General features: G+C 29.3%; 9 protein-coding genes and 1 pseudogene across 40 annotated transcripts; 5 read left to right on the top strand and 5 right to left on the bottom strand.

Moving 5' to 3' along the window:
• The first annotated feature begins 14,561 nt into the window (after nucleotides 1–14,561).
• On the top strand, nucleotides 14,562–18,923 carry LOC137807272 (nucleolar/coiled-body phosphoprotein). 2 transcript variants are annotated; one of them, XM_068607811.2, is made up of 7 exons: nucleotides 14,562–14,859; nucleotides 15,497–15,561; nucleotides 16,515–16,558; nucleotides 16,838–17,466; nucleotides 18,025–18,117; nucleotides 18,220–18,281; nucleotides 18,573–18,923. In XM_068607811.2, exons 1-7 carry the CDS (start codon nucleotides 14,644–14,646, stop codon nucleotides 18,676–18,678), a joined length of 1,215 nt encoding a protein of 404 aa, XP_068463912.2. In that variant the 5' UTR covers nucleotides 14,562–14,643; the 3' UTR covers nucleotides 18,679–18,923. The 2 variants fall into 2 exon arrangements, with proteins under 2 accessions (XP_068463912.2, XP_068463911.2); XM_068607810.2 differs by having other exon boundaries at nucleotides 16,832–17,466.
• A 7,810-nt stretch (nucleotides 18,924–26,733) lies between these two features.
• Nucleotides 26,734–56,958, top strand: LOC137807273 (calcium-transporting ATPase 8, plasma membrane-type). 18 transcript variants are annotated; one of them, XM_090300755.1, is made up of 38 exons: nucleotides 26,761–26,959; nucleotides 33,898–34,036; nucleotides 36,610–36,704; nucleotides 36,826–37,132; nucleotides 37,234–37,330; nucleotides 37,782–37,954; nucleotides 40,697–40,813; nucleotides 40,895–40,931; nucleotides 41,954–42,099; nucleotides 42,255–42,386; nucleotides 42,469–42,558; nucleotides 43,133–43,202; nucleotides 43,404–43,474; nucleotides 43,574–43,657; nucleotides 43,738–43,815; nucleotides 43,895–43,966; nucleotides 44,645–44,728; nucleotides 44,806–44,888; nucleotides 45,238–45,346; nucleotides 45,467–45,522; nucleotides 45,874–45,916; nucleotides 45,998–46,081; nucleotides 46,403–46,540; nucleotides 46,637–46,702; nucleotides 46,785–46,883; nucleotides 47,038–47,148; nucleotides 47,379–47,546; nucleotides 48,137–48,196; nucleotides 49,849–50,013; nucleotides 50,092–50,208; nucleotides 50,452–50,550; nucleotides 50,773–50,910; nucleotides 51,003–51,103; nucleotides 51,472–51,517; nucleotides 51,695–51,829; nucleotides 55,596–55,703; nucleotides 56,219–56,310; nucleotides 56,554–56,958. In XM_090300755.1, the coding sequence occupies exons 6-38, from the start codon at nucleotides 37,793–37,795 to the stop codon at nucleotides 56,639–56,641; spliced, it is 3,249 nt and encodes a 1,082-aa protein (XP_090156881.1). In that variant the 5' UTR covers nucleotides 26,761–26,959; nucleotides 33,898–34,036; nucleotides 36,610–36,704; nucleotides 36,826–37,132; nucleotides 37,234–37,330; nucleotides 37,782–37,792; the 3' UTR covers nucleotides 56,642–56,958. The 18 variants fall into 18 exon arrangements, 14 of the variants coding, with proteins under 14 accessions (XP_090156883.1, XP_090156880.1, XP_090156892.1 ...); XR_016519744.1 differs by having other exon boundaries at nucleotides 26,794–26,959; nucleotides 47,038–47,102; XM_090300758.1 differs by having other exon boundaries at nucleotides 26,794–26,959; nucleotides 36,831–37,132; nucleotides 37,242–37,330.
• Nucleotides 56,959–57,258: 300 nt separating this feature from the next.
• Nucleotides 57,259–61,612, bottom strand: LOC137807276 (choline monooxygenase, chloroplastic). 13 transcript variants are annotated; one of them, XR_016519751.1, is made up of 10 exons: nucleotides 61,147–61,585; nucleotides 60,587–60,632; nucleotides 60,314–60,449; nucleotides 60,030–60,104; nucleotides 59,727–59,944; nucleotides 59,345–59,628; nucleotides 58,940–59,061; nucleotides 58,699–58,792; nucleotides 57,932–57,982; nucleotides 57,259–57,783 (listed from the first exon to the last, which is right to left on the bottom strand). XR_016519751.1 is itself a non-coding variant. In XM_068607835.2 (10 exons), the coding sequence occupies exons 1-10, from the start codon at nucleotides 61,424–61,426 to the stop codon at nucleotides 57,646–57,648; spliced, it is 1,251 nt and encodes a 416-aa protein (XP_068463936.1). In that variant the 5' UTR covers nucleotides 61,427–61,612; the 3' UTR covers nucleotides 57,259–57,645. The 13 variants fall into 13 exon arrangements, 5 of the variants coding, with proteins under 5 accessions (XP_068463936.1, XP_068463937.1, XP_090156895.1 ...); XR_016519750.1 differs by having other exon boundaries at nucleotides 59,345–59,440; XR_016519748.1 differs by having other exon boundaries at nucleotides 59,727–59,939.
• Nucleotides 61,613–64,858: 3,246 nt separating this feature from the next.
• On the bottom strand, nucleotides 64,859–66,848 carry LOC137807277 (Tetratricopeptide repeat (TPR)-like superfamily protein). Its single transcript, XM_068607837.2, has one exon. The coding sequence runs from the start codon at nucleotides 66,777–66,779 to the stop codon at nucleotides 65,217–65,219; it is 1,563 nt and encodes a 520-aa protein (XP_068463938.1). The 5' UTR covers nucleotides 66,780–66,848; the 3' UTR covers nucleotides 64,859–65,216.
• Nucleotides 66,849–75,841: 8,993 nt separating this feature from the next.
• Nucleotides 75,842–76,360, bottom strand: LOC137805574 (agamous-like MADS-box protein AGL61). The gene has a single exon (XM_068605517.2). It carries the CDS (start codon nucleotides 76,358–76,360, stop codon nucleotides 75,842–75,844), a length of 519 nt encoding a protein of 172 aa, XP_068461618.2.
• A 21,292-nt stretch (nucleotides 76,361–97,652) lies between these two features.
• LOC137807278 (plant intracellular Ras-group-related LRR protein 6) lies at nucleotides 97,653–101,849 on the top strand. Its single transcript, XM_068607839.2, has 3 exons — nucleotides 97,653–98,115; nucleotides 99,095–99,264; nucleotides 100,819–101,849. Exons 1-3 carry the CDS (start codon nucleotides 97,912–97,914, stop codon nucleotides 101,498–101,500), a joined length of 1,056 nt encoding a protein of 351 aa, XP_068463940.1. The 5' UTR covers nucleotides 97,653–97,911; the 3' UTR covers nucleotides 101,501–101,849.
• A 6,139-nt stretch (nucleotides 101,850–107,988) lies between these two features.
• Nucleotides 107,989–109,055, bottom strand: LOC137805576 (pentatricopeptide repeat-containing protein At2g37320 pseudogene; annotated as a pseudogene).
• A 1,604-nt stretch (nucleotides 109,056–110,659) lies between these two features.
• On the top strand, nucleotides 110,660–115,993 carry LOC137807279 (nucleotide-sugar uncharacterized transporter 1). Of its 2 annotated transcripts, XM_068607840.2 has the most exons (7): nucleotides 110,660–110,976; nucleotides 112,666–112,817; nucleotides 112,918–113,126; nucleotides 113,197–113,290; nucleotides 113,933–114,099; nucleotides 114,250–114,420; nucleotides 115,331–115,993. In XM_068607840.2, exons 1-7 carry the CDS (start codon nucleotides 110,682–110,684, stop codon nucleotides 115,602–115,604), a joined length of 1,362 nt encoding a protein of 453 aa, XP_068463941.1. In that variant the 5' UTR covers nucleotides 110,660–110,681; the 3' UTR covers nucleotides 115,605–115,993. The 2 variants fall into 2 exon arrangements, with proteins under 2 accessions (XP_068463941.1, XP_090156878.1); XM_090300752.1 differs by lacking the exons at nucleotides 110,660–110,976; nucleotides 112,666–112,817 and having other exon boundaries at nucleotides 113,007–113,126; nucleotides 113,213–113,290.
• A 6,264-nt stretch (nucleotides 115,994–122,257) lies between these two features.
• EIR1 (Auxin efflux carrier family protein) lies at nucleotides 122,258–125,513 on the bottom strand. The gene is made up of 6 exons (XM_068607841.2): nucleotides 124,062–125,513; nucleotides 123,573–123,849; nucleotides 123,394–123,479; nucleotides 123,134–123,291; nucleotides 122,955–123,031; nucleotides 122,258–122,742 (listed from the first exon to the last, which is right to left on the bottom strand). Exons 1-6 carry the CDS (start codon nucleotides 125,284–125,286, stop codon nucleotides 122,676–122,678), a joined length of 1,890 nt encoding a protein of 629 aa, XP_068463942.1. The 5' UTR covers nucleotides 125,287–125,513; the 3' UTR covers nucleotides 122,258–122,675.
• A 10,145-nt stretch (nucleotides 125,514–135,658) lies between these two features.
• Nucleotides 135,659–137,287, top strand: LOC137807281 (putative WRKY transcription factor 17). The gene is made up of 3 exons (XM_068607842.2): nucleotides 135,659–136,475; nucleotides 136,556–136,681; nucleotides 136,836–137,287. Exons 1-3 carry the CDS (start codon nucleotides 135,817–135,819, stop codon nucleotides 137,011–137,013), a joined length of 963 nt encoding a protein of 320 aa, XP_068463943.1. The 5' UTR covers nucleotides 135,659–135,816; the 3' UTR covers nucleotides 137,014–137,287.
• Nucleotides 137,288–144,179: the final 6,892 nt, after the last annotated feature.

Here is a 144,179-nt window from a genome sequence, read left to right as displayed (position 1 = left end):
AAATAATCTTAACTAAAATAATTTACATATAATAATGTAAATGTAAGCTAATATATATTTTATTTATTTAGGTTAACACTTTGACATATATGTACTATCAGACACATTATCATTGACGATTTGATTTGCCATTTGCGAATGAATTAACATCACGTGATTATAAATTGTTTTACTACTGATGTTGCTCAATTTAGTAATGAAATGATATCAAAGTTACGTTAATTAATATGGCTAGCTGTAATAAATGGATCGATAAAATATATTTTATCTTTCAAAATATCTCAAAATTCAATTTTAATTTTTACAAAAAATAAGTTATTTTAACATTTGTATTTAATAGAAATATTTTATTTTAGTTGTTAAAAAGACATTAATTTTTTTATAGAGGTAATGAGTTTGAATTTCAAAATATAAAACACATAATTTCCTTCTTAAAAAGTGTTGGATGTAAATGTTATTTACTAACAACATCAATAACAGAGAATCCAAATCACATCTTGTTGAATCTTCTCTGTAACCTAATTTTCTTCTAATGCCACCATCAGAGTGATGCGATTAATTCATTCAAGAGGAATATTACGTGATTCATTCACTCTCGTAATAATGGGCCAAATCTATGAAAGAAATTGATAAACGTATAAAAAAATTTCTTCCAAAAAATATCTACATTAAACTGTTTCATAATGTACTTTAGTTTATAAAATAAAAAGAATAGCAATATAGTTTCAATCTGCGTGTAGTAAAAAAAATAGTGTTTGGCATATATTTATTTAAACTCGCTTGAAAAAACAAAATTTATTGAAGTTGAGCTGAATTAAATCAAGTGACTGAGTAAATCAAAAGAAAAATAAGAAAAATAAGAAAAACAAGGGTTTAGTTTTGTAAACTTTCTATATCATGAATGGTGAATCTTACTGATAAAAAAGTATAAAAAAAGGACACTGACAAATAATAAATGCATAAGATTTTGGTGTGTGCGAGAGTTGCTTTCATGTGTAGCTTTCGATGATTAGGCATCATAGCTGGCATCACTGCTGTGTGGTAAGAAGCCATTGAAAGACTGAGAAAGTGCTAAACTCAACTGCACATGTGCTGGTGCCCAATATTTGCAGCTATTCAAGTAACACACTTTTTCAATTTTAGTAAGCATTCTTCGTTGTTTTTCCACTTATGCAATGTGAAAATGACCCCATAATATGTTCAGGTTAAAAAACTTTAACGGTCATCATCTTATATGTTGGTTTGGGGTGAAAATAGAAAGTGAATTTAAGATAATTCGAAGAAAAAGTGTAAAGAAAGTTAGGGTGTTTGAATTAAGGTAAATAAAGTAGAAAATGTAGGAAATGTTTATAAAAGTTTGTGAGTAATATAATGGGTGTGATTGAAATTGTATTTTTTTTAATTGATAAAAATGTAACTTTACACATTTGTCTTTATATTTAAAAATTAATTTAGCACGTGAGGTGAGGGATAACAGGTGAAGAGTAATATGGTAAAAGTCAAAATTTTCTCACTAAATCTTCACAGGCCAGCAAAAACATATTTTTCACTTTCTTTGTCTTTTCTCTCCCTCTAATAACCCCAAATCCTTAGATGTAAACGTAATGTTTCTTTGCTTTTCAATACGAATGAATAGTAATCACCCAGATCCAAACATTGTCTTAAACATTCCACATCTTATAAAGATTTAGTATTTCGTAAATCTCATCTTGTAAATTAATTTTATAAGATTGAGTTAGGCATAAAATACATTTTGTAATATATTATATAATTCTAACTAATTTTATTTGTTATTTTTTTTTCATTTATATACATTAAATTCATCTAATCTATTTTTTCATAAATAATTGTGTTTATCAATGCACATAGATCAAATTTCTTTTAATCAAATTAGGTTAAGCTAATTTAATTATAAATTAAAAATATTTATATGTTTTCTATTTTTAAAATTCAATTTACAAAAGCATATCATACTTGTCCGTAAAACAAAGTATGTTGCATTTATGACCTAAACGGAAATAGCTGAATCTTATCTTGCAAATTATGGCAATAAACTTGTTTTTCCATACTTGGAATTTCAAATTCCACAAGATGAGAATAATAATAGAGAGTGTACCCTTTTGCTCTTAAATATCCATTGATGATGGAAACTTCCACTTATAGAGTATTTTCCTTAATTAAACAATAACATTTTTTAGCAGATAAATTATTTTTTCTTCTTCAGCAAGCAACCACGTGACTCACGTCTTTCTGCTATAATAATACCAATGATGTGATTTTACAAAAACAGAATATTTGTAAATTAAAAATATATAATTAATCAAAGTGAGTTCAGTGAAGTAATGTAGTTCTTCAATTTTTAATTAATATATATCTCTCTCTCTTATCCTATTAGACACAGTGAGATTTATTATTTTCCTTTTAAACAGACAGGTGGCCTAATATACATTTATCATAAATATTTAATCCATTAGACTTTATATATAAATCCAGCACACGCGTTCATTAAATTTATATACGTCTGTGATAATTTTCAAAACTGAAAATTTATCAATTAATTTAATTGAACTTGCGAAGAAATATATATTAGTTCATACACTCAATCCTAGCTATTTCAATAAAACCATCGACACCTGTCATTAGAAAACCAAATAAAAAAATATGTTAACAATTCTTTTATTTAAACAATATTGATTGAGTTTTTTGTCTTGAAAAAATCATTTTCAAAGATGGTCACTCGATTTATCAACTTTCGCCACGTAAACAATTTGATGGATTACTACAAAAACATGATTACTCGAATTCACAAAAATTACTTGTTATTATTGATATTAAATCAATACAAACTATTCAAGTTCAGTAATTGATTATAGTTATCAATTCACCGCCATCGTATTTTTGACAAAATTTATAACACCAAACTTAACATTAAAAATATACAATCATATTGATTTGCTATTGATATATTATTCACAAAATAAAATAAGTTTTGATAATAAAATCATATAAAAATATAAATATTTGGAAAGTTTATTCACATCTTTTTTAGGATGACAATGTGTAGGTAGGTCATGTATATCGATCCAAACGTTGGACGATTCATTATTGAAAGTTTTTTCTTGCATTCCTACGTTTTTTTTTTTTGCACTCCACAATGTTATGCAAAGATAAAATTATCCCTAATATTTTCTAAAAATCCTAAAACGCACACAACTACCCACACTTTACTCTTTCTTCTTCCTTTGCATAGACACCTCCATTACTCTCTACACACTGCGGCTCCATCTGTTGACACATGAAGGTGTTTCTCTTAGTGGTGATTCGGTGGGGTCTCCGACGACTTGGTGATGGTTCAGTGAGTTTTTGGTTTTCGAATCTGTAGTTCTGTTTTTTTTTAATGTAGAATATCGTTTTTGCAATACATCTGTTGTGATTCCAGACAGTGCAGTTTGCTAAGTTTACAAAATAAGAAATCCGCAATTTGTTTTTTGTCTTCGAGAACCTTGATTTTGCACAAATCCCGAATTGAGTGATCCATAAATCTCCTGTATTGGTGAGTCCAAAAATCTTTCGAATTTGAGGATTCATAACTTCGAGGTTTATTTTGGTCCAGCAAGTTCAAAATGCTATAATGTTAAGACTTTCACTCCTACAAGGAGGAACTCTTGAAATTGAGGATGGTAAAAAAAATATCTTTCCCGTTCTAGTAGTGAACAACCACAACAAAATTACCAGATAACTTGAAACAGAAAAAAGTGCAACATTAGGTTAGATTGTGAATTACCATTGTTGTCATATCATCATCACCCTTAAGTTTTTCTGAAAAATGAATGATGCGACCTCTATCATCTACTTTAACTAATCCATAATCTGATGCATGACTGTAAAACAAACAAGTAAATTTGTAATTTTTTTTATACTTTCTTTTATACCAGGAAATTAGTTGTTTCTATTTACTCACCCTAGAAAGAAATTAAGTACAATACTTAGCATAATAATACTTGCTCCGGTCATTTTTATAAAAAAACTTTTGGATCCACCAATCCGTAACTGAAATAAAGCTTTCGAATTTAGCAATCTGTAAGTTAACAATTTGCTTTGAGAATACTCCTTCATAAGGAAAACAAAATTATCTACTTATGTAGTAGCGAATTCGGAAATCACATTTTCACTTCCAAATTGATCAATTCATATATCACAATCCTGGATCCCGATTTTCGAGAACTGCACAAAGTCCATAATCACTCAACCTCTTAAAAAAAACTTAATTCTTACCTTCAAAAGCCAACCAACACTTTGAAACGCAACCCACTCATTCACCTTGCTTCGTACAACTAAAATGAGCCTACACTAGCGCCTTAGATGAATGAATAAGAAGAACAGTGTCGAACCAACTCATCCACAGTGCCCTTTTCAAATAAAAATTCAAGGCTAGTTTTGGAATTTAAAAAGTTATAGGGTGCAGGAAGAAAAACATAGGGTAGAGGAAGAAACTCCCTTCACTATTTTGTCTCCCTTACCCGCTTAAGGCTGTCCCGCATAATTCACATTTCGTACGGGTCAAGTATGGGGTGGGTCAACCCGCATAATAATAAGAATGATGTTTCTTCTTGCATCCCTCAAATTTCTTCTTGCATCTCATAAATTCCAAAAATCGAAATTCGAGTGTCAAAATAGTCATTCAAGATTTTGGAAGGTAAAATAATTGTTCTGAAAAGGTTATTAAGGAATATTGTTTTTCTCTTCTAAATTTCCATTTACGAAATTGATTTTTATGTTATGGAAATTAAATTTTGAAATTGATGAGTTGCATGAAGAAATTTAATGGGGTATAGGAAGAAACACTCTACTAAAAGATACAAAGTTGTCTCTAATAGCTTTTGTTTTCTATATATGTTACAAATGCATTGATGTTTTTATATTTTTAATAATTTTTTATGCGGGTTGGTTCGCAAGTCATCCCTTATGTGGGACAAATCAATAGATTCAATCCACATTACTTAAGTGAAGGGGCCAACCTGACCCATATTTCGTAGGCCAATGTGGGATGGACCAATGCAGAACGAGTTAGTTTGCATTGTCACCCTATGTTCGTCTTTAATCATATAATATTATATACTCTTATATCAACACACAATTAAAATATCAAATAATAAAATAATCAAGGTAATTTAACTAAAATACATTAATATACATAATAATTTATTATTTAAACTATTTAAATATTTATCTAACTCATTTCATAAATTCAAAATAATTCATATAATTTCAAAAAAATTCTAAAATAATAAAATAAACAAGATAAGGTAACTAAAATACATTAATATACATAATAATCACTATTTCAACTATTTAAATATTTATCTCACTCATTTCATAAATTCTACATAACATATAATTTTAAACAATTTCTAAAAACTTCATTACTATCACCTAAGACTAATATCTATCTATATAATAATGATTTGTTTAACTATGAAATTTCTTCTCATTTTAATATTTACTCACAATCCAAATTATCAATATGGTAGTTTTTGAAAATTTTCACAAGACTTAATACTTCTCCCTACCTTGGATAATTAGAAGAAAAAAAACTTCATTGACTTCTCACCACGAATACTTTTATGTAATTATGGATGATGAAATTAATATTTCATATAATGATAAATTTGGTAAACGAAATCAATAACCAATTGGTTATCGATTTTTAGATAGTATGAGAGAACCATAAAATTATAAAAAAAAATTGGCCACTAAATTTTTAATTACTTTAAAAATATCTACTTGAATATATATATATATATATATATATATATATATATATATATATAAACGGTACACTTCATAATCATATATACTTCTTGATGTAACATCCCAAAAGTACATTTAACTATTACAATACCACTTCTAGTGGTTTCTATATAAATTTGGAGTTTTTAAAAAATTTCCTAATACATAATTAGAGCTTATAGAAATACAAATATTTATAATATAAGATTCAAAAAAATATCTTAAAGCCCTCTAGAACCTCCGACTCTTGTATGATGATTTGCTCGTGTACATAATACAATCATCGTTGTTCACAACACAATAAGAAAAAAAGTAAGGAAAAGCTAGTAAAAATATTTTTTTATAATATACACAATTCAATCAAAAGAGAAAACCAATTAATTTCTCAATTATTCCATCTTCTTCAAATCCCAACATAAATCTCACATGGATCTACACATCCAGGATATTCAACAAACAACAAACATAATAACAACTAACGTCTTCCGGAAGACCCGTATTAAGTCCTACCAGAGACTAACATCTGATCCAAAGATTACCCGCGAATCCAAGATAAAGGATCGGGTTAAGTTCAATACAACCCAAGTCGTGCATCTCATATGTCACGGTGTGCATGAAATCCTCCATCATTTTATCACCACCTGATATCTTATTGTATGTGACTTAGATCATCAATGAAGCTCAAAGATTTTGTTACCACACAGGCATCAATACTTAATACACAAACAAACATTTGTCCATACATTATCCCAAATGTATGAATTAAATTTCATATCATTTTCAATATCATTCAAAACACAATCCAACAACATCCAAAATCCTATTTAACAAAAAAAACACTTAAATACTAAACCATAAAAATCTAATATTTCTACAAGTTTCAAATAATATATAAACAAATAACACAATATATAAACAAAAAATATGTACAAATGTGTGTGTGTGTGACATATTTTTAATGATACCTAAATATTTTATTATTAAAATGAAAATAACATATAAATAGAAAGTTCAGTTATTCAGGTTTTATTTCAAAAGAACCACCATCTCTCTAAAAGTTTCATTTTTCCTTTCATCTCTCTTCTCTCTAAGATTCTGACCTCCTCGCTCATTAGCTTAATGATCAGAGTCCATCATTAGACTCTAGACAGCAAAGACTACAAGACTGCCCGATTAGAATCTCTGATAGAGTAAGTTCAATTTTACTCTTCTCTTTGAGTCAAATTTTGAACTTGTAGGTTTGTCTCGATCTAAGTTTACGCATGTGACACTTTTAGCTTTAGGATTAGTCTTTGTTAGGTCATAGTCCTAGTGGTATAGTTAGATTTTTTATCCCAACTTTGTGGTGCATGTTAAGCTACTCTTGAAGCTTTTGGTAGGTTTAGAGCTCTTAGTAAGCATCTGTTCAAGTAAAGGCAACAAAAGCCAGTTTAAATTGCTAATAGAACCCTAGACTATAATATCTGGATGTAGGGGTAACGTGGTCACCAATTTAAAATTTTCTTGCATGATTTCTTGTTTTTATGTAGATTGGACTTTGTTTGAAATTGAAATGTGACATTTTAGATATAGTAGATGTTGTAGAATGTATATGAGTCTGGAAATGAATGAGTTAATGAATGTATTTGAATAAGTTGCTGTATCAATTTAAATGATTTTTTTATGAGAATTGGTTGTTTAATTTTAAATGATTTTGATTTAGAAATCATATATATATATATATATATATATATATATGTATATATATATATATATATGTATAGATTGATATACTAGCTCAATGACTCAATGAGACTGCTTGTATAATTCTGAGCAGGAACTCTCAATGTAATGTGTAGATTTATAAACTTATCAATTGAATGAAATGTTGGTTTAGAATTTAACAGGTATAACATGTTTATGCAAACAAATTTTGCATATCTCGCTCAACTGAGAATAAAATGAAAATGAGGTGCTTTCGGGTCCCTTCTCGCTCAAGCGAGTAAATTTTCGCTCAAGCTAGATTATAAAAAAAAAACTAAAGTTTTTATATTTTCTTTTAAAAGATTTGTTTATTTATTTCTATATAGTTTTACTTATAAATTAAGTAAAGTTTTATTTCATGTATATTTAATTGAAAAAATCTTTAATTAGATATTTATATGATCAGTAAATAAATTGTTTGTTTTGGAAATTATAAACTTTGGTATGATTTATTGTTTTATTTTGGATATTGTGAGATTCAGAATATGAATTTTAATCAAGACATAGTATTTTCAGGAAAGAAAATATCATGTTAAGATTGTTTAGGATGAGCACTGACTAGGGATTCTCCTAGAAGTATATATTCTGAGATAATGAAATCATATAGATGAAGTTATTCATGTGGTGAGAGTCGAAAGAGGTTCATATGAATGAGTAAGTTGTTTGAAAGATAACTAACTTGACCTGTTATATGACTTAACCCTGTCATACTAGGAGAGAAATGATATTTAGATTATTTATGTGCATAACTGTGTGGATTTCACAATGATATATATAGTATGACAGGTGCAGATCTCTGAGTCTAAGTCAACGCACGAATCTTCTGGAAGTATAGTCAAGTGTTTATGTGTGATGAGTTAGTAGAAGTCTGACATGTGAAATATGACTTATGAATTTTAATAGACATTTGATGGTTTGAGAAATTGTATGAGACTTGATGAATTATGTTTATTAATTTGAAATTGAAATTATATAGAAGTTTTTATATAGCTAGCTTACCTTGTTCTTTGTTTGTGTTTGCTTATTTATTTGTGATGATCGTGTTTTACATGAGAGTATATGAGATTGCAGGTAATATAGTTCCTCAACAAGCAGGAGGATGCGATAGTTTTAATTTGAATGCTTTGTTTTGTTTTTAAAAACTTTGGGTGTATATATTAAAATTCTTATGAAAAGAGATATTTTTTTGAAGATACAATAGTTGTATATGTTAATTAGATATTGCCTGTTTTAATTTTATATTATTATATATGAGTAAAAAAATTAGGAATGTTACCTGTATCATTCATAATTTTTTCAATTTAATTTTTTTTAAAATATTTATTATTTTCTTATTTGCGTATTCTTATTAAAATAAAATAAAAATAGATTGCTAAGTATTATAATTTATTTGATTTTCATAAGAAAAATAAAAATCAAATTACAACGTGAAATAAATAAAAAAGTAACAAAAAAGACATAATGAGAGTGAAAAACATAAATTTGTTTGGTGAGCCACAAATTTATAGTAGGAGAAAAAAAATCTAAATAATTTATATATATATTAATTATATAATTTTGTTTTGCACAATACTTACCCATGGAAAAACAGTTTTCAAAACAAATTTAAACTATAATATCATTCTTAAAATCAATTATAAAGATGAATAAATTTTATATATAGATATAATATATTCATATTTATTAAAATAAATTATAAATCTATGCAAATAATATTTATTTAATTTTAAATATTAGTTTACTTACGTTGTCCATTATTTAGATTATTTACAGATCTAAGTACTATTTAGGATCCAATATTTAGATTATTTACAGATCTAAATACTATTTAGATCCAATATCTCTAAATTTTTAAGAAAAATCATGTAATTTAATCATTAATATTAATAATTATACTAATTTTATAAAAAAAATAAAATTACATTGATTAGATATTTATGGAATTTTACTTAAATTTCTACTACATTTTAAAAGAATTAAATTTTAAAAAAATAAAAAAATAAAATAATATATGTTAATAAAAGTAAAATCAGTAATTAATTGTATCCACTAGTAGTTACAAACTATTATAGATATATAATAAAAATAATTCTTTCAAAATTAAAAATAAAAAATTCAAACAAAAGAGGAAGGGTAATAACATCATCAAAAATTATTTCCAAGTTTAAGAAAAATTCTCATTTCTAAAATCTTTAGACTGAATATTAAAAAAATAAAACTTTTAAAAATTAAGGTTTAGGAAAATCACATAGATGTACAACAGTTATTAGTATTTATTATTTTGCATTCAACATAAACATCAATAGAATCCTATTTCAAATTAATTTAATTTCTTAAAAATTTTAATTGTTTTAAAAATCTTAAATGATTTTTATTCTGCATTTAAAATATTTAAATAGATATGTATTTATTATAATTTTATATTTTATTTATTTAATAAATAAATACAGAAGAATAAAATATGTTAAAATATTTATAATTATGATTATTCAGTGGTTAAATAGTTTTCTGAAGATTTGAATTGAAAATTGGTATAAGCTTGGTTAGTAAAAAAAATAATTAATAATTAGTTGTGGATGAAAGAAAATGATGAATGGAAATAATGTAAATATATATGATAGAAATATTTTCTCTTATCAACTACAACTATGAGTTCTAACATACTATTTTATTAAGTTACAATAAAAATACATTAAAAAAATTAAATTTATAACACAATTAACATAATTATATTAAAACAATTATGTGATTTGATTCATTGTCAGGACTTACAAATCACTAATCTTGATTTGTAACTAAAATAAAAGGAATATAATAATGAAAAAAATAAGGAGAATAAGAAGAGAAAATCTTGTAACAAACTTAAGAAAATATTTGTTTTCTAATATCTTTTTTCTTTTCCGCAACAATGTCGTATTGCAACGTCAGAACACATCCATCCTCCCCTGTCAACACCCACATCAACAATAACATTAAGATATTCTACAGAACTTACGGTGGCGATCCAATCAAAGTGTTCATTGTCATAGGCCCTTCATTATTGCTCCATTTTTTTCTTAATTTCTTTATAAATTTGTTCTTGAACGGGAAAGAAGGTCGTGACAACATCCATGTAGCAAGTTTGACAATCACGGGATATCGAAACTCTGTACCTATGCAAAAATCTGATTGCTCGCGAGTTTTTGTATTCAAGTAACGGTGTGAGATATTTTGCTTCTCTATGTTCTTCCTCTTCGGCTTGCACTTGTTGTACAAAGATGAAAAACATAGTAAAAGAAATAAAAATGAGGAACATTAATAATTAAACAATCAAAATTTATAAAACTTGCTTTGGTTTATTAGAACAAAATAAATAGTAATGACATTGGTTCAATAAGAAATACATTTATATTGACGAGAATGGAAAAACAAACTTAATTGTTTGTGGTTTACATTCATTTTTTTATGTTTCTTTTCTCTCCTCAACTTATTTTTTTTTCATTTTAGTCTCTTTTTTTCATACTTCTTTCAAAGTTTTCTTGCCTTTTTGTCCCGTTCCAGGAAGTTAAAGTAACTGTCCATCAAACCACGTTTCAATTCAAAGTTCAATTTGACTCATTCTTATGTAATGCACGTCTCTCAAACTTCTTTCAAATTTAATATTAACTTTTTTTTAGTTTTAAATTTAAATAATTATAAAATGACAAAATAATCAAAATAAAACAATAAAGTGAAATATTGATATAAGGATAAAATAGAAAAAAAATGTGTACACCAAAAACAATGACGAATCATCTTTATATATAGATACAAATTCCTAATAATATTGATACTAATAGTATTATTAATATTAATGCTACTACTACTATTATTATTATAATTAATATTATCGTTAATAATATTATTAATAATATTATTCTTATTTTATTAATGTTAATAATATTAATACTTTTTTTAATAATAATTATTATTAGTATAAATATTATAATTATTTTTATTATTATAAATATTATTATTATTATTATATTAATATTTTCCAACCGGTAATATTGATGCACATTTACCGATGGATATTATCCATTGATTTTGATTCATGTTCAATTACCGATGAATTTTATTAATGAATTTTGTGTTCATCAGTAATTATCAAGATTGTCAAACTCGAGAGTTTACGTAGACTTGTGGGAGTTTCGTAGATTCGACTCGTAAACTTGTAAGAGTTTACTTTATTTGAAAAAATATTTTAATAATATAATTATTCAAAGTAGTTAAAACAAATAAGTCCACAACACTTAAATAACTACATATAGTAGTGAATGAGAATTATATAACTTCAAAGTATCTCAAATAAAGAAGTTCATACAAATACTATAAAAGTTAAATGGTTAAAGTCATAAAAATTAAATAAAGTAAAAATGGACAAATGTCAAGTTTCTATGTCAAATCCTTTAATGATATCATGTTCTACTCCATCATCTTCTTCATGACAATCATCATCTTCTCCTAATGAAAATTGTACATCCACACTAGCATCAAAAGTTATATTATCAAGTCAAGTGCATCTAGAGTTGGATCTCTTGTTCCTTCATCCAAGTGAACATTTTGACCATTATATGCACCTTGAACTTGCTCAATCTCATCTCCCTCCTCAATTATCCATCCATCATCTGAATGAATATCATTAAAGGGAAGAGCAACTGTTTTTCTAATTTGCTTATTTTTCAACTTCATGTAGTACATCACATACACCAAATCATTAATTTTTTTTATGCAAACAATTTATTCTCTTTGTATAAATCTATAATTAAGTAGGAAATTTAGTAAATATATAAAATAAATAAAGAAATTGTAAATTGTAAATAACTTAAATTACCATTTCAAATGAACTCTAATTTTTCTCACATCAAAAGAGCCACAAGTCAAGCTTAGAACTCAGATAATAAACCTTTCTAACTCTGAAGTTCCATCCCCAAACATCTCCTACCATTCTTCAGGAAGTAGTGCTTTCCTACATTCATTTGCATTATCAATTACAAAAAGTCATCTAGCTTATTGAAACTCAGCAAGTTGCAAATTAATTTTTCTTCTTTCTACAACATCCTTAACCAATATTTTCATGTACGTATACAACCCTTACTTCACATTCGAATCACCAACTCTAAACTCAGGTTCATAAGGGAAGTGGGGATTGAGATAATAAGCATATGCATGCAAAGGTCTATGAAGTTGATTATCCCATCTTACATCAATTATTTTCCAAACATCTTAATAACTACATTCAATATCAATTATCATATATTAAAAATAATTTCACCAATAAGTAATTAAATTTTGAAAGATATACGCCATAGAACTTTTACCTTTTCTTAATATGATTAAAACTGCTCTTAATCTTTTCCTTTGCACAATCCATCTCTTCATATTTGAGTGCACCAATCTTAAAACATCATAAGATGGGTGACAACTTTGAGGCACATGGAGACATTCTTCCAAAATTGACTGTCGAATATCACATTTTTCAAATTTTCTCCTCACTTGTGAAGTTCCAAACTTGTTTGTTTTCCATTCTTCACAAACATGGTCAATAATGATGCTTTCAATTTATGAAGAGTCAAATAAGTCGTGACAAATCTAGTCACACTCAGTCTTATCAGACACCCTTTGCATTGCAATTTATTTTCCAACCAATTCAACAACGTCATCCAACATCTTGAAAACTTTATTTGATGTTTTTTTATATGTTTAAGGTGTCCAATGAATAGATAAAAACAGTCACTTTAGGACTATTCACCAAGAAGTTACAAATATAATGTTTTTTTTTTATCTGTCCACCCATTAGACATAATTGTGCAACTTGTTCTCTTCCACTTATTCTTATATTCTCAAAGTATTAAACCAGTTTTGTTAACTGCTTGTTTTGAGAGCTTTTCTCTAATATCATGATAAAATGGAGGTTTATAGCAAATTCCATATTTTCCAATTATTTCACTCATATTTGCAAAAACTGGAATTTTAATTAAATTAAATAGAATGACACTTGTGTAAAAAATTAAGCAACTTGAGCATCCACTTCTTCTTTATAACCTTTTTTCATCATTTGATTTATGGTAGCTTGAACTTTCCCTACTACTATCAACTCTTTCTTTTCCCTATAACCAAATATACGTATTTCTTCAAGCCCCTCACCTTCTTCATGATCTTCACCGATTATATTTAACTTTCTCTTCTTCAATGAAGCTTGTGTAGTTTTTACAACAATTTTTATCATCAATTTTTTTATTTCTTTTGAAACAGAAACACAAGGTTCAAAGTCCTCCTAGTTTCAGCAAGATGATGCTTGAATCTAAATATTCTTCCACTCAGAAATTTTCAACAATAATTACATTTCACCTTTTTACCATTTTTATTAAATATATTTGATGCTTCCATCCAATATTCGATATATTTTTTTAAACATTTTTACTTATACTTTTAATAGATGGAGATGGACTTGGATTTACTCTAGTTAAGTTTAATCCACTCTCAGACATTCTTAAAAATTCATGAAATATTTTTAAATTAAAAACAAAATTCAATTGATTTTTTTAGTAATATTTATTATATGTACTACTCCAATCTTTGCCAAATAAAAAAAAATATACACCAAGTTTTTCCCAACTTCATGCACCCGAATTAGAAAATAAAAATAGAGCACTGTATCCTAGTTGACCAAAAAAATTACACCAGAGTTCTCTTAAGCATAAACCTATACTAAAACCTAATTCCCACTTAAAAAGAGAGCACCGTCAACAAAACAAACAACAACACCTCTAACCTGATATGAGATTTATTTTTAACTTTAAATTCATTAAAGTAAATTAGTATATAATTTATTTTAGTAGGTAAATTTTGTTAATGTTTCCACATGAACATTATATCACAATCAACTTTTAAAGAAACAAAATATTTCTTATAAATGAAAAAATAAAAATTAATGTGTAATAACATTTTAGAACTTATCTATATATTAAAAAAAGCATTAATATATATATATATATATATATATATGTGGGTTTATTGGCCCATTAACACTTAGCAGGAAAAGGGTTTTGGTGAAACCCTAATTCAACCCTTCTTCTACTCTGTTTTCGCATGCCTGCAACTCCACCGTGTAACAAAGGAAGCTCCACCATTTTGGTTTTCACCCCTCGCCAAGTTTTGTTAAGCAACCAAACCATGAAGCACACTGCTCAGAACGGAACTCCAAACTCGAAGCGGGAACCCCTTCACCAATCCATTGCCCGTTACTTGGAACTCCGTGGCTTCTCCAAGACGCTAAAAAAATTTCGCTCCGAAGCGCAAATCGAGGTCAATTACATAACCGAGTTCGACTTTCATTATGTTGAACCCTATTTCTATGCTTGAACAACTTTTAGTTAGATATAGGATATTTCACAAAAAGACTGTAATATTGTGCAATTGGCTTCGAACTTTTTTTAACTTCCATTTCGTGGTTGTCGGGGGAATCTTTAGTAAATCATGCTTGTTTTCAGCTCATACAACGTGATATTGATTCATTAAATAAGTTGGAATGCACAGGAAATGGAAAACCCCTTTCTTGAGCACATATATAGGTTCTGTTTGGGTTAGTTCCTCCGTAAACTCCAGTGAGAAAACAAAATACGAAGTCACTAAAAACTAAGTTTCTCCTATTTAGAGAAGTTAGATGAGAAGACTTTTATAATAGTTGAGTGCACAAGTTGATTTTAGATTTGTGAAAGAATCTCAATTCGTTTAATCTTCTCACTTTTATCTTCTACAAGTGGTTTTGATGATGTCCAAGTAGGGAGACTACGAAAATGAGCTTTGTATGCTTGATGCCACGTTTTTACCAGAAATCCTCAATGTTCCATGTTTTTTATTCCGTATCACTGCTGAGTAACAGATTTCATACCACTGGGTCTTCCTTCCGTGTTTTACTTTGCTGCTCATGTTTGTGATGCAGAAAAATGATCTGGAGGGATCGCCAGTTGATCTAGAAGAAATGTACCTCAAGTACATTGAAGCATGGTAAGACTATTAATGTTAGCTTTGCATTGTGAAGTAGTTATTTACATCACATTGTCAATATTACGGGGAATGAGTACTCATGACTGTGAAAGCAATATTTAAACTGTGGCCTGCAACATCCTAAGAAAGATTCCAATTTATGGTTTTTAAGGATATAACTGTAAACCAACTAAAATATCATTATGCCAATGTAATATTGTTGCTTTTGGAGAATATAACGAGTGTTTTCATGTTTGAAAGTTTTCTTCATTAAAAATGTTGCTTTTGAAGAAGTTCCTTTGTTAAAAATCTGTTTGACCCATATGATTTTTTCCTGTTGATTTTAGTGAGATTATCTAGAATATTTCCTATCTTAATTGAGAATATTAAGCAGGAAAAAGTACAATTGTGACTGTCAAATATCTTCCAATCCATTAAAAGTAAAAGAAGGCATAAAATCAAGCTGCCAATGAAAAATGTATATTATTGATTACTTGTCAGAACGGATGCTCCTTAAAAAACTGCCAAAGTCCAAACTATAGCTCCAGGGAGAATATGTAAACCAAATCATATTTCTTGTGTAAGGGCACAGAGATGCCCCCTGAAGATGCTGTTATTCTGCTTCATTTAAATACACTGCTGAATCCTATGATCTGCAGATTCACTCATTATGTTTCGTTATTATTGTGAAAACTCTCTAAGCATACAATACAAAACTCTTCCGAATATTCTTTGTAATACTGAAGCTGGCCCGTTAGATGTCACCTGTGAGAATCCATGTTTTGAATAAACATGGTTATTACAAATTAGAATGATTGATTGAACAAATAATTTGAAGAGGCAGTGCCATTCTTCTAATTTCTGATGCACCAATTAGTCTCGCATGAATGATGTTTTGTATATTTAACTGATCATTTCTGTGTCATTTGTATGTTAATTGAGTTTTTCCTTGTTTTCATTCTGTCTTTTTTCAGTGGCAAAGATGCTAAGGCAAATATCAATGATCAAAATGAGCAAGGTAAGCTTAAATTCTTTTCTTGTCTTCGTTACTTCCTTGACAGTTAAAATTGTTGCTTTGTGACATAGAGGTCATGGTAAATATTGGAAATGGTCTCTTCAGTTGCTAGGGCATGGTTATGTACGTGTACCCTCTTAGACTCTATCACATTAGAGCCTTGGCCTCTGGGACACCCTTTTATTGTCATAACATTAAAAGCCTTCGTATCTCATTACGTTACTTCCTAAGCTCTGGCAATTGAATCTTTACATTGCCACTTTTGCTTCTGGATAGTTGCAGATGTGCCGGAGAAAAACAAAGAGGGTAAAACCAAGGAAAAGAAGAAAAAGAGAAGCAAGTTAGTTTCTGAGTCCCTTGCTAATAATGTGGAAGACAATCAATTGGAGTCTGTTACTACTGTTGCAGATGATAAAGGAAGCGCTGATGTTTCCACAGATGCCAAAGTTATTAATGGTTCTGAGATGCAGAAAAAATCTAAGTCGAAGTCGAAAAAGAAAGACAAACGAAGTGGTCAAAGTGATGAAATAGCTCATACTGAAGAAGAGAATATTGAATTGTCAAGCAAAGAGATGACACCCGAGGAGAAAAAAGATTCTAAGAAAAGAAAAAGATCAATTTCTGAAGAAAATGGTCAACAGGTTGCAGATGTAAAGGTAGATGAAGAAAACAAACGCAGAAAAGTAGAAAATAAAAATGCATCTAAGAGAGGAGAGAAGTCAGCTACAACAAATGAAAACCAGGGAAATGATTTTAATTCTAATGAAGAAGATATTTTGGCAAGTGGTCAAGTAGGTGGTGATCAATTACAGAAGGCCTCTAAGGAGCCAACCAATGGAAACTTTGAGAACACTGGAGGGAAATCTTCTGTACAGAGGTCTCAAAAGAAACAACAAAAGGGATCAGTTGAGGTATGCTTTAACTTACCTGTTCTCTATATATGTCACTTTCTGCTTGCTAATATATAAAGCTCCTCTGAATGAAACTCCATGCTTATTTTTCTATCGTTTTAAGATAGAATAAGCCTTTTACTTTTTGCATACTTGCCTTCGCCAATGTGATTGGTTTGAGTTAAGTTAGCCTTCATTATTTTTGTTGAGGAAATATATGTTTGTAATAAAGAATCACATCATCAATCAATAATAGGAATACTCTATTAGACTAAATAGAGTGTAAAACTTAGGTATTGTTCCAGTTTGTGGTGTAACTTTAAATTGAAGTTTAGTATTGTAAATTCCTGAAGTTTGTCCAAATGCCCATAGTTTACTAAGTTTCCAATATCTGCTGTCTGTCTGTCCTTTTTAGGTTTTTGCACTGCTTAATTTTATGTTTTCTTTCATTCTTTGCCTATGATTACTGTATTCTCCAATTTTGGTTTGTTTAGTTATATGAACCTAAAATAACAGTTTCCCTGATGAAGCTAACATGGTGGAATTCATGTGTTTGTGATGTTATGACTGTAATTGCAGCACAAACCAGTGAAGGCGGCATTTCAGCGAGTACAAGTTGACAAGATACAGTTTACTGATGAGAGGCTTCAGGATAACTCGTACTGGGCAAAGGTGTGATAAATTGATAGTTTTTCACTTCTTTTTTTATTGCATTTGGTGTTGTAAATTTCTCCCTTGTTGCATTCTCCAACAAATTGGTGTATCTGTCTGCAGGATGGTGCCGAGAATGGTTATGGTGCTAAAGCAGCAGAAATTCTTGATCAAGTTAGAGGAAGGTTTGTGATTTCATGAGTGGTGATTTTTGGCTTGCATGTTTAGCGCTTTTACGGACTGTGTAAATTATAAGCATGGTTGCATTAGTTCTATTTTAACTTAGATTTTCATGTCATTGTGTATAATTAGAATTGTCATTCAGTTCTAAACTTCTGTTCAGCTCACTCAATATAATTGTTTAAAATACAGAGCCATGTCTTTACGCACAATATCTTTAACATAAACATTCTAGATCTGTCTTTTCTCTCTGATTTTTGTGTGTATTGACATCGAACTTTTTTTCTCTGATTCAGGGATTTTCGTCATGAGAAAACCAAGAAGAAACGTGGAAGCTATCGGGGAGGCTATATTGATGTACAATCTCACTCTGTAAAGTTTAATTATTCTGATGAGGAATGATGACTGGGAAGCATCTAGAATTCTTATAACTCAATTTTTGTGATATGAAATTTTGTGATCGGGGAGAATATTACAGCCAATAGACATTGCTAGCTTGTGGTAAACAAGTTGATTTTCATATGCATGTTTTCATTGTCTTTTATGCCTGATAGATGTTCCCGAAGGAACGAAAAATTTTGTTGGCAAAATGAAGCAATCTTTGCCTGAATGTGATAGTAGCTGAATGAGATCTTTATTTGATTTTCTATTATGTGTGGTTGGTCGAGTGTTTTTGCAGGTCAAACCGTGATATTAATTTGAGTTGAAAGTGTATCAGCCACATATTTTTTGGTGTGCACTGTCAAATGTGATGCTAGACGAACTTTAAATTTTAAATCATAGTTCTACTATTTTTAACAATTTATTTTTAATTGTAAAAGTAGCATCTTTAAAAAGGTACTATAGTCAATATATTGAGAATGTATCCATGTAGATATATTGTATATTTATTTCTTTGTATCGTATGTATATTTATTTTTTTGTATCTTATATTGGCATTCTGATTTAGTTTTTTATATTATATTGTACTAAAAAAGTGATAAATTTCATAATAGAATATAATATGAAAATAAGGAGAGATCTACAATCCAATCTACTAACCAAAAATAATATAATTTGTAACTAATAATATGATACATATAGATAAAAAAAAATATTCGTAATTAATAACTATGGTACACACATTTCTCAGCACTAATAGTTGATTCATGTGAATTTAAATTTAAAATATGAAAGGGGTAAAATTTATTTTTTAAAAAAGTGTAGTAGAATATGAGATTATTGTATTGAATTTTATTCTAGGTTTAATTGGTATTTTTAATACTTTAAAGTATAATAGATAAATTTTAATATACAATTTTTTTAATTTTTTTTATATTCGTTCTTCGTTGTAAAATAGGTTTCTATAGATTGTATTTTAATTATAGTGAACATGAACTAAATTGTATTTTACTAATATGTATAACATTATTTAAAATAAAAAATAAATATAAAAAAGAGAAGTTATTTTATAAACTTTGTTTAATTTATTTAAATTTTAAAAACTAAATTTATAAACTCTGTTAAATTGACTATTCTACCTTTATTCTAATACAATGTGTAAGAGAGGAACAGTTGAGAATTTTGAGAGAAAAAAAAAAGTTATTTTCATTATTTATAAATTATATAAATTGATAATAAATATTTATATGCATATATTTCAAAAAAAAATTTAAATAAAAAGATGTTTTTTCAAGACTAGTTCAAAAGAATTTATTCTTTATTTTTATAATTATAATAAAAATTTATACAATAAATTTGAGTTTTGAGAAATTATTGTATTTATCTTTTTTAAAATTATGTTAAAACCGCGTTAGAATTATTACAAATTTAATAAATATTTTTTGAATTGAACACTTTATCGATAAGTATACAATGAATATCAACACCGATAAGACACGTCATTTAAGAAAAATGTCCGAACTTAGTAGCTTCTACAATATCCTACAAAAGATAAATAAAGACACAAAACAAAGTTTTTATTTATTTTTAAAATAGGATTGGCACTGATTATTCTAAAGTGCTTAGTTAGAGACAATTAATCACTCTTGTGTCACTAAATGTTAACAACAAAACACAGCTAAGATTACATGAGATATCATAGCAAGAGGAATCATCTTTCACAATTCAAACTCTGAATATTAATTTTGACAGCACAACAAGAACTGTGCAAGTGGTGTCTGAAGAAAAATATGAAAAAGGAAGACAGCAGAGAGTACTTTGAGTTTATCTGCGAAAGAAAAATTATGTAAAAATATAACATAACTCACTATATTGCTAAAATCATGGAGAAATGTGTATTTTTTTTATGAAACAATAGATTGCGTAACACCCACAATTAGATACGAGACTTCACAACCAATTATCTCAAAAAAAAAAAAAAAATTATGGCCGTTTTTATTTAATTTTTATTACAATAATAAATAAATAAAATTATTAACAAATAACAAAAATATTTTTGTTCAATTTTTTTATGAAACAATATTCATTTTCTTATTATTAATTTTCTCTACCTAACAAATCATAAAATAGTATTTCTACTTTTGTGCCTATTGCTTAACATGCGTTTCACTCCAAATGAACGTTGTGGAAAAATAAAAGGAAGAAAATTAATTAAATAAGTGGAATGAAAAGTCTATTAAAAAACTAGTTGTTTTGCTTTGGAAAAAATTTCAATTATAGGACCGTGGTTGACTTCATATTAGTGGTCTAGGTTCTCTACAAATCTAATTATTTACTTTGTTTTTATCTCACTCTAGTGTTAATTTTATGAATATATTATCATACTAGACTAATTAAGGTTATGCTTTACTCAACTTTTTATGGTTATAGTTATTCTAAAATTGAATTTTAAAATAATAATATAATAAAAATGATTTTAAATAGGTATAATAATTATTGATATATTTCAATTTTAGTATAATAAAAAAATTACAATCTTATTATAAAAAAAATAATTCTTTTTAATTTTTTAATAATTAAATATGTGTTTGATTAGTGTCAGAAATATCACGTCGAGATAAGAATATTTCATAATATATAAATAGTTACAAACTATATATAAATTAGTAAAATTACATACTAATTTAGAAACCATTTATCAATAATAAAATATAATTTAGATATCAATAATTTTTTAGTTTTTAAAATAGTATCTAATTTAACAATTAATTATTTTTATCTCTAATATTATTTTTTATTTAATAATTTTTTTATAGTATATAATATAACAATAATTATCTTATTGTCTTCGAACTCAATTTTCTTTAATCAAATAAATATGCTAAATCGATTATATCAAAATATGATACATATCCTATTATATTTGTGTACCTAGTGCACGTAAATTGTTTGATTATTTATGATATCCCCTAGACTCAAATAAAAAAAAAACTAATAAACAATTAAAGACGACCTAGAATATCAAAGCTCGTGTATACGTCAATGACTTTCAGAAGTCATTTGTCAAATTACCGTGAATTTTCGGTGGATGCAATTTTCTTGTTCGATTATAGAATACATGAATATAATATAGCTAGTTTCTTCAACCACTACAATGCCATCTGCATCACACTATTTATGAAGCAATTGAGTGTCAACAAGACACCCCAATTGTTAATCTAAGTAAGCATTTGTCTTACATTGTGAATTATTTTTAAAATTAATTAATGTGTATTCCTTCTTCTTCTTCTTCTTTTTGTTTACTTTCTCTTTATTAGATTATAATTATTATTTTAATTTACTTATTTTAAATTTTTAGAAAAATTTTAGAAAATAGAAATTAAGTCTAACTTAACATCACAATATTAATTTTTAAAATAAAATTTACATATATATAAAAGATTTGTTAAGTTATTGTAATAAGAAAGTAAAATTTAAATTTAATTTAATTCTACAAAATTGAATTATAAAGTAAGGTTTTTATTCTTTTATTTATTAGAATTTTATTTTATTTTTAGTCGATTGATTCTTTAGCATGCTTTATTGTTGATGATTCCACATTAACTAAAGATAATTAATGACATTTCATAGCATTCAAGTAAATGCAAACTTGAATCTCCAACACACCACCTCATAAGTCCAACCAACTCTTGCTTCTAATACCATATTAAGATGCAGACTTTAAGTTTTACTCAACTTTATAATATTGGTTAATAAGATGAGATTTACATTCACTTTAATCGCATAAGTGCAGAGAAACTCCACCACTGTGTTTTTTTCCTCTTTCTTTACTCTCTCTCTCTCCATATTCTCTTCTCTCCCTTCTCTCTTATTTTCCTCTCCCAATCTTGAGGATTTAAGGAACATTATACCCTATCAGATTTTCAAACAGAGTAAGTTCATTTTTGCTCTAAAGATCCTTTGTTATCTGTTTTTTCTTAGGATTTAGTCATTAATCTTGGTGGGGTCAGTTGAGAAGATTAATCCTCTCAACTTATTCTACTATATACTGAATTTTTGTTATGTTTGGATAACTTGCATTAGGCCCTTAAATTTTGAAGCTTATCCAGACTAAGAGACAAAATATTCTAGAAGTTGCTTGGAAAACAAGCAATTAAGGTAAGAGAAGCTCAATTTAATTTTTTATAGCATCGTAGTCTAGAAGATTTGGATATGGAGGGGACGTGGTCCTAATATTTAATTTCTCTTGCAGAGATGTTGTGTATTTATATATTGTGTTGTTTGTTTATATATTATTTAAATTGTAAAAATATTAGATTTTGATGGTTTAGTATTTAAGTGTTTTTTTATGTTAAATAGACTTTTGAATGTTATGGATGAATGATATTGTATGATAAAAATGGTATAAAATTAAATTCATATATTTGAGATAATGTATAGACTGATGTTTGTATGTGTATTGTATTGATGCTTATGTGATAACAGAGATCTCCTAACTTCACTAATGATCTAAGTTACATAGAGTAAGATACCAAGTGGTAAGAAGCTGATGGGGGGGTTCATGCACAACTTAGGTTGTATTGAACTTATCCCAATTCTTTCAGTTGAATTCGCTGATAATCTTTGGATCAAGTGTATTGTTGTATTGAACATTTCAAGTATGGAATAAAGAAGAAGTCCAGATCATATGAGAAGCAACACAAATTTTAAAGATAAAATCATATATCTTTAATATTTGATTCTTTGTTTTATAGTTGCATTAACTATATAAGTGTTTGATTATCATATAATGGAGATGTTGATGCTTTAAAATTTTATTACCTGATAATGTGTGTGGTAGAATTGGATATCATAGGACTTTGTATACGTGTACATGAAGTTTGTCAATAACCATATAATTTGTACAAACATTTGTATGTTAAGTTTAGAATGTGAATAACATTGATTGATCTAAGATTAGTTCTGAAATCTTGTAACAAAATTAGGTTTAAAGCGAAGATGGATAATGTGCTTCTCTGTTAATAACAAAGAGTGTGATGAATTTGCAAAATGTTATTAACCTTTGTTAAGGTATAGGAGATTAATTTGGCAGAAAAGAAAGATGAGATGAGATTAAAATAAAATAAAAATTGGCTAGAAATGATTGGATTGGAACTAGGAAATTGCTAAGAATTTTCAGTGTTGTACGAGCTGCTTAGTTTCACATGGGGTTTGCCTGTTGGACAGTTCTTGTTCTGTCAAAGCTCAAGCATCCTATGAAAATGAAATTGAGGTGTGACTTTCTTTAAATTTTATTAAACATTTTAAAGTGCCACTAATTTATATTTGGATGTTTTAAAATAAAATAACTTATTGATAATATTATCATCGAATGTGAAAATTATTAAAACTTATTTTAATTTAAAATTAATTTTTAATGTCAAATTAAATATGTGAATATGTATTTAAAATTTATTAGCCATTTATTAACTTTAATAAAATTTATTTCCCATTAGATGAATTTTCTACTCTTTTAGAAGATATCAATGCCATTTCTCTTTGGGTAATAATACATTTCATAATCTAAATTTTTTATACAATATATTGATTGAGAACTAATAGGAGAATTACAGAAAAATTAATCCAAAATTTAGCTTCCATAAGACAAATTAAAAAAATTCAAAAAAACTAAAATTAGATTTAGAGTGTGTTGTGTCACGATCCAATAAACTCACAATCACATTATAATTTCTAATACTATTGTTTTAATTTTCTTATATCATTTAATTTTAAACTTAATTTTTATTATATACATTTATTTTTAAACCAACATGAAGAATTATATATAATTTTAAAGTTCTCAAATTATATTTTTCATTCTTCTTTAATAATCCAAAGTAAAATCATAATGGAGAGAGAGAATCCATTCTTGAAGTAGGTGACATAGCTATGTGCAGAAAATAAATCAGACATATTTGAAAAAACTTTGATACAAGGATTTAAAAAAATATATATTCATAAATTAAAATTAAATTATATATAAATTAATTTTAGAAATTATTTCAAGTAATTTCTCTATTTTTTTAATTATGTATAAATTAATTTTAAATTAAAAAAAACTTATTTTATTTTTTAATTTTAATAGACATACATTTACATACTACATGAATTATATATTAAGATAAATTTAAATTACATAATCAAATATTCATCAAAATAATATATATAAACTTGATTATATGATCTCTAGTTACTTTTTATAAAACACGTTTTTATAAGGTTATGTATTTTAAGATTTAAGGTTTATATATTTTACATCAAAACACGATTATCAAACATAAAAAAATGCAAGGGTGAGTTAACATATCCAAATCAATATATAAAAAACAAAAACAATTGTATTTACCAGAAGGAGAATTAGAAGAAAATTACCTAGCCTTTTTTTTGAAATATTACACAATTATTTTTAAAAAAAAAGTTTAAAGTGGCTAAATTTAAATAAATAGAAACAAGTCACAGACTTGAAATCATTTTTTATATTTACATGTTATAATAAAATTGAAAGAAAAAACATTTTAAAATGAATCATTAGTTTAAATTGTGATGTACGAAATAAAGAATTGATAAATAAGAAAAATATTAATAAAATAAAAAATGACTACATTAATGCTATAATTTATCAGAAGTATAAGTACACATAATAGTCCAAATTTAAAAATAGTGAATGAAAATAATAAACAATATAATAAAACAAAAACGGATACTGTACAAATCGAACTACTGTAAAAGTCTATATTTAGCGCACGGACATGCAGTAACATGTTTCGTACTTTAAAAAAAAATTAAGATAAAATTTAATTAAATCTGAATAAATTTAAACATTTTTAATTAAGTTTCTATTAAATAATAATAATTTTATTGAGTGATCAAACTATTTTCTATTTTCATATAATTATCTTGATTCTTTTATTTTTATTGTCAATAGATGATATTATTTTTTTATCTTTAAGTTACTGATTAACTTGTTATTTTTTTTTAATTTCTTATAACTCATTATTCAAATCATTACTTATTTCTCTAAGGATTAATTGAAAAAAATTAAAGAGGAAAAACATGAATTGATTAACTTGTCATTTTTTTATAATTTCTTATAACTCATTAGTCAAATGATTACTTATTTCTCTAAGGATTAATTGAAAAAGATTAGAGAGAAAAAACATGAATTAATTATGAATTGAGCAAAGACTAACAACTAAATCCTCTGGTTAAAGGCAAATGATAAAATCAAACACTAAAATACTTTCATAAAAACAAAAAATATCTTGAATACTTAATAAAACAAATCCTGACAGGAAAATAAAGAGTATTCAGACCCAATACAGTAATGATGATGGGTGCGATCCTTACTCCGAAATAAAAATTTATTTTCTTTTTTTTATTTTTTTTTAAAATATAATAAAAAAATATGATATTATCAATTATTTGATTTGATATGTAAAAATCAGAATATAAAATAAAAATTCAATGAAAAAATAATTAAAAAATAGAAAATCTAGAAATAAGTTAAAAAATAAGAATAACAAAAAGTTAATATTAATATTTTAAATTAACTAATAAACTAAATGTATTTTAATAATTTAAAACAGAGTTAAATACAAAAATAATAACAACTACAAAAAAAATGGGATAAATATATACACGTTAATATTGTCTACATCTAATTTAAAAAATTAGATATTACTAATATTTATATTAAATGAATATAAAATTGTTCTCACAAAACTAAGATAGGGTTGTAAAATACCCTTCTCATTTGTAACGCAAGGTACTGTTTCTATATTTTCTTTTTACACACTCTGTGACCTCTGTTACAAAAGAGTAAGTACATGTTTTTGCTCATACCTTTTTAGTCTTGGTAAGTAAACAATTAACAAATTTATAGTAGAAATACCTTATTTCATCTGATATTGCTGGGGATCAATTATTGCACTAACTAATGTGATCATAACAAAAAAATAAAACATAATAATAGCAGAAGAATAGACTGAGCCTAGGGACCCCACGTTAAATTTCCAAGAAGTTTCGTGTGTTTTTTTTGTGTACTGAGAAAGGGAAGGGTGCAGTGTGTATATTTAATGCAGAGAGATTGCATTGCTTAAAACTTAAAGATGAATTTAAAGAAGAGGCAGATTCAAAACTTGTGGTGAGAGCAGAGGGAATACTGCGTGCTTAAGTTTGGTGTTTGGCTTCATCACGGCCTGTTGCTGTTCACTTCCATCCATGGATCCATTTATCCCTTTTCCTTTTCTCTGCTGCACTGAAGGTATGATTCCATTAATCTTATCTCCTCTTTTATTCATGTCTTTTAATCCCTAGATTAGGGTTCAAGGCAAGTACCTAGCTTTATAATTATAATAATAATAAAGTAATTACTTTTATTCATACTAACGGGAACACAACTTTATCCTAGATTAGTATTTTTTTATTTTTTAAAAACAATTAGTCTTAATAACATTAAAATGAGAAGTTAAAGAGTAGTGGAGAGAGAAAGTGAGAAGTAGATACCTATATAGAGAGAGAAAGTGAAAAGTAGGATATGTGTGTAATGGAAAATCATAAAATCGATTTCTTAAATCAATTTTAATAAAAAAAAAATATCAGTTTAAATCAGAAAAGTAACGTACCAAATCTTCACCCTCCTGCTAAGGTGGTTCACAAAATATTACAAATATATTTAATTTTTTATTTAATTGAGAAAAAAATCTTTAAAACAGAAAAGTAACTAATCAATCTCTCCACTCTCCAGGTAAATAATAACAAATAAAATAAATTTTAAAATTATTTTATTAATTTTTGAAATTATAAAATATCCAAATAACCAAAATAAATTAATACAATAAATTATTAAGTAAAGATAAAATGGAAAAAAAAAACTAAGAGCAGTTAAGGAGAATAAGAGATGAAACAATGACCATAATATAATAATAAAATTAAATATTAATATAAGGATAAAATAGGAAAAAAAATTAAGAGGAGGGGAATCCCTTTATATATAGGTATAGATATAAAAACTAAATAATCGGTAGTTAAAAATCATTTAACAATAATATAAACTAATTTTTTTAGTTTTTAAATAGTAACAACTAATTATTATTATTTTAAATTAGTTTTTAATTTATGTTTTTTTTTAAATCTTAAACTCGAATTAAAATAAGAGAACTTAAGAAAATTAAGTTTTTGGACTTGAGAGCATTAGAGTTAACAAGTTAGGTTCAAATTTGAAAATGCTCAAACCCTTATATAAATGCTTCGAAATTTATGAAATGATGAAGTAAATAAATAAATTAAATTTTCTAGTTAATTATTATTGTTTTACGAATCTTATTACTATATTTTTTCATGTTTCTAAATTTCACTGACTAATTAAACTTATGACAACATAGTGATGGGTTAGTTTGTTTAAATAAAGTCTTGTTTATATCAATAAATTTAAATATATTTATGCAATTATCCATTAAAGTTGTGGTTTGAGTTTAAAGGAGAAAAAAAAACCGAAGGGTTATTGTCTTGCCTTATTAAGTAGAACTAGGAGTGGATGGTGAAGAATCAATAAGAGAAAATAAATAAATAAACTATATAATTGAGGATCGAATGTGTCTTTGACTGAAAAAAAGAAATACCAAACAAGACATAATTTAGAATATGCGCACCAGAAGACAAACAGTTGGATTGAAAATAAATAGTTGAAGTAACATTTTGTGTAGAAAAAAAAATGCTAAGATACTGTAGAGAAAGTGTAAAAATGACAAAATGCAAAGCTTGATTAAGAAAATATATTAAATAAATGCCACCCAAAGGAGGATTGAGAAAAAGGTTTATGAAAATCATTACAAAGTATTTAATGGTTAATGAGAAGAAGATAGAGAAATTAAAGGATTTCTTTTATCTTTATTTGGATTGGGGAGTGGAAAGTTGAGGGTGAGGGAGAGTGGAAGTATGAGAATTTAAAAAAAAAGTGTGAAGAAAGTTGAGTGTATTTGGATTGAGGTATGTTAGAATAAATCTGTGAAAAAATATATTAAAATAAGTGAGTGATGTGATAATTATTTTAAATTATTTTTATTGTTGTATATTGTAAGATTACAAATTTACCCTTCTATATAAAAAATAGAAAAAAGAAATATTAATTAATTTAAATGATATTTTAGTTAATTAAAATAATTTTTATTATATTACTTAATTTGTATTATATTATTTAATTTGTATTATATTATGTTATATATAAATGTATATCAAGTATTTTAAAAAATAAGAAAGAAATAATTATTAGTTTTGTGCATATTTTAGTTAATTAAAATAATTGAAAGTTTCAATTATAAATAAAAATAATAATGTAAAATTAAATATAATTTAAATATAATTTTTGTTATTTTGAATTTTATTAATTGAAATTAATTTTGTTAGTTAAATTAATATTTTTAGATGATTTTAGTATTATTAATGATTCTTTAAATTATGTTATGTTATATATAATTATTATTAGTCATAATTTTTTTTATTATTAAAATTAAATTTTAAAAGTAAATGTGTATTTAGAACATCACCATTAATTAGTCGCAAAATTATATAAGTCATTAATAATAATTTAAACCTAAAACTCTAAATACAATGCACCTGTCATCAATCAAACTTTGCCTGAAACAAATTTTATTAAAAAATAAAAATAAATATAAGAAAATCAAAGATTTGGAAAAATGATATCATAACTGATTATCAGTTCTCTTAAAAATACCACATAATCGATTATCCAAATATTTAAGAGGCATAATCGACTTTATTTACAGTTATAAATCCAACATAATCGATTATGCTTCACGATAATCGATTAAGTTGATATTTACACAGCGTCCATAATCGATTATGACACGAGCATAATCGATTATTCATTATTTTTAACTACATAATCAATTATGTTGTGCATTGTTTTTCAATGATAATCGGTTAGACACGAAATTAAAGTCACAGAAACCTAACTTGAGGTCAGAGATAAACAACCAAACTCACTCTCCTATCATTATACTTACTCACGAGCCTCTCCAAACCCCCTAAACCAGTACAAAAGTCTATATGGTGATTTGAATTTGTTGTGTGGTTTCTTAGCTTGGAAGAAGCATTTTATATACGTGAATAAGCATTATAATGCATCTATTCTCTCACCAACTAAATTATGTATTGAATTTACATTCAACTTTAGCCAAACAGATTCCTTGAACCAAAATGAAGAATCTCATGCAAGTGATAAATCTTATTACTAATTTAATCTCATTATTAAGGGATATGATAAATAAATCCATATTGATATATATGTAATCTTAATTTTTTTATAATTTAATTCATTTAATACAAAAGCAAGAAAATAAAGTGAGATTCCAAAAAGTCACTTAATTTGGCTAATTACATCGACACATAAAAAGTCGTATAAAATTGGATGTAAGTTAATAATTGAATTAGTTTTTTGTTCACAAGTGTGTGAATTAAATTTGAACAATTAAAATTATGAGGGTTTTTATAGGTGTCCGTTGATTAAATATATGGACTAAAATCAATAAATTCAAAGTATTTCAAACTTGTCTACCAGCCAAATTAAACAAATCAAACGTATAATTAATTCTTTTAAATTAATATAGTGCCCATACTTCTCATCCTACTCAATATTTATAATTTTTTTATCATCTTAATGTTTGGTCTTTATATATATATATATATTTGCATGATATTAATTTTTTTCCTTTTAAAACCATATTATTACAATTATTAATTTTCTATTTTTTATTTTTCAATAAATTTAAATACATTAAATTTGAAATAATTTTATTTTTAATGGTTTGATTTGTCAACGGTTTTATTACTACTCAAATTTATTGAATTTTTACTTTATTTTTAATTATTATTAAATATAAAAAAATATTAAATACACCAATTATCACCAAATAACACAAATCATGTTGATAAAAGAATTTTCTGCAAATATCGATAAAAAAAATCATTATAAATTTTAACTAGAAAAGTAAGGGTGACATCTATAAAAAATAGTTTCATAGAAGATGGTTGAGAAACCTTGTCAAATATTAATCGAGAAAATAATTATAAGATATACAAGCAGAGAAATTATTCTAAAAATATCATCTAGAAAGTGATTTCTATGAAGGACGACTAAAAACATTTTACTTACATAGTTGGGACAATCGTTTTATTAGTATCAATAAAAAAAACTTCATTTAATTTTTAAAATATCTCTAATTTAGTTAATATATCAATTAATTATTTTTTATCTTTAAAATTAATTTTAATTATTTTTTATCTTTAAAATTATTTTTTATTTAATAATTTTTTTTAGTAAAACTATCTATTCGGATACGTTACCCAATAATAATTCATTTCACAGTTGATATGATAAAGATAGGAGAGATATGTAATGATAATAATTTCATATAACAACAATTTTATTATAATTTTATTTTATTATAAATGTATTGTTTATTGTCATGTTTTCGATGATCTTACAATGAATCCACCTGTATGTGCTTACATATAATTTAGTCGTAACGAGATATATCTTATTATAAATTGTGATTATAATTTTTATCCTACCACTATACCACTAATGTAAAAAATATTCTATTTTTCTAATTTTAAGATATATTATTTCTGTCTTCAAAGTGATTTATACAGGGAATAATAACAATATTTTATTTATAAACAGCTATATATATTACCTCTAATATTTTATTTTTAAATTAGAGAGACCAAAACAAAATTTAAAACAGACATTAAAAAATTTAGGAAGAAAACATGTACGCATGTTTTACAATAAAATTAAATATAAATATAAAAGTATATCATTTAAATATATTTGTTACTTTTTTGTTCCCTATAATTTTATATAAAAACATGTGAATAACTATATTAGAAGAAATTCACTTTGAAACACTATACTTTTTATTTTATTTTAATATATTTTAAAAAAATAAAAATATTATAGATCACAATAGGAAAAGATGAAAAATCTTTTTTTTTTAAAAGATACTTGTTAACTTGATTTTTATTATGTAAAATTAATTTAAATTAATCAAAAGTAAGAAAAGTAACCCACCTCATAAATATTAGAACTAACTCAATGGTCAATATTTAAAAAAAAATGGAAACGAAACCAACAATCTCAACCTCTTCTATTTTTCTTTATAAAAACTAACAATCTCATTGAAATTAGAAAAAGAAAAAAAAATAACAAAATAGACTTTATGTCTCTAATCTCAGCAAAATGTCAATTAGTTGAAAAAAATAAGAAAAGTAAAGATTCTATATTTCTAAAGTTGTGATGCACATTAATTTGGAGAAATGGATACTTGTAAGTTATTCATATCATATATAACATATGATATAATAAATAATCATAAATTGCAATAGAAAATTTGGGTAAAGTGAAGAAAAGAACCTATGTTCTTAGGAAGAATGAAAAAGTTTTTTTTTTTCTTTTTTTTGTTGAGAAGGTGAAAATCCTTTTGGTCCTCACTCTTTTGTACCTTCACAACCCTTCAATTGAGAAAGATGGGTTTCCATTCAAAATTCAACAGTAAAACTGTTCTTTGTTTAACAACTGCTATGAAATTCAACAATAAAACTGCTATTTATTCAATAACTGCTCTGAAATTCAAAATTCAACATTAATAATGAAATGAAAAAAAAAACTCAAAACAGTTTAATAAAATAAATATCAATATAAAGATAAAATAGAAAATAAAAAGTCAAATATTTTTTATTTAATAATAATTATAATAATATTTTTTTTTAATTATCATAAAAGAGTAGACGCGTGTGTTTTGACTGGTAGATAAATAGAAAATATATTTATTATAATATTTCTTTTATATTTTGTACATTAAATAATACTATTTATTTACCTTTAAATCATCTCTCAGCGTAAAGTTATACTTAACATTAATTGGTTGAAACCTTTTTACTATTAAGTAAATTTTGGCAACTTTTATGTTTGACGATTAGATTACATATAATAAATTATAATTAAATAATTCTTATATAAGATCACATGGACTATCTTAGAAAATAATGAAATTAATTTGGCACAATTAATATATTTTGGAAATATTAAATTAAGTAGATTTCAATAAATACGTAACCTATCAGAAAAATCATTGGTGGAAAACAACCTAAGTTTTCTACGAAAGAGTGGTTGATTGTATATCATAAAAAATCTTGATACAATAACAAATTTCACCTTTTCACTATCTAAAGTATTAATTGATGATATTAGATAATTAATAAAACATGATATATTTTTTAGTGAAGTTTATTAATACGATCATTGAAGTCTCAATAACATCAGTGTATCTTCTACTACACATCCATAAAATGGTTATAACATATTGATAAAGGACAAACACAATCAAGAAAAAAAAGAAAAGAAAAATATAAGTTATAAAAGAAAAAAAAAATCTTATTATATGCATGAAATTATTAGATTATCTTGATCATTACCTTAATACCTCCTTTATGATGCATTCTACCGTGATAACAACTTCCTAATCATTCTTCTATTTTAAAGACTAAAAAGATAAAAAAAATTAATAAAAAATGAACATTTATAATTATTTATACATTTCCTATCATTTGTTTATGTAGGTCTTACGAGTTTAAATAGAGAATAACTGTTTTGAAACATGAATATCCATTTTCATAAATACTTAAATTTTTTATTTATTTTTATATATTTTTAAAAAAATGACTGATAACATGGAAAAGCCCCTTTCTAGTAGTACGGAATCTATTACTACAAAATGTAAACATTAGGATAACATGTTTTAACCAACAGCAACATGCTTGAACAATGTCAAAACAACTAAATTATACACATTAGAACTTAATTCTTGGTTGGTGAATGAACAAAAAAAGCAAACAATTAGTTGCAGAATACCTTTAAAAACGAGAAAAAAAAAACACTTTTTGTTTTCCCAGATGCAGAAGGCATGTCACTATTCTTTACTGATATACCTTTCTTGATCCTAAACAAAGTAAGTAATGGAAGTTTCAAGGAAAGAGGGATATACTATATGCCACCATTTTCTGAACCAACAAATAAAATCAAAACTCTGCAACTGCATTCTTCAAATACTATCTACCTTCATTTCATTCAAACTCTAATAGCAGCTAACACATATAGTACACGGTTTTTCTCTGTTGAAGATAAACTAAGGTGTTCATTTCCGAAGAGAAGGAATAATATCTTGCATGGAGCTGCAGATTTGTTCTGAATGCAAAGTGCTGCAAATGATGTGAACACATTGCTCCACCTTAACTAGTTCAAGCCACATCATTCAGTAAGGTAATAATCTCTCTTAGACAATCTTTTACTTCTATCTATCTTCTTATCCATGTAATATTTTAAACTTTTTTATTTATGAAATATTGTTAAAGTAAAGATGAATTTTACTCTTATCTCCACATTTATATTTTTCAATAAAATTCAAATAATAAAAAATATATTTTAAAATGGGGAAGCTAAAATTTAAAAGAAAAGAGAAGTCAATGGTATATTCGTATAAAAATGTATTATTTCAATTAAAATAAATACTTTGAAAAGAATTAATAAATTTGAATGAAATAAAAGTTGAGATAGATTCATTAGCATGAGAACAAAAACTAGAATTAATGACTTCGTGTTGGAATTCCAATTTGTCACCAGAACCGCTTACATTCGGCCTTGATGCACGGAGATCATGCTTTTCGGTTATAGTGACACTTTAATTTGTCAGCCACCATCTTTATTCACAAATAGTATTATACTTATATATATATATATATTTTTATTTTTTTTTAATTTATTTTTTTTCAAAATCATATTTGATGTAAACAATTTTTCTTCGATTTTAAACTAATATTTTATTTTGAGTATTTATAATTTGATAAGTTTAAAAAATGTTAAAGAGGTATGTTAAGTTGATTATAAGTTATTTTAATGTATAAATAGTAAAAATTGGTTTGGTTTGCATGTATTAATTAAAAAGTAAATAAAATCATCTTACCTTTTTCTTCTCTTACTATTTAACTGGCGAAATCTGTATTCACGTTTTCATTGAATTAAAAAATATTTAATTTTATTATTTTTATTAACGAAACACAAAAGCAACAGAAACACACAGAAGCAACAACGTTTATATATTAATACCCGAATTTTTTATTTTTATAATTTATATATAGTTATGTTTAATATTAAAAATTAAAAATTTCTTTTTATATATTTATATATTTAATAAGATTTATAAGTAAATTATCTATTCCATTAAAACTAAATTCATCAATTAAATATATAAAATTAGATACATAAAGAAAATATTTTAAAATTTTTAATGTTATCATTAATGTTACATCCGAATTAATATAAATATACTATTGCATCATCTTTCACTTTGACCATCTCATCATCTTCAGATCAATAACTATCTTGTTTTTATCTTCTCTTTGTATTTCCTTGGATTAATGACTTTTACATCTTCCTATCCAAAAAATCGATGAACAAAATAGAAACATGTAAATAACCTTAATAAAACATTTATCTCCTTTTAGTTTTAAAGGCTTACAAAAAAAAATTTTGAAGACAAAAAATAAATAGTGAATGGTTAATACCATTGTAATGTCTTATGAAAAAGACATTGTGAATCTTACTCATTTGAGGGTGGAGGAAACAAATTGAGTGGGGGAATTGAAGAAGAGATCGCGTTGAACGAAGAGCCAAACTTTATGCGTTTGATGACGACAACTGCAAACCAATACAAAAACTATATATGTTGGAGATCTCACATCGATTAGAGATAAAGACATTTCATTGCATATAAGTGGATCCAAAACCTCACCTTATGAGCCGGTTTTATGAGATTGAGTTAGGCTTAAAACCCACTTCTTAACATGGTATCAGAGCCATTTTCGAGTCTATCACATCGATTAGAGATAAGGACATTTCATTGTATATAAGTGGATGCAAACCTCATCTTATGAGCCGGTTTTATGAGGTTGAGTTAGGCTTAAAGCCCACTTCTTAACAATATACAAAAAGGTAATGCATGTAGAGAAAATTGAACAATTGGAACAAAACTAGAAAAAAATTAGGATAAGAGTACATATTTACAATCAACATAAAAGAGAGAAGGGAAGTGAGAATGGAAGATGTGTCTCATAGAGAAAATGTTGTGAGAGAGTGAGGTTTGAGATAATTAAGAGAGAGAGAAGTGAGAAATTTTTGATAGAAAGTAAAGTAAGAAATTTTTGATAAAGAAAAAAGTGAGAAGTTGTTAAGAAAGTTACTTTTAATTTTTTTGAATATAAAATTATTAAAAAATAAAAGTGAATACTATAAAAAAAAAAGAAATGAAAAAAATTTCCAAAATAACAATAAAATGATAAAAAATTTCTTATTATATATTTTAAAATAATAAAACAAATTTTTGATATACTTACAAAATGGAAAAAGTGAATATGTATAACAAAAAACGGATTAAGAGGAGAATCGTCCTTCTATATAGGCATAGATTCCAATTACTAATTCTTTCAGGTTTACTTGTTTTGAAAACTTATTCTTAAAGGCAGTTGTTGAAAATAATTATTTAAAAAGTAAAAACGAAAACTATTGAAGTCTTTTTATCGTCAAATTATTCTCGGGGTGTTCAACAAGATCTGCATAGCTGTGTGATGGAAAAGAAGAATGTAAGAGAGTATTTTATTGCTTGCCAGCAGTGCCACCCAAACGAAGTATGGAATATAGGAGTGAGCGAGAGTTTTTATGCCCTTGCATTATTGAAAGGTTGTTTGTTGAGATTTCACTGAATCAACTAAGAACTGCTGCAAACACAGAGTAACGTTCCATTGAATATTTTATGACGGTACGGTTCGTATTATTCACAGGCCATTCTTCATTTTCACGCGTGAACTCCGAAGAATCCAATCTCATGGCATTGCATCAGTCAGTGCTCACTTGCCACTTTTGATTTGTGCCACAAGTTAGTTATTCGTCTCTTTCAACCATTATTTCAATACTTCTGCTTCCTGCATCGTATGTCAAAACTTACTTTGTATTAACTAAATATATTCAATTTTTTTTGTCATTGTCGTTTCCAAAAGTGAAGGTTCTGATTCTCGTGCTGTTGTGGCTATTAAGTGGACTGAATCAAACTGAACCGCTTTCCACTACAGGAAGTGTTGCGTTTCCTTTTTCCTGGATCAACTGATAACACGAAAAGACTTCTATTAGAAATTGGAAAAAAGCTGACTCAACAATCTTGGAAATGAGAAAACAAAAAGTGAAAGAGAATATAACTTAGGCGCGTAAACTGTATACTGCACTTAAATCGTGAAACGAAATTTCCTCGAAGGAGGGAAGCGATGCGTGTATATATTCTATTAATGAGGGGTGATCCTTTTACATGAGGTGGAAATCTCGTGAACGGAAATGGAAATTAATTTAATTGTTGTTTTATACGCTCTTGCGTTATTTATTGAGAATAATAGAGTTCGTTTTTTTCTCTGAAGGGTTACAGGTTGCGGCGGAAGAGAAAGAGGAAGACGAGGAAGAAGACGAGAATATAGCTATCGGCCAGACTACTAATATAGTCTCTTTATTTTCCCGGTAAGTCCACGGGCTACTATGCTTATTGCTACATAGAAAATTCATACACATTATGACTATGTAAGCCTAATTTAATGGTGCATATAGAGAGAGATGTTTTAGGGGTCTTAGTTTCTAGAGATACGTGTTTTACTTTGTAATTGAAAGTGATTGATTTGAATTTAGGGGTCAGTGATAAGTGAACTGTGACTTTGAATTATTAAGAAACGACAAATATCAGTTGAAATTTCAAAGGTGGAGACTTGAACTGCTTTCTTCTCTTTTGTCGAACATGCTTTGGATTGGAGTGCTTAATTCTGAAGTAGAAAGACTGAATTTAGGTTTTTTTGTGATACGGTGGTGTTTGTTCCGAGAGTGGAAGAATGGTTGTTAATAAACGGTTATTAGCGATATACTGTGAAGTAGTAGTAAGGCATATTAGGTAGTGACGGTGTCATCTTTCCTGCGACAGTTTTCGGAAGCATGAGTTTCTCCAAGGGTTCTCCTGGCAGCCAGACGCCGGGTGATATTGAGGCTGGGTCTCCCACTGGCTGGTCTGATGATTTTGATGGAGACTTTTCTGCTGATCCATTTGATCTTACGAGAACAAAGAATGCTCCGGTTCAACGCCTCAGGCGCTGGAGGGTATGTGTAGACATTATTTCTAATTCCCTCTATTGCTGTTGCTATGTTTTGTCATTATTTTCAATAATACGACTAATACATTTTGTCTGCTTTTGAATTTGTACTGAATAAATATATTATTCCCCGTGGGCATGAGTTACTGTTTCAATGAAGCTGGTTAAAACTATTTGTGGTTTTTACCTGTCCAATAATATTGTAGGGGTTGGGCATTTCTTGGTTTCCCTAGTAAGGATATTGATGTCTTGTCTTGTAGGATTTTGGTGCCGCCCCCTACATGGGTGAGGAGGGGATCCACTTGTTGAACCAATATGTTTTACCAAACTTTACTGTGAACATATTTGGTTAAATTTCCCCATAAACACTTTTAGGAGAAGAAAATTAGAAGGAAAGATGAAATAAACTTCTCCATAAAAAAGTTAATTTATGTATGAATTAAAAGTCATCAAATAGAAAAATTAATATGAAATAATTTTTACAGATTTGCTTATGCACGAGTTAATTTTAGTTTCTAGGGAAACTCATTTCGTTGTTAATTCTTATTTTTCTACTTTGGAAGATTAAAAAGTTTTCTCAAACAAACTCTATATGGTTGATGCAAACATAAAGAGATATAGAGAGGGAGAGAGAGTGCTTCCTATCATTTTAATAGTCAATAAAATCTAAATTAAGACCAGCAGAGGGGGAATGAATCCTCTCAGTCAGTCATGTGTTTGGCCATGCGAAGAGAGACAAAGACATGGAGAAAATAGGGCCTCATTGGGGTGTTGTTTAGGGTCTATTGAACTCACATGAGAAGATCCATTCCCTATGAAGTGAGAGCAGGGGCTAGGCGAATACTGGATTGACTGTATGGTTTCAAGAAGACATGTTTAAAAAGATAAGTAGCTCAAAAGATACCAAGTTCACGTACTGACTGATTGGTTATAGCAATATAAATTTGAATTTTGTTTCATTTAAAGGTCTATATGGACATTTTTTTTCTCTGCCAATACAAAATTTTAGCATTCATGTACCTACCTGTACTCATTGAGGATATTCGAACGTGTAATAGTTTAATATTAGTACTCATCTTCTGTCAAACACAAGTACCTTTTCTGTTGTGGAGTTTAGGACAAGTTTATACAACCTGTTTCTTATAAATTTTACCCGTTGAGTAAGAGGTCCAAATTTATAGTATTTTGAAGTATGGAGACTAAACAAGGTTCTGTTTAAGGAGAGGACTGATAAAAATATATAATATTAAAGACAAGGAGCGGAATGAAGTTTTGTTGCCAAAGACTCAACATTTTTAACAACGGATCTTTAGTAGACTATTAGAGTATTAAAGACAACACAGTACACATTCCAATTAGCACAGTTTTGGGATCTTCAGTACTGTTTTGAACATCTTGTGAATCTCTTCCAAAACACTGTACTCCAAAGGATTTCATTGGAAGTATTACTTTGAATACCTTTCTATACTTGCAAATAACATATTTGAGATATTGTCAGGACTACCTGCGGGAGTCCAGGATTCTCACTATCTACAAACGGCAACATCAAAAAGCTCAGTTCTTAATCCTTCTAGAGAAGCTCGGTAGTGAGGATTTAACCCCACCTCATAAGTTTGGGAAAAAGTACTTGACAGGCTGGCTGAAAGGCCTGCTTTGAGCCTTTTGATATGTTCACAGTCCCCAGCTATGCTTGGTAACATAATATTTTGATTATATGTATGGAGTCAAAAAGGGAAGACATAATATTTTGATTATATGTTTGCTGGACGCCAGATAGTGAGGGCAATAGTCAATTTGGAAGCTACAGTAGGATCAGTCCATATGTTTCTTGTAAAGGTCATTGAAGTATAATATGCTTACACCCTTATTGCGAGATCCAGTTTCAGAAAATTTTGGTTTAATTCATTTTGATCTGAAGTACCTTCCTTGTATTTCCAAAATGCTAATCTTTTGTTAGGTGTACAGTTTAAAGAACACTTGGATTGGATTTAGGGATTTGAGATTCAGTTAGGGTAATAAATTTGGACTCTAAAAGACAATGCAAATTGCAGGGTTTAATTTTTATTAATGGGACAAAAGCAAGGAGAGATTTAATGTAACATTTTAAATGTTAAGTGAGTTGATGGATGCCATTAGTAGTTGCAAATAAAGCAAGAATGAAACTGGAGACCAGAATATTAGAGTGATGGGTATTTATTGGGAAGACAAAAAGAAAGCAATAAACTTGACTATCAACTCTTCTAATTTAATTTTCAATTCTTCTGACTTTTGAAATTTTCAGATGTTACAGGAAGTAAAGAAATCATTCAATTACTAGAAAAGTTTATATTTTCATATGGGAAAAAAGTTCTGTTTGTGACAAGAAAATAAGTACTACTTTCACTACAGTTCTGGTAGTTTGTTCCTAATAGACACTTAATGATTGTCTTTTTAATGCTAGTTTGAACATTCAAGATATATATTATATTTGCAATGGCTCTTTTTGAAGTTGCAACTGCTCTCTTGCAAAATAAACCGCTTTTTCCAAAACTGTCTCAAGACATAATACAGCGCATTTCTTGATCTTGCATCAGGGACTTGAAGCCACCTCCGTTTACTATTTCTTCAGTATCAGAGTCCTATTTTATAATAATTGCGTTAACATCAATTGCTACTTGTTTCTGAGTATTTTTGACATGCATTTATATTTTATCTTTGGGAGACTATGTTTTTTTGATTGACGAAACAAATAATTCATTTGGTGTTTTAGCAAGCGGCGCTTGTCCTCAATGCTTCTCGTCGATTTCGTTACACCTTGGACTTAAAGAAAGAAGAAGAGAAGGAGAGAGTACTAAGAATTATTATAGTGCATACACGGGCCATTCAGGTTCGGTTCTTCAATTGACTTTCTTTATTATTCTCATGTTACACGTGTTAAGTGAACTAATTAATTAATTTACTCTATTAGGCTGCATATCGGTTCAAGGAAGCTGGGCAAATGAATGGTGCGTCACTAGATTGTTTTCACTATTATGTGTAAAAATTGTAGTACACTAGTTAGAACTTACTCTCGTCTCCTATATTGTTAGAAACTCATTTGTTGTTCTGCAATTTATAAAGTTTACTTTCAATATTTTTACTTATCTTCTGTATCTTTTTCTTTGATTTCTTATTCTGCTAATCTGCATCTGAGTTCACTACTTTGGTCTGTTTAGCCATGAAGGTTGAGAGTTCTAGTAGTTCGTGAACAAAATTGATTGGTGTTTTTTGTACCTTTGTACTACTTTTGCTCATAAAGAAAGGTTGCTTTAGTCTGGTGTACTATCACCTGATTAGCTGCATATTGACATGGAAATAGTCTGAAATAATATGTGCCTGGCATCACTGATCTCCTTTGATAAGCCCTGCTAATGTTAATGACCTAATATTCATGTCAGTTGCTACATGTGTCTGAAAAACCTGTAGCATAGAAGTCAAGTATTTGACATAGCTGATTTTTACTGATAATCGTTCCAAGTTTTGTGTCTGACATGTTTAATGTGATCCAATTATCCTTTTAGCAGATCAACTTCCTTGCAATGTCAATTGTAATTTTATGACTTGTCCATTCCCTTTTATATAGTTTTGTTACTATACATTTGCTTGCTATTTTCAGCATAAGTAATGTTCAAGAATTACTGTGAGATTTTTAATGGTCTTACCAATTTATGATTATAAAAAGTGTCTGTATTATTGCCTTAATTCTAAACTGTTTCTAGTATATATCCAATTATTTTTTGTGATTATCAAGCCTTGGACGTATTTATCATTTGGGGGATTCTAGTGCTATCCTATTTTATAATGATAAAAGGTGTTTATAGGATTATCTTAATTCTAAAATACCAAAGTTGAAAATGCTTTGGTGTGCTGAGGCTTGATGCTCCCTAGATATTTGTTAAATCATTTTTACAGTGAGTTGGCCTGGTATATTAAAAGCGTAGACAGTATTTTCTTTCCAATATCAATGCTCAGTGCTTTTAACTGTTAGGACTACGAACTATAAAACCTCATTCAAGCTCCACTGGAGAATTTTCACCTCATTCAAGCTCCACTGGAGAATTTTCAATTGGACAAGAACAACTTTCTTCAATTTCAAGGAATCGTGATACTACTGCTCTGTGGGAAAATGAAGGGGTAAGTGTAATGAGAATGAAATCTCTAATTATATTGATTAGTGTCATCATATTCACGTGATTTTTCTGAATTCTCTTTATAAGGTTGTAGGGTTATCAAATCTGAATTCTCTTTATAAGGTTGTAGGGTTATCAAATCTGAATTCTCTTTATAAGGTTGTAGGGTTATCAAATTTATTGAAAACCAATTTAGAGAAGGGCATTCGAGGTGATGACGACGACTTGGTAATACGGAGGAATGCATTTGGCTCCAACAACTACCCTCGAAAGACCGGAAGAAGATTTTTGGTAAATTTTGGTGCACATTAATCATTTGAAAACCTCTTTTTATTGGAGGGTTATTGTACTGATGTCGTTTTTGTTGCTTTAGATGTTTATGTGGGATGCTTGCAAGGATCTGACCTTGATTATTCTAATGGTAGCCGCAATGGCTTCATTAGCACTGGGGATAAAATCTGAGGTGAGATTGGTTGAGAAAGTTGTGATACAATTCCGTGTTCTTATGTGATAATAAAAAAAAATCCTTTCAGTAGTTTGTCTTTTTACGTAGAGTAGATAGTCTGATTCCAAACTTATGCTATTTTTTATAAAAATGTGCATGGAAATATTAACGTCCTGTACTTTCACAGTCACTAATTGCTGCAGTTTTCACCCTTCACTAACTCAGCCCACACACAAATTAATCCTTCCACTGTGTGCTGTTATATTTCCCCTTTCATTGTAATTCTGCCTTATTGGTATTCTTTGATAGTGTCAGTTGCATGCTAGATAGTTTTTCTTTCCCTTTTGTTTAATCTCTATATAGATTTCTGGTGTACAACCCTTCTGTTAGCTTAGTAGCTCTCAGACTAGTACCATGATATCATCTATATACCAGGCTCATCTGCTTTTTATTTGACTAATGTAATGTTCTACCAACAAAAAAATCATTTGACCTTTAGTGTTCCTTTTTTCATTCCTTCATAATTCAGTATTAGGATTATGTTTTTGTTAATGCGAAGAATTAGGTTCATCTTCAGAATTAATTATTTCAGGGTATCCAGGAAGGTTGGTATGACGGGGGAAGCATTGCTTTTGCAGTTATTCTTGTTATTCTTGTTACAGGTATTAATATTTTCATAGTTTATAATGCATCATGATCAAAGCATTAAGATTCCGCTTCTGAATTTTTGATTGAATATAAATGGATTTGGTGTAGACACAATTCCATTATCAACTTTGTCATTGTTATCATAATAATTGTGCATTTAATAATACTCCCCTTTGATGGGCAAAACATCCTCATTTGTTTCTCCATTTTTGTAGCTATAAGTGATTATAAGCAGTCTCTTCAGTTTCAAGATCTAAATGAGCACAAGAGAAACATACGTTTGGAGGTATGTTTTTTGGCTTAGATATACTTTGTCATTATTACTAACTACTATACTGTTATCATCATATATCTTCAATTTTATGTTTTGATTTGTGTTGAGTAGGTCACTCGAGATGGTAGAAGAGTTGAGATCTCCATATATGATGTTGTTGTTGGTGATGTTATACCCCTTAACATTGGTAACCAGGTATTTCTTTTGCCTTTTTTGCATAGTCACACCTAATAGTTTCATTTCTTGTTATTTAGTTCTTAATTTATCTTTTCTAGGTCCCCGCTGATGGAGTTTTGATTACTGGTCACTCTCTTGCAATTGATGAATCAAGTATGACCGGGGAGAGCAAAATTGTTAGTGTTTATTTCTATCTTGTGGAGAATCAGTTTAACTACTGCTCGCTTTTCCTAAGTGGTTAATAATATTTTTCAGGTCGAAAAAAATTCTAATGATCCTTTTCTGATTTCTGGTTGTAAAGTTGCAGATGGCAATGGAACTATGCTGGTAAATTTTGGACTTGCGTTTTCCCTTCTATTTTTCTCTATTGTCCTGTCTTGATTTTATTTACAAAAGTAAGGAGTTTCCAAGGGGTTGTTGATATAATTAATAAATAACCTATAATTGGACATTAACCCTTGTAGCTTAGATGGGAATTGTCCCAAGGGCCAAAAAAACATGTAAAAAACCATTTTGGTCTTTGAAAGGTTTGAGGTTGATCATACTAGTCCTTGAAATATGAAAAATGGATCGATTTAGTCCTTTTTTTGACATCAATTTAATTTTTAAAAAGAACTAAATTGATTGACATTTTCATCTTTAAGGAATAATAATAACTTCAAATCTTTCGTAAACTAAAATGTTGTTTTACCAAAATGCTAGAAGCTTTTCCTAGTTGGATCTGTAAGGAAGTTTTCATTTTTTTTTGGAGAAAGTCACTCTGAGATGTCAATTATTCATTTAGTGGATACTGTTCAGGAAGGGATTCTGGCTACTGTTTGACTTTTGAAAACAACAGGCAGAGGGAAATTAGATTGGTGAAGTATTGATTAAATGGAACTGAACTTCTTTCAATAATTCAATATATGAAATTGATTGTATTTTTTTTTTCTTGCCCACCTATTTTATTGATTAAACAATTTTTTTTCTGATGTTTCTTTTTTGTTGGTTGGTTTCCTTCCTCAGGTAACGGCTGTTGGTATTAATACGGAATGGGGGCTTCTAATGTCTAGCATTTCAGAAGACAATGGTGAAGAAACTCCTTTGCAGGTCCCTTTTTTACATGCAGTTTGTTTTTCGTTTTTGCTTCCAATATTACGTTTACCTATATAAAGTTCTCAATATAGGTACGCTTAAATGGTCTCGCCACCTTAATTGGTATTGTTGGACTCTCTGTGGCTGTTATTGTTCTGATAGTGCTGCTGGCCAGGTTTCTATATGTTTCTTTTTCTTTCTATCTATGCTTTGTTTTAACATTCTTGGAATTTCACATCAACCTACTTAAAATTTAAACGCGTGGCTTGTTTACTGCTAACTCATTTGGTTAACTGTCAAAATTTGAAAGCACGGGAAAGTTGCTATTTATTGAGTTAATTATTGAAATTGGTTATTTTCCATATATTGAAAGTTTAAGCATGTTAATTGTCGACCCTGAAAGGGCAGGACTATACGCCAAACAGTCAAAGTTGAATTGGATACCTTGCCCTTTAACCTAGTTTTATTTTTTAAACTTTTTTATATTTTTTACTCATGCCTTAAATGGCCACCTATAAACACAGGTATTTCTCTGGGCATACTAGAAACCCAGATGGAAGTGTTCAATTTATAGCGGGCAAAACCAAAGTTGGTGATGCTTTTGATGGAGTAATCAAGATATTCACCATTGCGGTATGTGCATTAATTACTAAAATAGCCGATTGTATATGATTCATAAGATAAATATTCATATCCTTTCACAGACTTTAATGTTAATAACTATATGGTGATTGTAATGTGTTGAATATGTAGGTCACCATTGTAGTGGTTGCAGTGCCTGAAGGGTTGCCTTTAGCAGTTACCTTAACGTAAGTTTGGTAAATTTTATCTCAATTTTACCTAGTTTTGATGGATATGTGGGAACATTAACAGTACTGTAATATGATTTATAGATTTTATCCTTTGTTCTTTTAATGATTGTACCAAATATTGGTCCAGTGTAGATTTTCTGTTGTTTCATGATATTTTTCTATCTTATGACTTTTTTTTTAGTTTTAATATTATTTTCTTATTATTATACGATGCTTTTATTATCTCTATTGTATCCATTTTACATTGTCAATATTTTCTTTCATATTTCTATGACTTGTTACTCTCTCTTTCTATCTCTGAATCTTATTTCTCTCTTCTAACACTGTTTCCCATAAACTATTTTGCAGACTTGCCTACTCAATGAAAAAAATGATGGCAGATAAAGCTTTGGTATGCCAATTTTTGTTTGTGCTATTGAATTTTGGTGTATCTATTTGAAAACGCTGTATAATATAATACATTGAATTGCAGGTGAGGAGGCTCTCCGCCTGTGAGACAATGGGCTCAGCCACAACCATTTGTAGTGATAAGACTGGAACATTGACTATGAATCAGGTTAGTTGTGATTCAGTGTTTAAATCTTATTTATAGTATTTATTCTAGGTCGCACATACTTGTTGGAGAGCACTTGTTGCAATATTTTTATTCTATTGTGGCATATCTGTTTCCCAGCTTATGTGAAGTAGCAAACATATCAACATGTAAGATTAGGAGTTAAGAATAACTAATTAAACTAACACAACGAATAAGCTATAAAGTATGTGTGTGTGAGGGTTGACCAATAACTATTTATTTTGGTTGAATATTTCAAAGTAGTTTACGATGAAAATAATGATGTGTCCAGCAAATTTTAATTTCACCAAAATTCTGAGATAGATGACTGTGGTTGAGGCTTGCATTGGTGGGAAGAAGATCATTCCTCCTGATGATTCACAACAATTCTCTGCTATGCTACGCTCTTTGCTGATTGAAGGTGTTGCACAGAACACTAATGGAAGTGTTTATGTCCCTGAGGTATGATAGAAAGGTTTTACTTTGTTCAGTTCCCCCCAATAATAATTTCATAATTGACTGGTTCTACTACTTTATGAATAATTCTATTCGTAACAGGGTGGTAATGATGTTGAGATTTCTGGATCACCAACCGAAAAGGCAATTTTAGACTGGGGAATTAAGGTCTGCTTTGAACTTTAAATTTGGACTTCATTTTAATGAGCTTTATGCAACTAGTTATGATGACTGTTCAATCAAATTTCAGCTTGGGATGCGTTTTGATGCTGCCAGATCAGAATCATCAATTATCCATGTCTTCCCCTTTAATTCAGAGAAAAAGCGAGGAGGAGTTGCAATACAGATGGTAATACTTTATTGGCATTTTAATTCAAACGTGTATTTTTTTTGGTTCTGTTCTAAACTGATATGTTATTAGGGAGCTAATATATTATATGGTGATGTCTATATGTTGTTTTTCACCCAGACCTATCTTTAATAATTTTTATACGTTTCCGCAGCCTGACTCTGAAATCCATATACATTGGAAAGGTGCTGCTGAGATAGTCCTTGCTTGCTGTACAGGGTATATTGATGTTAATGATCAGTTGGTAGAGATGGATGAAGAGAAGGTTTGAGTAATTAGTTAAATATTTAGATCAATCGTTAAGCAAAGGCATTGGTTTTTCCTCCCGATTAAATTTTTCCTGTTTGGAAATCTTATTTGATTACAATTTTTCCCTATCTTTTATCATAACATACTCTAGTGAAACAAAAGCTAATACAACTATTAGATGAACTGTTGGATGACATTTAATACTTGTTTTTGACTGATTTTGATAACAATTTTCCTGGCGCGCAGATGTCACAATTTAAAAAAGCTATTGAAGATATGGCTGCTGATAGTCTACGCTGTGTTGCAATTGCATATAGATCATATGAAATGGAGAATGTTCCAACTAGTGAAGAACTTGCTCACTGGTCATTACCAGACAATGATCTTTTTTTATTGGCTATTATTGGCCTGAAGGTAATATTACCTCTAAAAATTAGATTGTCATGGAGTTGAGAACCCACGAATGAGAGAGTTGACAAATAGAATGAAAGAAAGAATGGAAAGGAGCTGTTATTCATAACTTGAAAAATGCGAAATTCTCCTTCCAAGGGGTTCCCCTTTCATAATATAGCTACTGCTCAGTTCATAAACGTTATCTTCTCAGCACGATCCTCTTCCCTTGCATTTCCCTATCTATTTTTTCACTAACTTATGTAACTGTCAAAACTAGATATTTCGTCTGTCCTCCCCTTATTCTACCGAGTAAATACCCTTCAGTCATAATGCATTGTCATCTTTGTTTTGTTTCCAGTATTATAACATCTTGATTGTATTCTTGACTTACATGTTATTGCTCACATATTTTCTTTTTAGTTTTGTGTTGAATGTTGGTAGCGCTATTATTTATAATTTGCTCAATTTGTCATTCTTTCTCTGGCATATCTTGTTTAGAGTCTATAGTCATTCTTCAAGGGCCTATACTTGTTGCATGACTTCCAGACATTAATTTCTATTATTTATGTTCTTACAATTTGTTTTTTTGCCAATTATGTGTTGAAATGCAGGATCCTTGTCGACCTGGGGTCAAAGATGCAGTGCAGCTTTGCCAAAAGGCTGGGGTTCAGGTATATTTATACATGCTTTTGATGTTGAAAGTCATTTTGTTCTATTAAGAGGCTTAGGTCATTGAGGCAGTTATTACATGTTATAGGACTCTATTTGTACTGCTAAGTGGCCAATGTTTCACCCTCTGATGATTTTTATTGCGACAATGATTTATTTACGAAAAAAATAAAAATAAAATTCATTCCTCCCAATAGATTATGTGAAAACCATTTAGTTTTACCAAAAGTAATCTATTCTAAAGGGGTATTTCTAAGAGCTTATTTCAGTAATCTTCATGGAGTAAGTAAAAACAAGCTCTTTTTAGCTTCTTTTAGCTAGTTTCACAGTCAAGCTGATGAATAGGCTCTCATTTGATAAGATTTTATTGAATACGTGCTTATTTAAGCTACTTACCCAAACTTGCCCTAAATTCAGTGGCATTAACTCTTCATTTTGTCAAAGCTACTCCTCATGAATCTTTTGAAAATTGAAACTTCAAAACAGTTTCACAAGAGGATAGTCAAGTCACTCTCCCTTTAGTCAAAGCTGCTCCTCATGTGTTTTGTGAAAATTGAAACCCCAAATAGTTTACTATGCCTTACGGAGTTTTTTGCATGCTCCTCTTGACATTTCTACTATAGGTCAAGGTTCTCTGTTTCTCACAATAAGAGTTACTATTAGTAAGCATGATATATACTATAATCCTCTACAGTTCTGATTGTCTAACATGCTTGGATTCCTCATATGAAGGAACCTTGGTTGACATCAGGGGCCTTAGGCTGCGCTACATGCTCTAGGGAAATATGAAATTCAGACTTAGGGCATAATCCATCTCGAGAGTTCCTTAACTTTCTTATTGTTCCTTTCCAATTAGTCCGCTTTTTCAGGACCATCACTCATAATTGTTATCACCTACCCAATAATGTCTTCAATTTGACAATCCAAATTTTAATTCTGTTAAACTACATATAAGCTACCAGTGAACTACCAACCTAATCCAGAAATACAATTCCCCTTCTTTTTGTGACTCTGAGCTGATTGCTGGTAGAAATTGCTAGTAGGGTAAGTATGGCCTGACAGCACTGATGGAGTCATCATATTTCAGTTGCAACAATGACTTTTTCCTGTATTCCAGTTATATATCCGATTTTTATATGAACAGGAGGTATAAAACTGCTTTTGATAGCATCTTTGTGAAGATAAGACCGAATGATTTTATTCAATCTTTGCACCGCAACTATTATTATTAATTGTGCAATTTTAACTTGTTTAATCAATCAAGAAAAACTACATTATAATGTAGTCTTAGTACATACTGTTGATTATATTTAGGTAGTTGCATAGTTAAGAATAATGTGCTCTTACTACAAAAGGCTTAACCTGAAAACTGGGAAGGGGGGGAGGCGCTGATACATTAACTGTTAGATAGAAGCAAAAGGAAGGATTTAAGATGCCTATGAGTACCTCACGATATCTTTTTTTTTAATATTTAAAACCATATCGTTGCTTTTGATATGACAAAAACACGTTGGTCAATTTTTCTATTATAGGTTCATCTAAACTTCCTTATCCTGCAAAATGAACACTGTTTCAGAAATGCAGTATGCAAGGCTTGTGCAGTTTTCTACTTATGAAAAGTACTAATTTGCTTGTTTTGGATCTTTAATCCCAGGTAAAAATGGTCACCGGTGACAATGTTAAAACCGCAAAAGCAATTGCTGTGGAATGTGGAATTCTTGGTTCAATCTCTGAAGCTACAGAGCCAATCATCATTGAAGGAAAAAGATTTCGTGCCTTGACAGATGAAGGGAGAGTAGAAATTGTTGACAGCATATTGGTATTATCCAACAACTATAACAGCCTTAGTGTTGTAACTGTTTGACCTAATAAAATTAAGTATCTATTTATGTTATAGGTTATGGGACGGTCATCTCCTAATGACAAGCTTTTGCTTGTGCAAGCATTGAGGAGGAAGGGCCATGTTGTGGCTGTAACTGGAGATGGAACAAATGATGCTCCCGCACTACATGAGGTTTGAAAGGCATTTCTTACGTTTTTGGGGCATATGCTTACATTTTTATCTTAGATACATGTTAAGACGATGTCAGTAATTATAATGATAAAATATACGAGTATAATTGATGCCAAAATCGTTGTTGCTATGTCGGTTTTATATTCAATTAGAATATATTGTTCTGACACTTTTTGGTTCAAATTATATGAACTATTTTTTGTTTTCATGGTTGTGTTCGTCACTCTATTTTTGGATTTTTAGGCCGATATTGGTCTTGCAATGGGTATACAAGGAACAGAAGTTGCTAAAGAGAGCTCTGATATTATTATTTTGGATGACAATTTTGCTTCAGTTGTGAAGGTTAGTCCTCATTTCTTATCTGAGATATGTTGGAAGTAATCTTGAAGGACTATTTCTGGCACTAATTGAAATGCATTATTAGAACTTTTTGAATACTTTTGTGAGAGATTATTTTAGTATTAGAGTGCATTCCACAGCCTCATATTATTTCGTGTAAGCTGATTATGAATCGATGTTTGAATCATAAGTGGTATCACCGTTCAATATCCCTCGCCAATTCAGGTTGTCAAATGGGGGCGGTCTGTATATGCAAATATTCAGAAATTTATCCAGTTTCAGCTTACAGTCAATATAGCAGCACTTGCTATAAACGTTGTTGCTGCATTTTCAACAGGTGACATCCCACTAAATACAGTACAGGTTTGTTTTCTGTTTGTCACTAACTGCTTGCCGCTCCCTCATTTATTCAGAAGGCAATCCTTATGAACTATTCCTTCATTAATTTCTAACAGCTTCTCTGGGTAAATCTTATCATGGATACTCTTGGAGCATTAGCCTTGGCAACTGAACCACCAACTGATTCCCTGATGGATCAGCGTCCAATGGGCCGAAGGTAATTTTTTTGTGCTTAGCATTTTTTTAATGGAAGAAAGAAAATTAAAGAGGGAAGAACAATGTACAAGGTCAAAGATATATATCCTTTACAAAATACCAACACAGCAGGGTACATATAAATTGGGAAGTAGAAACTCATTGTTGTGGTAAAAGGCTTTATGAATCACTGTGAAAATAATCAGTGGCCAAAAGCTATGAAGATGCTAGTGAATGCTGAATTTATCATATACTTGCATGGATTTTACATAATGCACTTGTGTACAATCACCTATTGTTGAACTCCATTACCGAAACATCAGATGCAGTGACTATGTCTTTTTATGGTTTTTGTGTTATAAAATTGACAGTATCTTTTTTGCTGTACAGAGAACCTCTTGTATCAAATATTATGTGGAGGAATCTGCTGATACAGGTGAATTCTGTTTCTCATGTAGTAGCACTCCTGTCGAATTGAAGCTGGCGGGGATTTTATTTTGATGTGGACCAAGCCACAAACAACAAACTAATGAATGTTAAAAATATAATGCATTACTTATGCCATATTATTTCTGCGGTCTCTGAATAGTCGGTAATGGTTGGAAACTTTCAGGCAATGTATCAAGTTTCTGTGTTGCTTATACTTAATTTCCAAGGTGTGAAGTTACTGGGTTTGAGGAATGAACCCAACCGCCCTGCAATCAAAGTGAAGAACTCTCTGATATTCAATGCATTTGTTTTTTGTCAAGTAAGTCCTTGTCATATCCAGTTAATGTGAAATTACAAAGCTCTACGTTTCATATATATTTTTTTTTGGAAAGTGGTGGGTTGATAATATTGTTGAAACCAAGACCAGTTTTTCTATCAGTTAATTTAGGTCTCTTCATTAGATTAAAATATACGAAATACTTATAACTTAATTGTAAAAAATAATTATATATATATATATATATATATATATATATATATATATATATAGAAAATTTTAAAAAGAATATTTGCCATACAAACCAAATAATAAAACAAAGGAAGTTATTATGTCTTTTAAAAGTTGAAAATGATGTGTGTTTATTTTCTATCATAGTTGTGATTAAGGTCATCCTTTTACAATCTTTATTATTCTCAAATGGCTTTAGGTGTGTTTATGGTGTATAGCACCCAATAGGTCTTGAAAGAGTGTAGAGTTCATAATAGATACGGAATTGTTTAAAGTTCAGCAGTTTAGTGATTTGTTCACTGTAACTTTATGTTTTGGGGGAAACAAACTAATCCACATGTAGTTTGTTAATACTAATGAACGGGGGTTCAAAGGCAATTTTACAATGGCTTCCCTCTGCCATTAGTAACTCTGCTGTTGCTTGATTGTTACCGGACATATTATTGCCCTAAGGACTTTTGATAGTATACCACTTATTAAGGTGTACGCGAGGAAAGATAGAGAGGCATAGAGGGAGTAGTGTTATAGATGAGGTGGCGAATAAGGGAGTTAGTCATTTGAGGAGTTGTTGAGGATAGAATCTCGGGACCTCCGTGAATGAGCCGAGTTGTACATTCATGGAAATGATGTCTACCCATTTTCTTGCGCTTTTTTCCGTTGTATTCTTTCATTCGCTTCTTGTTACTCTTGTATACTGGTATCAGAGACATTTGAGATATCGGGGTTAATGGTCAAGTAAACGGATGGAGAACCGATTATAATTCTTGGAGGGGGAGTGAATGCAAATGGAGAAAGAGTTGGGAAGGTGATGGTCGACTGGTATCAGAACCAGTTGAGATATGGGGGTTAATGGTCAGGAAAACGGATGAAGAACAGATTAGTGTTTTTGGAGGCAGGCCTTCAAGATTCGTGTATGCAAATGGAAGATGAGTTGGAATGGCGATGGATGCGAGGTTGAGGGGTACTGAAGCAGCAGTCCAAGAAATTCTTGACCATTGAGTGGGAAAGATGGAAAATCAGGAGAGATTCAGAGGGACATAATGAAATTGGGACGTGGAGTTCCAGGAGGCAAGAAAGCCGAACTCATTGAATGGGAAGGTGGGAACTACAAGATCAAGTGTAAACTCCTATTCCAGCCTATCGTAGTAGTGAAGAAAAAGAATATGGTACATGCAGATTGATTGGATTATGAACTTACAGTGCACTAAATTAGATTACATTTCAGTGGCAAGGCGAGAAGGACAAAATCATTGAATGGGGAGGCAAACCAGTTCAATTGGACCTAAAAGGTACTTCTAGAGTCACCTCAAAGAACTCTCCCTTAACTGTGGTGTGCGATTCAAGGTCACAAGGTCATGGTACTAGTTGATTGTTGAGCATCTCATAATCTCATTGCTAAGGAGACAATGACAGCTTCGGTTCGGGTGTTCCCCATGGGAGACACAGCATAATATTGGGTCGAAGTATGAGATGAACATGGGGCCAAACACTAGGAGTTTGCAAGGTGTGAGGTTGAAATTGCAAGGGCTACCCCATTCATAAATTTGGCTGTTTGTTTCTTTCCTGCATCCTAAGAAATTTCTTCCTGCATCATTTTTGAAGAAGATTGTTTTCCTCCTTTTAAAAATACTTCTGGATTGTTGTTTCTCAAATATTTTCAGAACATATTTTCTAGAACACATTTTATTAATTTTAGATTTATCAATTCGGAAATCAAAAAAATATATTTCAAAAATTATGTTTTGGAATGATTTTTTGTTTTCTGTATTTCCTATTATGAAAATACTCTTTACTTACGAAACTTGTATTTTGGAATCACATAAAACTGTGAAAGGGTAATTTCGGTATTTCAAACAATGTCGGTATTTCAAACAATGTAGGGGTGTAGGAAGAAAAATGTAGGGATGCATGAAGAAACTCCCATAAAATTTTATTCCAGATAGATGGGGTGGATGTAGTAATGGGTATGGGAAAAATAAGGCCAATTTCAAAAAAACTCAGTGAAATCACCGTAATTTAATTTATTAGATCAATCCCTACTCTCGCGGGGCTTAAATCTAGTTAAACTTATTAAGTTATTTGATCATTCAAAGGAACAACCCTAAAAGGGTATGTCTATTTTTGTGATTTGAATCCTTATGTTCAAATTTAGAATTTTTAATGTTAAGGTTCAACATTTAGTTCTTCCCTTGATATCTAGGACTATTTAAATAAGCATGAAGAACTACTAAAATTGAACTGAAATATTTTTAACGTTAACAAAATGAGGGAAATACAAAGGAAATTGTCAATCCCTCATTTTACTATCATAATCCCTAGAAACAAAGAACTACTCACCCATAGTGTTAATCACGAAATAACTCGTTAAAAAGTACAAGAAAAGCATAAAAAAGGATAGGAAGAACTTTATTTTCTAATCTCTGAATATTTGCATTCTTTGTTGGATCATCATTCACCTTGCTCTCTTTGATTTCCAACTTTCGTTCTTGATCTCCAAATGCAAGATGGTTAAGCACGAAGACGACTCCAGCAAAGGATGAGATGAGACTCCCTCTCTAAACTTGCTCCAATCCCCTTTTCATATCTGGGGCGTTTTATTTAATTGTTTATGGGCCCAATGATTGAGAACTTAGTGATTCGTGCTTAAGCCCAATGAATTTCATATGCCAATCCCAAATAACAAAAATACTTAATTGAACAAAAACAGTACATAAATTCCTAGAAATCTAAATAAAAATACAAACTCCTAATGAAATTTTACCTTAAATAATGTTAGTTGCACACACATCAAAGCAGCACAATGCTATAAGCTTGAAGGAGCCAACAATCCTAAATTGAGTCCCTTGTTCCAGCCATATCATATTATTAGTGAAAAAAAAAGGATGACACAAGGAGATTTTTGTGTCGATTATATGCCACTATATAAGATTATAGTTCCATATAAATTTCCTATCTCTATGATTGACGTAATGTGGATGAATTGGCTGGGGTAGCATCGTTTTCGAAATTGGATTTGAAAGTTGGGTTTCATTTCATCAAATAAAGAAAGAAGGATGAGGAATTCCAAGAACAACTTTATTGACTAACGAGAGACAGAATGAGTTCCTTGTGTTGCCATTTGGACTCATGCATGCTTTCTATACTTCTCGATGCTTGATGAATGAAGTTTTAAGACCTTAATCATTAAGAAGTACATGAGGAAATATTAAGGGTGATGCAGGGATTTCTGTAGACAGAGTAATAAATAAAGAGACGAATAGGATAGGGATTTAGTTTGAGGAGTTGTTGAGGGGAGAGTCTAGGCCCTCGGGAACTCCATGAATGACCGGAGGCATTCATTGACAGAAATAAAGTCTACCACATTTTCATTTTCATGTTATTTACTCTTGCATCAACGTTGGATTCCTCTGTTTTTCGTTTCCGCTATATCCTTTTGATGTCAGAAGAAGGTTTTGGATTCATGCCCAATTCATTCTTCACCTTTTGTTTATTGTTATTGTAGCATCTTATATTTGCACTACATTCTGTTGATTTTTATTCAAATGATGACAAAGAAAATGTCCTTCCAAATCTGCAGGTCTTTAATGAATTTAATGCCCGAAAGCCAGCTAAATTCAACATATTCAAGGGAGTCACAAGAAACTACCTCTTTATGGGGATAGTGGGAACAACTGTTGTGCTCCAGGTTAGCTATAGATACTGATGTTACTACAGAAATAGTAGGAAAATTGCAGAGAACGAAGTTCTGATTACAATGGAAAATAAAATAGTAGGAAAATTGCAGAGAACGAAGTTCTGATTACAATGGAAAATAGTAGAAAATTTAGATGTAGAAAGGTAAAAGAAAAACTCTCCAAGAGCATTTGCCTTCTCTCCCCATGGAATTATTGACCCCAAAAACTACCCAAATGACGACACACCCCCTGCACCACCCCCATTCCCTTATTCCCGCCCCCTTCATATTGCTGCATCATTATCTCCAATACCCTGCTGTCCAATGTCCTTTCTGTTTGAGACATGCATAACATTTTCCTCTACTCCCCTTCCCAAACTAGCCCTATTCCTCTCCCTTCAAGAGTATACTTTAATAGGGAGGCCATGGTGTTCAGGCACATCAGTTAGTCATGTTAAAGTCTTTAGTTGTTTGCTTATATTTATAACATATTGGTAAGGCTACCGTAACTTCGTTACTGTTCGCAGATTGTCATCATTGAATTTCTTGGAAAGTTCACTAAAACAGTCAAGCTTAATTGGAAGCTGTGGCTCATTTCTATTATTATAGCATTTATCAGGTCAGTTGGTGATCAGACGTGCTAGAATTCATAATATATCTTGCTCTTTGCATGCTATTTTCTTCTCCGATGAGTTTTTGTTGGAGATTGAGTTTGATGAATGCTTGGGGGGGAGGCCTTGATTGTTTTTAATGCTATGTATAACTCGAAAGGCAATTATGCGTTTATGCTAATCCATGTTCCATGTGCAAATGCTAACTGTAATTTTCCTCTGCTCCCTCTTCCTTTTTCCTATTCTCTCAGCTGGCCTCTTGCTGTGGTTGGAAAACTGATACCAGTACCGAAGGTTGAACTCAGTAACTTTTTCCGAAGATATATTCGAAGATCTTAAATAAGCATGGAATCCGAGGCGTCTCAACTGAGATAAACAGGCTTCTCAACTTAGTCAAATCTAGTTTGCCTTCCCTCCGTCTCATTTATTGATAAGTTTACCTACATTCTTCCGGCGATGATAAATAATATACTATTGTACAGAGATTCTACAGATTAAGAAAGTTGGATTTGTTTTATACGTAGGTTCTAACAAGATCAGCTTTGTTATATACGGAAATTCAGCTAGTCTTCGTTATTTTGCCACCAGTATTTTTCTGTATGACAAACGCTGATTTATTATCTCATATATTTAGAAAGTTGTAGAGATTTATATAATTAAGGTCCATTGTTTAAATTCAGCTTCTTTCTTATTTGTGTTTACGTGTATATTTTAAATTACATAAAATTGAGGTAAAAAGATAAAGTATTTAAGTGAAAATATCTAACAAAGAGAATGTTTGTTATAAGTAAAACAATCCAGGTACGTCCATTTTTGAAGCTCTATCAGCCGTGTGGTGCTCTGAAAATAGTCCCGCAATCTTAGGAGATCCCATATTAAGTATTAGTCCCCCAGTTCCTTATGGCCATATTTAAACTGGAACAATAAAACATGTCCTAATGATGACACCAAATAAATTACAGACCACGATGATTCTTGGTAATTAATTTCCAAACAGCTACCAAGTTCAGCAAGAGATTCACAACTATTGTATGTCAAACAAGTCTGTGATACAGCATGTTTGCGAGCGGATTAAAATGACATAATTCTCACTAATGGCGTATTTACACGCCATGCATCAATTTCAGACAAACATCTAGTGCACGCAAGTATTTCTGTGTGCTTATTGATTGCACCAGTAATTTATTACTAGAAACTAGTAGATAATCTAGACCTACCTACATGATATTGATCAATTTCCATTTCACTTAAGTTTTACTCTTTTTTAAATTAAAGAATATAATTACATGTCACGTAAATATTGATCAAGAACCATGTAATCATTTTGCGTAGCTGACAGGAGTTTACTTTGTCAGGTTTTCATAGAGTAGACAATGAAAATGGTGCATGGCCTGCTCAACCGTTGGAGCATATCTACCGACAGAATATGCTGGGGACTGGAGGCCTTTCTGGACACCTTCACACAACACGATATCTTCTATCTGCTCATCAAAGACCAAATATGGGTATATATCTATCTATCTATATATATATATATATATATATATATATATATATATATATATATATATATATATATATCCAGCTGAGGAAAATATCTAATCAAGCCTGGAAAACCAATGCTTTTACCTGCACTTTCTCACTATCTCGTAAACTTTTTTCTTGGAAATCTCTGTCATTCTGCTCGGTCAAAGAGAAGCCAGTACGTGTCAGTGTTTTAAATTGCAGCAATTATTTTAGTAAGTGTTTATTTATTTTCTAACCCCAGTGATTGTGGAGTGAAAACTCACAAACTAAGAGACTCCATCCTTTAAGGAATGGGGCCAGTAATATGAAGATAAATCCTGAATTAATTTCTGAAAAAAATGTATTAATGAAAGCCTCGAGACTTCATTATGTTTTTAGCCAAAATCCATCAAAGCTACATAGGTGTGGTTTTGGTATAATATTACTAACATAAGAAAAATCATTTGAAGTATGAGGGCAAAGATTTGAACTTCTCATTTCCTATACCCTGGTCATTAATCACCAACTCTTTCCGCCTAGAGTCCCTAACGGTGGCTAAGTTTCTTCAAATCTAATTCCATGAACAGTAGGTACAAAACTATCAGCACAAGGTTCATTGTAATACATTGGAAGAGTATTTTTTTATGCCAAATTGAGTAGAATCTGATTATCTATTCATCACCCATAAAAGCTTGTCTGTTATGAATAAAATGTCAGCGAATAAAATTTTCTGCTGATAGACCAAAAGGGAGCCCATACAGGAAAATAACTTTTTGTATCCTTAGTCCAATGGGGTTGATAGTGCAGTAAGTTAACAGCAGATACATTTTAGAGACTCTGAATCATAGATAGAATATCGGGTATTATATGCCTACATAACTAGAAGTTACCTTCAGAGAGCGTTCAAGATAGTAGTCAAATATTACTTTACATTTGTTGGGTCCTAGTGGAACCACAAGATTGGTGTCCATCCAAGGTCCGTACCTATGAAGGCCAGCAAGCACCCCAGTTATAAAGCATGCTAATTTGCAAAACAAATTAATACATTGAATATATCAAAATTTCTTGTTTAAATGAATAAGATGACTGAAAAAATGATCTGCAATGCCTAAACAACAACAAAGCAAGCACCTATTAATCATGAAGTTTGGGTAAATAAAAGCGTATATAGCTTTTCTTCCAAGTCGATCATAATTCTCTTCATTTTTCTCTGAGCTACCTTCACAACTTTGGATGCTAACCTTTTCAAACATCTGTTGTCTCATTCATAAACAATCTTTTTAGAACATAAGCAACCAGATGTGTAACAAAAAAAAAAAAATCCAGTGCCAAAAGAATTTATTATTTTAGCTCACTTTAGAAAATTATTTTAGTTAGTAGACTGATAAAGAAAATTCTTTATTCTGGTTGCAGAAAAGGATGAAAAAGTCATGTAACAAGGGTTCCAAAAAACCATCTACATCACTCAATTTTTCATGCTACAGTACAATAGCATGTAAAATGAAAAGATTTTCTAAAGACAGCAAAGAAGCTTACAGTGATAGAATAGGAATCCATCTTAAGACCAGAAACAAGGCCTTTATGTGCATACGGCACATGATAGCCACCATCTAAGTAGTTATCACAGAATACCTGCAAAAAAAGACCCTGAAATTGCTACAGTCCTAGAAAAGCAACCCATTGAATCATACAAACAACATTGTGGATATAATAAAAGCTGATGTTTAAAATTTCTTGTAGAGAATGTTCACTTGGGAGATAAAGCAAACAGGTTTACCTACTATACGTGAGAGTGAAGTTTCATAAACCAGGTAAAATATCTGGTCACATAATTATAAAGAAAATGAAACCGTAGCTCACGTAATAAACAATAACTTCCAGGAAAAAGAATCAATTGAATCAAATAGTCAATTCATACCTTCCAATTGCATTCAATTGTGTATTCACGTCTGCAAACATAACTTAGTGAAGAATCAATTCCACTGGAACTCAGTACTTCTGAACAGCTACCCAGCCATTCCTTTGACACATTATGACTATCAGCTTCCTTCTGAGAAACATTCTCTTTTTCCAGATTGAGAAGAACAAAAGGTCCCCAGGTAGCTGCTTTGATTGGTAAAAGGCCAAAATCCTACCCTTCATGATCACAGAGAAATCAGTTGACCTTTCCCTCTGAAAACTATATAGTACAAGAAACTTATCATGGAACATATCTGCATACATTTACATTGAAATTTCGCATTCCTGATATTCTAGTGGCCTTTCTAAGTGCTCCATTGAAACCATAAGTCCATCCCTGCAGAAATCATCGTATTTTCATATCTAAGTTTTCAAAACATAGAAACCTATCAGATCATGATAACTAAGTACAGCCATTACCTGTGAAGGAAAGCTTGACAATTATGTTTTCAATTTCACAAGGATCATAATAGAGAGGAGATCTATAGAGAAGAGAATCAAAATAAGTATACTAATATGCATATTTCTCACTGTTGGTAAACTCACATGATAAGGGCAGACAAAGCAGGACTTCTTTCCACTTCCATAAGCAAGAAGAGAAGCATGATGACGACAGACATTGTGAAAGGCACGGACCATGCCACTGTCATCATGACAGACCACATATTCCACATCTCCTAGTCTGAAATTTTTAGTCACCACTTGATTCTCAGAAACTTGGAAAAAAAGAAAATGAATAGAGTTGACAACAAATGACAAAATGAACTTGAGTCTACGTATTTCTATTGAGGAGAAAATAGATGCATTAGAAAACAAAACCTTCCGGTGAAATAGTCACGGGGATCCTTTATCTGCTCCGTGGATCCTGTAGTAAAAATTGAGTGAAATTTTGGCTGACAAAAAGTCTCTTAAGGTAAAAAGTAGAAGTCATAATTGAAACTTGAAATGGCTTCAAACTCCTTTGTAAATACTTGTATAAGAGAGAAAAAAAATGGTTTATATATAAACTAATATGTAAATTTATTTTATATAATTTCTTTAAATTTTTACTTTTAATTTATGTATAAATTACTTTTAACTTAATTCCCTTTTACTTTTCTCTCAAACGGAGAAGTTTGATATTTGTGCAACCAGAGAAAACTAATTGAGGCTAAAACTTTGATGAAGTGGACCTCCAAAAGTATTTCACCGTAGAAAACACATCATAAAAATCAAAATAATTTTCTTCTTTTCGATCATCGAAACTAATTAATGGATTGAAATTCCACATCTAAAATTTGTTTTCCTCTATATTCCCCGCAGGGTGAAGAAAGCAGAACGAAAATACCCAAGAAAAGAAGGGAAAAAAAGGTTGACTCTTTGGGCAGAATAAAACTGACCCACTACTTGCCAGCCTCTGTAGAAGACACGATCGAGCTCAAGGTGGAAGAAAGAGGGGTCAGTGTACCATGATGTTGGGGGGGTAACGGCTTCCTCTATGGGAGTCTTCGGGTTGAAGTGGTGGACAAGTCTCTGAGTCTCAGATGTATGGACATCTGAATTGCGAATAACGCAACGAGTGATTGTTAAACTTTTGTTTGGAAAATTAAGGTTTATGAGTTGGCCTTGCCGAGGAGTAGAGGTAAAGGGTATCAGCTGCGTGCTCATCGCCATTTGCATCTTCGTTACACTTCACTTCTTTTCCTTTCTTTCTGCACTGCTCACGCTCTGAATTACACCAATCACAAGGTAATTGCTTCCTTCACCCTCCCAAATTTATATACGCATCCATTATTAAATTTCAGAAAATGAGTGGATGTATGTCTAAAATGATTGGGTGAGGAATCAATTGCTTCACAATAAAATAAAAAGGCCATACTAACTAACATTTTTGTACCTTGGTTTCTCCATTAAATAAAAATAAAAATAAAAATAAAAATACTTTTTCTTGTAAGTTAAAAAATAATGTATGTATATATACACACATATAAGGAAAAGAGTAATTTTCCCTTATTCTTTTACAAAATAAATACTTTAAACTTTAACTATGTCTTAATTTATATTTAAAATTTAACTTTTTTTTATAAATAGTAAGGATGGGAATGCAAGTATGTCTGTATAAGTCCGTCCTGTATTTGATCCACAAAATGTGGATTGAATTGGTTGGCCCTGTGTAGAAAATATGGGTTTATTGATTTTATTGGTCCGTCCTACATGCGGCTTAGCCCACGGACGATCACCCTGCATAAAAAAAATATTTTTTTAAATTAATAAATATAAATTTTGAATAAAATTATTTATTTTTATTAAGTTATTTTTTTATTAAGATAAATTAAATAAATGATTTTATAATATTATTTTCACGACACATACGTGATAAGATGTTATGATTTTTAATGAAATTTGAATTTGAATTGTATTAATAAATTAAATAATAAAACATTTCATTAATATATAATTTTTTAAAAGTAACACAAGTAGACAAATGCTTACTATTTTAATTTATATATATATATATAAAATATTATATTTAATTTTTATTATGAAAAAGACTAAGTCTGACTATTATATTTAATATTAATAAGTATTAAAATCTAAACAATAAATGTATTTCAGAAAGATAAAAAAATACTATTAAATATTAAAAAAATCATTATTGAATTTCATGAAGGTGTTGTAAATTAGGAATTGAGGATAGTTTCTTCTTACACTTCCATGTCTTCCTTCTTGTACTCCATACTTCAAAAGATACTCAAATTATTCTTTGACATTTTTCATTGAATACTTTTTTTTAATTTCAAAACGTAGAATTTAGAGACTTACTGGGTTATAGATTTTGGAAGTTTAAATTTTTGTTTTTGGGATTGTGCAATCTAAGATTGCACAATCCATAATACAAATTTGTATTCCAGATTATATAGTTTGGAATGGATAATTTATAACTTTTTTAGAATATAAGGTGTTAAGAAGAAAATACGGGGATGTAGAAAAAAAATTTTAAACTTTTTAAATATTCAGGTTATTTGGATCAACTTGTCCCACACTTGGCCTATATGGACTGCAGGATAAGACCAAGCGGACCAACAAGTTCAAATAGATAGTTTGTCCCACGTTTGTTTTCTCAGCTGGTCCATGTCGGACCACCCTGCTTTGCCATCCCTAATAAATAGGTTTGTAAGACCCGAGAGCATCAGACTCCCACCTTCTTTTTTCTTCTTCTTTTTTTCTTTTTCTCTCTGCCTTTCCCTTCTCTTTTCAATTTCTCTCTCATACCTTATCTATTCCAAAATCTGATTACACAATGTTGTAGTTGAGGAGTTAGGCTACATTTCTACCCGATCATATTTTCAAATAGAATAAGTTCATTTTTACTCTAAAGTTCCCTTATTCTCTATTTTTCTCTATGATTTAGTCACCAATCTTAGTGGGGCCTGTTGAGAAAAGTGTTTATCTCAATTTGATTAAGTTTATACTAAAATTTGATAATTTTTGGATAACTTGCTTTAGGTTCCTAAATTTTTTGAGTGGTTCCCATGTCTGAGGTAGAATTTCCATTAGAATAAGGAATTTCAGGTAAGGAAAACTAACTTTAATTTTTAATAGTACCCTAGGCTAGAAGATCTAAATGTAGAGGGGATGTGGTCCCAATATTCAATTTCTCATGCAGAGATATTGTTTGTTTATATATTGTGTTGTTTGTTTATATATTATTTAAACTTGTAAAAACATTAGATTTTATAGTTTGGAAGTTAAATATTGTTTTTGATGTTGGAAAAGTTTTTGGATGTTATGAATTTTAAAATGTTATATGATAAAATGATATGTATTATATATGAATGATGAAAATTGTATGCAATTGAATTAATATATTTGGGATAATGTATGGATTGATGTTTGTTTGTGTTTTAAGTATTAATGTTTATGTGGTAACAGAGATCTCTGAGCTTTACTGATGGTCTAAGTCACATAGACTAAGATATCAGGTAGTGAGAAGTTGATAGAGGAGTTCATGCACACCGTGACATATGAGATGCACGGTTTGGGTTGTATTGAACTTACCCTGATCCTTTCTATTGGATTCGTTGGTAATCTTTGGATCAGATGTTAGTCTCTGGTATGACTTAATTAATACGGGTCTTCTAGAAGACGAGGTGAGATTGAAATGAAATCCAATGATTGTGATTGAAAATAGATCCATGTGTGGTATATATGAATGATGAAATTGATATTGAAATTTTATATGACAATATTTAAAGAAATGTTTATAAATGATTAGTTTGATTGGTTCTTTTTGCATGAATTAAATATGTTATGGATTTTTTTTTTATTAACTTACCATTGTTTTTCTTGTTGTGTTGTGAACTGTGATGAATATACTACGTACACCAAGAGATGATCATATAGGTGCAAGAGAGCCTTAAAGGCTTTAGAGTTTTGTTTTGAGCTATGAATTTGTAAATATTTGTATTTCTATAAGTCTTAGTCATGTATTAGGAATGTTTCAAATTTATATATTATTTAAACTTATAGAAATATTAGATTTTGATTATTTTATAAATAATCTCATTTTTAAGTTATCATGTATTAACATAGAGAATCTACTTATTCTATCAATAATAACATAATATGAAACTTCCCTTAATGAGTTTAATTTTAAACTAAAAGAAGAATAAACACATAATGTTAAGTTATCGGTGAAAAACTTAATTTTGAACTATGTGATTATTTTGATTATGAGAATAAAACTTTAAGAGTTAATTCTTCATTGATGAAGAATGAAGAACACAGTCAAAAAAAGAGAAAAAAAAAGGAAAGGAAAAAAAATCTAAATTAAGAAAAAGAGTCAATTTTAAAATAAAATAAAATAAAAAATTCAATATATAAAATTAGACCTTGTCCAAAATATATATATATATATATATATATATATATATATATATATATATATATATATAAAGCTTTCTATCAGTTTTAATCACGGGCTTAATTATGGTTATTATTAAATCTATCAGCTTAATTACAAAAAGTAGTTTAAGTATAGAATTTTAAACAAATGTACTACAAATCTATCTTTTAACTTTCGAAAATAATAGAAAATAACACGAGACTCCAAATCCAACAAATATATTTATTTAAAAATTTAAAAATGTAGAATCAAAATACAGTTAGAATCAATACAAAATATATCTACACAAAAAGTTATGACAAAAGTAACAAATGTCATATTAGTTAAAAATACAAAATTAAAACAATTATATACTTTAATTGCAATTTATTACAACTAACAGAATGATTTAAAAACAATAAAGTTCACTATAAATATGTAGACTTTTGTGTGTGATCATTGCTCGAGTTGTTTTCTGAAATTTTCATCCATGAACACTTCACTGACTAGAAAATGACTGCCCTCTTGTTCCCACCCATTCCAAATCGTCAATGCTGGAAATGTTAAAAGTCCCTCACAATGGAATTAGCATTGTGAAACTGAAAGCCAAATATTTTCCTCTTCACACATCTGAGACTGAAGGTTTAAACTATCCATGTGGTGTATCAGACTATTCATTGTTAAAACAATCTCTGTCATTCTGCTGTTTGACTTATTTTGTGCTTCAAATCTATGGATTTTGCTTTTCACTTCAACCCAACTACAACCACGATTTGGTTTTAGACCTTTGTCTTTCATTAATTTTCGCACTCGTGCAGCCTGATTCCACCAACCAACTCTTGCATATAGATTCGCTAGCTGTTGAAGTGTAGCTGAACACCCCGGTTCCAGCAACAACCTACTCTCTGCTGCCTCGATACCAATCTGAACACTTCCATGAAGCCTAGAGGAAGACAGTAGTGAACCCCATACTACAGCATTGGGAAAAACAGGCATATTTTGGACGAAATCACGAGCCTCCACAAGTAAACCAGCTCGACCAAGGAGATCTACAATGCAAGAATAATGATCTAGTTCTGGCTGCACACCATGCTCAATCATGGAATTAAAGTAAACTTGACCTTCTTTGATAAGACCTCCATGTCTGCATGAGGATAATACACTGAGGTAAGTAACAGCATCAGGATTAACACCTTGCTTTAGCATCTCTTCGAAGAGACTAATTGCCTCTTGTGCAAGTCCATGCTGAGCATAGCCGCTAATCACGGTATTCCATGTGACAATATCCCTACCCTCCATATTTTCAAATATATACAAGGCCTCATCAATTGCCCCACATTTGGAATACATAGCAATGAGAGCATTATCAATGTGGAGGTAAGAGTGAAAACCCAGATGAATTATTTGACAATGAGCACATCTCCCATATTCCAGTGCTCCACTGCCCATACAAGCACTTAGAAGACTAGTGTACGTAAAATAATTTGGTCTCAAATCTGATCCCATCATTTGACGAAAGAGCTCCACACACATGTCAACACGCCATTCTTGTGAAAACCCAGCAATAATTGCCGTCCACGAAACTACATTTCTTACAGGCATTTCTCCAAACATACGGTATGCATCGTCCAATAAGGCACACCTGCTGTAAAAACTTATTAAAGAACTTCCAACATAAACATTGGCAATGAACCCAGTTGTTATTGCTAAGCAGTGATACTGAATTCCTCCCCAAAGGTCACGCTTGGACCCACATGAGCTCACAGCTTGTGACAAGAAGCACACATCAACTCCGAACCTTTGTTCCATCTGTAGAACAGAGGACTGAATACTCATTTCAGTTGTAGTCCTAAGAGTAGGTGAATTGTGACCAAGAGGAATGGTTATGGTTGCATTGTTTTCCAACATGTTGTCAATGAGCCTCAGATGGCTTTGACGACTCTTGACATCAGTACCACGTTTTTTGGGGGATACAAGGTTAAGGACTCTTAGTGCATTAGTTAAGCCTTTGTTTGATTTCATGGGTGACCATTTATGGGAAGAGAAAGGCCTAAAATTTGGATTCCTAAGACAAAATGATGGATTCCTTGTAAGGAATGCATTCATTGATTCAAATTGAATCCTTTGATGGAACAATTTTGTGGCCATTCTTACCGGATTTAGGCCTCCTGCTGCTGACAAACATGTAAGATATGCAGAAAAACATGACAGTATGTATGTATGTTATGGTGGTTAACCTAAAATTCAGAAATTTACGATATTTATATAGTTTTCGGTCCACTTATTTAAGTAATTCAATAATTTTATTTCAATTAAAAAAATATTATTAATAAATTATTTCAGTCAAATTCTTTTTAAACATTCTACATTATCTTTTCTATATTCAATAAAGAAGTTAAACCATTCATAAAAAATAATTATTCATATAAACAATTTTCTACAATTTTAAATACCACAAAATCTATGTTGAATGAAAAAAAAACATTTTATTGATAAATAACTCATAAAATAATTAAGCAATTTTCGAATTAATGTTTTTGTCTCACATGTGTAAGTGTTAACATAAGGTTTTATTACTTTGTAATTTTATTTTGTGCTTCTTTTAACATTAATTTTAAGATTCATTTTAAGTATCCATGACTATTAATTAACATAATAAAAGGGAAAGATATCAAATAAAAATCTGATAAGTATACAAGGAACACCAATAAAATAAAAAATACTATATAAACATAAGATGGAAAGATTTTAATATAAAAAAACTTTAAAAGCAAATAAGAAGATCATAACTTGTTTAGAACAAATAAATAAATTCATTATAATAAAAAAAAACTTTAACAATAGCACAAATTGTCCAACAGTTAAGACCGATGAATAATCTTACTCATGTTATCCTAAAGGCCTTTTTAGTCCAACTTTGAAATTTTTTGAAGCTAATAAAATAGTAGACAGCTAAATTGATAGATAAAATTTTGTTAGTTAAAATACTGTTAACTAGTTAAAATAGTTAAAAAAAATTTGTAGTTAATTAGATATTAATTTAGAAAATAATTAATAAATTTGTATTAATAATATAAATTAATTTAAATATTATTAATTTTTAATTTATAAAATAATATATAATTTAATTAATATAGTAATTAATTATTTTTCATTTTTAAAATTAGTTTTTTTTAATAATTTTTTAAGTTGTGGATTTTTTTAAGTTCTTTTTGGTTGTTATGTGAGTTATATATATATATATATATATATATATTTGTAGTAGTTTTTTTTTTAGAAATACAATTATATAGGTAAAGTTTTGTATATGGGCTGGCTCAACTTAAGTGACTTATTTATTTTATTTTACTTTTATTATTGATAAAAAATATTTAAAATAATTATTATAAAATTAATGAACTTAGTTTTATGTTATGTAATATGTGGGTTTTCTCACCATGGGACTTTTTTTTGTTTTTATCAAAATGGGGTCGTTGTCAAAAAAATTACAAATATGGGGCAAGTCGTGTCAATTTGGCACGACTTCATATGTAGAAGTCGTGCCAAGTTGGTATGACTTTGCCACGTCAGTCTAAAGTCGTGTCAACTTGGCACGACCTGCCACGTCAACCTGAAGTCGTGCCAAGTTGGCACGACTTTGTCCACATCATTTTTAAAAAAAAAAATATTCTTGTTTTTAAATAAATAAATATATTATAATTATGTAATATTTGAAATTAATTTGATAAATAATTTTTTTATGAAAGAATAAATACTTAGGTAAAGAAAATGAGAAAATTAATAATCAAACTTGAAATTGAATTTTATTATCAAGCTTGTTTGTGTGGACAATTGCTTCTATTGTGACCTTCGGTTTTGCAATATGAACATTTTTTTTATTTAGAATTGAATAATCTATTTCATGAATTAAATTAGACCTCGTAAGGTTGGAAATATTGTGGAGACTATACACTAGGGTGATAAATGTCGTTAGCTGTAAATGACAATGAGCAAACAACAATTACATGTGGACAAGGAAGACGTATAACTTGAAATTCCCCACAATTCTCTATTTATTTTCCAAATAATTAATTCTCATTTCTATTTATTTCCAAATACAATAACAATTTTTTCATATTTTTTATTAATCTAATAACCAAATTAATATATTACATTATCGTCAAACATGATTCATACACAATTATTCATTTTTTTATTGCTTAAAACTAACACCCTTATAAAATTATGTATCAAATTAATTTTAAACATTACATAACTTACTACTAAATATATAAATAAGAAAATTAAATATATATATATATATATATATATATATATGACATGGACAAAGTCGTGCCAAGTTGGCACGACTTCAGGGGTTGACGTGGCAGAAGTCGTGCCAACTTGGCACGACTTCAGACTGATGTGATTGAAGTCGTGCTAAGTTGGTACGACTTGCCCAGATTTGTAATTTTTTTGAAAGCGACCCCATTTTGGTAAAAACAGAAAAAAAAATGCCTCATGATGATCAAAACCCCCAAATTTAATTAGAGAGTAATTTAAAATTTAATGTATATTGTTAGTATATATATTTGATAGACTTATACAAGTCAGGATCACCAATATGCCACAATCCTGATGTATTACGTGCAATTGAAAGGTATCACTACAAGAAAACAACGATTTTGCGTGGGTAAAAAAAAACAGACGCAAAAGGTAAAAAACAGACGCTTATGCGTCGAATTTTTGTCGGCCACAGTTCCGACGAAAAAAGCTTGGAAGCAAATGGAAACTAGCCTGGGGCAGAAAGTTGGACGCATGTTGCATGGGCCAAGCCCATGCAAAATCTGGGTGGACGCGGGACGCATATGCGGCGGCTTATAAGTGGGCTAAACCGACGCACAATTTAAATATCGCTTTTGTGTCGGCTTGGTCGACGAAAATGAAATATATATATATATATATATATATATATATATATATATATATATATATATATATATATATATATATCAAATGTTGCGTGGGCTAGGCCCACGGAAAAGCCGGTGCATATTAAAAAAAAAGCTAGTGTGGGCCAGTGGCCGACGCATAAAGGGAAGAAAAAAACAATTTATTTTGTTTTCTAGCCAGTTTACATGTAAATAGCCAGGCTACCTGTAAAGAATAAATATCAACCAATTCAGACAAATTACTATCATTCACAATACATCCACAAACACATCCAAAGTACAAAAGTAATAGAAATAGTTAAACAAAATCTTTGATCAATTCAAATATTCAAAATGATATGAATACTTAAAAAAAATATTACAATTAAAATTGTACTTTACAAATTTAACTAAAAGTAGCAAAATGAATCCCATAGTGATGTGAAAACTTGTAAAAAAATATAAACAATATAAATAAATGAAATAATTAAAATACTTAGTATATAATAAAAATGTCAAATAGTTAAACTTACAATATAGGATACACTTTAAGGAACATGTTGATCATCCTGCTCTGGATCATATTCATGATCGAATTATGTTGTGCTATTGGAAGCAGTTTTGTCATGTTCCATTGAGATAAGTTTATCTTTTATAACCTTCAACTCATCCTCCAAGTGTGCATACTTCTGACTCCACATACTAAGTTCAGCACGAAGCATTTGATTTTCAATCACATGCTCAGATTGTGAAGTGTCGGAAGCAGATGCTTGAGTGAGAAAAGCGACTCCTTGGCGGAAGTTAGCAGCTAAGTATGTCGTACCATACACCCTACCTCTACTCTTTCGTCCGACAACTTCCTTCCATGTTTAAAGCTTAGTTGCAAGATCAAGTTGGTGGACATCAGTGTTAGAGTCCTGAGAACTATTTGCTTGAAGGGCCTTCAAACGCTCATGATAGTTTTCCTACACAGATCATTACGAAATAAAAATGTTAGAAAATTAAAATATAAATATAAAAAAAGTTAAAAGAATAACTTGCATAAGTTTCGCGAGCACAAGTATCAACCCATTCACCCTTCTTATTTGTGTGGGTGGCCATAAACAGTTCTTCAGGTTTTAGAGGACGACCATATTTAATGTTGTACAATTAAAAGCAGTATAGGTTGCAAATGTAAAATGATTTTCATGTAAGGCAGTGACAAGTACTTACCAAGGTAACTGCAATATCTGAATGTGATTTTCGACCTGTAGAGTGCATTGCTCCACCACGAACTGAACCCCTATTGGCTTTATTTTGAGTTGATTTATCTTTGAATTGTTGTGAATCCCAATAATTTAGAAGTTCAGCACATGCTTGCTCTCCTATCCAAATAGGCCAGACAACCTTTACCCTAATTTTGGTCAACATGTCACAAAGTCTTTTTTTGACTTTAGACTCGTAGACCTTTTTAATTTGGCATTCATCATAGGGTGTCCAAGTGACTCTAGTCGGTTAAAAATAAGAAAATAGTTACTTCACGTCCACAAGAAAACAAGTGACGGTAGTTTTGTCAAAAATTAAAATTACCTGAAAGTGTATAGTTAACCCTAATAGGTGACGGTGATATATTTAAGTGGTCATTTATCATTAAATACGTGGATGGACTTTTCTAAACCTGAGTGGTTATTACGAGTAAAATAAATTAAGGTTTCGTTCATTTTTAAAAGTTTTATTGTAGTAACAATTCAGTTGTTAAATACTACCACACTAAAAATAGTTCAAATCTAGTTTTTTTTAAGAAACAGTTTAGTTATTTATGAAAGTTCAATTCAGTTTAATATTAGTTCAATTTAATTTATACTGCAAAAGAAAAATTGACTTTAAAAACTAATTTATTAGTTAATCACAAATTTAATTAGAGAGTAATTTAAAATTTAATGTAATTAATAGTTAAAATGTTGGTAGTTAATGTTATATATTAATAATTTTTAATTTATAAAATAATATTCAACTTAATTAATATATTATTTTTTTGTTTCTAAAATATTTGATATTTTAATTGTTTTTTTTAGTGTTAGTTTTTGTAGTCTACGTTTTAATATTTATTGTAGATGGATATTTTTCTTTTGAAACATTTGATTTTGTAGATTTTATGATGAGTATATATGAATCTTATATGTGGTTAGTTATATTAATTATAGGGTTGTTAAATTTGTTATATCGGACTAGGTTGTATGTTAAATAAATTTGAAGGAAATATCTTTGTTTGTCTGTGTAACTTGAAATCAAGAATAATTATAAGTCCAAGGCACACAAGGTTTGTTATTAGTAGAGTTAGAAAAATTATATCTCAAACACTACAAGAAAATCATGAAATAGAAACCAATTTTAAAGATAAAAAATAATTAGTTGTTATATGACTAAATAAAATATCATTTTAGGGACTAATTTTTTTTTTTCTAAATTAATTTCTATTATTGTTAAATGGTTTTTGGTATCTAAAAAATAATTTATATTTTATGATTATTTTGCACCAAAGTTTAGAGACATGTATGCGATTTAATATATATTGTAAATTTAGGTTATATATATTTAAAGTTAACTTACAATATGTTGTATGTTGGTATCTACATCAACTAGTGATAATATATATATATATATATATATATATATGTATATATATTTATTGACCATGATAGGGTTATTTTTTTTGTTTTTACTAAAATGGGATACGTTTAAAAAAAATTACAAATTTAGGCAAGTCGTGCCAATTCGGCACGACTTCATATGCAGAAATCGTTCCAATTAGGCACGACTTCTGCCATGTCATACTGAAGTTGTGCCAACTTGGCACGACTTTTGCCCCGTCATATTGAAGTCGTGCCAAGTTAGCACGACTTCTGCCTTGTCATACAGAAGTCGTGCCAAGTTGACACGACTTCTGCCACGTCATATTTTTTTTTTTCTTAATTTTATTGTTTATATATTGGATAGTAAGTTATGTAATGTTAAAAATTAATTTGATACATAATTTTCTAAGAGTGTTAGTTTTAAGGAACAAAAAATTGGATAATCGTGTATGGATCATGTTTGACGGTAATGTAATACAATAACTTGATTATGTGATTAATTAAAAAATGAAGAAAATTGTTATTGAATTTGGAAATAAATAGATAAATGAAAAATTATTATATTTGGAAAATAAATAGCGAATTATTGTTGTGAATTTGCAAAATAAATAGCTTGAGAAGTAATGATTTTACAAAACACGTAATGAGGAGAAGAAATTAATTTTTAACATTACATAACTTACTACCCAATATATAAACAATAAAATTAAAAAAAAAATTAATTATGACGTGGCAGAAGTCGTGCCAAGTTGGCACGATTTCAGTATGACATGGCAGAAGTCGTACCAAGTTGGCACGACTTTAGTATGACATCACAGAAGTCGTGCCTAATTGGGACGACTTCTGCATATGAAGTCGTCCCAATTAGGCACGACTTGCCTAAATTTGTAATTTTTTTTAAACGGACCCCATTTGGATAAAAACAAAAAAAATTACCTCATCATAGTCAAAAAACCTATATATATATATTATCGACGAAAATTAAGTAAATAGAAAAATATAAAATACAAATAAAAAATTAATCAAATAGAAAAAAAATATAAAGTATTATTAAGATATTTCAGTTATATACAAGAGTTCACGTCTGAAAAGAAGTAGCAGTGTATGTATCTAAATGCAGAACATGTGGAAGGCAGGATGCAAAATATAGGGTCTGTTGGCAACAATTTGAAGGAATATACGGCACAATGAACATTGAAGGGAATAATAAGTACCTGTTAGAAGCAATGCCAAATCGCACATCACCACCGTCAGGAAATAAGCTGAAGAATGTTCCCTACTACAATGCCTTGATGTTGGACATAAGCATACTTCAGATGAACCCATGATTGAGAATGATGGGTTGAGTTCAATATGATTGATGTTGAACACAAGCAGCAGTGAGTGAAGTGAGACAGGCATCGTCTCAAAAGGAAATCTATGGAAAAGGGTGGAAGACCTTTTCTTCAAACTCTTTGGGTTCTTCAGACAAAACTCAAGCAAATTCGGCAATCCTAAAGAACTTATTTATTTAATGTCAATTGTATGACCTTGTATTAATTATGTTATACTGTCTACAGAATAAGGTTGAAGGCATGAGAGTCATGTGCAACTCTTGTAGCTAGCAAGAACTATGAATAATGCAGCTAAGTGTATGACAAAAGTTCTATGCATCTAGTGCAACAGCTATTCAGGATTATGCAGAAACTCTTGACAGCACATTATGGTTGGATGCAAAGTACATTTGGGCCAGCTTTTTATTCTGTTTTTGATTTTGTCCTAAAGATTTAGGATTGATATAGCTAAAGATTTAGGATTGATAAAGCTAGTTCCCATGATAATCTTTAGCAGTTTTCTTTTTAAGGTTTTCTGTCGAGCTTTAAGATATTCTTGTTAAGTTATCTTGTGATTCTGTTGTTGAAAGGTTTAACTCAAAAAACTCTAAAGTTTAGTAGGGATATGTATTTGATAAAGTAGGGATATTATTTAAGTTTTATATAAGGATTAGAGCATTTTTCAAATATTTCATTTTATTTATTTAATTTTTAATTGATAAAAAAGAAACCATAAACACCTAAACTTTTTATCTAAGCTGTCATAATCACCAAAAATTAAACTGTATACTTAATGTTTTCTGCTGAATGACAGTGTACCAAAATATATAAGTAAAAAAATCCCCACATCACCAAGAATTCACTATGTACCCCTACAAACCACTTCATTGGTTTTATAGCATTAGACAAATAAAAAAACTACTAATCTAAAGTTTTTGTAGGTATTCCAAAATGGGTTAGGTGTTTTTGATAACTTTTTTTGGCATTTTTTTTATAAGGATGGTTGGTCTGATTGCCTTTTTTACATGGATTGGGACAGTTCTTAAATATTTTATTTAGTTTATTTTATTGTATGATGAATAAAAACAATATACTAACTTTTTATTATGGTTCAAAATGTCCATTGACGTAAATTCATCTGGTATGTCCATAAAGAATTTGAAGTTGATAGATGAAAGTGTAATCAGTGGATAATAGTTATAGGAGAATCGTGGAAGTATAGAAAGAATAAGATTTTTAGGAGTGGAAGTATAGAAAGAATAAGATTTTTAGAAATAGGCAAGTACATCACTTTGAGATTTTCTTGATGACACAGTTGAAAGTTTGATCGTGGGTGACAGTAAATGTACGTTTAGCTTGTTTTTTGTATTTAAATTGGTGTCTTTAACCTTTGGTTTGTATGCGATTTATAAAAGAAAAGATAAAAGTTAATAAAGAGGTATGAATAGTTGTACATATGGTTAGAAAATGTTAATGAATTGATTTGTCTTATACTTGTATTGTATATAAGGATTAGATATCCTAAAATATCTCTATTATATATTCTTTTATTTTCGATAAAAAAAATTAAAGTTAATATTCAACGTGAATATTTCTATTTGCCAATTATATTCCTATAAACTACAATAATAGAAATTATTCATCCCTTGTCAAAGATTTTTTTTACTGTAAATAACTTTTAATGTAAAAAAGAATAGATGTTTTAATTTATAATATTTCAAAATAATATTATCAAAATTCAAACTTTGAATACCTAACCGTTATGTTTTTCTCCACCACCGATGAAAAATATATATGCATTAGTTCTTTCAGAGTATATACACTAGGTTTTTAACAGTTTAAACTAATTAAAAAATATATAGTAATTTTAATTTATATTATAAATTTAAAAAAAAATTAGGATTGTTTTGTTTGAAAGTAACATTCATAAATTATATAAGTTTCACTTTATATGAAATTTTTACTATGATTCAAACAAGACGTGGTATTGGGTTACGTCTAAAGCGTACGGTATACATTTTTCATATTTAGATTGATGTCTTGAACTTTTGTTTTGTATGATGTCAGTTAAAGTTCTTAGGAGATAAATTTTTGTTAAGATGTTAAAAGATTAGATTCTCTTACCTGTATAAATATTCCTGAAATACCTTTTATTTATTCATTTGTTTTTTCCAAAAAAATAACAATGAAAGATATAAAATAAGGAAAAAATTAGTATAATCCGTCTAGATGAGTGACAAAGCATCTGTCTGCATACAAAAATAAACACTTGTTTAATGAGGAGCAAAGAAATTAAACAGCAACAGATAACAGCAAAAAAATAAAAATAAAATTGTGTTAATAATGAAAATGAAAATTAAAAGACTACATCATTATCATTGAATTGAAAGCATGAACAATTTACCAGCCCTTTCGGTTAATTTCTTCCTCAACTCATAAAGTGAGACCATAAACTGTTCCAACTCACGTTCACTCATCTGATCAATGGGGTCCTCCCACCACCTTCTGGTCATACCCTTAACCAATGCTTCAGTCTCTGTCAGATTCTTCTTTTCCAACGCCAAATTCCTCATTGCCTCCTCGTACTGCATGTTGCTTTCTTCATATGACCCTCTTGACGCTGATGGTACCAACACCTTCGCTCCCTTCAGGTAGTTACCAACAATGGCTTCCACATCTGGGTGCCCAAAGCAGAACAACTTTTCAGCAGGAGAAAACACAATTATGGCTACATTAACATTGCACAAAATGCACAGTTCACTCGCTTTCTTGAACAGCCCTACTCTTCTTTTTGAGAATGTCACTTGCTTGTTGCTCGATTTCTCAATCTTCTCTATCACGATCTTCTTCCGCCCTGTGTTTTTCTTCTTCTCCACCTGCTTAAACCTATCCATGCCTGCACCAAGATCACCGTTATCCATGCCCTAACACTGCTCACTTCTCATCAAATGATTTATGTCTCTTTATATTTATATTCATCATTCCTTGCAGTCAAATCCTACTATTACGCCTTCTATTAGATTGTGTATTTCTAAATATTTCTAATTACAATAATTCATTATTCACTATTGATTTATTCTCCTAATAAAATCCTACAATTACTTCCTGTCTTAGCTTGTAATTCAATTACATAATAATGTAAGTATATATTTTCTCTCAAAATAAATACAAAATTATAGATCCTTCATTCCTATTTTGAACATGTTTCATGTAATGAAAGGTAAATTAACAAATCAACTTAGGTTTTATTTTGGAAGAAAATATATTGTGTTTCGAAAACAAGTTCTGATTCCGTTTTCTTTCCCTTTTTATTGTACTATACATAAATATAAGACTGCATTTTTTTTTTTTTAAATATATCCGAGTCAGTTAATAAAAGTAGTAACAAATATTTCTAAACATAATAATAAACACACGTTTAAGTTCTTAATCCAAGCCCCAATAGTTTGCCTTCTCAATTTATTCTTCTATTACAAATCAGAATATACAATTTAATGAGTAAGATTATTTTTATTTTTTAATCTCTCTTTCCAATAAGATCACATTTTTTTAATATACATTTCACATATTACTCAACTAGACACAAAATTTCCTTTTTTGACCAATTATAAACTACCCTCATATCACTCAACTAGACACAAAATTTCTTTTTTTGACCAATTATAAACTACCCTCATATTACTCAGCTAGACACAAAATTTCCTTTTTTGACCAATTATAAACTACCCTCATATTACTCAACTAGACACAAAATTTCCTTTTTTATCAATTATAAACTATCCTCATATTATAGTTTATGTGTATACTTTTTTAGCCATCCTTCCGTATTAATCTACTCTATTTTCTTTTGTACTCTTTTGTACTGATAAAAAAAATCTACTTTTTGTTTTTTATCTATAAGTTGAATTTGAGTGATATTTAAAAATAATTTTTCAATAATTAAAAACAATATTATATCACAATTTAAATTATTTAATATACAACATATTTTTTATGTACCGAAGATATTTATTTCTTAAATTTTTATTACAATATAAATTATGTTAAATTATTTATTTATTAATTATCAAATATATTTATATGGAAAATATTTATCATGTGTGATTCATAATTATAAATAAAATTTTAAGGATGCTCATTGTATCAGTTACGATGATTCAATCCAACCTAATTATATTATACTGAATTTCATTTATTATTGAGTAAAATTTGATCCAACTCAAACTAATTCACTCCTATAGATGTTGAGTAGAGTGATATGTTTATTATGCTCTCCAACCTAATTATATGATGTTAAATTTTATTTTAAATTGAGTCAAATTTGAAACAACTCAAACTACTCACTCTTATACATGTTGAGTTGACTAATATGTTTATTATTTGTAACCTCATACCCAATATGAGAGGAGACGTATATTATAAACCATGTTATGTTTTTTTTTTATGAATTAGTTTAGAGAAACTTATTATCACATGATTTATTGACTTATTTTATTAATTTATAAAGATGATATTGTTTTTTAATTAGGTTGATATTTAAAAATTATATTTTAAAAAAAAGTTTCAAAATTTTGACTTAATTAACTTAATATAATTCAACTGCCTCAAGAATAAATTGAACTGAGCTGAATTTAACGTAAAAAATACAGAAATTCAACCCGATATTTTTAATAGATTAATTGATAACAGATTTGTAAAAATTATAGCCAACCCAACCCGCAAGTATCCTATAAAATTTGTCATTTATATATGTGTCTACTGTTACCAATATAACAATAATTTCAACAATCAATTTTAGTGATTTCAGTATTTAATTCAATCACCCATTTAAAATTGAATTTAATAGAAAATTTAAATTATTTTTATAAGAAATCATTTAATTCACCATTTTAAAAATATTATAGGTTTAAATACATAAAAAATATTTTAAGTTCTTAGTAAAAATTTAAATAAGTACCTACAAAATTCAATTTTTAATTCAAAACCCTTGTTATTAAGTGTTTATTAAAATATTTAAAAAAACATGTTAAATCATATTACGAGTAACTACAGGATACACACCATGTAATGAAAAATATATAGTTTGTTATAGTTAAAACATAAGTTGAGATATCAAATAATAAATCTATAAATATTTTTAAAATAAATTAAATACTTAATATAATATCAAATAAATATATATTTTTAAGACTTAAACTAAAACTTGATAATTTATTAGATAGCTAATTTGAAAAAAAAAATGTTCAGTATAGAAATAAAACTGGTCATACCTAAAATTTATTTTAAGTCAAATTTAAATAATAAAAAATATTAAATTAGATTCAGGAGAATAAGATTCATTTGCACGAATGCTATATGGGAATTAATTTAATAATTTATATTTTAATTTACATTTATCCTAATTTAAATAATATTTTATATAATTAATTTCTTGGATTTCCATCCAATAAAGTATTTCTCAATTTGATATATAGTATTTTGTAATATATGTCATTAAGCATAAAATAAAATGAGTACACATAATTTATAATTTTGATGTAATTATATCGTGTAAAAATATTGACTGAAGTAGGCACCAAAATATTTTGATATATAATGTTTTGTAATATATTTTGGTGCTTTTTTAGTATCTGTCTCATTCAGATATTTATGTATTTGTCCCTATCATTATTCTTTTACATGATCTTAATATATTAAAATTATAAATTATGTTTACTCATTTTTATATTAATGCTTTTAATTTTTTTTTCTACTTAAGTATTTTAAAAAAGTTATAAAAAACTTATGCTATTATTTTAAAAATACAACTTTTTTCCATTTTAAATTTCTTAAAACACCATTATGTCACTACAAACAAACAAAATTTAACGGTGATTATATATAACGTTTTTTGTGGTTTTAATCTAAGTACATTATTCGGGGTTATTTTTTTGGAACATCCAACATCGTTAACATGATTATTGGCGGTAAGTAATCCTGAAAAGATCAATTATTTTCTGACGGTTTTGTAAACTCCCGTCACTTTCAAAGGTTTTTTTAACTCTTATTATTTTCAAGGATTTCTAAATCATTGTTACTTTTAAGCATTTTTCAAACTTCCGTTAATTTTAGGGGTTTTCTAAACTCTTGTTACTTAGGGTGTGTTTGGATTGAATAGGAGATTTGAGAGAGTGATATTGAAGAGATTTGAGAGAAAAGTGAGGTTGTTTGGATTAAGGTATGTTATAGTAAATTTATGAAGAAAGTTAATTGAAGTTTGTGAATGTTGCATAGTTGTGTTAAAGTTTGTGAGTGGTTTGATAGATATAATAAATTTAAAATAAATATAAATAATTTAACATAAAAACTTTAAAAATTATAATTATAATTAAAATAAATTAAAAATTAATCAATAATAATAAAAATACATATTAATAATTAAATTTTAAATTACATTTTATTTATTATTTTAATTATTCATTTTATTATAATATAAAAATATATATTAAGCATTATACTTATATTTATATTAAAATATACTTTTTATATATAATTAAATTTTTAAAAAAAAACCCACTTTCTTTACAAATCTCTTCAAATCAATAAAGAAAATTTGAAGGAATCAAAATGCATTGTTTTTCATAATTTCATCTTATTTTTGTCTCTTTTTTCAACTTTCCTTTCATTGGCACCTTTGTTCGCTTTTCTTTGTTTTTCTCATCCTAGATACAAACAGATCCTTAGGATTTTCAAAAACCCCATTATTTCCATGGGTTTTACAAACCTCTATTACTTTCATTTTTTGTGTTTTTTGTTAAATGAGTTATATTTTTTTAATGCAGATAAACAAGAGACGAATTGGGGAGATTCAAAACACGGAAACCCCGAAATGCACTATAGTTTTTAGAACAAAAATATACCACAATCTGAAACGAAAATACACCATCCAATACAAGAAAAAAAATTACAAAAATTATTTAACTCAAAAATAAATTTAATTGATAGAGTTTTTTCTTATCTCAACATAATCTTATCCTTCCAAAACCTCAATCGATACTATAATTATAGCAGCCAAAAATTAAGTCAACAACTAACTAAAAAACTTAGCAACTTGTCTTGATATTCTCTTTGAGAAATCTCCCACAAGGTTTTCCTCAATCCTCATAAAATAATGGAGATCCAAACTTAACAAAAATCTTTCACACCTTAACAACATATATCATTCAACGTTCAGATCATAAAAAATTATATACCTACCTGTACTTAGACATATAATTTTGATCATATAAATAAATTATTAAAATAATTAATTAATAAACACTTAATGAATAAAATATAATAACTCGTCTATTATTTATTATGTCTAATATAATATAAATAATAATAAATTTGCACAAGAATAATTGAATATCATTATTCACATATAACTTAAAAAAATTGTTTTAGACGTATATATATAGTTACATCTCTATTATAAAGAATAACATCTAAGCATCACTTTTACTGTTATTTTACACTATATTTTCATTTTGTTTTACTTATTTAAGCCATGGATCTTTATTTGGGTGTGTTTGGATTGGGGAGAGGATGTGTGAGGATTTGAGGGAATGAATGTGTGAAGATGTGAGAAGAAAGTGTCAAGAAAGTGAGATTGTTTTGGATTGGAGTATGTTAGAGTAGACGTTTGAGGGAAGTTTATGAGAGTTTGTGAGTGATGAAATGAATGTGAGATTGGGTACGACAAATTTTTCTTACTTCTCATTTCTCTAATAAGGATGATATACTTTCTTTTATTAAGAGTGATGGTAGTCCTTTGGTTAAATTGATTAAACTTGCGGTGATAACCTTTTCTATATGGATGATATGGCGTATGAGGAATTGTGCTAGATTTCAGGATAAGATTGGGGTTTCTAAGGCTATTTCGATAATTAAAGATTTAACTTGTCTAGTGGGAAATTCGTCTAAAGCTTCAATGAAGAATGATATGTTGGACTTCAACGTGATTAAGTTTTTCGGTATTAAGACTCGTAGTGGTAAAGTTCTTCGTCCTCTTCCTATTAGATGGGAATTTCCTTCACCAGGCTGGGTCAAAATTAATACTGATGGGGCTGCTAGGGGGTATCCTGGTCTTGCTACTTGTGGAGGTATTTTTCGTGAGAGTATGGGAGAATTTATTGGTGCTTTTTCAGCGTTTCTTGAAGTTCAAACTGCTTTGGTTGCTGAGTTTTATGGAGTTATACATGCTATGGAGGAAGCTCAAAAAATGGGACTTACTAATGTCTGGCTTGAATGTGATTCTGCCTTGGTTTGTGCTGCGTTTACTGTTAGGACTAATGTTCCGTGGATGCTTCAGAATCCATGGAATACTTGTCTTAATTTTTGTGGGACAATCAGGTTTAGGGTAACTCATATTTTTTGTGAAGGGAATGCGTGTGCTGATAAGTTGGCTAATTTAGGATTTATTCATAGAGAATCTTTTCATTGGTATAATAGACTCCCAGCTAGTCTGTTCTTAGAATTCTTTATGAATAGGTATAATCTACCTATGTATCGTTTGTGTTAACATATGGGTTTTGGTCTAGTCCCCCCATATTTTTGTATTTTCTTTCTTTTTTCTTTTTTTTAATAATATTTTTTCATGTGATGGCAGATGATTGTTGTTACTTGAGGTGTCAGCTTAGCTGAGATGTCAAGTTGCATAGTGATGCCTAACACGAAAACTTTATAAAAAAAATGAATGTGAGAGAATTTTAAATTATTTTTAAGGTGTAAAATGTTAGTTTACAAATTTATCCTTGCCTATTAAAAAAATTTAATAATTAAATGGGTTATTTTTGTTTAAAAATAAACAACTTTCACCGTAGATTTAAAAAATAAATATGTATTAAATGTAAATAGGTATAATTTAAAATTTATAATTAAAAAAATATGTATTCAATAAATTAAATAAAAATAGAACTTTAAGTAATTTATTAAAATGTTAAACATGTACTATAAAATTGACAAATAAATCAGATCTTATATAAATAAAAAAATTATTTTTTATTAAAAACCATGTAATAATGAAAAATAAAAAATACTACAACAACAAAAATATAATATAATTAACAATAGAAAATAATTTCATAACAAATTATTATCAAATAAATTATAACTCACAGACATAATAATTATACACACAAAAATATATTAATATAATCACAACAACAAATTAAATAAAAAAGAACATCAAGTAATATTTTAAAATATTAAATATGTACTATACAAATTAGAAAATAAATCACAACTTATATAAAGAAATAAAAAATTCTATTTTTTTATATTAAAAAACTTTACAATAATAGAAAATAAAAAATACTATAAACAGTAGAATAAAAATAAATGAGGATAAATTTGAAAATAACATATGCTGACTTAGTTTTTCATCAACATCTCTTCATTTTGCAAGGAAAATATTTAATATTCACAGGTGTATTTTCTCCTTCTCATCCTCACAAAACCCTGAATTCAAATGACATACTCTTATTTCTTTGCTCGTAAACAATACATCAACGAAAACAAATAGACCTTAATTTTTATTCCTATTTCAATCAAAATCCTCGGTTAATTAAACTCAAGTGTTCAACGTCAATAAATTTAACTTTTCCAATTTTATGATGACCAAAACTTCCTCTAAATATTTGGTTTAAACAAGAAAAATATTAAATTTAATCATTTTTAAGATATTATAATATTAAATTAATCAATTTGAATAAAGGCTAAAAACTAGACTATTTCAGTAGATTAATTTTAAAAAATAGTAAAAACTTTATGCACACTGGATGTACCAATATACATATATAAACTAGAAAAGAAGGAGAGCAAACACGTGTAATAATAATCCAATCTAAGAGGATAACCACAGAGATGACAAATTATGTACATAGTGTGATGACTTGGAGCAAGATGAAAGCAAGCATGTGACTTCTTTAGCCACTTGAACTTTATCAAATAATAATAAAAAGTGTTATGAACCACTTAATTAAAAAAGTTATCTATAATATGCTTTCATACAATAATTTTTTATCTCCATGTTTTCAAACACCAAATTGCACTATTGACCACTTATAAAGTAACTTTTATATTGTCGAACAAATATCTACCCACTTCTTATTGTTGGTTGGTCTTTTCCATATTAAAGAATGAAAAGTCAGGTATGCTATTATTTTACGTTATATTTTTCGATTTAATATTTTACTAATTAATTAACGAAGTCAACTTCTCAAGGAAATAATTACTAAAATTACTGTAAGGCAAGTACAGTTCAGTAATGGTTTTTATTTAATACTTTCTCAATATTTTATTGAGTAAAAAATGACAGGAAAGAATGCAAGATAAATGAGCTACGCAATTAAAAAAAATCATGAGAATTTAAAAGCAGGAATAATGTTATTAAATTTATTTTGTTTTCTTTTGTATTATTTTCCACTAACTGGCACCTTGAAGTCGCAATCACGATTACACAGTTGATATAATTTGATAACTACAGCTAGTGATCTGAAATTTGAACTAAATTACCCGTCGTCTTCATGCTTTATTACTCAGATCGCATTAATCAATAAACTTGAAAACCATTCTATGAAGGATAAATCAGCTGTCTTTCATGATTTCTTTCAAAGGATTTTCAAATCCAACCACAACTTCTTATTGGGTAAGTCTTTTCATAATTAAGTAAATTATTAAATATGGAGTACATTTAAGGGTGAGAGTTTGGAGAGACAGAGAGAAAAATGAGATATTTTTAATTTTTAAATCAACATATATTCATCCTTTAATTTCTTAACTGTAAAAAAAATAAATTAGAGTATATTTAATCAAAGATGAAAATTTTATTAAAGAAAAAACTACACTCTTGTATGTAATTAATGTTAATTTGAAGAAACTAAAAATAAACATTTAAACATTACTATATTTTAAGATTTTTTTTAAGTAATATAAAGATTTTTAATGTTTAAAAATTACACAAGATATACAAACACAATAAAAAAATATTATTAAATCAATGATTTTTAAATTTTGATTGTAACTAAAATTTGTTGATAAAAATATTTATTTTTCATAAATTTAAATAATTTGACACTTAACACTTTATATTATTTATCAAAAACATATATAATATTTTTATGGGATATGCAAAATCGACTCCGTGTGGTATAATTGAGCTGAAATATTTTATCAAACGTGGGGTTCAAATTTTGTGAAAGAAAAAAAATGATTAAAAATAGAGTCTTCACCTTTTTAAAATAAATATAAAAGAGGTTGACTAATATTTTTAAACTTTTAAAAAATTGGGATATATAATTTGTTGTTTATCAATGATGACAGATTAGACTTTGACTACGAAAAAAAATTAGACAATCATTTAGAAATTTTTTATTTTTAATAAAAAATAATATAAAAAATTTAGATTAATTAATAAGCTTAAAGAAAGAATAATATATAAAAATTTATGTTGATTCATATCAATAACACCAAGTACAGTTCTTAAACTTATCAAATTTTATTATCAGCTTATAAACACTATCATAAATTTATAAAATTCCATGTCGGCCATGTACATAATAATTTGAGCACCATTTTTAAATGCCTTTCTAACTTTTGCACACTAGGATTATGAAATTTCCAAGAAACATCGGTCATATTGATTTTGTCAATTATCACTTAGCTAATAAACATGAGATATTGAAACTTCAAAAGTGATATATTTTGTTCAGATAAAAAAGGAAATTTAAATAAAAAATAAAAAATATAAAAAAAAATAATTTGTTGTCGACAAGTTATACATATGATGACCTATTTAATTGTTGAAGAGTATAATTGTAATAAAATATGAATATTTTATTATTAAGCATAAATTTATAAATATAAAAAGTTAATTATACAAATTTTATTTTAAAAAAATTATTATCGTTTAAAAACATTTTTTTCTCTATTTTGCTTCTATATTTATGAAAGATTAGTTTATCTTTTTGTACACATTAAGGATCTTGGTGAATAATAGAACAAGTTTGTCCGAACATAATTTGTTTTAGAGAAAGTTTTCCTTTATAGTTTTTCTTGTATTGGTTTTGGAAGTTTTGCATATATAGAAACTAGGAGTATTGCATGTGGTCTCTCTAAGGAAAATATCTTTTTTTAGTCCACGATCATAAAAGTATGTCTAGATCATTGATTTTTGTGTACCTTTCTAGCTTTCCTATTAACATAGTAAAGTTAAAGGCGTAAACTTGATTTAACACTAAAAAAAATCATTAAATAACAATTAAATTTAGAAAAAAAAATAATTAGTCATTATATATAGACTAAATTAAATACTATTTTAGAGACTAAATATTATTAATATCTAAGGTAGTTTATATTATTAATAAAAATTTATAAAATAGTTTCTAAATTGGTATCTAACCATTAGCTACCAAAGTTTTATTTACTTACTACTTTATATTATAAATTAGTCTTTATTAGTCTTTTAGAGACTAATTTATAATCTAAAAGATTAGTATCTAATTTAGATATCAATTTTGAAATCATTTTATAATTTTTTATTAATAATAGAAATCATTTTAGATACCAATAATTCTTTTTAGTTTATAGAATGGTCTCTAATTTAGTCAAATAGTAACTAATTATTTTATTTTCTAAAACTAGTTTCTATTTAATGATTTTCTTGTAATGTAAGCAAGTTAAAGGTAAAGGAAAATATTTATGTTTTGATAGTATCGTAGATGATTTGGATGTGAAAGTGATTTGGTCACACTAACTTTGATTTCTATGCAGCATTTATATTTTTGTTTGAAAATATGCAAATGTTTTAAAAGAGAGTAGAATGTTATTTGACTTTTTAGTTTGTAGAGATTTTTCTAGAGTACTTTAGAGTCAATACCATTCTTCAAATATTGAGATGGTGAATACACTTGTGCATGTTAAGTTATGAAGATTATTAAACTCGATTTTTAATATGAACTTTTTATGAGAATAATTATTTTCTTATAGTAATGAATTTAATGAGAGTGCAAGTTATATTTAAGCAAGTTAAAGTCATGTTGTCCTTTTGAATTGTTTAAAAGTTCGGAAATTATTATATTATTTTTTCTTGAGGTTTGAAAACATGTTGATCCAATTGCATGAAGTTGATTTATTGTATTTTTCCTCAAGAGATAATTTTTTTTTCGAGCGAAAATATAGTAAAGAATCAACATTTGTTGTCGGATCCATTTTTATTCATGTGAAAGTTTTTTCACTCAAGAGAAAATGTAGTAGAAAATCTTGTCGGTCTATTTCCGCTAAAGTTTATCTTTTGCTCAAGCAAAAATAGAGTATAAATTCAACCTTGCTCTTAGCTAGATTTTCTCTCAAGCGAAACAATGTCCAGCTTAAGCTAAAAAATAACTTTTTTTTGTTTGTCGCTTTAATTGATTTTAATGTGAATGTTAATTATATATGTAAATGGAATATTGATTATATATATTTATGTAATTAGTTTTATATAAGGAATTGTAAACATAGTTATTTCTAATGAGGGAATACTATGTTAAGATGTTTAGGTTGTCTATTAAATTTGGAATTCTGTGTGAGATATATCGATTCTACTAATATTGGAATCACATTAGGGATGACAATGCGGGTTGGTCTGCGCCGCATAGGCCCGCCCCACATTTGACCCATAAAATGTGGGTCGGATTGGCCTGTCCCGCTTAAAATATGTGAGATGATTTTACTAGCTCGTCCTGCATACGGGTTGGTTTACGGGCCTGTGGGTTAGCCCGCATAAGAAATATTTTTTAAAATTAATAAAAAAGATTTTTTTAAATAAATTTTTTTAATTATTTTTTATTTATTTAGATGCATTAGGTAAATGGTCTTACAATATTATTTTCACAACAACACATGTGTAATAAGATGTGAATAAAAATTTTGAAATGTGAAATATAAGGCTGCGTGAAGAAAATATGGGGGTGCAAAAAAATTTTCTAGATTTTTAAGTTATGCGGGTCATGCGGACCAGCCCGCTTGCCCCGCACGGGCTATGGGTTATACGAGATGAGCCTAAGCGGGCTAGCAAGTTGGAATATGCAGTCCGCCCCGCGTTTTTTTAAGTGGGTCGTGGGATAACCCATATGGTCCACCCCGCTTTGTCATCCCTAACTCACATAAAGAAAAATATTAAGTGTTGATAATCAAATGAGATTCTTATGACCTAGTTTGTAGTGTTAAAAGGAATTGCGTCTAGTAGGTCATAAGAATCTACCACTACAAGAAAATCATGAAATAGAAACCAATTTTTGACCAAAATAATTAGTTGCAATAGTAATTGGTAGTTAAAATCTTGGTTGCTAATTAGATACCAATTTAGAAACTATTTAACAATAATAGAAACTAATTTAGAAACCAATTTTTTTTTATTTTCTAAAATGGTCTCTAATTTAGTTACTATTGCAACTAATTATTTTGGTCTCTAAAAATGGGTTTCTATTTCATGATTTTCTTGTAGTGTACCCTGTCACATGAATAAATTGTGTTCATATTATGTAGTTTTATTATGGTGACAACTTACTGAAAATAATATGACATGTATAGATCTCTGAGTCGAATTCAACACATGCGTCTTTTAGAAGTAGAGTTAAGTGTTTGTGATATTGATGTCTATGCCGATTTGTGACATGAGAGGATTGAAAGTTAGACATTGAATATGATATATACTTAATGAATTTATGGAATGTCTATACTTAAAAATATATATATGGATGTGATTTGAATCACTCATATAAATTATAAAATTTTAAATATATAATTTAATTTTTTTTAGCAAAGATTTAATTAAATTAAATTGGGGACACTTCAGGGGTGTCCCAACCCTTATACAAAAACTAAAAAATTGTACAGCTATTTTAACTCCCAGACTTAACAATACAAGCCTAGGCTTCCTGAAAGAGAACAAACTCTTCAAGAATCAATGCTAACTCCCCTCAAACATATGCCCTCAAATCACCCTTCAAGATGAATATAGTTGCCCAACATTGCATAAAATGCACGCCTTCTTCCTATGCCATCCAACTTTAAATTCTCATGAAAAAAGGATATTTTATACCCCAATTATGAAGCTTTGATGCAGATTTCAAGGCTCACTACTCAAAGCAAAAAGCTGCTTAAGAAGTCTGTCACTGGGCTATATCACCACACTCAAAACTGCACACACAAAAATCAACAACCTATTATAAGCATCTTAAATTGGCTACTACAAAGCACACTGAAAGTAGAACGCTTCTAGTAGTCCAAACCCTCCTCAGGAATCAACATTTTGCCACATATACGAATAACCTTTGTGATTCTACATCAGTAACAAAATTATTGTTCTTTGAACTTCTACTTAAATCTGCATCCAGTTTTATCTGCATAAACAATTCCACAAACATCCCACTAATTGAAGGCACTCTTTTACGCTGGATGCAAAAGTCTTTCAACCTCCTTCCACGATCATTGTTCACTTCGAGCTTCTTTTACAGGATAGATTCCCTACTCCCCACAATCTTAACCTGCACCAAGAAAGCAATCTTCCCCACCAATCAAACTAATTCAAAGAGACAAAACAACCTATACCCTTGACCTTGAGTAACTGATGCCAATTTATTGCAACATCCAACCTTACTTACAGCATGTATAGAAGATTGTAATGACTCTTTTAAATTACTTTCATTAGATTATGAAAAAAATGCTTACATACTTATGCACTTACCTTGTTACCATACTAACACAGGTTATAGGTGACAAAATCCAATCAGAAAAGGAGAATATAATTTTCTTCTCTTTATGTTTCATCCATACCCATGATTGTACTTGTGCCATAGTAAAAATTTCCTCTGCATCTACCTTTGCTTGGTTAAAGATGACCCTGTTTATGTGCTTCCATATACTCCATACTACTGAGACCCAAATACTTTTTCATAACCTATTACCTTCCTGATTAAAGCAGATGCAAGAAAATTGTTCGAAATGATAATTCAACTCATTATGGTTCACCGAACTAATTCTCATCCAGCTAAAACACATATTCCACACTTTACTTGGTTCCCTACATAAAAGGAGGATATGTGTCGTTGGCTCCTCTTCCCTTCCGCATAAAACACATAAAGTATCCCCTAATGTCACTCCCCTTTTATGCAGGTTATGCTTTGTTGCTATCCTATTCAAGAGAGCCCTCCACACATAGAATAGGGCTGAGGGCATAACCTTCAGATTCCAAAGAGACCCGAACACTGATACCCCCCCCCCCCCCCCCGCCTGTGATTTACTAACTTATTGTAAGCAGATTTTACTGAGAAAAATGTATGATGGAGGGTCGTTCCATAACCTTGAATCCTTTTTACCTTGTTGTAATGTCACCTGTGATATTATAGACATGAAATCCTCTACCATAGTCTTTTCCCATTCGAACCATTCTCTTCTCCAACTTAAATTCCACTCTCACCCATCTACATTCCAACTACCACAACTTCCAATAGGCTTGTCTTTCAACTCAGAGTTATTGTACAATCTTTTGTATCTTCCTTTGAGTTGACCATTAGCTAACCATTCGTCTTCCCAAAATTTGATCTTCTCCCCTGATCCTACTTCCCAAGTCATATTCTGATTGAACCAATTGTCACCTTGGTCAAAGAGATTTACTTTGAGTAAATCATTCCACCATCTAGATGTATACCTATTTCTTTTCGGTGCAATTGAATTCAACAGCCCCCTCGCTCCATACTTTGATTCTAAGACCTCCTTCCAAAGTCCTCTCTCTGTAGAACACCATCTCCATAACCATTTTGCCAAGAGTGTCTTATTAAACAAATCAATACGCTTGATACCTAGACCTCCTTCCTCTTTCGCTTTACAGATATTCTCCCAACTAGTCCAAGCAATTTTCTTCCCATCCGTTCCCCACCCCCACAAGAACTTTCTCTGTAATTTTGTTATCTCCTTGCACACTCCGATTGGTGCTTTAAAAAAGGATAGAAAAAATAGTGGTATGGCGTTGATAACAGATTTTATAAGGCAGACTCTTCCTGCAAATGACAAATTCCTTCCCTTCCATACAAAAAGTTTCTTTCTTATCTTTGATAGTAAAGGCTCCTAGAAGGAACACCTAGATGGGTTGCCACCTATAGGTAAGCCTAAGTATGTGAAGGGGATATCCATTAGACTGCAGTGGAGTATATCCGAATACATTTTCACCTCATACCTATCTACTCCAATTGCGCCAATCTTGCTCTTGTAAAAGTTTACTTTTAGGCCCGAGCTTAATTCAAAACATCCTAAAATAGCCTCAATGCACTTGATGTTCTGCATATTAGGTTCACATACAAAAAGGGTGTCATCCGCAAATTGTAGTAAATTCACCTCCACCTTCTTATCCCCTACTTTAATACCCGATAGCAGGTTTTTTCTTGTCGCTTGATTTACTAACCCAGCTAAACCTTGTGCGACAATCAAAAACAAAAATGGTGTCATCGGATCCCCCTGCCTAAGGCCTCTAGTTGGTTTAAATTCTTTTGTCGGGCTACCATTTACCAACACTGAGACTGTAGCTGATTCCAGGCATGCTTTGATCCACTGAATCCATTTCCCACAAAACCATAATCTTCCCATCATATAAAATAAGAACTCCCAACTTCCCGAATCATACTCCCAGTTTATATATATATATATATATATATATATATATATATATATTTTATTTTATTTTTATTATTATTTTTTTATTTTTTAAAACACTGACTCACCATATTTTATGTGTTTGTGCTATTATTATTATTATTTTTTTAGATTGTAATGACCGTGAAGTATGTGATATAATAGGAAAATTTCAACATAAATTAACTGAGAAGAAAGATATATATGTATATGATTTCTATTTTTTTTAACTTAATATATATATATATATATATATATAATATTAAGAAGGAAAGTTTATTTTTAAAAAAAACTTAAATATTATGTACATAATTATTTATTTCTTTATTTATATATTAATTATTATTATTACTGTAACGGTTAGTGAAATGTTATAATATACCATTTCCAAGATTTACAGTGCCCCAAGTTGTGGACAAACAAAAACTTTGTTAGGGGAATAAGACTAAATCCAACCGCATTCAAAGGCATGACATATCCTAATTTAAATATTAACTTATTAATTTCATTGTATCAAGAGATAGGTTACGGACTAAACAAATTAATCCAATCAAATTTTAAAAATGGCTTAAGATCAGATATAACTTAGTACAATTAATCATTTGCTCACTTATAATTTTCGTCAACTTTAGATGATCCAAATTATAATCATAAAACCTATGTGGACTGTAATAAGAAAAAATGAGGTTGTGAGATATTGTATTTTTTAATCTCTATAAAGAAGTGTGGCAAATAAATTAGTGTTGAACAGAATCCTTGTATATATGACTGGAATTATTAAGAAGATATTGTGTTACATATTCAACTACCAACAGACGTTGTCTGAAAATTATGAAAGTGATGTTTATACTATTTTCTAACAAATATATTCATAAAGAGAGGATTATTCTAATGGAGATTTCTGATTATTAAAGTAAGAACTTATATTTATTTGGGCTTGGAGAGATTTCACAATCAATTCAATTACTGGCTCGCTTCATTTTGTCTACTCAATGACTTTAATGAAATTATTTATTACGATATTCTATGTTATTGAACCTTGTATTACTAAAATTGAAGAAAAAAAATATTAAAAATAATCAAATTGGAATTGATTTTTATTTGGAGTAGAAGAGAACTTCCGAAACCATTGACATTGCAGCAGCATAAGGTGTCCGTGATTCGCGGTGGCCGCCGTGAGGGAGTCGCTCACTGTTTAAAGAACAATACTTTGAATTGTCTTTTCCCACACAAGCCGATTATAGTTGTGTGCTCCTTTTTCTAAAAATAAGCAATACTAAATATTTTGGATTAAATAAGTATAAGTTTTTTTTTTTTTAATAAATTTTTTTATGTTAGGCATCAATATGATTCTTGACATCTGAGTCACCTCAAATAACAAACATTCATTTATTATGACATAAAAAAATATTATTAAAAAAATACAAAAATATGAGAAGAATAGACCAAAACTCATATGTTAACAAAAATTATACATAGGTAGACTATACCTATTAATAAAGATTTTTAAGAAGATACTAGATGAAAACCTATTATACCAATGAAAAACCAACTTATTAACACACACATTCCCTTCACGAAAAATATGAGTAACACTAAACTTTATTTTTCCACAGTAATTAAGACAAATATTATATCGAATACGAAACATCCTAGTAAACATAGCACAAACCAAGATAGAGTCACATTTCAGTCAGACATTAAGTATAAAGTTTCAATTTTTATTTTGACAATTTAATATTTTTAAATTTCAAATTTAATAAGTTAAATATTGTGATTTGCATTTTTTTTATATTAATTTTATTGTTTATGTATTAATTAATTTGACACATGTTTAATACAAAGTTTTAAAAAATAAAATGAATTAAATAGTTATGTTACATATACAAATAATATACATAATTATATAATTAAAACTATTGTTATAATAACAAATAAGTTGAAAGACAAAAATTTCAAAATAAATAAAAAAACGTAATATTATAAATAAAATATAAATAATTTTTTTTCAAAGACTTAAACCTAAACTTGGTAATTTATTTATTTAATTTGAAAATCATCATGTATACTAAAAAATATAATATATTGGGACCTGAAACTTATTTAACTTATAATTGCTTTATATTGGTAAAATTTATAATAAAAAACACTTTAAATATATAATTATATTTTAGATTAAATCAATTATTTGAATCAATAAACATTATTTTATCTTAAATGACTTTTGGGTTTTTAATATTTATTGATTTTTATTTGGATATCTAATAAAAAAAATTCAAGTTGAGTATCTAATAAAATAATAAATTTGATATAAGTTTCTAATTGGTTTTATTATCCACATATTTTTTATGTTTGGAACATGTGTTACATTATCTAGAATATTAATTCATGATATGTATTTAATTATGTTACGTGTATTCAGAAGATACATCAAGATAGGATGAAAAAGATATAGATTATTATGATAAAAAAAAAAACAAGTTGATGGACCAAAAGAGAAGAAAAAAATATTTTAAAATCACTTAAAATTTCAAGGACAAAATTATATATATATATATATATATATATTCAAGGAATTAAGTTAGCAATTATAATTTAGTGAGTATTTAGTAAAAAAGTTAGTTATATTAGAGATGTAAAACTTACTTAAATTTATTATTTTTAATTATTAGTATGTTTAAAATATTAAATTTAATTCAAAGTAGAGATAAAAATGTAATTTGTAAAAGATAAACTATTAAAAATTAAATATATGAATAATAAATAAATAAAGTTAAAATAATTATTTTTTTTCTTACTAATTTCAAGTGTAAAATTATTCTTCAGAAAAAGGAGATAATATTGAGAATGACTAATTATATAATGTAATAAAGAAAGAATAAAAAGACATGAAGTGATTTTATTTTTTTAAAATATCAAAGAATATCATTTTAAACTGTTAGGTGATAAGAGTAATTAAGTACAACACACTTAAGTACCACCAAGACCAACAAATAATTCAACATGATAAATTTTGATGAAACACAAAGACATACAATTTTTTTATACTAGTTTGATTATTTTCAAATTTACATTCAATCCAGATAATTTTAGCTAAACCTTTTACTAACAATTTAAATTATTTTATTATAATAACTCCTAAATAATAAGAACCAAAAATACAAATAAGTCTTCAAAACATTTACAAAGATAATGAAAACATTCAACTATACAATAAACAAATGTTCGTGCAAAGTTAACAATATATATTACAAAAGAAAAAAAAATAAAGATTTATAATTGAAAGACCAATAGCATGATCAATCCTTTTGATAAATCTTAATCAATATTTTCAAAGAACTTGTAATTTGTTCCACTCTCGTAATATCTTCTCAAAAAATAACATTTTTTTAAAAGTATGGAATGATATAGAGAGAACTTCCATTCGAAAAGAGTTTTATGGTTACCGAATATTATGATGGATTATAATTAAATGTAATCGACTATTATCTTCTTCATGTATCCTATAACACATTTTGGATCAGGAAAAATGAATATTTATTATTCATAATCGATAATCAAAGAGAATAATTTTTTTTTACTTAATTGACATAATTATTATTGATTGACCATAATCAATTATCTACAAGAAAAAAAAATTAATATAATCAATTATAAAAAAAAAATAATTAATATAATAAATTATTTGACTATTTGTAAAATTGGGTGAAATCTAGGTTTGATTTAACCTGAGATAATCAATTTTTAACATAGTTAATTATGATGTTTAGTTTATGTTTAGAAAGATAGAAAAGTAATTTTTAAAATATATATATTTTTTAAATTATCTTATCGACCAATTTTAATCATATTAAGATAATAAACCATGAAAATAGAAACCATTATTAAGAGGGCAGGTATGATTAAAATTATTAAATCAACACATTATGTTTTATATTTTTTACTAATATATAATAGAAAAATTAGATCATTTTAAAAATATATATTACTTTATAATAGATTTATTAGATTTTAAATTTTATTCATACAGAATAAGAATTTAAAACTTTTCATATTCACACTCCTCTTTTATTTTAATTTTTTTCTTTTCATATTTTCTCTTGAGTTCAACCTTAATTAAGATATTGTTAATTTGATATAATTTAAGATGGCGTTGAAGGTAATAGGTCATAAACTTAACATTATTTTCTTAGGTTTTTTTAGCGATAAAAGTCAATGTTTTTCTCAAATGATTCTAGTTAGGATTTTTTCATTAACATTAATATTTTTTCCCAATTGATGTTAAATATGATTTTTTTTTCTATGAAGACATAGATAAGAACGCAAGTCAATGTTATTTCTCAATCAATATTAATAAACTTTTATTGATCAAATGGTGATTTAGGTTTAGAAAGATAGGGTTTCTAGGATTGGAAATACAGATTTAATGTGAACTTACTCACTTTGTATAAGCTTTGTCACGCGTTTAATTTGCAAAATGTGAGTTAGATTGGTTGGCACAAAGAGTGCAGACTCATTTCATTGACCCATTCCGCATAAGAGGTAGTCTGTGGACATGTGGATTAGTCCACGTAAAAAAAAATATTTTTTAAACTAAAATTTCATTAATTATAAACAAATATTTCTGTTACTAAAAAATTAAAATTTCGTCTTTGTTTTAATTTATTCAATTAAGATAAAAAAATATAAAGACATTCAAGTACGAAGATTGTTAGAAAGATGTGATTAAAAGTAATTAAAATTTTATTTTACATATATTTTCCTTTTATATGTATGTAAATGTATAAAAGTATCTTATCAAAAGTTTTGCTACAAAATATTTTAATGAAATCTCTTCTTTATATTATTTTTTTATTAACAAATTTTTAATGTAAAATTCTCCTTAAAACTAAATTCACTCTTATTTTTAATATTAATTTCTTTAGATGATTAAAATAAAACATTAATTTTTTTTAAATAAAATAAAAATCACACTTAAAATAATAATATATAAGTAGAATATAATTTTTTCTGTAAAAATTAAAATAATTATTTTTTTATTTAGGTAAGTCAACGAAACAATTCATCTCGCCACGTAAACTCGCGCGTAAATTATAAACCTCTTTGTTTAAATGTTACATTAGATTACTAACAAAAGAAACAAATACTTTTTACTTTGTTTAAACATAAAATGGATATAAACCTCTATTATTAAGCAAAACTCTAACATGATATATATATATATATATATATATATATATATATATATATATTTATTTTTATTTTTTTTATATATTTTTTTTTTATGATTGAAATTATAGTATTGTCTTTTGTCAACTCATATTTTGATCTCAATAATTAAAATAAGAATTATTGTGATAGAGTTAAAATAGATGGGCCCTTATGGATTTATGTAATTCAATTCAACTAACTAGACTTGACTCAAGAAAAAAGAGAGAGATTAGATTGATTTTTCACAAGATTTGATTGAAATTGATATTTAGAAACCTAATTAATTAAGTCGGATTGACGAGCATCAAATTCATCATACCTAACGCAATTATAAATATAAAAACATTCAATTCGTTATTAAATAAAAAACACTATTTTATTATAGAATAATTTTAATATGATCTTACAATAACTCTTTTTTTTTATTATTATTATTTTGATAAAAAAAAATAATCTCATGTCTGTCCCGAATAAAAATACGCTTATCTTTATGCTATATATTCTTTTATCAATAAAAAATAAATTAATTAAAAGGAATACTTCAAACCCAATATTTCCATGCTACATGTAACAAAGTTTGAGCCTTTTCTCTGATTAAAAAAAAACTTGAGCTTTAATTATAGGATTTTACTAATGTATATTTTTATTTTTTTTTCATTTTTTCATTTTTATCCTTTCTAATAAAACATATTAACATTTTCATCTTATTTATATGTTATTCATATTATCACGATTACGAATTTAAGATAATTTCAAAATAAATAAGACAAATAATATATAAGTAAATTAAAATTTTAAATGAAAAGTGATATCATTTTTCATGAGTTTACTTATAGTTTTTTATTACTAAAGCTCCCTGTGTCTCTTACTAAAAGAATTTAAGAATTACTTATCATATCTACAATTTTTTTTTTCTTTTCCATTCTTTCTTCTTTTCACTTGGGTAATCCAATTATTCTACTATATAATATATAATATTACGTTATATACAGAAAAAAACACTTATTTACAACCTTTCAATATTTCTTCATCTTTTCATATCATTCATATTTGATTAAAATATTATTTCTTCGTACACTTTTAATTATTTTAATCTGGTTGGATTACCAACGTATGTATAATTTTGTTGAATGAGTTGCACAGTAGGTTTGTGAAATTGTTTATTTATCAGAGAAAGAGAGATATGAGAAAAAGAAAAGAAAAGTGAGTTGACTTGATCAAAGTGAGGAACGTGGCGACGCAAACCTAAGCATACATCATACGGTTGTTGTACTTCCATCATACGTCACTTACAAGTGGCCCGTCCACTCCGCTCTTCTCTCCCTTCTCATCCGTGCATCCTCTTTCCTTTCTCCATATAAACCCAACCACTCTCTTCTTTTCCACCATTCAATCTATTCTCTTCCCCAATTACTCTCACCATCTCTCTCTCTCTCTCCCTTCTCACACACCATATAATAAAACAACACAACAAGAACAAGAACAAGAAGAAGAAAAGGAAATTCTGATATCATTATTGTTGCTGTAGTTCATTTATTTGTACAAGATGATGTACGAGCAACAGCAACGTTTTCAGCAGCCCATGTCTGTGAAGGTGGATGTGAGGAAGAAAACGGAGAGAAGCAAAGGCACAGAGGAAGAGAGGCTTGAAATAGTAGACTTGAGTGGCATGTCCCTCGACTCCCTTCCTAACCCCTCTCTTAATTTAGCCACCATTTGCAAGTTGGACCTCTCCAATAACAATCTCCAGGTAATTAACAACACACCACAACACAAACTCATGCATTACATCTTTTTCAGACCTTAATTATATTTTTAAACTTCAATACCAAATAATGCTTTTCTCTTCATCTCTTTCCTTCTAATAAACTCCATTTGAGTTCTCATACATATGTTCAGAGGGTTAGTTGTTAGTTAAGGCCCTTTAATTTCTGGGTTTTCAGGTTAGTTTTTCTACAAACATAGGAACTTTAAAAATAATATGATGTTTGATAGCACAGAGAATGATATAAGTTAATATCATCTTCCTCCAACTATATAAATGAAGAGTGTCAATACAACTTGGTTTTCCTTTTCTTTTCCTCAAAGTACAGATAATAAAAGGAGAAGCTACTTATCAGATATTATATATACTTTGTTTCTAGTTGTATTTGGAGTATATATATACATATTTCTTTTCACCTTTTTTCTTATAATCCTTGATCCCATTTTAGATTATAATTTCTTTGAACAGACATTTATGTAATAAAAACAAGGTCACAGATGTCGTTAAAAGGGAAAAAAAGACAAAAAATTACTATATAATAAAAAATAGTGTTGATGTCTTTTCTACTCAAACGTGTACGTGCTGTCGTACATTAATAGATGTCTGGTCATGTACACGAATAAAAACAAAAGATAACAAGTTGTATTAGGCAATAATATTCTTTAATTTTATTTTGATTTAGATTAAGACTTTTGAACAATTATTATAAACTATACCCTTTATTTTATCAATGAAAAATACAATTGTTTTTTAATTTTGTCTTTAACTTTAATAAGTCTTGGTAGCTAGTTTTACCTTCCTTACAGTGTACCCTGTGGTTGCCGCCATAAGCTATAGTTAATTAGTTAGCTAGCCGACATAACTTATTTAATGAATCCTATGTGACTGTCTTCATGTTGCTGTTTAAGAAATAGTAGTGTAGTTTATTTTTAATTAACATTTGATTTTAAATATATTCTGACAGAATATACCAGAGTCCTTAACAGCGAGACTGCTGAACATGGTGGTGTTGGACGTGCACTCCAACCAGCTTAGGCACCTTCCCAACTCCATTGGCTGCCTCTCTAAACTCAAGGTTTTGAATGTCTCTGGCAACCTCATCGAATACCTTCCCAAAACAATTGAAAATTGCAGGTTCACCATTTTAACATCTCTTTCTACTTTTTCCTAAAACATTACTTAATTATAATTGATTCATGGGATAAGGTTGGCACAACCCCGTGCAAACACGGTTACAGAGAGAGGAAAACAAGAAACCGTGTTTTAATTAAAACCAATAATTGATCATATGTATGTTTTCAATTTAAAATTTATATTAGTCAAATCTAATAACAGTTCAATAGTAAATTTAACTAATTAATTCTTGACATAAACATAGAGTCATACACTTCCCCACCTTTACGTTAGTCAAACAACACATAGTGCACAAAACAGTCCTAAGCACTCGAATAACTTGCTTTCCATGCTATGATGAAGTTTAATTTCTTTGTGTGTGGGTTTTTTTATTTTATTTACTTCATCTGTTCTTGATACTAGCTAGGGCATCGAGGATATGCCGTAAGAATAATGAAATCCTACATCATGAGTAGATTTGAAAGCGTTATAAGTAATTGATTATTAAACATGCCACTGACAGCTATGGAATAAGCTTTAAAATATACCTACCAATTTAATAAGATATATGTATAAGGATAATATAAGAAATAGAAAGTATAAAAAAAAGTATTACCTTAAATATATTTAAACTTTATTCAACATACACGAGTCCTTATTCTATTTAGAAAATCAACCGTAGAAAATAGAATTTCTAAGCATTCATTGTAGGCCGTTGTCACAAATAGCGGGCAAAAATAAAAATTCTCCATTTTCTTTGGGCGTCATTATTACTTAATTGAGTAGCATAAAATCAACAAAAGATGAAGGACACCAGGCTAATGCAAAATTCTTAAATAAAACAAAGGGGAGAAAAAGTCAATCAATAAGTGATAATTCCGTGGAAAACCATTATTCTTCCAACCAGTTTTTACAAGAATAGTATTCGCTCAAACATCTTTTTCCTAGCTCCAAGAATCCACCGGACATCATCATCAAACGACAAATAGACAATAGATATTTGCATACCCACGTTCAAATGAAAGCAACAATCCCATAAAAAAATCAATAACCACATAATACTCTCACCCTTCAAGTTTAAAAGGTAGATTTCTTTTCGGATGTTATTTGTTTGAATCAGGAAGTTTTGAGATCGTGTTTTTTTTTTCTACTGTTGGTAGATGTTATGTTGTTGGGAGGGTGTGAGGTTTTGGTAACAATGTTGTATTTGGTGTTAGTTTTATGTTTATGCTTCTTGGAGTGATAGGGTTTTAGAGATGTTATAATTTAATATTATCGACTAAGTCACACAAGTCATTACTGTAATTTCTGGAGACATGCATGCATGAGTTACGTTAGTATAAATGGAGTTATTGACCAAACTAGAGTAAGCAGCGCGACAAACAAAATCAAAATCAACTACCAACACGCATCAGCGATATGTATATGTAGTTCACAGACAACCTTAAATATGCAGTTAACTGTTTGGTGCTTGATCTATAGTTATGAAAAACATTTTTGTTAAGAAAGGTTAAAAAAATTGTGATTATCATTTTTGTGACTAATTAATATACATTACGACTTTCGAATTAGCAGAAGCTTAGAAGAACTGAATGCGAACTTCAATAAGTTGATCCAGCTTCCAGAGAACATAGGGTACGAGCTGACAAACCTGAAGAAGCTATCAGTGAACTCGAACAAGCTGGTGTTCCTTCCTCGCTCGACCTCTCACATGACCGCTCTGAAAATTCTGGACGCGCGTTTGAACTGCCTGAGGTCTCTCCCAGAAGATCTCGAGAACCTGATAAACCTAGAAACTCTGAACGTGAGCCAGAACTTCCAGTACCTGGATTCTCTACCCTACTCGGTGGGGCTCCTCCTCTCCCTTGTGGAACTAGACGCCAGCTACAACAAGATCAGATCCTTGCCGGACTCCATCGGGTGCCTCAAGAAGTTGCAGAAGCTGAGCGTGGAAGGGAACCCTCTGAGTTCGCCGCCACCGGAAGTGGTGGAGCAGGGGTTGCATGCGGTGAAGGAGTACCTGTGCCAGAAGATGAACGCGGGCCATCAGAGCCCCACGAAGAAGAAGTCGTGGGTGGGGAGGCTGGTGAAGTATGGCACCTTCAATGGACTCAACAGCAGAGGTGGAATCCGGGAGGAACGTGAAGCGTTCATCATGCCTGATTACAGACCAATCGATAGCCTTGCTTCGCCGCGCTACACCGGCATGTTCTCGACTCGTCGCCTCTTCTCACCCCGCAATTACTTCACCAACTGAGCCGAACGTCGCCGTTTTGCGCTACGAGTAAGATCATTAGTTTTGATTGATTTCACTGCATCGTTATGTTTACGTTCCACCGACTTGGGAACCGTGGTGGGGTCTTCAGACTGTGCAGTAACCCCTTTTGCTTCATGGATGGACAGGATCTATTAGATTTAGTTCCAGACTACTGTAAGCAACTACTGCATATATATGCACACACATATATATGTAATAGCTATAACCTCGCTCTGGTCTGTAAATAAACTTCCTGCTTTTCTGGCCAATGTGTTACTAGTGTGTGTTTGCTTTATTCCAACCACACTTTCTAATACATTTCAACCCAAAAGCATATCTCACATTAATTCTAGTGCCAACTCTCTAAATTCGCCTCCAAAACATACTTACCATATAACCAATAATGGCACCTCTATCATCAAAACTAGCTATGGATCATTTACTGCTGTGCTTCCACATGCACCCTGTTTTCAAGATCAATTCAAATAAATACGATACTCTCTAGTACAATCTGTTATTAAATATCTCATGAAAAAAGATTAACCTTTTATTGATTCCAATGCAAACAAATAATGCTGGAAAGCCAACGGCACCTCAGTAAATATTAGGAACATAAAAGAAAACAAATCAGGTTAAAATATTTTATTATTCAGCGTGTCAAATCCAAAAATGAATGGGAAAGCCGAATGATTAATCGCATAGACTAACCAGCCAACCAATACACTGGCAAAAGTTTTGATGACAACTTGAGCTAACACCCAAAAACTAGAGAGATGCTCTTAATGTTATAAAGCAATCCTCCAGCAATGTGAACAGAGTGAAATTTTGATAAGCTAAACATGCCTTGTCTTAGGTTCTCAAATATTAAGACTCCGAATTAAGAGAAAAAGAGAGATGTAATCTGCAAGGGCAGGGTATCTGGTTTGGGAGAACTAGTCTCTTTTGGTGGACAACTTTGGATATAGTTGGTTGAGAAATATTTTTTGATAAAGTATATAGTGTACAAGTAGAAACTTTTTTTTAGTAGAATTACTCATGTCACTCGGTATATAATTGACTGATTAATTAGGTAATCAATCACAAGATAAACTAATAATAAATATAACTAATGATAAATGATAAGTAAAGAAATATCCTATAAATTAGGGTAAATTCGGGCTACACTCCACCAAATTTAGGTAACACCTTGAGATATTATAGTTCATACTGATTTATTGAAGATATGCGTTAGATACGATTCATGAGTCAAATAGCCCACTATCAAACACTATAAATAAACCTTTTATAGAGGAGTAATGTACGATTTTATCACTTTTACATCATATACTCTCAATGTTGAATCCTTAATCGTTGGAGAAGTTTTTGACCAAGCACTAAGGAGCTAAGAAATTGAAGGATTGGAGTCTGAAAGAGTGAAAGTTCTAAAAAAGTGAAGCACGAAAAAAAAATGACCAAACACAAAAAAATGATTACGAGAAGAACGACCGACACCAACAACAATTATTACTATCAATCTCAAATACTATGTAAACTCACTATACAACTACATATCTTATTTATTATATGTATATAAAATAAAAAAAGAAAAAGAGAATAAAAGAGATTTGTAATGTTTTGCTCTGAGAACGGAAAAATCATTTTACACTATGCCACCCTTATTAATAGAACTTGATAGACTGGCAATCATTTTTTTTCTTCTAAATTCCTTTACAACCAACCATACTATTATTTTAATATTTTTATACTATTTAATTATAAATATACCATTTATTATCTATATTTATTTTTAAACGTTTACTTGAGAAGTTGTATACCTTTACGGATTGTTAAAAGATATTTTTCTCTCATTAAATTAGTATATTTTATAAGAGAAAAAATATTATAAAAAATAAATTTATAATTAAATAATGTAAAAAAATGGTTAAAATAATAGTATTGAAAGTTGTAAATGAATAGAAAAAATAATGGATTATTAATATATCATGGTTATTTATAAGAACCTCTCCTCTTAATTAAAAGACCCTAATAACTATCCTGAACATAATATTGTTCCTTTGCCTTCAATAGTAGATCTTTACTTTTGAAACTTCTTACTTTCCAAAACATTGCTTCATCATGTACATTATCCAATATTTTTTCTCTCATGAAAAACTCAAGCAGTAAAGGATACAATCAAAATCAAAATAATATACATGACAAATATAATATCATCAGTGAAAAATGTGTCAGTTAATTTTATATTTTGATTTAAAAAATTTGAAGTAAAAAAAGAAGTACACTTATATATATTTTTTTATGTTGGACGTGTTGGAAATACCACATCGACTAGAGATTAGAGCCTTTCATAGTATATAATATATAAATGGGTGCAAACCTCACCTTATTGAGCCGGTTTTATGGGATTGAGTTAGGCTTAAAGCCCACTTCTTAACATGGTATCAGAGTCATTCCGAGCCTATCCTAACGAGTATTTGTTGGGTTTATCAGGCCATCCGCCATCGGGCCGTTATCGGACCACCCATAACATATATCTCCACGCACGAGTTGGTAGCCTCGGCGTGAGGGGGTGTGTTGGAAATACCACATCGACTAGAGATTAGAGCCTTTCATAGTATATAAATGGGTGCAAACCTCATCCCATTGAGCCGATTTTATGGGGTTGAGTTAGGCTTAAAACCCACTTCTTAACAAGACGTGTTAGAAATCATGTACTAGGAAATAATATATTCCAATAGAAGCACACCAAAAGATAAAAGAGCAAAAATATAAACACAAGTATTATAATTGAACTTCTAATTTATTTCATGAAAATTTTATAAGCTAGTCATTTAGTTTTTACATGCAAGGTGGTGTGAAGGGTATGGAATATATGCTATAGGTGGGACTAAGGTGAGTCAAACACAAATATGAATACACAACTTAGGCTTTCATCGGCTGCACATAGGATTTGAGTGTTGGGTATGAAATCAAGACCAATTGGGTTGGGCTGACTAGACACCATGTTTAGTGAGTGGACTTAATCATTGTACACAGTTGAAGCGCAGGTGAACATTGTTTCGTGGTTTCAAGTGGGAGATTGTTGGGTATGAAGCAAGGACCAATTGGGTTGGGTTGACTAGACACATGTTTAGTGAGTGAGCTTAATCATTGTGTCCCATTTATAATTTCTATTTAAAGAGATCATTGTACTTGTAATTTGTGTGCAACAGGATATAATGAAAACCTAATAGTTGCCCGTGTGGATGTAGGTTGCAGTTGGCGACCGAATCACGTTAAATCCTGTGTTGTTTATTTTTTGCTGTTGATTTGTGATTATGTGTGTTGCTTCCGCGTGCATTTTTCCCATCATTGAGGATGTATGTGGGTTGCTATAATTGAAGATTTGTGGAAGCAAAAGAATATGATAGTCTTTAAGAATGGTAGAGTGGACCATTTAGAGATTTCATGTTGGCACAACTATAAAGGTTTGGTCATGGATTACATACAAAGAGAAGTTGTTTGAATTCACATATTATGAGTGGTGTATGAAGCCCATGACATGTCTGAAATTAGCTAATAAGAAAAGACCATATTCAATAGTTTTTATCAACGAAGTTCTATGCTCCTGGTATAGGTCAAGGAAAAGTAAAAGAGGACGAGGTGTAATAGAAGCAAAATTTGATTCCAGTGGTTTATAACTGCTTTCATTGATTTGTATTTGTAGTGTGTTATATTTATGTGTTCTATTAGTCCATATAAGTTAGGGAAAGTTTGCAGGGTATGTAGGAATATCTGACTACCAATAGTTATAGGTTTGGATATGCAGTAGTGACAATCAAGCCATTGTTGAAGCATATGTTGGACATGTTTGTCTGGCAATAGGTTTGAAACGTGCAGAGGTGGAAGCAAAGGAGGGTAATTGCGACTCTCTTTGCCTCATTAGTCAATACAAGAGTTTATAGTAAAAAATGACCAATCCTTCTAGATGGTGTTGCATTCTGGAACAATTCTTGGAGATGCATATTCTTGGTGGTGCTATGTCTGGAGGTGTCAACCCCTAAATATCTTTGTCAGGGCAATTTCAAGAAACAGACAAGCAATATCTTTAGTGTTCAACTATGTGCTTGTTAGAAATATAGGCCTTAAACAAGATGAGGGTGAATTGTTTATGAAATATTTTCACAAATATTGAAGGTAGATTGAAAGACAATGAAGAATCAATCAATTAGAAATCAGTTCAACCAATTAGAAAACTGTTTTTAGTTTGATTGCAAAAAATCAACTTGTTGTTTTTGCGAAACAACTGGTTGTTTATACCAACAACTTATAAAATCAAAGCTAAAACAATTTTAAAGAGAGTAAGGATAGAGAGATTAACACAAAATGTTTATACTGGTTCACTCTTTATCAAGAGCTACATCCAGTCCTCAAAAACCACTGAGAATTCACTAAGTAATCAAACCTTTATTACAAACAACACACCAAAGCGGTGATCTTGAACCCTTCAAGAACACACACCTCCTTTGGCAAACAATACACAATTTTCAAAACAACCTCTGAAACTGCACAACACCAAGTCACATAGAATTACAATGATCAAGAAAGAAAGGAATAGAATACACTTGGGTACAATCAAAGATTAAAGTACAGAGAATATAGAGAATCTTATTCCACACTTGAAAATGATCCAAAACACTTTGAAATCTTGAAAAACTGATTTTGATTATACTCTCTTGCTTAGTTAATGACTAGGAGCATAAAACAACTTATTTAAATTCCAATCAGATGGTCAAAGCATTTAATTCAAGAACCAAAAGCAGTTTGAATAATTTAAAACAGATTGAAACAACTTAACAAAATTCTGTTAAGGTTTTCTGAAAATCAATCGATTGAAATCACGAATCAATCGGTTGAATTGGTTGACAGCAATTTCAAACAAAGTCAAGCTTTTCAAATCCTTTTCAAAATTCACTAAGGCTGTGTTTGTATCTATGAAGAGAAAGGCATTGAAACACTATTCACAATGAAAAGAGCTAAAAACCACCTAATAACAACAAAAAAGCACACAAATCCAAAAAAAATTTCATGCAAAACTTTCTTCGCAACTTTGCGAAGAAAGTGGTATATATATATATATATATATATAATTAATTAATTAATTCTAATTTACTTTTTTACCCTTTTTATATTAAACTTAAATTATTATTTTTTTTATTTAAAATATAATTATAATTTAAATATAAAAATATAAACATTATAAAAAAATAATTATTATAAAAAAAATAATTAATCATATTATATATAATAAGTTATAAATATAAATAATAGTAAAACTAAATATTTTTTTTTAATAATTAACAAATAAATTTATATAATAATTATATTAATTAAAAAAAGTAAAGATAAAAATTATAATGTTATTTAATATATAGAAATATTTTTTTTATCAAATATTTATAATTATAAATATTTAAATAATATTTTAATTAAAAATAATTATAATTTATAAATAAATAAATTAAATTAATTTTTGAATAATTTTTAAATGTAAGGGCAAATATGTAAAGTTACATTTTTATCAATTAAAAAAATACAATTTCAATCACACCCATCACATCACTCACAAACTTTCATAAATTTTCCTCACACTTTCCACTCTATTTACCTTAATCCAAACACCCTAACTTTCTTTACTCTTTCTCTTCAAATCATCTCAAATCCACTCCCTCATTTCCACTCTCTAATCCAAACAAAGCATAAGTGTAAAACAACCGGTTGAATCGACATTTTAACAGGTTGAATTTTCACTTTCTTTAGAAAACATATATTTTTGAAAAGGATTAAGATTCATTTGACCTTGGATCATCACAATGAGTGGATTAACAAATTCAACTACTTCTAGACACACACAACCAACAACAAGGATCTTCATGCATTTTACTTGGATTTGGAGACATCAAAGCACCTTGTTCAACAGTGCTGCCACGGGTACTAAATCAGCTAATTTGGTAATTATGGAACTGTAATGATTTAAGGTGGATATGGTAAGTGAATCTTTTGTTATGACAGTAGTCTCAATCTCAATGCTTTGCCAGTGGAATGATGTTGGAAATATTCTTCTAGTGTAGGGGCTTGTAAGCAAGTTCTTGAGTGTGATATAGAGATTTCATATTGCAAGGTATGCTACAAGGAGTAGCTAATGTTCTCCTATATGGACTTTTTCTTAGTTCATTTTTGTATTTATTCTATCAGAGAACATTAGCCTAAATTTTTTTGTATATGGGTTCGATTTAAATGCTTGAATATATTTAATTTATTCAATACCGATAAAAAAAAGTGCACTTATAATTCTTTTAAAATTAGTCTTTTTATTTAAAATAAAAAATATTTAATAGCTAATATTAAATACAAATTTAGAAATTAGTTAATAAATTTAGTTACATCTCAATTATCTCAGGATGTATTTATTTTTTCTAGTGCCAAGTTGATTTTTGTGTCATCCTTTTATATTGAATTAATGGATTGAAGTCACATTAGTGGATACAAGTCACATAAACCACATTGCTTGCATGGTTTCTTGAATCTCCCGTTACCCAGGAACATTACAGTGATGAGAAACTGACTGCCCTCAGTTCCCGCGCATTGCAATGATGGAAATCCTATAAATCCCCAACAATGGAGTCAGCATCGCGAAAGCCAAACATTTTTTTCTCCTCACACATCTGAGAACGAAGGTTTAAATGAATCATGTGATGTGGTCCATCAAACTATTCATTATCAAAAGAATGTTTGCCGTTCTGTTATTTGGCTTATCTTGTGCTTCTAAACTGTGGACTCTACTTTCGACTTCAACCTAACTAAAACCAAGATTTGGTTGTAGACCTTTGTCTTCCATTAATTTTGACACTTGTGCTACCTGATTCCGCCAACCAACTCTTGCATACAGATTCCCAAGCTGTTGAAGTGTTGCTGAGCATAGCCACTGATCTTGGTGTTCCATGTGATAACATCCCTGCCGTACATATTTTCAAATATGTTCAATTCATCATCAATTTAATTGCCCCACATTTGGAATACATGAAAATGAGAGCATTATCATTGTGGAGGTGACAATGAAAACCCCATGTGAATTATTTGACAATGAGCACATGTCCCATGTCCCAGTTCTCCACTTGCCCATTTAAGCACTTAGAAGACTAGTGTATGTAAAATAATTTGGTCTGAAATATGAACCCCTCATTTGATGGAAGCTCCAAACACATGTCAACATGCCAGTCTTTTACAAACCCAGCAATAATTGATGCCCATGAACTCACAGGAATTTCTTCAAATATGTGGTGTGCATCACTCAACAAGGCACTCCTGCTGTACAAACTTATAACAGAGGTTCCATCATAAACATAGCAATGAACCCAGTTGTCATTGCTGAACAGTGATATTGATTTCCTCATCAAAGGTTACTCTTGGAGCCTTGGACCCTCCTGAGCTCACTCACATCTTGTGACAAGAAGCACCCATATTTACCTTGTTCCTTGAGTAGAACAGAGGAGTAAATAGTCACTTCGGTTTTAGTCATAAGAATGCCAAGAGGAATGACAAGATAATGCCTTATATAAAAAAAATGTTTTATAATACTCTTCCAAGATACTTATATTTAGAATGCATGAAATTTCTTTAAAAAGAAAAAAAGATAGAAAATACGAAAATTGTATATGAAATGTATGTAAATAAAATAGAATCCACATTATATAATTTATCTTCAACCTAATCGAAAGAAGATGAAAAATGCACTACTGCTATGTTTTCTTTTGAGAAGTTTTAGTACTTCCAAAGAAAATAATAAAAAAATAAACTATTTTTTAAAAATTAACTTTTATATAAGTTAAAAAAGATATAAAAATTATATAATACAAATTAACTTATATATAAATTAATTTTAATTTATTGAGTAATTAATTGTAATTCTTCATTTTTCTTTTTTAAAAGTAGTTATGAAAAAAAATTGTGCAAACAAAGTTGTGATTAATTTCCTAAATACTTTCAAAGTTTAATGTCACAAGTAAATACATGTAAAGTGATTATGTTGTGAAATGCAAGAATATAATTAATCATGAAAATAATTTATAAAGAAATTTAATAATAATTTCCAAGTAAGTAAAATGATTAATTATGGAAATAATACGTTGTAACGAAATAATCATTTGCAATGTTATGTAAGTGAAATAATTAATTACGCTAAATTTAATGTATATAGCAGTCTTGCACATTAAAACATAATTATTTAATCCTTAAACATAATTAATATTTAACTGCGCCCTTAACCAAATCTATTAATTTATACCATGATTGTTTAATTAAGGTATTTACAAAATCAATTAACTTATGAATAATTAGTCTAACAGTCCTTTAACATCAATCATGATCAGTTATATGATTATAACCCCAATCATGTGAAATTAAAAAACTCAAACAAATTTAAAACTAACATATTCATTTAATGGGCGTTAGTTACATTTTTTTCATACAAAAATCACCATTCATGTTATTTATAAACATTAAGAAATCTAAAAATATATTTAGTTGATGAAAGTACTCTTGAGAATAATTATATAAATTTCTTAGAATTAAAGAGTAAAATGATATTATTGTAAAATAATTTAATTATTTATCACATCAAAGAGTAGGATTACGTTTATATTATATATAATAAAACAATCAATTCCAAAAAGTTAAAACTTTCACCTCTCGAACCATTTCATGGCAACTTGGTTGAAAAGAAATTCCAAAAAATATGGTTTAATAAGATTTTTTTTTAAAATACAAATCAAACGTGAGAAGTATGATCAGAAAATAATATAACTATTAAAATAAAAGATAAAAAATTGAAAATAAATCAAAACTACAGATTTTTGAAATTAAAAAACTAAAACGGTGAGAAAAAATTGCAAATAAAAATTAACTATCATTATTTTAATATTTTTGGCAAATAAAGTTTCATAAACAATACAACTTTCATAAGAATTAAAAAAATACATTAAAAAATGTGAAACATACATACCCATTTTGTAATAAATTTCAATTAATAAAAAAGAGGGTGGACATTTTTCTTGGTAAAGTGTTTGGTGAATGACCTCTGCCGTCACATTGATTGGGTACATGGGACGACACCGTTTTTGTCAGATAAACAACAGAACAATGTTAAATGTCTTGTCATGTGAATATTAAGGGTTCGCCGACAGCTGCCATTCTCCGCCATCACCGGCACAATCCACGTGTCCATCACCCTTTTTCTTGCAAACTTTTGTCTCTTCTGTTCATCTTCTCCTTTGTATTCATTCTTCCTCTCCGAAACCAAGTGCCATTGTTACTTCCTCTCTTATTTAGCCTCCCCCATTTCCTTTCTCAGTATTACCCTCTTCTCAAAATGTTCAATTTCTTACTTAGAAAAGAAACTCGAAAGATTCTCAAGCGCAAAGATAGCGATGCTGGGGAAAGAGGTACTCTATGCACTCTACATTCCTTTCTTTTTACAATATTTGAGTTCCACAATGATTCAACTTTTCTCCGTTTAACTGGGTTTCGGCTTTATCAATTACTGCTTTAAGATTCGACACTGTAAATATGTAGCATCGGATTATTCTCCGTCAACTTTTCATTGTTTACAGCAACTCTGAGCCTTTTCAGAATACTCAACTTCTCACACTGTTTACTCTATTTTCACATTCATTGTTGAAAGTGTAATCACGTGCAAAAATGGGTCTGGGTTTGGGACTTCCATTTCTGCAAGACCTTTCGGTCATTTTCATATTGTACTGTTTCTTTTTAATCCTTTGGTGCTCATCAGAATACAAAGCACTAGTTCTCTCAATTTACTTCAAGCATGTATATTCATGGATACTTCTCCAATGCAAATAGGCTAAGTATCCAATCTTGTAATTTTTTTTATGAAAAATGAATATAATTTACGTTAGACATATAATATAGAAACACAGAACCATTCTGCATTAATGAACCAAAAATAAAAATTGTTGCCTTTATAGATGATTTCAACAAAAGAAGGAGAATTGATAGTATATTTTTTTTAAATGATAGGAAGTAATTTATGATGACAATGACAATGATTATGATTTTTGTTTTCAAAAATGTTAAAATAATACATTTTTAATTTAGATTGGAGAAATACAATTATATATTTATTATACTTTCTGAATTTTTATGCATATATAGATATAACATAGAAACACGGAAGCATTGTCCATGAGGAACCAAAAATAAAAATTGTTCTCCTTACATCAAAAGAATGTGATTGATAGTACTATTCTTTCTTATAATGAGAAGGAATTTACAATGATAATGGTTTACGATTTTTGTTTTTAATAATGTCCAAAAATACATTTTTAATTTGTATTTACAGAATAGTAATTGTATATTTACCTATTATATATATTTATTATGTATCGTCTCATATATTTTTAGAATAATCAAATCGTTACACCGATACGATTTGGTATGCATAGAGTACTTTAAATAATTTTGTTTTAGATTTTTGTGCTTGTTTGGATTCAGGTTCCATCATCCAAAATAAGCTGAAATATAAGTTTAAGTAATTTTATAAATGTGAATGGTCACATATTGGTCCCTTGGTGAGAAATAGATTTTCAGTTTAAAAATTGGTTTGATTAAAATTAATATATGTTGGAATGTTTTTATTTTAAAAACTAGTTCGGAGTAAAATACGGTATAAAAATTTTATCCAACACAATTTACTAAAAACTGCTTCAACTTAAAATCAAGTTTGAATCCAGAAGTGATTATGTTGGACTAAACACACGATGATGTACTCAACATTGAAATGTCATTAATATAGATTAAGAAACTTGGTAAAAATTTATATTAAGTTTATTGCCAATTCTTTTAGAATAAAAACATTAATCAATTTTGAGAGCACTCCATCCCAACTTACAGTGATTCTTGTTATTTTTTTAGTCTAGTCACTGGACCTACTTGTATATACTAACTATGAACATTCAAACATATTCAAGATCATGTCTTATTCAACCAACTCTGAATTGGTGAATTTTCCTTGGCAATACTTGATACATAAGAATGCGAATCTGATGCATAGTTGATGCTTTACTCTATATCTCCATAAGAAACTTCCCTATACCTTTAATTGGTCATTGCAGGAAGAGCACTGGAAGACCTGAGAGGCTCACTGTTTAATGAATTTCGTTCCCCTGAAGGTGCAAAACGACAACAACATCGTACATGTGGTCCAGCTGCAGCACTTGGCTTCAATTTTGTAGTAGCAATTAGTATTATCTTCATGAACAAAATGGTTTGTTTACTTTCCTTTCTGTCTGGTTGGACTGTGTTGTGTGTCGAAGTTTCAAATAACCATGGTTTTAGATTTTGATTTCCTTGACTTTTCTTTTCAGGTTCTTCAAACTGTTAAATTCAAATTTCCTATTCTTCTCTCACTAATTCACTATGTAGTGAGCTGGCTCTTAATGGCTGTACTAAATGTGTTTTCTTTGCTTCCTGCTTCTCCTTCCTCAAAATCAACTAAGATGTCTGCTTTATTTACTCTTGGATTTGTCATGTCTCTATCTACTGGCCTTGCTAATGTCAGCCTGAAGTATAATAGGTAACACAACTATGATATTTTTATCAAAAATATTTGTTTCGTTCTCTGAATTTAATATCTATATCTTCAGTATTGGTTTCTATCAGATGGCAAAGATTGCAGTAACACCTTCAATAGTTATGGCAGAATTTGTATTGTATAGGAAGAAAGTTTCTTGGCCCAAGGTAAATGCCTTAACTTTGGCTGGCCATGTAAATTTGATGGGAATAATTAAGAGAGTGTTCAGGGGTTTGTAGAAATAAGAGTTATTTTTTACTATTGATTTGAATTATATGCACATTTTGTGCTATGGTAATCTCCTATACCTTCAACTTAAATAACAGACTTCAAATAGCTAACCCCATCCTTTCATTGTGAAGTGCCTAACCAAAGCGTGTCTAATCACTATTGAATTCCTAAGTCCTGACACCTCTATTGCTCTTGTATGTTTGCGGAAGATAACTGAATGCTTCAGTAGATTTAAACCCATTTCTCATGTCATTACATGTGCTTCTAAGGACCTATGAATGCAGTTCAAAATTGTAGTTCAAAATACAAGTCTAGTAATTACGACTATTGTTTTTGAGATTTATCATTTTACTCGTTTGGTGATCTTTAACATCATGCCAGTTAAAAAGCATTGATTCAATTAGTAAACCTATACACTTTAGCTACAATGATGCTTGCATTGTATGTTTCAGAAGTAAATGATGCGCGTTATTCTCCACAATTGATTCTAGATTTCAGAATTTTCATACTTATCTCATTTGTTTATTTATTTTTTATTATTATTGAAACGCTAGCTGAGTTGATTTGAAACTTTGCAGGCTTTAGCATTAACGGTGGTATCTATTGGTGTTGCTGTGGCTACAGTGACAGATCTGCAGTTTCATTTCTTTGGTGCCTGTGTTGCATTAGCGTGGATCGTACCTAGTGCTGTAAACAAAATCCTCTGGTCCAGATTACAGCAACAAGAAAACTGGACTGCTTTGGCGTGAGTAATTTGTTTGTTTATTCTTTTGGTCATTAGTAAGTATTTATTATATCTTTATAGTTTATATTATGTTATGACCACCTCCCAATTCCCAGTGCTGATTTACATACCAATATTTCTTATTTGCTTTATTTGTGGATTGTTCAACAGGTTAATGTGGAAAACAACACCTATTACTTTAATTTTTCTGGCTGCTATGTTACCCTGCTTAGACCCTCCTGGTGTACTTTCCTTTGATTGGAACTTCATTAACACATTGGTGATACTCACATCAGCCATTCTTGGATTTTTGCTTCAGTTATCTGGGGCTTTAGCACTAGGGTAAGGCACATGCATTACCCCCTTTTCAATTGTTGGATATTTTGCCTGTGAAAGATATGGAATTTCAGCGTTTAGTAGAATAGTAGGTGGGTCACTTGTTTAATACTTCAGTAGGTTGTTTTTATCAAATTAAGTGATCATTTACTAATGATCTGACCTCCAATACACTTTTCATGATATTACTTATTCTTTTGGGCTAGGCATGAAGTATGTTGGTAGTCAATATTTCTGTTTTAAATGTTTCATTGTTGACTAGCATAAGCTTATTTGTTCAGGTGACAGAGTTGTGTCAAGAAGCCTTTAGTAGTATTTGATACCATCTTTGTTTCTCATGTGAATATATTTGCATTTCCCTATAAACGAACAGGTTAAGGGTTCAAAACACTCTTACCATTGTGATTTAAGGGTTACTTTCAAATATTTATACTTTTTTGTGTGCCACTAACATGTTTTGTTTTTAGCAAACATTCCTTTAACATGCTATAATTAGAATATAGCTAGATATATTCTCAAGTCAGATTGTTTTAAACTGTTTGCATTATCGATAATGAGCCAAGTTACCAATAGAGTTGTATAATAAATTATTGGAGTGGCAAACCATCAACAAATCCTCTCGCAATGTACTATAATAGCCATCCTGTGTACTAAGAATCTCAAAATAAGTTTATATGCATGACAAACTTTGATGGTTATGTGCTAAGCCTAATACTGATGGTACTTTACGGCCAGATGTACAAGTAAACAAGTGTGAAAAGTTTGTGACAATGTTAATGTTAGGTCATTTAAAATTTGTCCTAACCAGATCATTATTAAAGTTCATTAAATTGTATATCTATTTCTATTTTACATTGTTGTTTAGTTAACAGCTACTGGCAAGTTCCTTCATGTATTTTTTCCTTGTAATTTACAGTGCGACATCTGCGGTCTCGCATGTTGTTCTTGGGCAGTTTAAGACCTGCATTATCCTCTTGGGAAACTATTATCTCTTTGGATCCAATCCTGGCATAATCAGTATCTGTGGGGCCTTTACAGCTATTGTTGGTATGTCTGTTTACACTTGCCTTAATCTGAAGCAGCAAAAAGCCAAGATATTTCCTCATCAGACGTCCCTTTTACCAAAATCTAAACTAAGCAAAGAAAATGGCAGTTCCCATAATGAACATTACAGTGCAGAAAATGTCTAACAAAATTTCTAATACTGAATGACACGAGATGATAATTAACCAAGAATTTTTTTCCTTTTCTGCTGTGATTTCTAGATTCCAATCTGATCATTTCGGGTGGTGATAGTTTATGTTCAAATATAAAATATCATTAAATTATACCAGGATTCAATGGTTCTATCAAAGCAAGTTGGAGCCTCATCTGCTCTGTAAATGAATTATTTGTTGGATTCTATCTTGAGTTGCGAATTTTTTTTCTGGCGTATAAAATAGGAGCTACTGTTTCATTTTGTAATTGTCACAGAAAACAGAATTACATTTTTTTTATTATACTCATCCCAGTTTGCTACATCTCATTATGGGACGAGAATAGCGGTTTCTTAATTTCATCTGTACGGAGAATTGAATTATGCAGTCTTCGTAATTTTTGGCTCTGGCTAACCAATGTTGTTAAGAAATCAAGAATAAAATGTTTTGATTGTTATGTTGACAGGGCATTGGAAATCACCGAGGGAATTATTAATAATATTTTATTATAATTTTTTTTATTCTTTAATAGACCCAGAATATTATTTAGCAGTGGTCTTAATTTTTTTAGTTTAATTCACTTAGTGAAAAATGTTTTATATTGTGAATCAATAGTAAATAATTGATATAGTTTAAAAATTTATTGTTATAAAAATGAATAAATTTACTATATATGTCAAATGAGTAGTATATTTTTGTTTAATGAACTTGAGAGCATCTATTCACTTTGGTATTTTTATTGAGAAAAAGTAAAATAAAAAAATACTTTGACAACTCTAAAAGTTATATATAAAATGTGATGGATTTAAATATAAATATATATAATAAAAAATAAATTTATAATTAAATAATATGAAAAAATATTAAAATAATTATATTAGAAGTTATAATGGTATAAAAAATATAAGTTCTCAATATATTATTATCCAAATAAAATTAACGATATGTCTTAACTCGTGTAAAAAATAAAATTAAAAGCAATCCTCCTCTAAAAATACAACATGTTAATCACATCCTATGGCATATAACCCATAACCCAAAAACAAGAAGAGGCATTCTTGTTGAAAAGACAAAACTCTTGTTACAATTTTTGAAAACTTGATGTTATAATCTTCGTTTCCAATATTTCCATGCTCCAATCCTTTTGATTCCTCCATCTCCTTGAGAGAAAATTTTGTTGTGTTTTGCTATTAGTACTAGTCATGCATTCCTATAATCAAAACAACAAAGACAAGGCAAGAGAAACTACTTTTTCTCTATGTATGATGTTAAACATTCATAACATACATAAAACAGTCCAAACTGCAAGACAATTTTCCAGTTGAGGATGTGACATGCATACAAGAAAATAATATGTATAGGTGCATCAGTGGTTTTGTATGGACATGAGGCATGATAATGGGATAAGGCACCAATCTAAATAACTAAAATTAATATATTTTATCTTAGTAATAATCCATCTCCAACTTCTAAGTTGTCATTCTAAAAATCTTTGGACGGTAAGTTACTTCATTAATAAAATAATGTTATTCTTGTGTTTCCATTAAACTCATAATTGTCATTCACAAACTTTTCCATATCCGATAAAATAATGTTATTCTTGTATTTCCATTCACAAACTTTTCCATACCCGATAAAATAATGTTATTCTTGTGTTTCCATTAAACTCATAATTGTCATTCACAAACTTTTCCATACCCGATTTTATGATGAAGATAAATTCTGGATATTAAATTATTCAAAGTTCCTTTTTGAATTATGGTGCATAACCTTACTTACACTAACCCAAATGTCACACATATTTCAAATTCATCTTTCTACACCTAAAAAACAAATTATTTATATCTTCATCTTCTCTATCACACATTGGACAAAAAATTACTTTCAACCACAACTCCCTCCTAACCAAGTTCAATATGAACGCTACCATGTCATTAATCACCATTCAAGTAAAAATGTGTGCAAATGAGAGAGTTTTAATTTTCCAAAAGTTAGTAAAAAATTTCCATCTTCCCTAGTTGTGCTGCAATAGTTTATATGCTAAGCATTTGAGTCATAATTTCTCCATATCCGATTATCTAGTCTAGATCTAGAAAGATGTATATGTTAAATCCTACTCATCAAACAATTAACTTGGTTGACAACCAAAACACATTAACTTAGTTGACAACCAAAACACTTTTTAGAGTCGTTTCGCCTCCAAAGAGATTGAGTGTGTTTTATCTTTTACCTTATGCAAGACCCTTTTTAGTCTAATAGACAAAATTTTGACACAATTTTATATTTACATCCAACTAGTGATATAAACTTGAACTCATCATAGAACTGTAAACTTTCACAGTTAGGAACCACCACCTTGTGGACTGGTAATATATTCTTTAGGATATTTAAAAAAGCTTTATTATTTTGATCCAATAACAATTTCATGTTATCCTACACGTTTAAAAGAAATATAGAATGGGTTTTCTAAACGTAGACGGTATGAACCTTGAATTTAGTATTTCTATTGTTTTTTTTATTGTCAATTGTAATTAAGCGATTAACTTACGTTTGGACAGAAGAGGATGCAATGGAAAATGGAATATGATGGTATTGTGTTTTATTGTTTGATTTTATTTTATATTTTTATTGTTTATATGCATTTCTCTCTCTCAATGAAAGAATAGAAATTTGGTCCCGTTTGTTGGAGATCCCACATCGATTAGAGATTAGAGTCTTTCATTATATATAAGTTGTAATACCGTTTTTCATCACAACATATCTAAAATAGAAGCTTTATCCTAGTGTTATCTTTCATTTTATTTATTCATCAATCTGGAAAAAACTTAGGTGACATTTTCCCTCCCCCACCCCCACTCCACACATATATATTACATAATATTGTTAAAATAATGGAATTGGAGCAAAATTTAATTATTGAATTTGAGCTTGTATGAAATAAGGATACTTAAGTTAAACTCAGAATTTAACAAACATTAAAATAAAATCTAACTTGAAGTTGTCATCAAATTGGTTAAGATATTAATTTAATATTTACTGATTGGATCAATAATAAAATAGTACTAATAATCAAATTATACGTAAAATAATTTTAGAGAGCATAATTAAATAATACTAAATTAAAAACATATTTGATAAGTTTTTACTATTCAAAATAAAAATAAAATATTTTATAATGTTTTAATTAATTAAATTTTAAAAATAAATAATTATATTCTTTGAAAATAATAAATTTGTTGTACTTTTTATTCTTGGAGAAAAATAATCAAAATAACATCTAATTTAAAAAAAAAGTTTTTTGGACCGGCGTGAAGCGATTTAGCTTGAGACTGTTTATGATTCAAATGGACCAAATAGTAACCGGTTTTATAATTGAAACATCCGATCCGGTTCGGTTCTTACAACTGGAGTTACTCCACTCATTTCACTTAATATTTCAATTAATTTCTTTTAAGAATTTCAATTTGACAATCATTTTTTTCCAAAGCAGTAATTATAATTTTATTTCAATATCATCCTAATTAAATGTTGATATTTTAATTTGTTTTCATTGTTGGTCATAACCCAAATAGGTGAGAGAAAATATTATTCAACAATAATAATTATTCATTTATTCTGACAAGTCTAAAGATATTCTAATAAAAACACATTATTCATTTATTTATTTTTTAAAATGTATGAGAAAATCTTAAATAACAAATAAAATGACACGGAGAGAGTATACTAATATACATTTTTTTTTTCATTCTACAAATATACATCATATATGTACATTGTGTCTTAAAATATTTTTACTAAAATAATTTTTTCAATATATAGTTTTTTAAAAATGTTTACTAAAACAATTTCACCCTTAATAATATATTGTTTTAACTGATATAAAAAAATTAGAAACAAATTAAAATATATTAATGCTTTTAAAATTTGAAAACATCCACTATAAGAAAAACATAAAATAGAAAACAATTTCAGAAAAAATTAATAATTAGTTGTTATAATAACTAAATTAGAGACATTTTATAAATTAAAAAAAAATATTGATTTCTAAATTGATTTTTATTATTGTTAAATGGTTTATCTAATTAGCAAACTTTTTGGTCACTAAAAATTAATTTTGTTTTTATTTCATATTTTCTTTGTAGTGGTAAGACAATTTAAAATTTGTTTAGCAAGTTAAAACTACAATAATCATTGAAGGGAACGAATTTTAAAATTGAGTGTATTTCTGAAATTCTTCTTCATTATTAAATGATTTACTTTAACTTCTAATTTTTTTAACTTATTCTTATGAACATACAAATACATTTATTTTCTGTTTCATCTCCTAACATAAACATAGTATTTACTTAATATTAAATTAAAAAAATCTCAAATTTCACACTTTCAAGTAAATCAAATAGAAATTAAATTTTCTTAAATAAGTGAGTCAAAACTGAATAACCTCCCACCAAGTCTACCTCAACTTTAAGTGTTCAACTTTCTTTAAAAATATATTTGTTTTCTTCAATATATATTCTCGAAATTCTTTCAACGTTACAAATATTGCCACTTATTATATATGATGTTGCTTGCCCTAAATAAAAAATAAATAAATGGGATTAAACCATCTTTGCATAAATTATTGATACAGCTAATACTTAAAAAAATTACATCAATAATCTACGAAGAGGTTGTTTAGCTCATTTTGAGATAAGTTAAAACATCTTTGCAGTATGAACTGATGAAAATGGTTATATTTGAAAATTTGAATATACATATATTCATGGCAGGTTTTGCTTAGAGACAGTGCATTTGTCTGCTGAAAAAGTTATATATTGATTACTTAATAATTAATAATAATAACAATATCTGGGATTTGATGACATAGACCTTCCAAAATCAGGATTTGTAGTTGAATGAATAGCTTAGTCCAAGAGGAGTAAACATTGCTGCACTCATTGAGAAGCACAAATAATGCAATTCACTTGGCCTAAAATTGATTTACATAACACACAAACAAAGAAACACCCACAGACCAACAAATAAACCAATTAGGATTTCCCCATTAGGCCAGAACTCTCGCTGTCACTGGATGCATTATGTTCTCTCTACTGTCTACACAAACTGTTCGAATACTTATTTTATTCAACAAATGTCTGAAAGGTTCCACCAACTGGGACAACCTTCATGTGCAACACTGCCAATTCCAATATGTTAGTTTCCACATTGGAAATAAGTGTGAGACAAGACACCCCTTTGGAGTTCCACGTGATCATTGACCAATACAACGTGTTAATCTCAAAAATAAACTAATATGGAAAACCACTTCTTCTTAATCTACCATTACGGTGCTTGTATGTTTCTTAAACCCTATCGTGGCACACGCACAGGATGACCCTAATGGGGAGGAGATCAAGATCATTTCATCAAATTGTAAGGAACCTAAGCACATGTCATGTTTCTGATCTAATCTCATTAGTTTGATTAATGGATTTTTCTTGTCATGTTTCAAACACAAATGATTCTTTTTATTCCTCTCATAAATTCATAAGTATCTACTCGGGATTATGGTTTTTAATCAAATTGTCAGATGACATGGCTTTAAGTGCTGTCTGTAATTTCCAAGAAAGTTTCTTTGGTCAACCAGTGAAGTAATGCTCAAATTCAGCCAACAGACTCCTTTTATTACTTTTTCTTCCAATGAATATTTATATAATAAATACTAAACTTTCTTTTTCATATACATGTAAAAAAGTTAATAAGAATAATGTTAGATCCATAGCATCTATGCAACTCTTTGTAAATAGCAGAAGAAATTCTTCACGACTCTGATGCTAATAGTCATATTAAGTATAACTATAACGATGTGGCGATTACTTAATCGCCAAAGTTGTCGGGGCATATCATTCATTGGATGCACCATTAACTGACATGAATAATGGCTCAGAACAAGACAATATTGAAACTTTTGGTATGTATCTCAAACACCTAGGCCAATAATTAATAAAAGGGTAACCTATGAATTAAGAATTTTGCTCCAATTTGAGTCGTTTATCATATCCGTTGTAAGTCACGTGAAGTTTTCAGTATTTATTATGTTGAACAGGATCCCAAGGACAGTAACCAAACTTTTTTGGAAAAGGCAACCACTGGAACGATGCACTGAAGCCACCCTGCTTTTGATCTTCGATCTACTCGTCAATATTGACAACTATATATATATATAGTACAACACCATGCGTATGTAATGCTGTTAATTGCATTGTTCCTTCCTCGATACATGCAACGTTATATAGAATTCTCTCGTAGAACTTATATTCTTAAAAAATCAGAATATATAAGTTTAATATGACGTATTATGTGATGATCCGTATATTTATTGCGTGCAAATAGGGTCTATGCCTTTTAGAAATTTGTTTGATGAGGAAGTTTAATTTCTGCAATAGTTCGTGATACGGTTGCCCTCATAGTTCGAATCTTCAATTGAGAATCTTCTATTAAATTGATAAGAAAATTTTCTGATCAATGAAGGAATTTGAAAGTCAACTCTTCGAAAATTAAAATCTTAGATACCTAATGTGTTTCTTTTCTGTGAGGTTGAAAGGGAGCATAAATGCTAGCTCATTCAGAAGTCCCCAACTCCAACGTATAGAAAAATGCTGAATGTGTAAGTTTAAAGATTGAATTTCATATCCACGAAAGAAGAAAAAATACGAGCGAGTTGCTACACTGATATTAGTGTCACCAAAAACAACATAAAAATATTGATCTCGTAGGTTGTAATCTCTTGCTTTCCTACCTAACTAAAAGATTTTTCCATTAACAAATAGAGAGAATTCAGAGTGGGCTAAGAAATTTGGAAGAATTCAAACCCAAACTTTCTTATGAACCATAAATAATTAATATATATAGCATTCTACTATATACTATATATAATTTCTCTTTCCCTCTCTAACATCTAAAATCAAATATCTTCTACATTTCCCTTCATCCACCCCGCTTGAGCGTGATCGACCTTGGGTTAACGTAGTACGTACAGTTACAGCATCACACTTCTTTTCTATTCCTTCTGCCTCCCAAGATAGATTAGAGTCCAAGCAGCACGTAGTAGAGTATGGTTATGGGCAATGCAACCAGCATTCCAAATATAACCCTGCACAATTTGCAATCTCTCTTTAATTTATAATCATCTGCATCTAATAAATTTTCTTTACAACTTTGTGAACCAACCTTACATTCAAAATTTTAAAAGGGAAAAGTTATTAAAAGATTAAACATTTATCAGATCAGGAATATAGAAGTCATTAATTAAACCAAATAAGAAACATACGAGAGTGGAGAAAGAAAGAAAAAAAAGACACTTACGCAGTGCTAAGTATATCTGCGTGGAGATTGTATTCTTTGGCAAACACAAAGGGAACGATACCTTGGGGAAGGGCAGCCTGCAATACATAGGCCATATCATAAACAACTAAGAATTAATAACAATAACTCTATAGACTTTGATTATAATAGATAGTTAATTAAAGAAGGTTTCATTTCACCTGGACAATTGCAATATGCAAAAGAACTCCACGGAGTCCAATGCCTATGGAGGTTGCAGCAATAACAGCTGGACCTGTCAAGAACCTTACAGCCATAGAAAATGCTGCCACAGATTTTCCACAGGCAATGATCTTGGGTTGTAATGCCATGAACAGACCTGATTACAATTAAGTGAATTATATTACAAAATTTCCCATACACGTATATATGACAGTGTTGACAGAAAGGAGAAAAATAAATAAATAAAGGGAACAAGTACCTAGACTGAACATGGCCATTCCAAGACCAGCATCAGACAGTATTGAGATGGAACCTTTTACAATAGTTGGCATTTCAATGTGCCACCTGCATGCATGCACATAAGCAAATTAAAGGATTAGTAAGTGACAGCAACGGCGAAAAGTAAACATTTTTCTTCACTTTGAAATTCATGTATACCTAAATGATATGAGAGACCATGCGAGTCCCAAAAGACTAGAGTAGGTATTAGGATTTCTTATGAGTTTTCTCCAGACCATGATGAGGATGAGTCTTGTCATGACACTTGCAGGTGGCATCTGTTGGTTTTTGTTTGCATTGCCTTCCAAATCCACCTTCTTCTGGCTGGTGTATGGAGATCCACTTGTGGGATATTTGGCTCCCTCATCCATTTCAAGCTCCTTCTCTCCGCTCCCTCTACGACCAGGACTCATGTTCTCAATCAATTCTTGAACAGCTGCATGCAAAATCGCACATTTAAAATCGATGGCAATGCCTCTGTAACAAAGTCCATCGGATTGCAAATTAACCCTACTTTTTGACATAAATTTTAAAAAGAATGCATAGGCAACTATAATTCAATGCATTACATCTAAGTAAAAGACGAGGAACAAAAAAGAAGAGGACTTTGAGTGCTTGAGATATTTTGATATATGATTTTGGGGTTACCTTTGGAAGCAACAGTTTCGTGTGGAACAGCCTTAGAAGGATCAACAGTCCCAAAGTCGGTAGAGGCAGCTCTATTAACTGCATGCCTCAAATTTCCCTCGGAAACTGGTGATGCACTTGAACTCCAAACAAACATGTGTAACTCCTTGTTAGGTGCAGCAGCGGCAGTATCTTTCTTTTTTGGGCCACCAGCGCTTGTAGACCCTGAAAACATTGGATTAGGAGGTGGGTAAGAAGAAACCAAACCTCCATTAAACAACTCTCCACTCATGCTCCTCCCGCCTCTCTTTTTCTGCATCTTCAACATCTCCTCTTCAAAGTTAGAAGTCCTTGGTGTTGGCCCCTTGGAAGATTGCAGCGAGTAAACATCACCAATACCACTGTTACTCTGGAAACTGTTTGTGTAGCCATGCTTTGGACTCGGTGCCTTGCTTGCAAACATGGCATAAAAGTCTGTTTGATTGAAACTTGAAGCTCTTGGGGTTGGTTCTCTTGATGACTGAACGGAATAGATCTCAACCCCAGTGAGATTAGATGCTCTAGGAGTCATAGAAGTTAAATGGGATTTGTTGAAGGAAGATATCATGGAAGAAGCTGCTGATCTCTTAACCACCACATGGAGCTTTCCATCTTCTCCTATCTCAGCATCAGTTTGCAGTGCCTCCCTACCATTGAGTGAGACAACATCTGAGTCAACCCTGAAGGAGGTGATGGAGCCTGCAGTCTCAGGGAACTGTTCCGTTATGAGGAGTTTGGCACCTCTATATTCAAACAAGAACAACATGAGAGTGTACCATATGACACTTTGCAACACCACAATTTGAACCATGAGGCTCCCTGAAAAGTCCCCATACATGGCCTTCAATAGAGGGATCCCCATGACAAGGGTGTTTGGAAGAGTGGAAAGAGAGAACAGGGTGATGGTCCAGTCTAGGCTGCCATGTTTTGTGAAGGTGTTCCATAGAAAGAGAGCACCCAGAATGACAACTTTTTGAAGACAATCAGCTGCTATGAAGTGGTAGTTCATAGCATAAGGGTCATTGGAGGAGATGAAGTGGAAACTAAGCAGTGGAACTGCGAACACGGCGACAAAGCGGTTTATACCTGAACACTGATCAGGTGTGAAAATTTTCCACCACCGAACTGAACCATATGCTAATATCATAGCCACGTACAGGGGCACAATAGCCGCGAAAACATCATAAATATCCTTAACGGTTATCATGGTTAACGCAGGGTTGTAGCTAGGTCAATCTAGACAAAAAGAGAGTTATGAGAGGTTTTGTAGGGTAGCGTTTAAGCTGGAAAACAAGGAAACATGACTGAAATTAAGGACCTCTCACCAGAAACAAGGCCAATAGGCTTAAACCCATTAGTAGTCCTCTCTTATAGACATGTCTAGATCAATAATTAATTAGATGCGATTTCTTCTATGATTTCTGAAAGTGACATAAGACAACATAATCCCATTTTACCGTCTACTATAATAATATATATTAATTTTATATTAAATATAATTAAAGTAATAATATATTGAGTTGTAAAATAAAAGTAATTTCTTTGGATGGTATCAACCTATCGTTACTCTATTTCTTTGAAAGATTAAATCTTTTAAAATATATTTTCGATCTCTACTACAAGAAAATCATGAATTGATTTACAAAGATTAAATCTTTTAAAATATATTTTCTATCACTACAAGAAAATTATTTAGAGACAAAAAATAATTAACCTGGTCTATAATTTAATCATTATAGCAATTAATTATATTTTATTTCTAAAAATTTCTATTTCAGGAATTTCTTGTAGTGTATAAACATTTAGTCTTCCTTAAATACATATAATTAATACTATATTATTCAAAGTTATTTCAAAATATCACATGCTAAATATGTAAAGTTAGTTTTCATGTAAAAGAAAGAAAGAAATATATTGAATTAAAAATATTATTTGCATTCAAATATTTTGTTCCCTTTTGTGTAAAGAGAAAATTATAAAAACAAAAACACTCGATTAACTTGTTTTTATGTGAAAATCGTATAAAAAAAACTTTATTTTATACTTTTATAAAGTTTTTTCTCGACATTTTATTCTGTGAAGATTGAAAGATAAAACTTATATAAACCTAAAATTTAATGTTTACCTAAATGAAAAAAAAATAAAAATATTTTGACAACCTTTAGTTATTTCCTATAATAATTACTTCACAACTCGTTACAATGATATAATAATAATATGAATAGACTATTTTAAAATATTATATTATTATAATAAAGTTATTAAGTAGTGATTATATAAAATAAGAGTTGTGAAAATACCATTATTCAGAAGTATCGTCAGCAGTTGCAACAACACTTTAAATCTTCATAAATAAATAAAAAGATGACCTGGTTAATTAAAGAAAGTAGAGCGATAATTAAAAAAAAAAGGTGAAGTGGGTTAAATGTAGTGAGAATGAAAGGGTTTTGGATTTGGTATGAAGTATTTCTTTATAAGCCTATCTCGGCGCCATTGTAGTGTTGATGCACATGTGAGTTAGGCCACATTCAGTGATCTGCGGTAGCAGCAAAGATCTTTGAGCGAGAGTGTTATTTTTTTAATGGTATAGTGGGATGTGTAGAAGATTCACACATAAATGAGCTTATTCCATTTTGGATATTACAGAGAACCCAACGGTTCAATCACTCTGTACTGCCTAAACAAAACAAGTACAAACCATGTGCTCAACATTCATGCCTTCTCTCCCATTCTAATTAATTCTTAGGGTTTCTCTAATTTTTATATGTCATACTGTGAGTCTGAATGACTTCACCACTTAATTTTTCTTTATTTCACTAATGAATGTAGCAATTCATCCAAGACCAAAGTTCTAATCATCCTTCGCAGGTTGGGTTTTTTAGTCTGAGTATATTTTATTTTTATTACAAATGATTTTTCATGGTTAATACCAGTTGTAGTTTTACCATTAGTCCGCAATACTTCCATTGCCTTGTTTCTTTAATTGTCTCATTTCTAGTTATTATTGCACGGACAGGATAACATCAAACTTCATCTCAACAATTCACTTCTCCACACACTCTTTCTTTGGTTATTTGTGATGTTTTCCCTTCTTTTTTTCCCAACTTTTTTTTTTTTTCAGTGAATCTCTTCTTATAAAGATATTTCGATACTTAAGTAAATTTTGTATATTAAAACAAAATATTAGTGAGAAAATTTATCAAAATGGTACAATTCACTTTAAAAATTACACAAATGAAAAAATCAGAAAAAATTACAGAAATAGACATTTCTAAGTCAAAGTTGTCAATGGTGTAAGAATTTGACAACTTCAGTTTAAATAAATTGTGAAGAAATCGGACACTTGATTGACAGCTTCGGTGTATTTTATCTAAATTAAAATTGTTAATTCGGTTGTCAAGTTCGGTTGAATTATTTTTAAATAATTAATATTTTTAAAATTTAAAAATGTATATAATAATAATTTAAAAATTGTTTAAAATTACATGAAGTGAATAAGAATGTTGTGAAAATTTGTATTTTATAGATAAATAATATTAAAAAATTAAAACTAAATTTTGTTTTGACAAAAAAACAATGTTCCCTTAAATTAAGTTTGATTAAAAATAGGTTGTGTAATAAATATAAAATATTTAGTACTTTTTAAATATTGTTAAAATTAAATAATTTTGTTATTTTAAAAAATTTGAAATTATGTTTGTGAAGTAGTGTTTATAGTTGATACAATTATAAATGAAAGGGGTAGCATTTAAACAATATTTATAAAATGATAAATAAGTACAATTTATACATGATTAGAAAATAGGAATGTAGGAAAAGTTGTCATTTATGAGAAGTTGTGCCACGAGGTGGTCTTCTTCGTTGTCTTCGACGTTGTCCTTGTGGTTATTGTTCGATTGGAACGGTAGGAGGAGTCGGAGGTAGAATGTCATCGTAAGTGTCTTCAACTTCATTGTGCTCACTCTGATTTCTGAACACCTGTGAAGGCATTGTTGGTCGATAATACTGCATGGATGACATTGGATTGTAGGCATATGAGGGTCATGGTAACACTGAGTCAGGTGAACACCTGGCGGACGAAAAGATTGTTGTTGAAACAATTCAACTTGAGAAGAAGACCCGACATGATGTTGATAGTGAGGTTATGTAGTCTCTTGTGGCATATCATACTGTTTTGAAAATATGTGTTAATTTTAGATGAGTCAATGAAGAATAATAAATAATTTTTTAATTGAACGTCATCAAATGATGACTGTATAAGCAAGATGTAGCGGATAGTATGGTTGATGTATCATTGCATATATGTTGACTTGTCATGCAAATGACCATTTCCGTTAAACTAATTTCACTGAATTAGACGATTATTATGATGGTCATTCCACATAACTATCCATGCGACATGATATTGTGGCTAGTATCGATCAGTCTGTCCTCTCATATCCTTTCTGTAAATTTGACTTTGTCTAGTTGCCACAACATGTGAGTGTAGCTAAAACAAAGCATGTTTAAACAACAATTATACGATAACACTACAAAAAAATCATGAAATAGAAATCAATTTTTAGAGACCAAAATAATTAGTTGCGATAGTAACTAAATTAGAGACCATTTTAGAAACTAAAAAAAATTGGTTTCTAAATTAGTTTCTATTATTGTTAAATAGTTTCTAAATTTGGTAGCAAAAACCTTGGTTGCTAATTAGATACCAATTTAGAAACTATTTAACAATAATAATAGAAACTAATTTAGAAATCAATTTTTTTTTTTAGTTTCTAAAATGGTCTCTGATTTAGTTACTATTGCAACTAATTATTTTGGTTTCTAAAAAATGGTTTCTATTTCATGATTTTTTTTGTAGTGTAAGTGAAGCAAGTGGACAAAAAAAAATATTCATATATAATATAATATAAAATATTAATAAGTAATAATATAAAATAAAAATATTCATTTATATATATAATGTAAAAATACGACTAAGACCAAAAAAAATATTTATATATAGTAATATAATATAAAAATATTCATATATAATATCATAGCAAAATATTCAAAAAAAAATTATTCATGTATAATATAATATAAAATATTCATAAATAATATAAAAATATAAAGTTATTTATGTATAATGTAACGTAAAAATACTATATGAAAAAAAATATTGATATGTAGTAATATAATATAAAAATATTCATATATAATATCATAGTAAAATATTTATAAGATTAAAAACATATAATAAAAAATATTTATAACATCTTAAAAAGTTATTCATAGATAATACAATATAGAACATTCATAACTAAAAGAAAAATATAAAAATATTTATATAATATTGTCCGAGAAAATATCACTACAAGAAAATCATGAAATAAAAACCAATTTTACAGACTAAATTTTTTTTTGTTTCTAAATTAGTTTCGATTATTGTTAAATGATTTCTAAATTGGTATCTAATTAACAAACAAGATTTTTGCTACCAAATTTAGAATCTAAATCATTGATAGTTAAAACCTTAGTAGCTAATTAGATACCAATTTAGAAACTATTTAACAATACTATAAACTAATTTAGAAACCAAATTTTTTTAGTTTCTAAAATAATTTCTAATTTAGTCACTATAACAACTAATTATTTTTTGTTTATAAAATTGATTTCTATTCTATGATTTTCTTTGTAGTGCATATTAAAATATAGTAATATAATATAAAAATATTCATATATAGTATCATAGTAAAATATTTATAAGATTAAAAGAAGTATAATAGAAAAATATTTATAACATCTTAAAAAATCTTAAAAAGTTATTCATACATAATACAATATAGAATATTCATAAGTATTTATAGAAAAATATTCATAATATTTTTAAAGAATATTCATATATAAAATTATATTAATATGTAAAGAGAGAAATTATTTTTTCAAGTAAACTAACACACCTAAGTACTTCAAAAAATTGACAAAGCTAAAGAAACATGAAGCTCGACATGGTTGAATGTTAGGGGAGTAGGGATCTATTAAATAGGAATTGTGAATATGTGACAACCTCCACCCACACTAATGAATATTAAGTTTGAATTTAAACTTAATTGGCAGATAATCTTTGAGCATTGTTATTATTGTACCCATATGACCAAAGTAAAAATTATCGTAGTCATGTGAGGAAAAAATTATGAGCAAAGTGACAATTAGTGTAGACTAGGCATATGATATGAGAAATAAAGTATTTATTGTGAGGAAATAAAGAGAGTGCACGCGGTTTGAATGAAAATTGTCAATGGTGTTTCAAACTTTTTTATTTGGTTTAGAGTCTTGGATGAGATGTCTTTCGAGAGATCGAGATTAGTAAATTTAACTTACATTTTAAAAAAATATTTTTTTTTCAATCCAACTTAACTCAAACAAATACAAATGATAAATTGTTTTGCTCATGAGTTTTAACATAATATCACACATAAAAAAAACATGTAGTTATTATATTATCTATTATCTTATTACTATCGTTCGCTTGTGTCTCATCGATTCTATAAATTTTTTCAATATGAAATATTAGATGTGAAGAAAATGTGTTCACAATCTTATTTTTGTGTGGTGATAAAGATCTCATTGTGGAAACTAATGAGGCAAAACTGTTGCATATACTTTCACAATAGAGCAGAGTTGAAAGATTCTATTAGCAGGAGGGTGTGTAGCTTTCTCAATGGCTTTTGATGTCTTACTTCACCGTTTCATAAAGGTTTATATGCTTGTCAGCAATGGATCCTTCATTTTTGCCCAGAAATTCTTGTGCTACTGTTGGTTTTATGATAGTAGGCTCCATAGTATATTGGATACTGTATTCTAAAAGAATGTTGGTAGATTTCTTTTCACCATATTCAATTCACTAACTCACTAACTAGGATTAAGACGTTATTTAGTTAATTAATTGATTAGAAACATTAAATTTATCCTAAATTTATACCTTTTCAAAATCACTTCCAATATATTTTTATTTATTTTTCAAATATTTTCATTAGTTTTAGCTTTTAATCTTTTTCATATTTTTATTTTAAAACTCAACTTGTTTTGTTATTAAGATATTTTTTTCTTTACATTTATTATGCAAGCGAACAGTCAAAATAAAATTTAAAAGCACTCTTTATTAAAAAAAAGAAATTAACATTCTAAAGAGTCTAAAAGAATCGTTGAAAAAAACATAATCATTTTTTTCGTATACCATTCTACACCCAAAACCACTAGAAATGGCATATCCCTAATTGAATTTTTTTCCCCTATAACTATAGAATGTGTATATGCTTGATTGCTTTATTTTGTGTGAAAAAGATCATTTATAGTCAAAACTTTACTTAATTTTTGTCTAAAGATACCATTTTTTTAATCATCAAATTGTGCCTTGAGCTTAATAAGCTTAGACCTGCACTCAATCACTAAGGTACGTGAAATAATCAAAAAGCCGTTTATAGTTTTTTAGAATATATTTCTAATTTTTTTTATAATTTTTTTGCCGGAATATATTTTTTGTATTATATAATTGTTTTTTCATGATGTAATTTTAGTTCTTTAATTCTATTTCGAAATTTCATTTTCAGAACACAAAAATTTATTTCAAAATTTTCTTTTTTAGAATATATTTTTGAAATTCTAAATTTTCAATTCCAAAGTAAAATATAATTTTAAAATCTCAAAAATTAATTGAATAGAAATCTAAAATCATCTATAAAATGATCTAAAATCATTGGGTACAGCAATCTATTTGCTTAAGTTTAAAGTATGGCAAATTCTTCCTGCACCATATCAATTTTAACCTCCACCATATCAATTTTTTAAATTTCCAAAACTACCCTCCTGCACCATATCAATTTTAACTTCCACCACATCAATTTTTTAAATTTCCAAAACTACCCTCCTGCACCATATAAATTTTAACCTTCACCATATCAATTTTTTAAATTTTCAAAACTACCCTTATTCCAAATTAAAAAATCCAAAATAATAATTATAATTGAGAAATAGAAAAATACATGCTGGACAAAAAATTATGAACACAAAACTAAGAATACATTCTGGATAAAAAATTTCAGAATTCAAAAATATATTCCGAAAATTGAAATCCAAAATATTTCAAATAAAAGTTTCAAAAATAATTTTTCTATTTTTGTGTAAGGTTATTTTCGTCATTTAGGAGGGATATTTTTGTCATTTTCTAGAGTGATTGGGTGCATGCTGAAATTGATATGGTGGAGGGAGAAATTACCTTAAAGTATTGGTTCAGACCCATAATGAATTGGGCTGAAATTGAGAAATTTGGGAGTGAAGATCAAGTTTGCTCGGTCCTTCTTTAACCACTTAATCCATGGGTTAATGGACGAGTGTGCAAGCCCAACAATAAAATAAAAAATTATTGGGTAATAAAAGAAAAACTATTGAAGAACTAGAAAATTATTTTTTACAAAAACTTAGAAACATCTAATATAAAATTGATAGAAATATAATAATAATAATAATAAACATGAATTAATAAAACAGTAAAGTTAAATTATCTTTTAAGTAAAACATCCAAAAACTAATATCTCCATTTGTATAGGTTTGATTAACTTTGTAGTTTTTATAAAATAAAAATGTTTTTGGTTTTTTTCTTTATTTTCTGTCTACAGTTTCTTCTCTTAATTTGTTATATATTTGGTCTTTATTGTAATTTCATTCATTAAATTTAACAGCGGTGAAATCATGATAATGCTATTACATGTGACATTAATAAAACTGTTAAATCAATAATGTTAAGAAGGTGCAAATAATATTTGACATAATGTTTTAAAATAGTTAATTGATCCACCCACGTATTAATAATCCGTAATCAAAACTCCTAAATGGATTAAGTTAAATAAGATGTGTTATGGTGGATTACCACTTTAACTAGCCCTATTTTGTAAGTTTACACCTTTATATAATAAACTAATTATAGGGAATATTTGATAAAAGTGAAATTTGTAGTTTAGTTTTTTATTAACAACAGTGAAATTCGTATAACACTTTCTATTAGGAGGTACCATCATTCAAATTAATGTAATTTCTGAAAAGATAGTTGTTAACCATTGACTGACTGTGAGGTGCAGCCATTGTTAACCTCCGTGTTCTGCTTTTTTCTTTCTGACCTAATTCTGAATATGAATCTTATGGCGCTTTGAATACTCTTCCCACGTCTTCAGATTTTCGTTGAAACTATAAATTCTACCTGGGCATTATAGTAATTTACTCTTCCTTTATTTAATGTTTTTCGAGAACATCAAAATTAATTAATTTTAGGAAAGTGAACTTGAAAATATACATAAGTTTCGTTAAAACATCATTAATATGTAGGAATATAAAACATTTTTATTTTACCTTACTTTTGTTCTCTATGATAAAAGGTGTGTATATATATTCTTAGGAAAGTTACTTTCTCCTAACAACCTAGTTTAATAGCATGTTTTATAACCCAATTACCATCATTTTATAAATTTTATTATTTCGCATACTTTTTTATTATATTTTCAATTTTTCTGTATTTTTTATCTATTAAATATGCAACAACAAACCGGCATGTTATATTTTAATACATAAATTTACGTCATATTTTTCTATTTCCAAAAATATTACATTTAACATGTCGTTATACATTAACACATGAGTAAAAAGTAAAAAAGTAAAAAATAAAATATGATACTAAAATAGAGGGAAAAAACTTCTATGGTAAATTTGGCAAATATATTTTACATGAAATTAAACCTAGAAACTTTTTTCTATCTGCGCTTCATTTTTATATATTTATTTGTTCACATACTTTTCATAAAATATTTTATAGATTATTAAATATGAATTAAATATATTAATGGAAATAGTATTTTGAGAGATGACTTTTTTTAAGAAAGTGATTGATTAGAATATAGTGTTGTGTTTTAAAATAAAGTCTCCCAATAAACTGATTTATTTGAAATGTTGTATCGTAGGTCAACCACCGTACGATGAAGCCATAAATGAGGGTCCATGTTAACTAACCCATGAATTGAGGAAAGCAGAAAGCTCTAGTTTTGTCCAGGGTTGCAAGAAATGATGAAGAAAGAAAACATTGCAGAAAAACGTTGAACACAACATTGTTGGTTATATTAAAACAATGATCGTAAATGTCAACCAAAGTTTAATGAAGTTTTGTACGTTGGGCTTCAACTCCTCACCAGCGTCACAGACTCTGGCTATTCTATTAGATGCCATCTTGTTGACCAAAAAACAAAAGTTAGATGCCATCTCCCACCTCTCAATTATTCCTCTTTTCTTTAATAGAATGGAGATAGTGTACATGTGCTCCTAAAAGCATATTAGTTATTAGCATATAATAGAAATATTATCATAGAATAAATTCCTATTAAATATCAACTATCCAGATCAAATCAAATGCCTATTACTTTCTACGGTGTTAATTTGCATATTTTAAAACCATCAAGAATAAAATATTTCTATTATATTCCCCTATGAGTTGAATTAGAGTGACAAAGAGATTCGGACATGATTTTTTTAGGGTAAACACCATGATAATGTTTATTTTCATGGGTGTTGTGGCTGACCAAAGTAGGCATTGACCTAACACAAGGAATCAAGTTGAGTAATCTTTGTTACTTTTTTTTTTCTCCTTTATTGAAACTGCACGCATTACTTTTTTCATCGTATTGGGAATCCACGCTAAACTTCAAAATTAAAGTTCATTTAGTTGCGATCACCATAGAGAGATGGTCAACCATTGACAAAAAGACAAAAATGGAAAAGCTAAAGGGCGAAACTTCCGAGGAGATCCATATCATTTTATACTATATTTTATTACTGGAATGCACTCGGTGCTATACGTATACGCTAACTAATTAATGCCAAAGTCTCTGCAAGTCAACAACAAAATACCCTCTTCACTTTTCAAGGAACAATCTTCATTCTCGATAAACCTCAAAAGCCAAATTCAGAAACTTATCAAACATAACTTATTTATTGTCCTTCTCATCTCAAATTTCTAATAATAATAATAAAAACGAAGTGGTCGATAATAAACATTTTCAATATTAATTGAGTACAGTAAGTGCATGAATGCGCTTGAAAATGACAAGACTCTACGTAATATAGTGTGGTCTTTCCATAAATTAATGGTATGCTAACAAAGAGAGAAACAGAACAAAAGAAGATAATATCTCTTCATTGTCTTCCCCCGTAGTTTCAACTTTGGAATTGATATGAATGTGTAAGTATGAAGGAAGGGAAATGAATTAATGAAGAGGAGTGTGTGGGTTGGCGGTGATGATTTATTTTGCATTTGAATTTAAATTTTGTATGGTAAAGATTGAATTGTTGAGTTGGGTTGGGAACTTCCCTGGGGCTTCCAACCAAGAAAGAAGTGGTGAGTGGTGGGACACACCACCAAGTCCTCCTTTGAAGCTTTACAGTAAGTAAACATTGTGTTTTGTCGCGGCACACCTTTTTTTGTATTGATAATGAATAATGGTATTGGTGGAATAAAAAACTTATTTCTAAACAACATTATTCTACCCATTACTTCAATTTGCATGCAAAAGCAAAGTCCAACCAATATCCACGCTTCCATTGACGAAACTTAGTTGACTTTCTCATCCACCCTCTCTTTTATAACCAACCCCTTTCCCCTTCTCCTCTCTCCCATCAAAACCAAACCAAACCAAACCAACACCAAACTCTCCAACCCTCCATGCCACTAGATCTTGAAGCCCTTCCCAAGATTAGGATGGAAGAACAAACAGCCATTGAAGAAGCAGCTTCCGCTGGGTTGAAAAGTATGGAGCATCTCATTCGTGTCCTTTCCTCTCAAATCCCTTCTTCTTCTTCCGCCGCCTCCTCTTCTTCCACACACCACCGCCGTCTTAATCTCAACCACCTTGACTGCACGGAAATCACCGACTTCACTGTCTCCAAGTTCAAACAAGTCATCAACTTGTTGAATCGCACCGGTCACGCTCGCTTTCGTCGCGCACCTTCCCATCCCTCTCCCTCCCCCTCTCTTCCTTCTCCACCGCAACCTCACACTCAAAAACCCGCTCTTCATTTTGCAAACCCTAAGGTCAAGTCTATTCCCAATCCCAACCCTTCTTCCACGGATTTCTCGGTCTCTCAATACTCCAAGACCAAAGACACCACCTTTACCATATCCCCTCCCATCTCCACCACCACCTCCTCCTTCATGTCCTCCATCACGGCCGACGGAAGCGTCTCCGACGGCAAGATCGGCCCCGCCATCCTCTCCTCCGGGAAGCCTCCTCTCTCCTCATCCCACCGCAAAAGGTGTCACGACGCCACCCTCTCCGCCGGGAAAGCCTCATCCTCCGCCAACTGTCATTGCTCCAAGAGAAGGTAAAATTCATTTCACACCCATTTTAATAAATTTCAAACTAAACAATAAAATTAATGATTTTGTTTTTGCCTTTCATCAGGAAATCCCGTCTGAAACGAATGATTCGAGTGCCGGCGGTGAGTTCGAAGATCGCCGATATCCCTGTGGACGAGTACTCCTGGAGAAAGTATGGTCAAAAACCCATCAAGGGATCACCCTACCCACGGTATTTTTTTTACTCCTACCCTTCTGTAATATTGTTGAATCCGTCAAAGTCAAACATCAATCTCCACCCCTTTCAACTTTGGAACCCTCGAATGATATAATTATTTTATTTTTAACATTTGTCGGAGATTAATTATTCTTTTTTGTAATGGCAGAGGGTACTACAAGTGCAGTAGCGTGCGAGGGTGTCCGGCGAGGAAGCACGTGGAGCGGGCCCAGGATGACCCCAACATGCTCATCGTTACCTACGAGGGAGAGCACCGTCATCCGCAGCCGCGTCTGCCGGAAACCGCCGCCACCGCTGCAGTTGCTTTCGGTGCTCAGGCTGTTTAAGCGAGTGGTAGATCGGAAACTTAGAAACCGAAACCGACAGTGATGAGTGATAGCCGCTGTTTGCAATTAACCGAGGAAGTTGTAACGGTGGTGTAACAGTGGGGAAAAAGAAAGGAAGTTCTTGCAAGCAAGGCAAAGTAAAGAAAAGAAGCAAAGTCAACTTTTGCTTTGTTGGTTGTGACCTTTGTGGACCAGAAGAGTCCTCCTCTAGCAGAGGATAAGCACTTTTTTGTAAATTTGACAAAAATTTATAAATTATACTTGTTTTTTTTTATCTTTTGAATTGAATTAATTGACACACTGAATGCATTGGAGCAATGAAAAAATGATTCTTAATATTTATAAAAGTAGAAATAGTTTTTGGTTGGATTTAAAAGGTAGGATTATATTGTTGGGGAGGTGTGAGATATAATGTAATGAAATCCAAGTTGAAAGAAAAGTATAGATTCGATTGGGTTGAAAAGGAGGGTTGAGAGTGAAAGAAAAAGTCAAAGGTGAAGTGAGAAATGGAGAATCTCTGTAACTTGTCTATGGAGTATGCTGCCAGTGGGTCCCACTCCACCAGATTCCAATATTTGGGTTGCATTGTAAAATCAACACACTCTTTCTTCTGCTTTCACACATTTCAAGATATATATATTATTCAAATATAACAAAACAAATATCACCGATAAATATGCTTTTTTCTTCTTGCCATTTTTTTAAAAATTTTCTTTTTTTATTTAGTTTCATTCTTTAATAAATTGTGTCAATTTTATTTTCTTAACAATTTCTTTCGGTAATTTCCTTACACTTAATTTAAAGTAAAAATAATATCAAGCATTATATGAATTTGTTAGTTTTTCATTTCCTAAAAAATGAATTTTTATTCCCTTCATTTTTAAATATCTTTTTAAATAAAATAAATTTACAGAAATACTATATAAATCTTAGGGTGACAAAGCGGGCCAGTCCACTCCACATTGGCCCGCACCTGGCCCGCAAAAATGCAGGGCGGGTTGGTTTCCGCAAAGTTATTGAGGGTTAGAATTCCCGATCCGCCCCACATTAGAGTTGGCTCGCAATTTTTTTTTAAAAATTAAATATTACTTTTTTTATATTTTGTTGTTAAAAAATTGTCAAATTAAACCTATATATTTGTTACTATCAAATCCAATTTTTTTTTTCTTCCTTTTCAAACATAGTCAAACATAAAAAAAATTAAACATTAAGATAAATATAAAATATCACTATTCTTCCACTTCCAAAACATTAAACATACCTAATTTCAAAACATTAAACATAAACATTAATTAAAAAACATTAAACATAAACATTATTGACATTCTTCCATTTCAATAACATTGGATGTCGCCTTAGAAGAACTTTCATTATTTTTTCATAATTATAATCTTCTCCGTCATCTGCACACATTAAAACAATGACATTTTTTTTTCTTGCTGGTTAGCGGGCCAGCCCGCCCCGCTGCTGGCCCGCGCGGGCCGCGGGCTAATGCGGGTTGAAAAGGTTAACTCGCCCCGCATTTTTTACCTGCGGGTCGCGGTCAGTCCGCATGGCCCGCCTCGCTTTGCCATCCCTAATAAATCTGAATTTATATTTTTATTAATTATTAATTATATTCATCACTTTATTCGAAAATATACAGTAAGTGAGAATAAAGATATTTTGTAAATAAATATATTATTTGTAAAGATATAGAAAAATAGTCTTAGAAGATCTAAATATTTTATTATTAAATTTAAAAGAGCATATAAATAGAAATTCAGTTATTTAGTTTTTATTTTAAAAAAAGAACTACCATCTTTCTAAAAAGCTCTTTTCCTTTCCTCTTTCTTCTCTATAAGATTCTAATCTCCTCGCTCATCAGTTCGACGATCGGAGTCAATTATCAGACTTCTAGCAGTAAATACTACAAGACTGTCTGATCAGAATCTCTGATGGAGTAAGTTCTCTTTTGCTCTTCTCTTTGAGTCAAATTTTGAACTTGTTAGGTTGTTTCTGTCTTTGCTTTGCATGTGATCCTTTTAGCTTCAGGGTTAATCTCTTTTAGCTCAGGGTCATAGTGATATAGTTAGATCTTTTGTTAGGATTTTGTGGTGCAAGTTAAGTTATCTTTAAGTTCTTGATGGATTTGGAGCTCTTAGTAAGTATCTGCAAAATTTTAGGTAAGGGAAGTTAGTTTAAATTTCCAATAGAACACTAGGCTAAAATATATCTAGATGACGGGGTCATCAGTCTCAAACTTTCTTCCAAGATTGTTTGTTTCAAGTATATTTGAAATTGACTGAGATTTGAATGTGAAATTTGATATATGGTTGTTGTTATAAAATTATAATGTTGTTGAGTATTGGTTGTTTGATGTTGATTTAGAGTAATTTCAGCTATAGCATGAACTTTGTTATTTGGGGTGCACTCTGGTGTCATTTAGCTCACACTAAAATATTTTCGTTCAATCCAAAAGTCTTGGGTGCACTCTGGTGTCATTTAGCTCACACTAAAATATTTTCGATCAATCCAAAAGTACTAGGTGCACTCAGGTGTCATTTAGCTCACACTAAAATATTTTCGATCAATTCAAAAGTACTAGGTGCACTCTGGTGTCATTTAGCTCACACAAAAATATTTTCGATCAATCCAAAAAGTATTGGGTGCACTCTAGTGTCACTTAGCTCACACTAAAATATTTTCGATCAATCCAAAAAGTCTTGGGTGCACTCAGGTGTCATTTAACTCACACTAAAATATTTTCGATCAATCCAAAAGTACTGGGTACACTCTGGTGTCATTTAGCTCACAAAAATATTTTCGATCAATCCAAAAAGTACTGGGTGCACTCTGGTGTCACTTAGCTCACACTAAAATATTTTCGATCAATCCAAAAAGTCTTGGGTGCACTCTGGTGTAATTTAGCTCACACTAAAAATGTTTCGTTCAAGCCAAAAGTCTTGGGTGCACTCTGGTGTATTTTAGTTCACACTAAAAATATTTCTTTCAAGCCAAAAGTCCTGGGTGCACTCTGAGGTATTTTAGCTCACTAAATTTTTTATCTCAAGCCAATTATATATATACATATATATATTACTATTATTATTATTATTTTAGCATAGTTTATTTTGGATTATTATTATTAAATGACTTTTTAGATATATTTGGATTGTTTAGAAAGTTTAAAATATATGTTGTGATTGAATGGTGTATTGATGTGTTAAATGAAGTGTGCAATGATGTGAAAGTAAGATCAAGACATAGTATTTTCAGGAAAGAAAATATCGTGTTAAGATTGTGTAGGATGTGCATTGATTAGGAATTTGTCTAGAAGGAGATATCCTAACTCTACTGAGATAGTGAAATCATATAGATGAAGTTATTCAGGTGGTGAGAGTCGAAGAAGATTCATATGAATGGGTAAATTGTTTGAAAGATAACTAACTTGACCTGTTATATGAGTTAACCATGTCATACTAGAAGAGAGATGATATTGAGATTATTTATGCGCATAGCTGTGTGGATTTCACAGTGATATAGTATGATAGGTGCAGATCTCTGAGTCTAGGTCAACGCACGAGTCTTCCGAAAGTAGAATCAAGTGTCTATGTGATATGAGTCAGTGGAAGTCTGACATGTGAAAGATGAATGTTGAATTTTAATAGACACTTGATGATTTGAGAATTTGTATGAGACTTGATGATTTATGTTTATTAATTTCAAATTGAAATTTTATAGAAATTTGTTTTATATAGCTAGCTTACCCTGTTATTTGTTTGTGTTGTTTCTTTATCTATGATGATTGTGTATTTACACGGGAGTAGATGATGTTACAGATGATAGAGCTCATTAGTGAGAATCTGGACGATGAAAATATTTTATTTCCTTTTGAATATTTGCTTTAATTTTTTTGAAAATATTTAAAGTCTTATGAAGAGATATGTTTTGAAACATTTTAAGAGCTGTGAATAAATTTATATTATGTTTATATATTCATTTTAATATTTTATACATATTATAGTTTTTAGATGTGGAAAAATATAGGAATATTATATTATTAACTTAATATATTCGTATATTATAAATAAAAATATACAATTAAAAAAATACACAATATATAACGTAGACGTTTAATTTTTTTCTAATTGTAATTTTTATTCAAATATATTTTTAGTCCCGTAAACGAAAATACAATTTTACTTTTGTCGAGTTATAAATATTTCAATTAGTATATAACAAATAAATCTGGTTTGTTTTTAGTTGAAATTCTTTTCAAATATTTATAAATTAGAGACTTATACAGTTTGAATCAAATCAGATTTGGAGTAAATTTATTGTCCAATTTAATTAAAACAAACATCCTTCTGATTAAGTTAGGATTTTACATTTTTTATTAGACTTATTTAAACTCAATTCACTCTTAATTTCTTAATTAAGTTGGATTAAGTTGGGAATATTGAATCACAACTTGTTACATTTAAAATTTAAACATCAATTTTCTAAAGAAGTATAAACAAATTTACCTGCACATATAATAATAATTTTATAAATATGAACTTATTGGTATTACTAAATACATTGAGCCTATGAATAGAATATTGTTCTCAAACAGAGTTAATGCTATCCATGTAGTTGAAAGTCAAATATTAAATTGAAATAGGATTTCTAACCTCAAATAAATACGATTCAATTTCACATTGCAGTGTTACACTTCAACTTTTGAAGTCTTCAAAAACTTTCTCATCTACGAGTCTTGTGGTCCCTCTTACTTTAAATCTAGAAAATAGCACCAATTTGCTTTGAATTACATTACCTTTAGTGCACGCATATCACATACATCTACTACTAATTTCGAGAGTAACACGTGATTTTAGTTTTCATAAAATATAAAAAACAATCAAATCGTAACAAAATTCTTTACCAATTAAGTTAATGCAGTGTAGACCAGTGCTGATGTCAATTTAAAATTAATTTTCGGTTTTGGGAATACTTGACCAAATTTTTAATAGTGCACAGTACACCATGTATTGATAATGTAAATATTAGTCAATGAACTATTTCAAAGTTTAACTTTTATGTAATTTGGTGCAAAAAAATTTAAACTTTCAATTAGTAAGAAATTACCATTCTTGTTATTTTTAAACTTGTGATTGAATATAAATGTAAACAAACTGGTTTGATTATTAATTGGGCATGTGCTTTAGTGAATATTAATTTCGAGCCAAGTTCTTCCTGCACCATTTTCAACTGTAACTTATCATCTTTCAATTTTTTCAAAATTATCTATTTTTCCAAATTTAAAATTCAAAAAATATAATTTAAAAGTCAAAATTTATTCTAGAAAAGGAAATCTGAAATAAAAAAAATACATTCTAGAAAAGAAAATTCAGAATTCAAAATCTGAAAATACATCCTGCCAAAGAATTTTGGAATTTCAAAAATGTATTATGGAAATTTAAATATGGAAATGTATTTAAAAAAAAATCCAGAATACAAAATCTAAAAATACATTATGGAAAAGAAATTTTGGAATTGAAAAATGTGTTCCAGAAATATAAATCTGAAAATATATTTTAGAAATAAGATTTTGAAAATATTTTTTTATTTAAGATATTTTCGTAATTTTATAAGATATTTTCATCTTTTTAATGACAAATTGGGTGGAGTGAAATTCATATGGTGCATGAGAATTTGCCTAATTTGGATTGCAAAATTGAAATCGAAATTGTTATCGCGTTTGTACCTTTTTTTAAGAGAAATTGGAGCAAAGCCCATTGGTAGTTGCTTTGTTTGGGTATTGGCCCTGAGCTGATAGGAATAAAAGTTTGGGCCTTCGGATGTATAGATGGATTTGGGGCTCCATAAACTAAATACATTTTGGGCTGTTTCTCCATGCACCCCAACAAATGACTTCCTGTACCCCATCATTCTAGAAAAAGACTATTTTACCCATTTTTAAAATGACTTCCGAATTACTCTTTTCAGAATATTTTCAGAACATGACACATTTTTTTAAATTCCGGATTTACCATTCTGAAATAAAAAATAAAAAATAAAATGTGTTCTGAAAAGAATATTCTAAAATGATTTTTTTGCCTTTCTGGATTTCCTATTTTGGACTTCCATGATTTTTTTCTACACTTAATATTTTTCACATTATCTATGTTTCCATTTATCATTTATACGTGTATAGACTTCTCATAGCTCCATTTTCTTGCTTTGTCTCCATTAATTTTGCTACCACTTACTAGTTTTGTTGGAAATTAAAGTTTTGACAAATGAATTAGTTGAAGACCAAGGTTTTGGTTTTGTAGAGCTTTAAGGTGGATGATTAATTTACTAGGTAGTTTTCATTTTATGGTTTACAAACATATGTTTGCTCTACTTTTCAATTTGTTTTCAAATTATATAATTTGAAACTTTTTTAGATAATACAATCTAGAAGTTTTCTATATTAAGCAATCCATAAGTAAATATTTGAACTAGTTTGAGAACTTAAAATAATATTTTGGATCATATAATCTTAAATATAAATTTGTGAGCAAATGTTATATGTGATTTATAGAGTTAATGTTAATTATTTTTCACAAATATGTATTTAAAATTTTGGAGTGAAATATATCAAACAAAGTTTATATGTTATTTCATATGGATAAAATTTTTGATATTGTGAAATTTGAGTAAGCTAAAGATGAATTAGTTAAAGAATATTGGCTTAGAGCTTTATAATGAATGAAGTAGGTAAAACACATTATTAAATGTGACAAGAAATATATTTTAATATTAAAATACATTTGTGTAGGTATTTGGAATGCAAAATCACTTATTTGTATAGGTATTTGGAATGCAAAATCACTTATTTCAATAAATTCATGAGATATTATTTAAACTTGAAGTTTACATTGTGATTTTCAGATCTAATATAACAAATAGGTAATAAGAAAGAAAGATATAAGTGTTTTTAAAATTATTTTCTAGATTGAAAAATTGATAACAGAATTTTAATTTTTTTACATAGATTATGATTCATAATACACTTATGGATTTGGAAGTGTATTATAGATTACACATTCTAAAATATATAAAGGTTTTCAAAACTTCATGATTTGAAATTTTAATTCAAATATATTATGAATTGAAGGATTTATAATTATATTTTAGATTCTACCGTTCAAAAGATT

Source organism: Phaseolus vulgaris, chromosome 3 (assembly GCF_051622355.1).
Source record: "Phaseolus vulgaris cultivar YP4 chromosome 3, ASM5162235v1, whole genome shotgun sequence".
NCBI classification, from domain to species: Eukaryota; Viridiplantae; Streptophyta; class Magnoliopsida; order Fabales; family Fabaceae; genus Phaseolus; species Phaseolus vulgaris.
Note: the sequence above shows the minus strand (reverse complement) of the source record. Positions and strands in the feature narration are given on the sequence as shown.

Excerpts from the sequence above, each read along its gene's own strand:
- LOC137807272 (XM_068607810.2), top strand. The coding sequence starts at position 14,644 with ATGCCTGCAACTCCACCGTGTAACAAAGGAAGCTCCACCATTTTGGTT. Across the intron at positions 16,559-16,831 it reads CAATGATCAAAATGAGCAAG|TTGCAGATGTGCCGGAGAAA; the intron begins GTAAGCTTAAAT and ends GCTTCTGGATAG. Across the intron at positions 18,118-18,219 it reads ATAACTCGTACTGGGCAAAG|GATGGTGCCGAGAATGGTTA; the intron begins GTGTGATAAATT and ends ATCTGTCTGCAG.
- LOC137807273 (XM_090300757.1), top strand. The coding sequence starts at position 37,793 with ATGAGTTTCTCCAAGGGTTCTCCTGGCAGCCAGACGCCGGGTGATATT. Across the intron at positions 46,541-46,636 it reads GAAGTGTTTATGTCCCTGAG|GGTGGTAATGATGTTGAGAT; the intron begins GTATGATAGAAA and ends TATTCGTAACAG. Across the intron at positions 46,884-47,037 it reads GAGGAGTTGCAATACAGATG|CCTGACTCTGAAATCCATAT; the intron begins GTAATACTTTAT and ends ACGTTTCCGCAG.
- LOC137807276 (XM_068607835.2), bottom strand. The coding sequence starts at position 61,426 with ATGCAAATGGCGATGAGCACGCAGCTGATACCCTTTACCTCTACTCCT. Across the intron at positions 60,450-60,586 it reads CGTGACTATTTCACCGGAAG|ACTAGGAGATGTGGAATATG; the intron begins GTTTTGTTTTCT and ends TAAAAATTTCAG. Across the intron at positions 59,062-59,344 it reads TGGATTCCTATTCTATCACT|ATGTTTGAAAAGGTTAGCAT; the intron begins GTAAGCTTCTTT and ends ATGAGACAACAG.
- LOC137807277 (XM_068607837.2), bottom strand. The coding sequence starts at position 66,779 with ATGGCCACAAAATTGTTCCATCAAAGGATTCAATTTGAATCAATGAAT.
- LOC137805574 (XM_068605517.2), bottom strand. The coding sequence starts at position 76,360 with ATGGATAGGTTTAAGCAGGTGGAGAAGAAGAAAAACACAGGGCGGAAG.
- LOC137807278 (XM_068607839.2), top strand. The coding sequence starts at position 97,912 with ATGATGTACGAGCAACAGCAACGTTTTCAGCAGCCCATGTCTGTGAAG. Across the intron at positions 98,116-99,094 it reads TCTCCAATAACAATCTCCAG|AATATACCAGAGTCCTTAAC; the intron begins GTAATTAACAAC and ends ATATTCTGACAG. Across the intron at positions 99,265-100,818 it reads AAAACAATTGAAAATTGCAG|AAGCTTAGAAGAACTGAATG; the intron begins GTTCACCATTTT and ends TCGAATTAGCAG.
- LOC137807279 (XM_068607840.2), top strand. The coding sequence starts at position 110,682 with ATGTCTTGTCATGTGAATATTAAGGGTTCGCCGACAGCTGCCATTCTC. Across the intron at positions 113,127-113,196 it reads GTCAGCCTGAAGTATAATAG|TATTGGTTTCTATCAGATGG; the intron begins GTAACACAACTA and ends CTATATCTTCAG. Across the intron at positions 113,291-113,932 it reads AGAAAGTTTCTTGGCCCAAG|GCTTTAGCATTAACGGTGGT; the intron begins GTAAATGCCTTA and ends GAAACTTTGCAG.
- EIR1 (XM_068607841.2), bottom strand. The coding sequence starts at position 125,286 with ATGATAACCGTTAAGGATATTTATGATGTTTTCGCGGCTATTGTGCCC. Across the intron at positions 123,480-123,572 it reads TGGTCTCTCATATCATTTAG|GTGGCACATTGAAATGCCAA; the intron begins GTATACATGAAT and ends GCATGCATGCAG. Across the intron at positions 123,292-123,393 it reads AATGGCCATGTTCAGTCTAG|GTCTGTTCATGGCATTACAA; the intron begins GTACTTGTTCCC and ends AATTGTAATCAG.
- LOC137807281 (XM_068607842.2), top strand. The coding sequence starts at position 135,817 with ATGCCACTAGATCTTGAAGCCCTTCCCAAGATTAGGATGGAAGAACAA. Across the intron at positions 136,476-136,555 it reads TGTCATTGCTCCAAGAGAAG|GAAATCCCGTCTGAAACGAA; the intron begins GTAAAATTCATT and ends GCCTTTCATCAG. Across the intron at positions 136,682-136,835 it reads AAGGGATCACCCTACCCACG|AGGGTACTACAAGTGCAGTA; the intron begins GTATTTTTTTTA and ends TTGTAATGGCAG.